Source organism: Protopterus annectens, chromosome 2.part1 (genome assembly GCF_019279795.1).
Source record: "Protopterus annectens isolate FY-2018-M chromosome 2.part1, PAN1.0, whole genome shotgun sequence".
Lineage (NCBI taxonomy): Eukaryota > Metazoa > Chordata > Ceratodontiformes > Protopteridae > Protopterus > Protopterus annectens.
In genome coordinates, this window is record NC_056729.1 from 244,706,083 (window position 1) to 244,850,261 (window position 144,179).

A 144,179-nucleotide genomic window follows, 5' to 3' on the forward strand; every position below is an offset into this window, starting at 1 on the left:
TATTTCAAGGTGACTGACATCAGCAGGCTTGCTAAAGCAGGGCAATGGGAGGTGTAGTGACTGTGTATAGCCTGAAAAGCATTACTCTCTACAAACACGCACACACACTCACACACACACACACACACACACACACACACACACACACACACACACACACACACACACACACACACACACATGGTTTCACAGTTGCTATGTCTGGGATTAAAACTTCTACCTAACTAGTATAATATACTATAGCATTACGCAGATATTGTGCACACCACCGAGGTTATGGGGATGATTACTGTCCAAAGGGGTATTTCAAGGTGACTGACATCAGCAGGCTAGCTAAAATAGGGCAATGGGGAGTGCATAGGGTGTGAATGGGCCATAAACCATTCCTCTGGAAATACACACACAGCACTCAGTCACAGACAATGTTATATTTGACAGGACTGTATATATGACTGCTAGATGAATAATGACTTGTACTGCCATGTTACACAGTTATCACAAGCACCACAGACACTATAGTGTTGTGGGATACAGAAGCAAATGTCTACAGTGATAGACATTAGCACATCATGTGATACTGGCCAATTGGATGTGTGGTGGGTGGGACAGGCCTCATGATGGGAAGCTCTTTGTCACTGTCTGTCTCTTTCTTTCCCACATCTCTGTTTGTGTATGTTTGACCTATTATAGTGTGTTGTCCTTGGATATATGTGTGTATTCCTATCCAATGTGTGTGCAAAGCATGACTGGTGTGCAATGTGGTGTGTGTGCACAGAAATCTGCAACTGACAGATATGTATAGTCCACTGTTGTTGTCAGACATCAGCTTCATTTCTCTTAGTGTGGGAGCATGCCTAGTATGACCTTCTGTATTGAATGTGTAAATCCATTCTAGGTAGGTTGTACTCTAGTGCAGGCATTTGCGTTCTATACCTACAGCTAGCAACCTGTTTCTGCAGGATATCTGTAGATAGGGTGACAATATGGAGTCACAATGGGCAAAGGATAGTGGGATACTGTAACTAATTGTGCCTGTGTTGCTTGAGCTACATGGTTTTGGTGTTAGCAGAGATATTCAGACATATGTTCTGTTTTACACTGTGATGTATTATATCATCAACTACTGAAAAATATACTTATTTGCTCACAGTAATTTCCTGGGGAATACAAGATGACTGAATTTGTGTCCAGTATTGTGGTCTGCAGCCTACATATTCGTGCACACTCATGCCATTCTGGAGGGGGAGCTGCAGACACTTGCTGATGGATCTGTGTAAATGGTCCAGCACATTGGTACTGTGGTGGCTGAGGATCTCATGCTTGTACATCTATCGACGTGACAGAATGGCCATATCCTGCTATGGCCATACCTCTCAGCTGTACAGATTCACACAGGTTACCCAGAGGCAGGGCTCATATATCTGGATATTTCCCCTTCACATTGTGGTTTACGAGCAGGTTTGTAGCCACCAATTCCTGGGTTTGCAGGCAGGGATAGTATGGGCACACATCAGTTTCAGATTTCACACACTCCATGGCGTCCATGCTTCTACCCCCATTATTCTATCCTCTTCCTAACATTCTGCAAGTGATATCTGATAAGTATCTCTATAGTTATCACATCATCCCAGCAGTATTTAGGGGTTGGTCCACAGTTCATGCAGTAGGACATGGTGGACATACTACTGGAATTTGTTGACATGGCCTTGTATTTGTGTTCTGTGGACTGTGTTATGTCATTATTTGGGACTCCATGAGATAACATACATTGGCAGTATGAGTGAGATACAGGCCTTTGACAGAGGACTGTAAGGTATCTGGTAGTGATGCAGGCCATCTGTAGCAGGCCATTGCATTTTGTCACTCCTACAGTCCCAGGCTGCAAGCCACTGTATTGCCCTGGGGTGACAGGGTAGGTGTGCAAAGTGTTAATGGCAATAGTTTCTGTCCTTATTAATCCATTGATGTGGATGCTGGCAGAGTGCTGCTTACAGCTAGGGACACACCTGCATGGGAAACCTCTTCAGCATGCTGCATTCTGTGGGTATTCCCATACAGAAGTTGGGGTCATATTGTACTCATTCCCAACAGCAGGGATATGACCTGTGATGAATCTGTGGCTGATAGTGAGGTGAGCTGAGTGCATGTGTGCTATGGAAGCTTCTTGCAGCTGACTCACAAGATATATGTGGGGCATTCCCCTCATGCTGGCTTGCGTGGGGACATCAGCGGTTTCTCAGTGCTTCATAACTGTGCCTTTTATGGTCTGCCAGTGTTTGGCCAGATTACATCAGTATTCCATATTACACAGGCATCTAATGTGCTGCTAACCTGTATGTACAATTCCAAAGGTGTGTCCATTTGATAGTAACATTTTATACACTCTCTGTCTAGGGTGCTTCCACCTGTGTACTGTGTGTATGTCTGGGCCCACATTCATGCCATGTCCATCTTTCAGATGGTGACAGATATTACATCCAAACAATTAGTATGGATTACTGCTGGATTGTGTGGATTGTGTCTTGCTGGGATGCATTGTGTTTGGCACTGCAGTTGTCAGAACTTGACCCTATCATCAACAGTACTGGTCATAGGCCACTGGGACACAGCCCTCCATGCCTACATGCTGACCACTTCCACACAATATAGAACACACAACAACCTAACACACAGAATCCTGCATATTGTACACGTGCAACAATTTATCCTGCTGATTTGGCCAGCTCAGGTCATCTGTGCTCCACTGTTATTATACCCACACGTACATGTTACTACATTTCGATGTAGGATTGTGGGGGGGAGGCACCACACCTGACAACTGTAAAAATTTGCTATGATTATACTGGTATTTCAGATACTCTGTTGGCTTCCATTTCATTCTGTATTTTGACCTGTCATGCAGACTAGAGGCATATCAGTGTAGTACAGATCTTGGGTTTTATTGACCTACATTTCAGTTTCAGACGAATTACCCTTCAGAACTAACAACCAACTGCCTGACCTGTCGTATTCTGTCTGTGTAGGTCTGGAGGGGGGCTGTTCTCCATTGCCATCAATCAGAGGCCTTAGCACAGCCTTTCTTTGTGGTCATCTACACCTGTCCTGCTGGCTGAGACTGTTCTTGGGTATGTGAGCCTCACTAACATGCATGTGTGTATCCTATGGACACACATTTGGGCCACCACATGTACTGCAGTGAGATTTGTCACCTTGTCTAGTATTGCCTACTTTGTTGACAACAGTATTTGTTATGGATTTCATGCTGCCCATATAGGTGTCTACTATCTGCTGCCATCCCATTCAGCCACCCGATTCCCTTGCATGCTCACATCCATACCATAGATACAAGTAGCAGAACATACTACTCCATTCAGCAATTGATAGGGAGAGTGACTTATCTTGTGGCTGTGCCAGTATTGAGGATGGTGCTGGAAGGCTGACTATGTTGGATGCACATAGTTTACTCCCTATACATGGTTAAGTGCAGGTAGTGTCATGTTTGGCATCCCTTTTACTGCATGTGTGAGTCAGAGAAAGGTGTCATTCCCTGGGTTCCTACCATGTCAGTGTATGTGCTATGCATTGCCTCTTTGCCAAAGCCTGGGCATACTGGGCACACCTCCTTCTGCCTACAGGGGCAGGCTCAGATTGTTCCTTCTCTGAGTCAGTCTGTGCCTGTGCTGGCCTTGGCAATGGTGGGGAGCTGTGTGGCCCTGCCTTGTGCTGTTCCTGCTGCAGCTGTTTCCACAGAATCATATTGTGTAGCATGGCACATACAATGAAAATTTGGGTACATGTAGCTGGAGAAAACTGCAAGGCTCCACCAGATCTGTCCAGGCACCAGAACCGTGACTTGAGCATCCCAAACACATGCTCTATTATGATTCTCGTTTGTGCGTGCGCCTCATTATGGAGTTCTTGTTTGGGTGTGTGTGCATTTCTGATTGGTTTCATCAGCCACGGCTTCAGTGCGTAACCAGCATCCCCCACTAGGTGGCCATATGGGATGTCCCCACTGGTAAATCTCTGGTACAGCTGTGTCATGGGTCTATATTAAAAGAACGAACGTTTACTTACCCGAATACCTAAACGATAACATGTCTTCATCGAACCGCAAAAACATTGATCGTCCAGAAGCACAAAATCAGAAATGTCGAATCGTCATGGTTGGCCCTTCTGCGGTATAGCTCCATAAGGTAAGTGTGTGATAGTTACGGACCTTAGGGTTAGGGTGCGGGTTAAGGTAAGTGCATAGATGGTAATGTATGTTACATTTAGGGTTAGAAGTAGGGTTTTGTTAAGTGTATGTGTGTGGATTATTTAGTTTGTTTGGGTATAGCTTTTTAAGGTACGTGTGCGATAGTTAAGGACCTTAGGGTTAGGTTGCGGGTTAAGTTAAGTGCATACATGGTGGTATATGCAAGATTTAGTGTAGGGTTAGAAGTAGGGTTTAATTTAGGGTTCGAAGTAGGGTTTTGGTTAGTGTATGTATGTGGTTTGTTTATTTAGTTTGTTTGTGTAGGTAGTATGTAGCGGGCGGTGGGGTGGGACAACTATGATGGTTCGACTTTTTGAATTTCGCGGTTTAGGGCATTCAGTGTATTTGCGGTTCACAGAATATTTGTCGGTGTTTAGGTATTCGGGTAAGTAAACATTCATGCTTATAATATAGACCCCTGCGTCATATCAGCAAGACAAAGGAAACAGCAAACAACCAACTAGGAAAATGCCACAGGAAAAACAGAGAACAAAAAACTTCACTCGCAAAAGTTTAATAAAATCCAATAAATTCAGTAAAGGTTAAGTGCTTTTCATCCAGTCAAATGACCGGGCTTCATCAGACTAGGTCTGATGAAGTCCGGTCATTTCACTGGACAAAAGCACTTAACCTTTACTGATTGTATTGGATTTTATTAAACTTTTGTGAGTGAAGTTCTTTGTTCTTCATTTTTCCTGTGGCATTTTCCACAGCTGCATCATATGCCAGATGTGGGAGTCATGATAGCTTCTAGGGCTGCCAGCACACTTATTCATTATAATGCCCTGGGCAACGCACATGACCTGACAGTTGATGGAAGGGAAGACCTTGTAGTTTATGTAGACCTTACCCCGCTCACCGGGTGGTGCTTTGATGTGTATGCACGTGCAGTCTATAGCACCCACTACCTCAGGGTATTCTGCTATTTGGTGTAAGAGGTGCATATTGCTGGTCAAAGCCTCACAGGTGTTGTGAAAATATATGTGCTCACCAGTATGTGCTGACATGGCATCCAGGAGCTGGTGGAGTACCCTGGATGCTGATGCCTTTGAGATCTCCATGATATTCCCAGTTGGTCTTTGGAAGGTACCTGTGGCTAGTATTCTTAAACCTACACATACCTTGTTATCCACTAGGATGGGTTCCCCTCTGTTAGTTCTGTGTGTGAGGCATGGCCGGCACAGCTCAACAATTGCTGTAGGAGGTCCCTGTCTACCCTATAGCGCTCCACTACCGCCAGCTCATGTAGCCCCTGGTAGGTTACCCTGGGTCTGTACACTCTTCTCCTTCTCCTCACTGTGGGTTGGTCATCAGCATTCTCATCCTCACCACCCTCAGCCTCTTCCACATATTGATTTATGAGAGCGAAAGCAGCCCCTATCAGTTTGTTGCTTTTGTTAGGTAAACTTTCCCCATTTGTGTACACCTTTGGTGTAGAGTTTGTGGGAAAAACCAGAGTGAAAGGTGTTTGCATAGTTTATAGTAGTGTGCTGGGCTGGGCTGCTGCCTGTGTAATTGGCTGATTCTGATACATTTCACCTGCCAGCTATGCTAGTTCTCCTTGATTACCTTCCTACTGCTGTTTGCTCTTCCCATTGCCTTCCTGTTTAAGCCCCTAGGCACGCCACACAAACCCAGTGCTCAGATGTGAACAGAGCTGCTATTTTCTGGTTTATTTATTTATTTATTTTTGTTTAAAACCCTGTGCGTGGTGCACACTCCCATTTAGGCAATGTAAATACTGCTAGGCAATTTCAGACACACCCCCTTCCTTAACTGTGCTTAGCTAAGGGCAAACACAGACCACAGAGCTCCAATAAGCTTACAGCATGCATGACACACCAGCTTATAAAGTCATCTAGCTCTTAGGCTTATACCATGGTATTACTGCACCTACATGGTTAGGTACAAGCTAGCACTGAGGGGAAATCAGTGATTCAGTATCATTCCCCTCATTTGCATAGAATTAACTGCTAATCCATGTTTACAAAACCGACACTCAGCCTTCCCCCTCAGCAACCACTATTCCATGGTCTTGTGTTATGCACGCCATTGACTATTATGGCAAAATGATGATTTTGGTTTAAAAGCTTATTATTTTCGAGCTGATCTCATTTGTCCACCGCTGCCCTATGCTTAAATGGCCAAAATCGGCCAAAAAAAAGTTATTTTTTATAATTTTGAAACTAATTTTCATCCCCATGGGCATATATTTAGCCTTTGGCATAACTAACCCTTATAATACATGCATTTTTCCAAGCTGTCATGCCTCTGTTTTGTAGTTTGCAGAAATGTATTCAACTACTGGCTGAATACATTTCTGCAGTCTACACTATTCCTGCACGGACACCTTGCCTGCTTCCTGGATCACTAATTCACCTCATTTGCATGTTTTTCACCAGCAAATTAAGTAATTAGCATACAGGGGCTGTGTCAGTGCAGGAATAGTACAGGACCACTCGTGCATGTCCCAGGAGCTCATTCCTGGATCGCACGCCAGTCATATTGCCTGCAGCAGCTCTTGCACTATTCCTGCACTCCATGCAGAGCTTGCTGAATCCTGGGGACCTTCTTTCTTCCATAACATTATACTTTGTATTGCCGTTTACAAGTAATTTAGCAAGTAGAATTCATCATAGAAAGACTCCTGTTTCATGAAAATTCTTAAATCTCCTTTTTTATTATTGTATTATTGTAGTTATTTTATCTTCTTTTAACTCCTTCCAAGGATATATTAAATACTTTTTTTCCATAATCATCATATACCATTTTTTCTCATCCCATTAAATTCACTCATTTAATTTTCCATAATTTCATTTCATTATCATATTCTTTTTTTTCTATCCTATCCATATTTCCTTTTTTCACATAATCATGCTGCTTTATATCTTTCGTACAACATCTCTTCTGCCACATTTGTTTCTTTTTCCTTTACACTCTTCAAAACCCAAAAATTGATGCACTGATGCTAAGTGCACCATTTTTTTTTAATTTAATCAACCTTCTACAAAAGTATCATAAACTATGTCCCATCTCAGTGGGTTTAACCTTGATCCCCAAATAAAAAGAAAAAATCTGATAATTATTTTTCCATTCCCTTTACATATGCTAGTCTTCCTAAAACATGTGTATTTAACATATGCATTTTTTAATGAAAAGAAAAAAACTTTTCCACCAAGCCAACATTTTTTTTTTATTTTGTCTAGTATTTCTCCCCAGGTTCCTGTTATTAAACTTTTATATACTCTAAAATTTACTTCCAAAATCTTTATTTTTTTTCTTTGTAAGTTGCATTTCACCCACATTCTTTATTTTAGCAAAACTGGTTAAGCTGTAATCCCACCTTCTATAACAGAGCCTCAAGCTGTACTATAACTTCAATTACAAGCCTTTAGTTTTAACTATGGCAACTCAGTTATCTGCACAAGATAAACATAATGGTATTATAAGTCCTTCATTAAATTACCGACTAGCCTCTCTCATATCAGTCATTTCTGGATGTACGATAATGTTCATTATTAAAACAAGCACATACTTTATGGGGACCCTGTTTTATTCCTCTCTTAATATATATGTTTGACCATCTATCCATTTGTCATAATCTGTACTCATGATTTTTCATAACATGATTTTATTATCTTAGTGTCCACTCCTATACTATAGGCCTTCATGGCTCAGCATATTGAAATGTTTTAACTGGATCACTAGTCAATAATCTTGCTTCTTTATTTTCTTTCTTTTAAAATCATCTCTATAACTTCCTTTACAATTATTAACACTTTTCTCACCTCTTTTTATTTAAAAGAAGATAAAAGAATTGCAATGAAAAACAAGTTGTCTATAACGCTTCATGACTCACCCTATCAAATAGGTTCATAGGTTTATAGGTGTATATTAGCTAACAGCCACTAGGGCCTATATAAGCCTAGCTGTGCAACCTAAAAGTGTCCCACAAGTTATATGTTTTAAAAATATATACAGGAGGTGATTGTTGGTTATAGCATGATTTACTGACTGCCTCTGCCCATCAAGGATGTGGGTGCCAGACCTGGGGTGAACTTTTGATTTCCCATCCAGTGGTCCAAGTTACTGTTAAACAGGCTTAGGGAGATACTTTATTTTACATGAATGAGAGGTCTGTTCCAGGGAAAGGGAATTTTCTGAGCTATATATCTATCACTCCAATATGTCCTATTTATGTTGCAAGCAAAATTTAGATATTTACATTTAGCAGTTCTGATGCTGTTTGTTTGACTTTATCTACATCAAGCCCAAATCTTCTTTCTTTATTCTCTTTCAAAATTCACTCTACAACTTAATGTTACTAACATATCTTTCACCTGTTTTCCTTTAGGTCCTCGGAGCCCCTCTCCCTTTGCCTCTTCTAATACTTTCTATAGTCTCCTTTTATGTAATTTTCATAAATATTTTGCAGTATGCTGATTTTTTTCCTCCATTAACATGCATTGTGACCTACACTTCCCACCCTAGTTCATACATTTCTAGCATCACCTTTTTAACATCATACACTTTACTACATATATCAATAAAGAAAGCTTTTAACTCATATTCATCAATTTCTGAAGCCCTGAATAGTGTAGTTAGCTCTCTTTTACGTTGTAGTCCAAAACTTTGCTATAAATAATTTTTTTATGCTTCCACTGCATTCCATTTGTCAAATTCACTAATAAAATGTAACAGAGCAAAACTTTCACATGTCACTTTACAGAAACTTTGAAGTTCTAAATATGTGAATGCCCTTATGTCTTTAACAGTAAATAATAATGGTAAAATGATTGTTTCTGTAATTTCATATCTGTTTATAACATCATTGGTTTTATTCATTAGTCTTACCACTGGACACCATCTCATTATCAGTGAAGTATCTGTAAAGTTTTGACTGTTTTCATTCACCTTTTATTTTCCTTGTTTTATTTGCCTCACTGCATCCACATATGTATATGTGTTATAGAACAAAAAGCCCTGTTGAGAGATAAACCCTGAGTACTGTCTACTCCATTGACTAGGAATAACTCTGATTTCTCTTCAACTCCTGCTTAGCCATTCCCTGATCCCTCAGTCGCTTATTCCTGTAGAATTCTATCTACCATTTCACTCCATGTAGCTTTTCCTCCTTCAGGCAGTTCATACTAATCAATAATTTTCACTAATATTGGCATAGATAAACTGCCATCCCACATTTTCATTACAATCGTCATTTCATTCTCTTTTTCTTTCACAGACATATCTCCAGCTTCATTCACTCTACCTGCTTTAATCCTGTCCATTTTGTATTATCGGAACTGGAGTCTTTGCTCTGCAGAACCACCTAGTAAATCGAAAGAGTAGGGGTGTTTTATTAACATTTGTATTCATTTTATCCCACATGAAAACTTTAAATCAATTATTTACACGTCCATTGTTTTTATTCATACTTAAAATTATTTAGTTACCAATACAAAAGAATTTAGCTAAACAGTTCTATTTTTGTGCTTATTTTCTTTTATAGTCACCCTCCATCCCCTACTATTTATTCCATAACTATGTTTTATTTCAGCTAATATATCATCCTTTTCAGTATTCTTGTTTTATAACACATTCTCACATTTTTTCCATAACACCATACTGTCACAAATAGTACATTATCCCATTTATTAACACCACATTTCTATACCTTATCATACTTCCCATAACATATTATATTCATATTTATATATGTAAATCCTTCTTTTCTGTAAAAATTTCCCAGCATTCTTAATTCTCTTTTACAATATTTTTTTCATTAATGCAACGAACACAGTTTCTTTCCTCCATTACATTACATTTTATTTTCTCTATCACCAGTAACTTGTCTAATAGAATTTTCCACAAAAATTGCCTGCTTCATAAATATTATCAGACCCTTTATTCTGTCTTTTATTCCCCTTTTTCATCTTCATTTAATTCTTTACATGGGTACACCAACAAAAAAAATTCTAAAATAATATTATATCATTATATTATTTTCCCGTTAACTTTACTCATATTTAACATCCATAAGTTAATTTCATTCTTGTATTATTTTTCTTCACACTGTCCCTTTTCTTTTCTTTTCTTTGCATTTTCTTCCCATACCTTTTTATATTTTCATGTAACATCTTACATATCACTTATTTTTCTATTTCTTTTACCTTTCTCATTATCTAGAATAAATGCATAGATGTTAAATGCACAACTAGATTTTTAAATTCAAACCACCTTCTACTACATTATAAATTATCCCCCTTCTCAACAGGTTCAGTCTTGAGCCCAACATCCATCCATCCACAACCCCTTTTTCCATTTTTGCACATGTGGTCAGGTTGTCACTTCAACAGTGGCAATCATCTAGCTAAAATTCTCTAAGAGCTCTTTCCATTTTAATGGAAAACATATATACTTCCCCTAAATATGCCAATTTTTCCTAGTACATAGGTATTCAATATATATATATATATATATATATATATATATATATATATATATATATATATACATGCATTTTTTAAATGATAAACAAAAACTTTCCTACAAAGCTAATTTATTTTATTGGTTTTTGTATCACTCCTCGTTGACATTTTACACTTTTATACTCACCAAATGTCAGTGAAATGTAGTCTATTTATTTTATCTCTCTAAATCCCTTACACTTCTTATATTTTTATATTTAACCACAGACCAACATTTTTAACAGCTTTTCAATCCTTATTACAGCCTTGTTTATTAATGCCCTTTTTTAATTCAAACTAAATCATCTACATATGTCATACATAGTGGTAATATAACATTTCCTTCCATATCACAGCTTGTTTCCCCTCATTTCTTATAAACATGTCTATACTACTGCATTTATTACTAATACAAATAATCACATACTCATTAGGCATCCCCATTTTATTTCTTTCTTCCTACTTTTTTTCCATCCATCCATTCATCATAACTTGCACCCATGAATTTCCACATCATTACTTTATTATGTTAATATTTTTTCTCCTATGCCATATTCCTATAAATTCTGCCATACTGCTTCATAGCTCACTTAATCAAAGGTTTTATCTACATCACGTGCTATCATTTCTTTTGGTAGCATTTCTACTACTTTCACTTTACTTAAACATTTTTCACCCCTCTTCCTTTTATATTACAAGTAACTTCTCTCATCCAATACTTTTTCTTTCCTTTTTTTGTAGTATCTTCATAAATATTTTATAGTTAGTATTCCCTAGTGTTTATAGGACTTCAAATTGTTATATATTTTCTTTCATCCTTTTTCCATACAACTATTAGTCAACCACATATCTTCTTCTTCAATTATACTTTCCTTCATCCATTCATTTAATATTAAAAAAAACATTCTTTCATCTTTATTAATTTCCATATAATACTTCTATCTTATACAATCCAGCCCTGGAGCAGACTCATTCTTACCTAATTTTATAACCTTCTCTATTTCTTCTATTGTTATACCATTTTCTAAAAAAAAAAAAATCCTTACTTTTTAATTTTTTTCCATTTTTCTTACCCATCCATTTCTTCTATTTCATAAAATTTTTCTACAAAAATGTCAACCACTTCAATAATATCCTTTTGTTTGTATTTCATATATTCTTTGCCATCTAAGATTACACTTATCCTTCCTTATCTCATTTTTATTTCTTTTCCAAAATATGGAGAAAACCTCTTTCTTTCCTTTTGGAAAAAATATTTGCCTATGTAACATAATTTTTACTTTTTCTCTGTTCTTTTCATATATCTGCTTTTCCATTTCTATTATTTTGTCGCTTCATTATTCTCATTCTCATAATTCCATAAATTTTCTTTATATTTCATCTTATTTTTTATTCTTCTTTCCACTTTTAAATATATTTTTATGCTTCTGCTTATATACTACCCCGACTTTGTCCAGTTTTTACAAAATTGTCATATGGTCTTTCCATAATATTTATTTCTCTTGTATCATTTCTCCTACTTTTTAAACTCTGTAGTTAATCTCTTTATCCCTTTTCCTCCTTTATTTTCATCTCCTATTCTAGCTCATAATACTTTATAATCTGAAAACTCTGCCAACTGTACTCCCCTGTTATTTTTTTATGTCCTTAGAGTGAACTATATAATCAATTTCATTCTTAGAAAATCCCCCTTTTATATCTCCATTCTCTAACCTTTCCTACTTGTAAATTTCCACATTTTATTAATGTCAACATCGTAATATCCTACTTTATATTTCCTTTTCCTTCCTTGGGTTAGAGTTAAAATCTTCTAACATAATACTGATATATTTACTAACACACTTTTTTGATTTCTTCAAACAACTGTTTTCTCTCAGTTAAATTGCTATATGTATAAACCACTATTAATATTATATTTTTGTCTCATTTATCATATCACATATCCACACCTTTCCTGGTACTAGTTGCATCTAAAATTGTTTCTTCTTCTTTTAAGAATTCCTATTCTAGAACACATCTAATTTCCTACTGAACAAACAATGTGCTCCTCCATACTGCCTGTATTATTTTCCTATTTTTTTTTTGTTATATCTGGTATCAAGCAAGCAAAGAAATCCATTTTTTTACAACATTCCGCCACCACCAAATCTCTTATATCATTTCTAATGCTATTCACATTTAATGCAAGCATTCCTATATTATCATTTTCCTTTTTTGTAAGAGCTTTATTTCCAAATCTTATTTTCTTTTCCTTCTCCTGAGCCTGTAGGTGAGCATGCCCCTTTAGAGGAGCTGGGGCCAAAGAGATCAGAACGTTTAAGGAACAGACGACCTCAACAATGGAATCCTTATCCACCGAGGTCTGGCTGGAACCAGCAAGGGCAGATGAACATGTCTTCTTACCAAGTGAGGAGATAACAGAGGTGACTTTTGCTTGTAGGGAACTTGTTATTGTATCTAATGCTACCAATTACTTTAAAATATACAATTACAGCAGCATTGATTTTACAACTAAACATGCTGATATTTTTAGCAAAGGCTTTACTTTTGTTATTAGCAAAAAACATGACATTGGTGAATTAATTGCCAACTTAAAATTATTTACTAGGAATTTAAATCTTAAACATTTGCATAGAAATGATTATGTATTTAATAACAATATATGTAGAATTCCAAGTACATTTAACCCAGAAATGCATGGTTTGTTTAAAATTTACAAGACCATATGTGAAAATGATTTCCGCCACTACGTGGGGAAAGTCAATGACAGATCTAATTTGAGTGATTCGGAAATGTTTCTATTAAGGCAACTCAGGGAGTTTAAGGACCTAAGATACATGTGTCCTGACAAAGAGGGAGGCATGGTAATATTTCAAAGGGATGATTAGGCACAAAAGATGTTTGAATTGTTATACAGTCAAACTTATAGTGAAGCCTCCCTCAAAAAAATTAATATAGCCTATAAGAGGATAGATTGGGAACTTTTAGACCTGGCCACGCAAGATCAAATAAATATTGATGATTGCAATTATATGGCAACTGATGAGCCTAAGATTCCAGCCATATTTGGTGTTCCCAAAATCCATAAGGGACTTGTTAACCCCCCTCTTCGCCCTATAGTAGACTCCGGCTGGTCCAAGAGAAGCTATAATGCTAAATTTCTGGATAATTCTTTGAAAGACAAAGTGCTTACTATTCCCCATTTAAGCCGTGACTCTTGGCAATTTTTAGAAAAATGTAATGAGTTGACCCTCTTTGATGACAACGGAGTCTTTATAACAATAGATGTTAAGGATCTTTTTAGCTGTATTCCACATTCTACTGGTATTGATTGGTTTTCTGATTATCTTTTTGATTAATTTGGTCTTGAACAAGGGTTAATCAACACCTATACACAGTTAATGGAAATTGTTCTTAACAACAATTATTTGTATTTTGAAGGCCATTATTTTAAGCAATGTGAGGGTGTACCTATGGGGTCCACTTGTGGACCCCTATTTTCTAACATTGTCATGGCACAATGGGAAAAACATTTTTTATTCTGTTTCCATATTTTATACATATTTGAATGTATTTAAGATACCTGGATGACCTGTTGTCTGGCATGGACTGGTCCTAAGGAGGACATACCAGCTTTTATGGATGACCTTAACAATAGCACTCATTTTTTAAAATTTACATATGCATTACAACAGAATGAAATTCCATACCTAGATGTGCTTATTTCTAGGATAGGTGAAGGTAATATTAAGGCTACAATATATAGGAAGTCCACCTATTCAACTAGTATGTTGCACTTTACAAGTAGTCATCCAAAGCATGTTAAACGTGGTATTGTCAAGGGCCAATTAGTTAGAGCTGCTCGGATGAATACCCTATTTGATGATTTTTTGATTGAATGTAATACTATAAGTAACATGTTTTTAGACAGGGGATATCCGAGCAGGCTGGTCAATTCTATCAAAACAGAGATCATTTACAAATGGAGATCGGGTATCTTTGTACCTATTTTGAAAAGTACTAATATAGTAGACCGAGTTTGAGGACATCTGTTTTCTAATAGGCTAAATGCTAATGGGAATAGGACTATTAATAATGACCAGGTAGGTACAGGTCCTTCCTTTGGTGATAACAGTAGTGTAACTAGGTTAAATAACCACAAGAAGGTTATGTGCCCATTCATATACACTTATTCTGTGGACAACTGCTTGGTTGCTTGGTTTAAGATATTATTAGGAAGAATTGGGCCATTCTTATGCAGGACCAGGGGATGGCTGACACATTTGGTAGTTGCCCTCAGGTAGTCTTTAGAAGAGGAAGAAACTTGAAAAATCTATTAGAGTATGTTAAACCACAGCATAGGAAGGGCCAAATGCTACCATGCGGAATGCGCCAACAGTGTAAATATATTCTAAAAACAACTAAGATAAAAATTAGGGACAAAGAAATTAGTATTAAGAGGAAATATAACTGTTATACCCAAGGAGTTGTACATGCTGCTATTTGTTGCCAATGTCAAGCATTTGATATTGGCAAAACACAACGCAAGCTAGGTCAACAAATTTATGAACATATGTATGAGATTAAGTAAAAAAAATGAGAAAAATGTGTTATATATTCACATTAAATGTTGCCCTGAACATAGTTTTAAATTTATAGTGTTACAACAAATTACAAGCCAGACAAGGGGTGGTCCTTGGAAAATACATCTGAAGGAGAAGGGAACCTGGTGGCAACTTTTTTTAAATGCTTGTTTTTCCCCAGGGTTAAATGATATGATTTCTATTATAAGTGAATTGAAATTAAAAGTTTTTGATAGATGATTAGATTCAGCATTTCAACCCCTGTTATTATATTTATGCATTATAGCTTATTCAATATAGGTAGTATTTTTATTATAAATGTTATATATATATATATATATATATATATATATATATATATATATGTATATTTTAATAAATATGATTTTTTTTACTATTGTATTATTTATATACATATTTATGGATTTTTATGTGTTCATAATATTTATGTAAACAGATTTCTGTTGTTATAAATATTTTATTTTATTATACTATTACAGAGGTATGTTTTTATCAGTATTAGTCTTTATATATTTGCATTTTGCATAGATTAATTGATATATATATATTTTTGGCTTATTCTTTTTATATGTCAATTTGGAATGAATTGCCTTGGGGTATGGTTGCTGCTACTATTCGATTGCATTATCTGCATTATCTTATTATTTTATTTCATGATTTCATTAACTTGCATCAATTTCAAACTTTTTTGGTTGATTAGCTTATTGTCTTTAATTACTTCTGTATGAATACTAGGGTCTTAGCTCATTGAAATTGTCTGATGAAGTCTGGTCACGATTACCAGATGAAAGCGCTTACTTTGTGTGTAATAAATTTTGGATGTTCAACTGTTGTTCCTAGCCTTCCTTGCTGGATTTGGTCTTTGCTGGTTTTATCAGTGTTCCAGTTTGGTTACTAGCTTCTCTTGAGTGTCCCAAAAGATTTTTCATCATTTGGTTCTTGTTCTTCTCCTGTCTCCATTTCTCTGTCTTCTTCATATTCACTTTCTAAAATTTCAAATCTATTCTCATCCTGTATATTAATAACCTTGCCTTAAACTGATATTTTTTTCTAAGTACCTCTTCATTGTTTAACCTTCCTCCATATCCCCTTCCCAATACCATCTTTTCTTTCAACAGTTTCAGTAGCAATATTGTTACTGTTAGTCTTTCATCTTCATCTACTCTTTCCTTTTCTAATATGAGACAGTCAAACCAGAGTTGTCCAAACTCTTTACATTTTCTATGAAAAGGCTTACATTTCTTTCTGTATGTCTTCTCTTCCCACATCGGCCTCACTATTTCTGTTACAATCTTGAACTAAATTATTTTTATCCCCGCAGAAATAACATGCTTTGGGTTGGCCCCACTACCTAACAAATCCCCTCTTACCATTTACAATTATTGTATATGAAATATGTTGATTTTTTTCATCCTGAACATCCATTGTAACCCACACACTTCCAAACCCCAATTCCATCCCATACATTTCTTTCATCAATTTTTTTTAATTTCATGTACTTAATTATATAGAGAAATAATAAAAAAAAGCTTTAACTCATGTTCATCCATATCTGAAGTCCTAAATTTCACATTTTCTTTCTTTTCTTAGTTGTAATCCCAAGCTCTGAAATAAGTATTCTTTCCATGGTGGTACTGTATTTCTTTTTTTCAGTCTCAGTGAAACATTTTTCAAGCAGGCTAAAGCTGTCATGTGTCCCTAATGAATTGATGATCTTATGTCTTTAATGCTAGACCCTAGTGGTAAAATAATATTATCCATAATGTCATACCTGCTCACACTGCCATCACCTTTACTTTATATTCTTACCACTGGTCATCTTCTATGTGGCTGTTGAGAAACTGCAAATGTCTGTCCCCTCTCAGTTCCTTTTTTATTCTACCTTGTCTTGCTGCATCTGCATAACTTCTTCTTTGTTGCAACAACAAAACCTTGTTGTAGGGTTAAACCTAGAAAACTGGTTACTTCACCAGCTGAGAATACTTCCATTTTCTCTTCGTCAGCTGCTGTTTGTGTTTCTGATCTCTCAGTTTTTTCCTCTCATAATACTTTCTCCACTATATCACTCCACCATGCTTCTTCTCCTTCCTTTGGCTCTGCTTGGTTCATCAGATCTATCAACACCTGTGTTGGTGGTCCACAATTTCCAACTCTGTAACAGTTATTTCATCACTTTCTCCTTCTCCTTTCTTTGGTAAGTTTTCTCCTGCTCCTCTCTCCAGAACTGCTCTGCTGCACTCTCCCACATAGCAGCCCTCCAGTGCCACCTAGCAGCTACAGAGAGTGCATCACTTCCCCTCCTCCAAACAGTAGGAGAATTTTCTTCATGTCAGGCCAAATTTCTCTAATCAGTATGAACATCATCTTGGCTATCCCCTGAAAATAGACCATTAGCTTACTGACACTAAACTGGTCAGCAAAGCATAAATAAATAAGTTTACTAAAATCCTATCAGTCATGCTATTGACTTATTTACTCCAGCCAAGAATAATGTATGAACCGTGACATGGGAGATTAACCATTGCCATGGTAGCACCTGCATTGCTATTCTTTCTGAAAGTGTTTTTTTCATGTATTTTTCAATTGTTTAGTGGTTTCTTTATTTTTAACTTCAGTAGGCAAGTGTTTCTAGGTAGAGGGTCCTAGTCTAGAAAAGGATCAATCTCAGACTGTGGTTTTAAATTGAGATTAGTCTAAAACTGTTCCCTTTCCTGAGAGCTTCTGAGATTATAGCTGTTTTCCTATATATTACATTTTTGGTTAAGTGATGGTCAATAACCTTGTTTTAGTACCTTCAAGTTAATGGTACTTGGAAGAAGTATTACCCTATTAGGCACATATACCCAAGTTGATCGGCTGAAAGGATGAATCTACAGATCCTATTTTTTGTAACTTGAATCATATTGGTATTGTGAGCTGAATGCAGCATCAGAAAAGGGGAGCTCATACTGGAGTACAGAGCATAGAATATTTTTAGCTATGCAGTGTTTTAGCTGGATTAGGACTATGTCAGTGAAAGCATCTGAATGTTCTGTAAAGAAGAGGGGTGGGTGAAGAATAACAACTAGATATTTCTGCTTGACAATATTAGGAATGATACAGATAAGTGGATCAGCTAGTTTATTAGCAGACAGCCTTATGAAATCGGGAAGCAGTGTACTGTATTTGACACCTGAGTTACTAAGATTCAGAAGAAAGGACTTAGTCTGCTTAATTGATGTTGCTGCAAAAGAGGCCAGTAAGTATAACTGAGGGTATGAAGTATCTTCTTCTTGTGAAGTATTGAGAACTTTCATTGTAAAGCTATTAGTTATGCCATTTATAATAACTGGGCATAGTTATTTGCAAAAGTGGAGCAGTTCATGTTTGCAAAGTTGTTCTTAGAGGTGTGAAGGCTAGAGACTGTGCTTGTTATCTGCTTTATTTCTTTATAGAAAAACCCAGGTTTTGATGAGCTTGCCTTTTCCTTCTAGCTGAGGAATATTGCTTTTGTAGTGTTAGCAGCTATCCTGGTTAGTTTTCTAGCTTAAGGAATGTTTGATTATTTGGGTAGTCTGTGAGTCATTTCTTGAAGCTTTTCAGACATTATCATTGATTTTAATTTTGTTTTTGACTTCTGTTGTGAGCCATTGCTGTGTTTGTGTTATTAGTTATCTTTTTGTTAGGGAGGTAAAGTACATCCTGAATAGAAAAGTTTACTAATAGGTTCATAGGTTGGTACTAGGCTATCAGCCCTAGGGCCTATACAAGCCTAGCCAAACAATTCCCTGGATATTTCTTTCCACAATATTTACTTCCCTGGGCCCCTGTCTAGCAGGGCAACTGACATGATACCGGGGGTGAATTTCCAATCTCCCATCCAATTGTCAAGGCTCCTTTTGAAGAGGGCCAAGGAGGCGCTCTGCTTGACATGTATGGGTAGTCTATTCCAGAGTATAGGGAGTCTCTGGGTCAGAAACCTATCCCTCCAGCATGTTTTTTTCATTGTGATGACAAGGTTTAGATACCTGGAGCATATGGCTCTGAGGGATTGGGATTTCTTTAAGTGGAGCATGTCCAACAACTCCAGGTTTAACATGGCCTTGTATGTACTCTTGGCCAGCAGAACTACCTCTACAAACACATCTGCCCATGTTACCAGGCCACATCACATGTGTGACCCACCCTGGGACCTCCTCATGTACTGGTCCAGCAATACCATCAGGTGGAACCAACTCAGGGGATGTTGTCCCCCCCCCCCCAGGGGCACCCACAGACATGATCCTGTCCCCTGAGGTCAGGTTCAGGGTCTGTTCCATAATGGGCTCTACAGACACATGTGGGATGTGCTTTATCACCTTGAGGCACCCGGTACACATTCACAGGGCCCACATGCTCCTCCTGCTCAGCATCCAGGCCAGGCACCTTCGGGACGTGGACTGCTGTTGTGAGTAGCAGTGAGTGTGAGGTTTGTTCCCATTGTGTCCATATTGGGGCCCATGGGGCATCCACATCATAGACCACACACAGGGTGTTTACCCACCACATGTGTCACATACTACCCCTGTAGGCTGTCTTCTATATCTACCAACCCTGCCCACCTCCACAACTATACCTGCCATACTTCCCCATATCCCCATTCCATACTTCACAGACAAGGGCAATGTGGTCCCAACAAGGGACTAACATGTGACATACCTGTCCATGTTGCACACACTGACAGCTGCAGATATCTGTTTGTATTGCTATGTGTGCTGTTTCCTCACACATAGCATGCAGCACTGTGGTGGTACTATAGGGGACATGTGTTTACATACATATATGCTTGTGTGTGTGTTTGTATATATGTAGACATGTGCATATAGGTATATATCTATATGTGTGTAGATATATCTGATGTTGTATATATGTGTTCATATATATGTCTACTCTAATGTATTGCAGGGGTCTGTCATGGGATAATGAGGGGGCCAGTATGTAGTATTTAGTAGAGTGTTAAGTGCTGATAGTTTATCTTCAGGGAGTAATCTTACTGTGACTGCCTTAAGGGGATTTTATGTATTCTGAGTGATGATATTGATTTAATTAGTGAGTAGACACTTAGAGCATTAAAAAGTGCTTCAATAAAAAGACAACTATGTGGCATATTAGTTATTATGAGGTCTAGTGTGGATTTATTGCCTTTTTTATTAGATCTGATGGCTGATTCTTCAACTTGTACCAGACTGAACTGCTGTAACTTCCTGAGCTACAACAGAATGGCATTAAATATACTGATCCCAAGGATATTGCCAATATCCTGGCAGATCGATTTGTTGCCAACTTTACCCCCCTCTCACCCTCTAAAGGGCTCATCTCTATACAAAAGATTGCCAAATTCCAGTAATAACGGCCATACAGGTAAAAACTGCACTCTCCAAAGCTAAGAATACAGCATCCATGGGACCAGACAACATCCCGGGCTGTGTACTACATGAACTACAAAATGAACTGGCACCTCACCTAAGTGTCATATTTAATCATAGCCTTACCTCAGGCTTTGTGCCTACTGAGTGGCGCACAGCTACAGTTATCCCACTCTACAAGGGGGGATCCACATTGGATCCTGGGTACTCCTGCTTCATCAGTCTGACGAGCCTGATCTGCAAGGCCATGGAACTTATAAACAAAGACATTGGCAACCTTCGAACACGATCTTGTCTCCCGAACCTGATTGAGGGTAAGGTGGTCCACACAGCCTATCTGGACCTCGCCAAGACCTTCAACACCAACCCCCACTCTGGAATCATAGATAAACTTACTAAGCTGGGCATTAATCCCTACGTCACATGATGGGCTGTCAACTGGCTTACTGACAGAACCCACACTGTAAAAGTAGCTGACTCCAAATCCAGCTCCAGACAAGTGACAAGTGGAGTACCTCAGGGTTCAGTCCTGGGACTGTTCTTGTTTGGTATCTACTTCTCTGAAGTACAGGCCAGCACTAAGGGACTCTGGATAACAAAGTTTGCAGATGATTGCAAACTGGGAGCCATTAATGAATCCCCAAATGATGTGGATATTCTACAAAAGAGCCTTACAGAAACAGATGCTTGGTGCCAGAGCTATGGGCTCAAGCTCAATGTCAAGAAATGTATAGCTATCCCCTTTGGGAAAAAAACATGTACACATGAATTACTAAATAGGTGGCAGTACACTAAACACCGAATGTGTGTTACAAGACCTAGGGACACAGGTGGACAGCAGTCTCACCTTTGTTAACCACATCACCACAACAGTTAGGAAACTCTCATCACTAAGGGCTTTTCATCCAGAAAAAAGGAGGTCATTGTCCCACTGTACTCATCCCTCATTAGACCCCTTATAGAATACAATGCCCCGTTTGGTATGTACCTCTCAAGACATCTGCAACAACTAGAAAGGCTGCAGAAGTACCTCACTAAAAGAATCACAGGCCTAAAGCAGATGCCTTATGCTGACCATCCAAAAAAACTCCAGCTATATTCTGTCGCATATCTTCTACTCAGAGGTGATCTCTGCTTAACATACAAGGCCATGTCAAACCCAGAGCTGTAGGACATGCTACACTTAAAGAAATCCCAATCCCTCAGAGCAACACACTCTAGGGATCTAAACCTTGTCATCACAATGAACAAAACATGCTGGAGGGATAGGTTCCTGACCCAGGGACTCCCCAGACTCTGGAATAGACTGCTCATACATGTCAAGAAGCGTGCCTCTTTGGCCCTCTTCAAAAGGAACCTTGACAATTGGATGGGAAATAGGAAATTCACCCGGGGATCACGTCAGTCACCCTGCTAGACAGGGGTCCAGGGAAGTAAATATTGTGGGAAGAAATAGCTAGGGAATTGTTATAGCTAGGCTTGTATAAGCCCTAGGGCCGATAGCCTAGTACCAACCTATGAACCTATGAACCAATGAACTTATTAAGGTGCAAGGACTCCTAAGATGCATTTACATTAAGGCCACCTGGAATGACAGTATTATTATTGATGCTTTAGGGAGCATGTTTTGAATAGTGTTATATAGGCTCTACAAGTGCTCATGTCCCAAGCTTCCAAAGACCACTGTCTTGAAAACAGGGCTTGAATATTTTGTAGCTTGTATAGGGTGATATTCAAACTCAAAGTCAAATAAGAGTGGGAGGGTTTGGAAGTGTAGATTACAGCAGTGATTGAGAAGGGTTTTAAGTTTATGGAGTTTTAGGATTCGGGGTGATCTGGGAATTTAGGTATGGGGCAGGAGTTTTAAGGTAAGGGATCAATGACTTGGGTTAGGAATTTGGTGGGAGATTTAGGTTAAGAATTAGGGCTCTGGTAGGACTATACAGTTTTATAGGACCAGGTGTTGGGAGGGATTAGTAGGTATGGGAGATCGGGCTAGTAGGACTGGCTTTTTCTGGCAAGTGACAGCAAGCAAGTGTGCCACAAACTACTAGCTTTTAAGCACTTGTAATGCACCATATTATGTATGCTGGTCACTGTGGGAAGTAGCGGTATGTACAACACAGCTACCAAGATGTGAGAATGACTACCTAAAGTAACATAGGTAGTCACTCAAATAGTGCCTGTATCATTTAATAATTGAATGTTTGATGTCTTATATTCATATTCGGTATCTAATAGAATTAACATAGCTGTCTCCTCAATTAGAATTAATACACCTAAGTCTAGACTGTCTTAATGGGCAGAAGGGACTTTTAGCTCGACAAAGTATTATTGCACTGTTACTTACTTTCTTGTTTTTCAGACATCATAATGTGCATCAAAGATTAGGATTTAAAATGGCTATATGTAAAGGTCCCTCTCTCTTTCTCTGACTGAGTATGCAAATCTCACCTCAATGTAAATTTGCTTTTTTCTTTCATTCCATTCTTTTATTTATTTATCTATTTATATTTGTTAAATGGAAAAGTCTGATTGTGTGAAAACAAACCCCTTTTCAAGACAGGCCTAGGTAGAAATGCTCCACATCATAGATAATTTGACTTTGTCAGGAAGTTGCAAACAAAACAAAACAAAGCACAGTTTTGCCAATATATATAAGGGATAAACAGTAAAAAAAAAAAAGAAGAAATGCAGAGGAAATATATATTGCTCTATATACTGCTCTAGATAGATGGATAGATGGATAGATAGATAGATAGATAGATAGATAGATAGATAGATAGATAGATAGATAGATAGATAGATAGATGCACATATGTGAGAATGAAATATTTTTTTCAGCAGTACAATATTTCTAGCCAGTTCAGTTGCGTAAGAATTATGCAGTGATCTGTAAAAGAGAAAGGTTGCAAAGGTACTTATTTTGTTATAGAATTGTGCAGGTTTAACAAGTGGGTTTGATTACAAGTTGTCAAAGATGGTAAACACATATAAAAGCATTTCTCAACAGTACAATATTTATATAGGAACATACACATGGAATTATATTTTCAAGTGCCAGACTCACTTGGGAAAATATAATGAACTTAGAAGGATATCTTGGATTCAAGCAAGTAGTATTAGAGAGATACTAGTGAGGTAAAAAAGTGGATTGTACAGGGTGGTATGGCCAGCCAGGTGGGTAGGTACAGTGACATAGAAAAATATCTTGATAGGAGAAGTTTAGATTCAGCTTGAAGTCATGCAAATTGCTGCATTTGCTGTTTGTCTTAGGGTGGGAGGACAGTTATTAAAAGAATTTGGAAAAAAATAGTTTGGTTAGTGGACATCACAGGGGTTATGTGATTTTTTATGTGTAGGTTAGATAGAGATCTTTCAAGCATTGGTTGGTGAATGCCATTGTAAGAGTTGACTTGGAACTGCACGTTTTCTTGGTTGATAAAGGATCTTATGGGTTACCTTTAACTGAGTGAAGCTGAGTTAGGTGGTCAGTTGTATCCAGTTCAGCTGTGTGACAGCTTTACAATGGGGTCTGCTAGAGAGATTGATTGTAAATGTTGCTTTTGTTATAGCATTGTTGAAGAATACTGTGCTGGATGGAATGTAAGTTATTTAGGATGGGAGAAGCATACAAAAGATTAGGGAAGAGATAGGCTTTAGCTATTGTTTTGTGTCCTTTTTCACTAAAATAAGGATTTATTCAGTATAAGAGGCCAAGTATTAATTTTGTTTTATTTACAACTTGCTGGATATGAAGGTCAAATTTCCAGTTTTCATTATAATAAGTAATTTTGAGTGTGGAAAAATATGTATATTGGTAACATTTGTTGATGTAACAGTGCAACAGTTTTTGCCATCTGAATAAGATTTGCAAGTAAATAACAGCAGCTTTGTCTTTTTAGTGTTAAAGGGACAATCCCAGGGATTTTTTTGTTTTGATTCAGACTTTGTTTACATTTCAGGTTTGCTTTTCTGAGCATGCCCATTTTTGTCTGAGGGAGGTATGATAAACTTACCTCCAGGAAGTTTCCAAGGTTTTAGACAGATTCCATCTCAAATTGCAGTTCTACTGACAACAGCTCTCCATGTGAGCCATTCATTAGTCTAACCTGTGCATTTTATCCATTGAGAAAAGTAGCCTTTCATGCATTTTACGACCAGACTGCTGCAGCTGCTACTCTAGAAAGCACAGCAGTAAAGCAATTCTTGTAAAGGGGCATTATTCTGTTTCTAAAATTAGTTGCTTGCTAGAGTATTTTGTTTACTCTTTAGTGCAGTGTAAGTCACATATTCACACAGAGGCAGGATTTTCAGATATGTTTGTTTGCATACTGGATGTTAGAATTCACAAACTCCAGTGTGGCACTGTTATTATAAGCACTGCTTAGAATTTACAGTTTGTTGTTCTGTACTTTCCCTCCCCCACCCAGAGACTTTTAGTTGAATGACTGGTTTACAATCCACTTGATATGCTATGTAGTCACACTCAGCCTTTGCAGCAGTCAAATTATATCTTGACTATGTGCTGTTTTTTGTAAAACTTACATTATCCCAACCTAGGCAATTTTATTTACTTTTGTTTGCTTATGTTTCATCCTTGTTGCCACATGCTTTTTTTCCCCTTCACTGTTAATTATTTGTCATATGTTCAGCATTATGTTGCTTATTAGTGCATGTACTCATGCAGACATACATTTATAAGACAGTTTTCCCAAATTTGACAGGGAGCATTACTTTGGACATTCTCATCTTGGAAACCAACCCACTGACATGCAAATATCCTAAGATTCTAGAGTAATACACTCATAACATTACAATATAAAAAGAAAACATGTCAGACAGCTGTGAAATTTAATTGTGTTAATGTACTAAAAGTAATTTACCATTAGCTGATGCCCTTCGTGAATCACACACACAGCACCTGTCTGTATAATATGCATTCCATTCAACTGCATTTTATTTTCTTCCCTGTATTGTGGTAAAATTATTGGATATTTCACTCTTTTTCTGAATATTGCACTGCAGTCGAGTTACACTGGTTACCATTTGAAAGTTGAGGTAAACGTAGTCTTCCTATGTGCATAACAAGCATGTATGCAATATGTAAAGTTTATATTCATGTGGTTGTAAAAACCACAGCCTTACTATGTCATAGTGACCAGTTAGTTATTCAAGCCATTTTTGAATGCCTGCCAAATTTCTCTCAGCTGGATATGTAATATTGTGTGTATTTTATTTAAACTTTGTCTGAACTGCAGCTACTTGTTTTAGTGGTATACATCACCTGTACTATTTGAATTTTCATACATTTTCTCAAAATTGCCTTTTTTGTGAATTCGATGTCTGTGTTGATGAGACCACTAACTCCCTTATCAAGATGGAAATAGATAATCATTTAAATAAATAATTGCATGTGTCATTATGTGTTTATCATATGCATTTATTTGGTTATTTGAAATCGATTTGCTGTTTATATGTTGTTTTATATATATATATATATATATATATATATATGTGTATGTATGTATATATGTATATATAATTTATTTTCTTAATTTGCCATTTGTTAACTGGGTTAGTAAAACTGAGGCAAAAGGCCCATTTCAGTGGTGACCCCATAAGAAAGGCTCACAAAAAATGCATACATACACACACACACACACACACACACACACACACACACACACACACACACACACACACACACACACACACACACACACACACACACACAAATCTGTGTCTGAATTTGTGTGTCTCTATGTTTATGTACACAGATGTACACACACCCATACATGTGCTGTGTTGGCGGATATATACATATATACATGCAGACACTCATTCACTGTCATGTATTTTGATTACAGTGACAGTATAAGCTGTTCCTTACAGCCTTCGTTTCAGTGACCATTTATTGCTAGTTTTATAAGTAACAGTTTTTTTTTTCCATTTGACATGTGCCGCTTGACAACACTATTAAAAGTGTGAGTCAGACTACAGAGACATAATTTTAACCATCCTTATCTGTAAGGCCATGAACAAATTGTCATGAATCCTATAAATAAGGGCATAGATGACCTACAAACCCTTAATCTGACACATTTTGGTTTTGTAAAAGATAGTCCATGCCTGTTAAACCTGACAGATGACTTCGAAACCATAACCACAGGCATAAATGAAGGCAAATATGAGCATACATCCGACCTGGACTTAGCAATGTCCTTTAACACAGTCGCACATTCATGCATCATTGATAAACTCTCCCAGTTGAATATAAACCCTTATGTTGTCAGATGGGTGGGTAACTGGCTCACCTTCAGATAACACTCAGTCAACATTCGTGACTTCACCTTCACCAGCACACCTGTCTGCAGTGGGGTTCCACAGGGGTCAGTGTTGGCCCCCTATTGTTTGGCATACACTTCTCAGAAGTTCAGGGCAAACTGACGGCGTGTGTCTAACTTTGGTCATGAATGAAAATTAGGTATAAACATTTAATGGCCAGAAGATGTCAATATACTTCAAAAGGGACTTATACAATTGTTGCCACAGTCATGTACCCAAACTCCGTGCTAATAAAATGCATTATCATCCCATTAGGTACAAATGATATCCATGCAGACTACCATATAAATAATAATACCCTAAGTAACAACTCACTATTGATAGAATTGGGAATGCAAGTTGACTGTAGCCTAAATTTTAACCACAATGTGTCTACTCTGGTAACTAAGGCATTCTCCATTGCTCACATCATTAGCAAAGGCATTGCCTTAACAGCAAAACAGGTCATAATTACCCTGTACTCAACCCGCATCAGACTAATAACTGAATACAATGCTCCCTTTGTATTTACCTACCCTCCCACCATCAGCAACTTGAGAGACCCCAGAGATTTATAAGCAAGCAAATTACAGGGTCTCCACCACATGTCATGCACTGACAGACTCAAATAACCGTCACTGTACTCAGTAGCATACAGACTACTTACTGTAGATTTGTGCCCGCCATACACACCAATCTTAGGTTCCAAACCTACATTGAAACTATGCACATCAGCAAGAATAATGGGATAATGGGATAAGGATCACTTGCTTCATGCACCTTATCCGTGGCCGTGACATAAATAGGACCTGCTGGACAGATATGTCTCTCAGAGATTACCACTCCTCCAGAATAGGCAAGCAATTCACATCAAACAGAGCCTCTAGATGAGCCTGTTTACATGTAGCCTGGATGCCTGGATGGGAAACCATAAATTCCTTTCCAGGATTTCACCCATTATGCTCCTAGATATGAGCATCTATTGTTAACTAAGATTTTGTCTTTCGGCTAGATCCTTAATATTGTGTTTCTCTAGTAATATATTGTGTACCCATGTATAGGCTTATAAAGACCTATGGGTCAGTATCCTACTAACCACCAATCAACCTATCAAGTAACAAGAGTATTCTTTCCTTCATTCACCCAAATTTTTACAGATCGTAATCTTACTTGAGTGTTGGCACACTCACGGAGTATAACCTTCCTGTCCATGTCAAGCAATACTAGACATGGTCTCTATTCAGTATTCTGAATGAATAACCTGCAAATCATTAATCCTCTTTGTGGTATATAGCATGGTTCTTCTGGTCCATAGAGCTTAACTCACTCAGCAGTGCTCGATCTTAGCTGGCTACGCTTATTATCGGTCTTTTGAACTGCATGATTACTAAATTCCGATGAACATCAAACGAATATATAATTACCAGGCATCTTACAAATGTACCAGCTGCATATCGAATATATATCCAGACAACATCAGTCGATTGATGTATGTATTTTTAGAAACCATCTATTTGAATGTCACTATAAGGTCATTAATATAAGTTACTGCTGACACATTTTTTCAATCTACCATGATTGTGCTACAGATATCTCTCAATTGCAGATGCCCTGCACATCAGTACTCACTGCATAGTTTCGCTTTTCACAGTGTGCTATTTATCCTTTCTCAATAGCCCCTACTGCGATTTACGTACTGTAACACTACCAACTATATACACACATAACATGGTACATGTTGAGAAACATTTGTTTACTTCAGTATGTGATGAAAACAAGCAATAGATGTTCACTGTACTCTCCAAGATACTATGAATTAAACTTACATGTTTAAAATCATTTTAATTTTTTAAACTTATTTCTTTATTCAGCTTTTTATTTGTTGGTGTGCTTATTAATTTCAGACTGATAACCCTGTAAGTGGGAGGCTGAGAGACCCTTTTGAGTCACAACATGAGCTCTATAGAGCAAGACAAAAACACAAAAATGTGAATAGAATAAAGGATTATACCACTTTGCGAAGGAATGTCAAACATTTCGTCTACATGCAGAAGAGGAATTCAAGCAAGATGATATTTGAACAAATGTAAGGACTGGAAATAAGGTCAAACTCAACTACATCTTTACACACAATAATGGCATTATCAAGCACAAAATATTTCTATGTATGTACATATGTGAAATGTCTAAATCTAAATAAGATGTTTAACAGACTGGCTCTATTAAGTATAGAAGGCTCTCTCCATGTTTACTCATTTTGTTAGTTTTATGTGCAATGGTGTTCCTATAATTGAACAGTGTGTATTATAGCTGTCCTTCATTGTCATAATTAATCATCAAATTGTCATTTTGCATCGTTCTATGTCTAGACATCATAGTTATGAAGTAGTGCAATAAATAAAACTATTACTTCACATGGCACTTGTCTGTCTGCTTACTTAATTTAGTGTGTAAAATTAAATTAAACTAGAATTTAACATGGAATGTGTGTGTCTATTTATATATGAATAAAGTTGTACTGACCAGTTCTAATTACACACAAAAAGTCTGTCTAGCATACAGGAATATACATGCAAGAAAAGCCATTAATTTCTTGTTATTTCATGACATTTCAGTTATAACTGAAGGCATACCACTCAACCTTATAGCGCAGACAGAAAAGCCTTGACAAGATAAGAGTAGACAACACTAACTTTACTCAAAAATGTTACACTACAGCAATAGGGTAAAGTAAAAGACAGAGTACATATCATTTGATCATGACTACTCTGTATGCTAAAGATGCTCTCTATGATATTGATGTTGGGGTCTATGTTAAATGTTGCAACATCAAAAATTGCAAACATTACATGGTGGAGAACAAAGGTTCAACATTACCATGTTCCAACATCAAATAAAAATAAAAAAAAAAAAAGTTTTAAGAGTGTGACTCAGGGGCAAGCCACCCTTCACCAACACACCACCCCTACTTATATACACCGACTACGAGACCGCACTTCATTGCAGAAAATGGAAATTCTCCCTATCTGCACTGTACGGCCCCATTCAAAGTCAGTCTTCAAAGACTTAAAATTTCAAACGTTTGCTCTCAAACATATAAAGTACGAAATTTTGAGCGTTCAAAGATTTGTCTTAGACACTGATGTTGAAAAAAACCCGACATGCACTGTCTCTTGACATCCGATCACCAGATAACACACGTAATTACCTTACACTTGCATAACTCAGGGTCTTCTTCATGTACTAGCCATAGGTAATAACTGCAAACACTCCTATACACACTTCCTCTTTTCCTACCTAGCGTCTTTTAACACTACTAGTCAATGAAGCTGATGACAATCTTATTTTAACTATAAGTGCTGCATGCTCTGTCAGTTTACTGTGTATTCCTATCTATGTATGCCACCATCATACATGATCACCACCAAACACTACAGTGAACTATATTTATAAAACAGTTAAACCATTATTGTTTCTACTGCTGTATGTTCTATACTAGCAAAAAAAGTCAGGGCTCAATGCTGGTTCTGCTAAATGTATAATTTCACCCAGCCAAAAACATCCATCTAACTACAATTTTTGTCTGTTATGTTAATGTTGTACTCTACAATTCTCTATGGCTCACATAGGTTCTTAGGTTCATACTAGGCTATCTGCCCTGGGGCAATTATAAGCCTAGCCCGATTCTGTATGGCTTACGCCACCCCTTGATTTGAGTATACTGTGCCCTTTTTAAGGTTTAGTTTACTGTGCCTCTGTCTAATAGTGACACAGGAGTAATCCCTGGGACAAACCTACGATCCTCCATCCACCTATCGAGATTCTTCTTGAAGAGATTCAGTGAGGTGCTCTGCCTCACATGAACTGGAATTCTATTCCAGAGCGAAGGGAGCCTCTGGGTTATGAACCTGTCTCTCCAGCAAGTTCTATTTATTTCTCTGCAGAGGTTCAAGTCCCTCGAACGTGTGGCTCTAAGGGATTTATATTTACTGAGGTGGAGCATGTCCATTAATTCTGGATTTGACATAGCTTTGTATGTCAGGCATAGATCGCCTCAAAGTAGGCGGTATGCAACTGAGTAGAGCTGGAGTTTTTTTAACTGAGCAGCATATGGCATTTGTTTGAGACCCTTGATCCTCTTGGTCAGATACTTTTGGGGTCTTTCTAATTGCTGCAGGTGTCGGGTAAGGTACATCCCAAAAGGGGCATTGTATTCTATGATGGGCCTGATGAGGGATGAATAAAGGGGCACGATTACCTCTCTTGATCTAGATGTGAAACCCTTCGTGATGAGGTGGGCTATGTAGAAGGTATTTCTAACCACTTTGGCAATGTGGTTGTCAAAGGAGAGATTGCTATCAACTTGGGTCCCCAGGTCCCTAATAACTTTCTCTGTACTTAATGGGTTTCCGCCTATGTGGTAATTTGTGGGCACATTGTTTTTGCCAAAGGGTATGACTATACACTTTTTGGCATTTAGCTTTAAACCATGGTGCTGGCACCAGTTATCTGTCTCTGTGAGACCTTTTTGAAGGATGTTTGTGTCAGCTGGAGAGTCGATTATGGCCCCCAGTTTGCAGTCGTCTGCAAACTTGGTGAGCCATAGTCCTCCCACATTTGCCTGTACCTCGGAAAAGTATATACCGAACAAGAGTGGTCCCAGGACAGAACCCTGTGGGACACCACTTGTGACCGGTTTTGAGTCTGACATGGCTCCAGCAACTCTCACTCTGTGGGTTCTGTCTTTGAGCCAGTTTGCGACCCATCTTGTGACATAGGGGTTTATATTTAAGCTGGATAGCTTATCTATGATGCCCAAGTGGGGTATTGTGTCAAATGCCTTTGCAAGGTCCAGATAGGCTGTGTGGACTACCTTCCCTTCATCTATGGCTTTGGTGACTGTTCCGAAGAAGTCAACCAGGTTCAAAAGGCAGGATCTGCCCTTGACAAAGCCGAACTGGGTAGGATCTAGTGTCTGTAGGTCCCCAATGTCTTGGTTTATGAGCTCCATGATGATCCTCTCCATAGCCTTGCAGACTAAGCTAGTCAGGCTTATGGGGCGATAGTTTCCAGGGTCCATAGAGGCTCCACCTTTGTGGAGTGGGACCACTGTTGCTGTACGCCATTCTGTGGGCACATATCCTGTAGTGAGGCTGAGATTGTATAGCTGTTTTATTTGAGGGATTAGTTCCTCTTGGAGTTCATGTAGGACGCAACCCGGGACGCCATCTGGTCCCATGGAAGCAGTGTTTTTTGCTTTGGAGAGGGCAGCCTTCACCTGAGCATCAGAGATGTTTGGGAGGCAGCCCTCTGCCAGGATAGATACTTGCTCTTTTAGGGGGAGGGGTGGAGAAGTTTGCACTGAACCTGTCTGCCAGGATATTGGCGATGTATGTCTGTGGGTTCAGTGTATTTTTTGTCATTTAGAATCAACTCAGAACAAGTCTGGGAGTTGCATCACAGGTTCCTAACATAACTGAAAAAAGCCTTATGATTGTCTTTGATGTCCTGTGCAATTTTTCTCTCGAAGCTGGCCTTGGAGGATTTTATGAGGGATCGTTATTTTTTGCTAGTACTAATCAGAGATGCCTTCCCTGTTAGGGATTTTGCTCTATCATGTAGTAGCTTCCTCCTTCTGTTGTGCAGTTTATTTATGGCAGGGGTCCACCAGACTGGACACCTGCCTTTGGATGATTGGGTCTTGGTTTTGTTTGGGATAGCATGATCCATGCATTACTGGAGATGTCCGTAGAATGCATTTGTATAGGATTTGGCAGTTTGGGCCGTAGTTTCCACTGGCCCTGGGGCCTTGAAGGATTCCACTTCGGTTTTGAGAAGTGAGAAGTTTGCTTTTGAGAAGTTTTTCACTGTGGTTTTCTGGGCTGGGGGTGGGGTCGGGATGTGGACATCCAGTGAAATTAATTTATGGTCTGATCTTACCAATGAGAGCTATACTTCTGGTGTGGAGCATAGAGTCCCCATGTTGGTAATGATCAGGTCTAGTATGTTGTCCCCTCTTGTGGGAGTGGTGACTAGTTGTTCCATAGCATTTGAGTTTATAATTTCCAGGAACCTTTGGGCTAAGGTGCTGGGGCTTGAGTAGTGCTCCCAGTCAATGTTTGGGTAGTTGAAGTCGCCCAATATAATGGTGTTCTGAGAGATCTTCATGTTCTCCAATGTTTTCAGGAAAGCCGAGTAGGATTCCTGACTTTGAGAGGGTGGTCTGTAGGATGCTATAAACTGAAAAGCAGTCTTGCCCACTGTTAGTTGCACATGGATGGTCTCCGATACTTTGTGCAATGCCACTAACCTGGAGGTGTGAATATCCTTGATAAATATGGAAACTCCCCCTCCTTTTGTGGTTCGGTCCGGGTTTTGGGGCCGAAAAGCATGATATGAGGTATAGCCTGGTAGTGCTGGGGTGCTCTCTGGAGCCTTGAACCAGGTTTCTGTCACTGCACAAACATCGATGTTCTCCATACTGAGGAGAGCTTCGAGTGCATGCATCTTGAGGTTAAGACTTCTGGCATTAAGCAGCATTACCCTTAGTTTCTTGTTCCTTGTGCTGTCTATGGGGTGGGTTTGACTTTTGAGCCTTGCCTAAAAAAGGCACTATAGGGGTGGCAAGAGCCTTTGCCAATATCCAAAAGCCCAGTGGTGACAGGTGCAAGCCATCCCTAGCAAAGCAATGTGGCTTGTCGAGCATGTCATCCCAGGCTGACGGACACTGGATCCCCTTTGAATGACACCAAAATTTTAGCCAATTGTTAAAATCGATCATTTTGTCTTTGTACTGTGGCATCATTCTATGTGAGGGTAAGATGCTGCTCAAGGTCAGGGTCATACCAGCCTGGGCTACATGATCAGAGAGCTCCTCTATGTCTCTTTTCATGTAGTCCAGGGAGGTATGTCTCAGGTCATTCACACCAGCATGTACAATGACTGAGTCATATTTGTATTTGCTTTGGAGGGACCTGAGTGCTTGCGTTATGTGGCGGATCCTAGCACCTGACAGGCAGCTCACCGTGACCTTCTCTTTATTCAGCCTGGTGAGCGTGACGTCACTGTGTCTGACAATAGAGTCACCTATTACAAGAGTATCAGGTGTGTTATTCAGCCTTAAGGGCTGTGGCTGCTTGGCACACTGACTTTGTGGGCTATGTGTTGTGCGTGTTTTGTTTTGAGGTAGCGTTTGCTTGGATGTCTGCTTTGGAGGTCTCTGTTGCTTAGGTAGATTTTTATTTAGAGCCTCCGAGTATGTTTTTGTGTATTTATGTGTTTGGCTCGCTGATGTGGTGGTACTATGTGATACTGGAATTGTGTTGTGTGAGGTTACCTTCTCCTCCTGACTGGTTACACCAGTTTTGAGATGAGAGAGCTCAGCCTCCAGTTTGGCTAAATAGTTGCATCTCTCACATATATTTGAACCTGTTTGGAGGAGGAGAGGGTTGTCCGTGTACATGAGACAGTTGTAACATTGCCTCAAAATTCCCATATTCACCAGCTGGACTGGAGAGGAAACCATTGACTGACCTTTGGACATGCTAGAGTAATATAGGAAAACTGAATTTAAGACGGACCAATAGAGGACAGGGTAATCGTAGAGAGTATAAGAGTAAGTAGTGCTTATGGTTTAATAGTGCTCACTTGTAGGATTACTTAATTGGACCAGAGAAAGGCCTTAGAATGAGAATATGGTGCTTAAATTGAGAGATAGAGCAGTTCTAAGGGAAAAAGTGAAGAGCAGACTTTGCGGAGCCAGGAATAGTTTAAACCCAATTAGGTGGCACTGCCCGCTGTTGCGCTATGCACAAAAACACGCAAAACCGCGCAAAAGGGGGTTTTAAGAGAGGAAGATGAAGGAGTTTTGAATTGACCCAAAATGGCCAATAAAACTACAGTTTCAAGTCAGTAACCACTCCCACAGGGGCAGGCAGGCTGCTCAATGTTTTTCACTGCCACTGATCAACAGAGAGACTTCCCTTTAGCCCAAGCAAAAAATGGCCTCCAAGAAACTTACAAACAGTTCAAGAACAGCAAGCCTGTAACTGAACTTTTTTAAATCTCAGAAAAGTGGGGAAAAAGCAATATTTTTCTGTTTTTTTGTTTTTTTCAGAGATAGCAGAGGTTCACAAGTATCAACAAGTTATAACAGTGCAGTAAATGACCCCACACAAGAGTGCTAGGCCAAAGACAGATAAAATGCAAGTTTTGAGAAAAAGACGATTTTAAAAATAAGTGCAAACAGGAAATTCAGTAAACAGCTCTAGGTTGTGCTCTAAATACAGTTGCTAATGCAGAAATCAAGTTTAACAAGCCAGAAAATGCTCAAAATAGGCAGCTATGCAGAAAAACTTAGCAAATAAACAGAGGAAAAATACTTAAAATCTCAAAAGTGGCTCCTTTCTTATCTCAGCATTTTCTCCTCTTGGTGGGTGCTTCACCAACAGCCAACAAGCCTGAAAAGATGCCAAAACCATGAGGCAACCAGGTTTTAAGAGAGGAAGATGAAGGAGTTTGGAATTGACCCAAAATGGCCAATAAAACTACAGTTTCAAGTCAGTAACCACTCCCACAGGGGCAGGCAGGCTGCTCAATGTTTTTCACTGCCACTGATCAACAGATCATCAAGAGGAAAAATACTTAAAATCTCAAAAGTGCATCATTACTATTATTGTGTTGTACTGTATGCTGTATATACGTACTGTGTATTTTATGTCTGTATCTGTATTTAATAATGTATTTTTTTCATATCTCATATACTACTGTATACAGATTTACTCCCTGGGCCTCCGCTATCAATGTTCAACTCTTCCCAGCTGGACATTTTCCCAGTAAACATTTGTTAAATAAATAAATAAAAATACATAATAAATGACTACTTATTACCTAGGAAATACCCTCTACCACTTATCACCAAAACAAGGAAAGTTCAGAACACCGAAATGCACCATATTCAAAATCCCGGTGTTACGTGATTATGATTTAGCACTTTTGGTGTTCCGCTGTGGCTGAGTATGCATGTGTAAGTGTATTTGTGAGGGGTAGTTCTGTTTGTAAGTGTGTGTTGTGACTGTGGTGTGTGTGTGTCTTTGTGTGACAGACTGTAGTGTGTGGGTGTGAGTTTGTCTTGTGTGTCTGTTTGTTCGATCTCCGAGTTAGAATATTACAGTGGTGTGGGTGTGGGGTGCAGGGGGGCTTGCCCCTGCCTATTTGTAGTGTAGGGTGGTGTGGTTGGTTGCTTGTGGCAGTTCTGTATGTATTTTTGTATGTTTTTGATGTGTGTACTATACATACGTGGTTGTCTGTGTTATGGGGTTTCATTGTTTAGGTCTCTGTGTTTGCATCTTCGATGTAAGTTTTTGTTGTTCTGAAGTAGACACACACGCGTATATATATATATATATATATATATATATATATATATATATATATATATAAAACACATATATACAGATGTAAGATTATAGGAGATTACTAGGCTACTGGCTACGGAGCGCTTACGACCCTATCCAATAATTTTTCCTGAAAACAAAACTCCATTCAACACCAGTTCCCCTGGCCAATGAAGGATATGGCTTCAACCCCAAGGACAAAAAGCTGGTTTTCCATCCACTTATGAAGGTTGGACTTGAAGCGTGTCATCGAGGTACTATGTTTGATGTGTCTGGGAATTGTATTCCAGACATGGTGCAGCCTCAGTGAGATATATCACATATTACAATTTGGACTTTTGATACGGTAATGCGCATTCAGTTACACTAACAGATATGGAGCATCTCTGCTAGGGCAGGCACTCAGATTGCCTTGTAAGCAAGACACACATCACCTCTGAGAAATTTGTATGTTGCTGAGTGAAATGATTCTTATCTAAGGCCATCCACTCAGTTTCTGAGGTACTTATGTGACCTTACCATTTGGTGCAGGTAAACTGTAGAGGCAACAAATGGTTCCTTATCAATAATTAATGGCCTAATCAAACAGGACTACAGACATGTAATAACCTCCTTTTTTTGGATGCAATACCTACAATTATGAGCTGAACCAAATACAAGGCGTTTCATTAGTACAGCTGCTCCCTGACGGTCAGATATTGAAATTGTTGTGAACCTGAATACCCAGATCTCTCAACACAGGTTGAGGTCTTAGGGTTTGCCACTGATGTAGCGGTATTCAGTAGGGACCATGTTTTTTAAGAATGGTATGCTAATAGAGTTTCTATCATTTAGCTAAATGCGATTATTTTGGCACCAGTCATTTCTGGCTGTGAGACCCTCTTTCAGTTTATTAACAAAATTGGGTGAGTCACTCACAGTGCCCATTTGGCATTTGTTCACAAAACTGAACAGCCGACGCCATTTAGTCATAGCCTGGAATTATGACAAGGAGGTAGCAAGCAGTATACATCCCAGTAAATATTACTCGGGAACAACAATAGTGGCAGTTCTTCTGTCATTGGCGTCGGAACCTTTTCCCACCGTTTTTGTCCTATGGTTGAGCCACTTTTTGATCCACCTGATCAGACCATTCTTTCATCCTAATTTTGTTAGCTTTTAACTGGTGCCATACTATGGGATTGTGTCAAAGGCCTTGGCCAAGTCAACTGCATGCTGTATATACTCACTTTGCCTCATCCAGGTCCTTGGTGAAATGTCTCAAAGAAGAAACCCGGTTCAACTGGCAAGATCTGCCCTTAACAAATCCAAATTGTGTGTGGTCAAGTGTTAGGAGATTGCTTATGTCCTTGTTCATCACATCCTGATTAATATGGACAATGACTTTACACATCATACTTCTCCTGGTTATGTTGCAATATTGTATAGGGTCAGTAGCGGCACCACCTTTCTGCGAAGGGGTGACAGTGGCAACTCTTACACGCTGCTTGAATTAAACCTGTATTTTGTCTGTGATTGAAATGGGTGCTCAGTGGTGAGTCTAGTTCTGGCTGGAGATGGTTAAAAATATGTCATGGGATACCATCAGGTCTCAAGGAAGTTGTGTTTTTTACGTGGATAGCCCAGTTCACACTACATTGATTCATATGTGAGGCATGGAAATTGAATCATGCATGTCTAATGGTCCTTTGGGTGTCGATGGGGTTTAATGCTTGTACTCAACCAATCCACTTTCCGGTTGTCTACATTAACACGATCAGTATGAGTGGTGCTGTTAAGTACTACTTGTGAACAAACCTTGTGTTTTCCATGGAGTGCCAATGATGAAACTGAAGAAGGCTAAGTGCTTTCCCTTATTTTATGTTATTTTATATTCATAATTGGTACTGCAGTTCATCACTAGTCATCTCATTTGCTTGTTGAGCCTAAGGATGCATTTTTTCCTAATTTGGCAGTTCCTCCTATTTGCACATGGACAACAGTTGCTTCCTTTTGTTGTAAAGCCATTTCATAGAAGATGTCCACCAGACAAGTTACTTTTTACTTGAGGAACAGGTTTTGCATCTTTTTTTTATGAATGACTCCATGCAGTTGTACAGGTTGATGTAAACTACATTGACGTACTCTGTTAAGCCATTCATACCATCCCTTAGTAGGTTATATTCATCTTTTGATATTTTTTTAGGCCTGTTATAGCTGTGGTTTGTACTACAGAAAATTTCAATGAGACAGACTGATCATCTGAGATCAAAGGACAGGAACATTCTATGTGAGTGGCACCTCGATTGCCCATGTTGGTGATAACCCTGTCCACAATCTTATCTAACCTTGTGGTTGATGACACCAGCTGGTCTACTTTGTTAGAACTGATGGACAAGGAATCAGTGTGTAATTGAATTACTGTAGGAGTACTCCATCCAGTCTCTGGTGAGGTTGTTGAAGTCACCAAGGCTTACAGTGTTTGGTCATACCATGTTGGAGTCAACTAGGTCATTTATGAGGAGTGGGTGTCGAGAGTCATGCAGTAGGGTCTATAGAGGCCTGTAACTTGAATGTGTGTATAGCCAACTGTCAGTTGCACCTGTAATATTTCCAGCCCGTCATGCAGGCAAACCATTATGGAGGTGTGGCTGTCCTTAATGTAGAAAGAGACTCCACTGCCTGTACTCCATCTTACCTACTTTTGCCTTTGGAATGTCTGCAATCAAGCATAGTATGGTAAGACAAGGGTGCTCTCCACAGGCCTACACCAAGTTTCATAAGCTCATGAAGGTCTGCAACTTTCGGTGCAAGGAGACCCTCCCATGAGTGCATCTTCCAGTTAAGGATCCTAGAATTAGTCAGCACCAATATCAGTTTACTTTCTCACAGATATTTTCTGCTATAAGATTAGTCTTAGACACATTGCATAAAAAGGACACAATGGTGGAATGAAGGAAGAGTATTCTCCATGATCAGGAAATCCACACACTCATCTAGATAATCTATATATATTATATGTTATATACACACACACACACACACACACACACACACATATATATATATATATATATATATATATATATATATATATATATATATATATATATATATATATATATATATATATATATATATATATATATATATATATATACACATATATATTTATCTATAAATACATTGGTAACCTCCTAACTCTGGATCACATCCAGTTCAGATTTGTGAAAGTAAGATCATGCCTCCTGAAGCTGACTGACTTCTGTGAGGTACTCACTAAAGCAATAGACGAGGGTAAGGTGGTTCACAATGCCTATCTTGACCTTGCCAAGATTTCAACCACTATTCCCGTTCCGTAACTATAGCTAAACACACTAAACTAGGTATAAATCCATACTTCACAAGATGGGTTGCCAACTGGCTCACTGGCAGAAAACATACTGTAAAAGGTGCAGACTCAGAATCTGATTTAAACTAGTCACAAGTGGAGTACACACGTTTTGGTCCTGGGACCTCTCCTGTTTGGTATCTACTTCTGTGAAGTACAGGCTAACACATAAGGCCTCTGGCTAATGAAGTTCGCAGATGACTGCAAACTAGGAGCCATACTCAAGTCAACAAATGATGTGGACATCCAACAGAAGGGCCTCGCTGAGACAGATGCCTCGTGTGAGAGCCATGGCCTCCAGCTCAATGTGAAAACGTGCATTGTCATTCCCTTTGGTAAAAACTCTATAGCCATTAACTACCACATATGTAGCAATCTACTTAACACCAAAAAAGTGATAAGAGACCTTGTGACCCAGGTGAACAGTAGTCTCTACTTTGATAGTCACATCGCCACAGTAGTCAGGAAGTCCATCGACGTGGCACACTTCATCAAAAAAGGGTTTTCATCCAGGAAAAAAGATGTCATTGTTCAACTCTACTCAACACTCATTAGACCCATTATAGAGTAAACGCCCCTTTTGGAGTGTACCTCACAAGACATCTGCAGCAGCTAGAAAGACCACAGAAGTACCTCATAAAGAAGATTACTGGCCTCAAACAAATGCCCTACACTGACCATCTCCAAAAACTCCATCTTTACTCCATACCATATCACCTACTCTGCGGTGATCTCTGCCTCACATATAAAGGTCTGTCAAACCCAGAGCTGTTGGACATGATACACCTAAAGATATCCCAATCCCTCCGAGCTACATGGTCTAGGGACTTAAACCATGTCACCACAATAAACAGGACATGCTGAAGGTTTAGATTCCTGTCCCAGAGACTTCACATACTCTGGAACAGGCTACCCATCTAAGTCCAGCAAAGGTCTTCATTAGCAATCATCAAGAAAAATCTTGATGAGTGGATGCTAAATAGGAAATACACCACGGGCATCACTTCTGTGTCTGTACTCGACAGTGGCACAGAAAAATAACTTTCCTTAATTACAGCCCAGCTGCCCTGCTCAAGTGGCATAAAGGGATAAAGCCCTAACCATGGCTCAGCTCACCTGTGTTTGATTAGTGGCTTGGGTGACAGAGAGCAAAACAGAGGGATGGGAATGCCCATCCTGGGTGTGAGGGTGCTCATTGATGATGCTTCATAAGGTGAGGTTTGGTCAATACAGGAGAGTTATCCTCAAATATAGTCAATGAGCATGGGGATGGGGAAAGGGAAAGCAGGTAGGGAATATAAAAAGAAACTCACCAGGAAGGAAGCATAGATGGCAGAGCTCCCAGGGTACCTTTAGGATCCATGACTGTATCCACAAAATCAAATAAATGGCTTGCACTTCATGGAGAGAGCAAAAATACCTATAGTAAAGATTAAAAGACAGACCAGTTTTGGCCTAAAACAGGCCCCTTTATCAATGTAAAAATAAAACAGAAGGAACTCTCTTTTAAACCATTAAGGCAACGAAAGAACCAATAGGAAGAAACATAATTCATTAGATCAGACAGTCACCTAAAGATACAAGAATATATCATCACAATTGAACAGCCCTGTTAGCACCAAAAATAGTAAAATTCTAAATGAAAACAATTATAAATACAGACAAAAATGATGCATTAATCAGTGCAAGTTATAAATGTTAAGTAAAATAAAACTCACTGGATACACACGGCATGTAACTCTTTAGAAAAAAATGATAGCGCTTTTGCAGAGTCCTCTCTGCTTCATCAACTATAAATGTTCATCTAAATCTGGTGGAAATAATCCAGCAAGTCTAATTATCCAAGCTTTTTCTTTTCCATTTAATAGCTCATGCCATCTGGTTTTAATACATTTCTGTCCACCCATTCTGTCAATAATCTTCTTGCACTTCTTTCGGCTGTTCCCGTTAGGTGTCACCACAGTGGATCATCTGTTTCCATTTCTTCCTGTCCTCTGTATCTTGCTCTGTTACACCACCCACCTGCATGTCCTCTCTCACCACATCCATAAACCTTATCTTAGGCCTTCCTCTTTTCCTGTTACCTGGTAGCTTCATCCTTAGCATCTTTTTCCCAATATACTCAGCATCCCTTCTCAGTACATATCCAAACCAATGTAATCTTGCCTCTCTGGCTTTGTCTCCAAACCTTCCAACCTGGACTGACCCTCTAATATACTTATTCCTAATCCTGTCCACCCTTGTCACACCCAGTGCAAATCTTAACATCTTTAACTCTGCCACATCCAGCTCAAACGCCTGCCTTTTTGTGAATGCCACTGTCTCCAACCCATATAACATAGCTGGTCTTATTACCCCCTTGTAGACCATCCCTTTCACTCTTACTGGTACTCGTCTGTCACAAATCACTCCTGATACTCTTCTCCACCCACTCCATCCTGCCTGTACTCTCTTCTTCACCTCTCTTCCACACTCACCGTTACTCTGAACTATTGATCCCAAGTATTTAAACTCATCCACTTTCGCAACCTCTATGCCTAGCATCATCACCATTCCTCTATCCTCCCTCTCATTCACACACATATATTCTGTCTTTGTCCTGCTGACCTTCATTCCTCTTCTCTCTAGAGCATATCTCCATCTCTCCAGGGTCTCCTCCACCTGTTCCCTACTCTCATTACAGGTCACAATGTCATCTGCAAACATCATAGTCCACGGGGACTCCAGTCTGATCTCATCTGTCAACCTGTCCATCATCATTGCAAATAATAAAGGGCTCAGAGCTGATCCTTGATGTAACTCCACCTCCATCTTAAACGCATCCATCACTCCTACCGTAGACCACACTGCTATCACACTAACCTCGTACATATCCTGTACCACCCTTACATACTTCTCTGACAATCCCGACTTCCTCATACCACAACTCCTCTCTAGGCACCCTGTCATATGCTTTATCTTAAGTCTACAAAAACAATGCAACTCCTTCTGGCCTTCTCTGTACTTCTCCATCAACACTGTCAGAGCAAACATCACATCTGTAGTGCTCTTTCCCAGCATGAAATTATACTACTGATCACTAATCATCACGTCCCTTCTTAACATAGCTTCCACTAGTCTTTCCCATAACTTCATGCTGTGACTGATCATTTTAATCCCTCTGTAGTTACTACAGGCTCTGCACATCACCCTTATTCTTAAAATTCAGTACCAAAAAACTTTTTCTCCATTCCTCAGGCATCCTCTCTTTTTCCCAGCTTAACTACCTCAACAGCACTCAAGCTCATCTGGCTATGCTTATCAATGGTCTTTTGAACTGCACAACTAGTATATACCTATGAACTTATCAACCTAATATATAATTACCAAGTATCTTACAAATGTGCATGCTGCATATAGAATATATATGCAGACAAAAAAATTACAGTTGTATACACTTACCATAAATGTAGATGTTCAAGTGTCTTCACTGTTGCAGTCATCACTTTTGGGTAATCCCTGCCAAGGGATAGCCCTTGACCAGCCAGAATACCACAGCTTCAGAATTGGGCATCGATTGCTGTCGGCTCCAGTCTGATGTCAGGTTGTTAGGGGTATAAAGGAAGGCAGCCGACGCCATTACATCAGTTCTTCTTGCCTTAACTTGTCAGGACCCCCAACAGGAGGCATGGATCAGAGTAAAGATACTAACATAACAACATTACCAAAAACACTTATGTCTCTTCCCTAGGAAAGGAGAGGGGAACCAAGATAATAGACAGAAGAAAAGGGGAAGGAGGGAGTAGCAGTTGAGATTGTTCTAATCAAGTTTCAACAGATGAAAAATATTCTTGAGTAATGGATTTTATTACAGGAATGTTTGATGCAGAAAAGATAAATGTGGAGTCATCTGAGTACTGTATTAAATTTTGAGTTTAGTAGGTTTGGCAAAGTAGTTCATGAAGATGTTAAATAGAAGCCGGCCTAAACTGGATGCCTGAAGTGCACCTATAGTTATGGGTAGAATGGTTGAATAGGCATTATGCCACTTGACATACACTGAGTTTTGCTACTAAAGTAGCTGTTGAACTGAGAGACATTGGGGTTGAATATGGCAAGTTTGGACAGTTTGTATAACAGTTTTGGAGGTGACACTATATTTAATGCTTTGGAAAGTTCTAGAAACATTAATGAGACCAGCATACCTTCATTTTTGCTGTTATAAATTGCATTTAGGAAAGCCAATACAGCTGGGTTTGTACTGTGGCTGGGGAGGAATCCATACTGAGTAGTGGTAAATAGGTCATTATCAGGAAGATATTGAAGTAACTAAGAATATATACAGTTTTTAATGATTTTTGATAGTGGAGAATGAATAGCATTTGATCCATTGCTGGACAGTTCTGCAGAGTTGCTGCCTTTATGCAATGGATAAACAGATGTCTCTTTCCATGTGGTGGGGATATAATATTCTTGCATAGGTCTGTTTATTAGGATGGATACAGGAAAGGCCAATGCATCTGCATCTATTATAATGTATTCAGCAGGGTGTCATTTGCTGAAAGGCTAGTCGGGTTAAGTGTGTGATGATATTTTGTAAGTTAAAGGGGTAGTGGGTTTCAGTATGTGAAGATATTTTATACTGACTGAGGTAGGCATGAGCATAAGAAAAATGTTGGTTAGAGTACATAAATTATGCTACTATTGAAAATGTGTTTGTGCTGTGGTTGTTTGTCAAATTTGCCTTGTTTTGTCCTTTTGTCTCATTAACTCTTTAGTTGAAAATGTTAGATGGGGTACATTCAGTAGTGGCTCATGCTATTGGACTGCAGGAGTGCAGCCTCTGCAGCAAATAAAAACAAAATTTAAGAATTAAAGATAAACAAAAAATGAAATAAAAAAACAAACACGATTCCCAGACTTCTACACATGCATGATCGGCATTCCCGGTACCCACACATACACGCAGGAATCTGGACTGCTGGTGAACCAGTTATGAAGACAGCATTCTGCATACAGAGATCACATTCCCGGAACCCACGTAAGCGCACAAGAATCCGGACTGCTGTTGAGGCAGTCTCAATTAGGAAGACAGCATTCTGCATACAGAGATCCCAGAAGTGTATGCAGTTACAACTGCACAGACTGGAAGGGGATCAGACTGTCTGCAGGCTGGAGCCTGCACTCTCAGGAAGGACAGGTCTTGTGTGGAATAATGAGCTGCAGTTTTGGACTGAAACTGTGTGTCGGGTTGTCTGCAAGCTGGAGAAGGACAGGACTAGCGTGGAATAATGAGCTGCAGTTTTGGACTGAAATTGTGTGTGTGTGTATGTGTGTGTGTGTGTGTGTGTGTGTGTGTGTGTGTGTGTGTGTGTGCGTGCGTGCATGTGTAAAATGCCCCAGTAGCTAGAAGGACATCAGGCAGTATACCTGGTGGCTAGACTCAAACCCTGTAACTTGGGAGTAGGTAGCAAGAGCTTGAATTCCCTACCCACCACCACTTATGAAATTTTGCCTCATATTTTTGTTCTGTTCCTCATAAAATCTGTGTTTTTTTCTGGATTTGGAATTCACTAAATAATGACAGGCATTTGAATTTTAGATTTCATATTCTTCAGAAAGTATATGGTAACACAAAACCTTTTATTCTAGCAAAGTTTTGTTTATAAGATCAATATTTGAAATGTGTCCCTATTTTTGGGGCTGTATTCCCCCATTATTGGCTTTGTCCAGGTTTTTTGTGCTAACAATTTGAGAGCTATGTTGAGAACTGAATTCACTGAATAATAGCCATTTAAGTTTCAGCCTACCTATCTTTCAAGAAACAGCTGATTTCTCATAGTGGTATATTGCTCTAACTGTAGTGCACAGGGTCCTGGGTACAAGTCTTGGCAGTGAAATACATGGTGGTAGCACAGCAGATTATCCAAGCAATGTTTAAAATGTGTCCCTAGTTTTTGGGCTTTTGCCCCCTCCAATAAATTTTGGCTTTTTCTAGATTTTTTTGTGCTTCAAAGTTGAGAATACAGTTGAGTGTCAAGTGTAATTTACAAGGAGCTGAGAGCTTGAAGAGAAGTTTAGTGCTGCTTATGCTGTGTCGGCTTGCATTGTTAATAGCATAACAGGTAGTGTACTTGCTTTTGATGCAGAAGACTGTGTTTTCTACTCCCACAGTATATAGATGCATTACTGATACTGTACTGTGTTGTACTTTTAAAGGGGTGGATGCTGCAGTCCTGAGACTGTCCTCTTTGGTGGAGATACCTAGTAACGATGAACATGTTATCAGTTTGCCATCTATTCCCTATTGCAATATTACTAGCTTATCATTTTTAATGTAGCATAGGCAATTTATTCCTCAAGAGCAAAAGGCACTTTATTTGTAGATGAAACAATGAAATGTGCGCTAGCAGCAATCTCTTCATTAGTTACAGATCTCTTTAATGTATAAGTATTTACATGACTTTTACTTCTGCAGAGATTGTGCATATTTACTGATACTGGTGGATTGTAAAAGTTTGAGTAGACTTTTATGATGGAAATGTTCTGAATTGGGCAGTTTTGTCATTATTGGTGCATGCATTTTGTTTCATTGTTTACTGGAAAAATGTTCAAAACAATAAATTTAAAATGACATCTAACAACTGTACTGTCTTATACAAGGAATATAATTTAATACAATCAGGAAGGTGTATCAAAGAACACATGTATGCTTCCTGTGCAAGGGGCCTATGATTTGAAAACAGCCCAAAGTTAATCTTTATCTGCCACTGGCCAGATGTATTTTTCTTTGAATGTGGGTTTCAATGCTGTTTTAATGAATTTGAGTTTCAAGGGCAGAGAAGTTTTAATGCTAAGTCTGATTTCATTGTGAAACTGCATTGCTTTGTTTAGCAGATGTCAATTGATGTTTGTGCTGTAAAATGTAAACTACAACTTTTAAATGAAATCCAAATCATCTTAGAAGTAAAGCAATATGCACATTACAGTGTTTATGGTAAATGGGGCAAATAGCCAAGTAATGGGATATTGGAATAGCTGCAGGGAGGAAGCCCCATTTGACCATGATTTTGTGAGGGGGAAAGGGTGGCAAACTCAGCCCCTGTTGAAATATACCTCTCAACAGTCCAGACTTTTGCAGAATGAATAGATTTTTGCATCTTATTTTTGGTTTTTTCCTCATAATGTTTGTGGTTTTCTGGGAAATCATTTAGGAATGAAGTCACTAAATAATGACAGACATTGAGTTTCAGACTTCATACCCTTCAGAAAAATGCATGCTAAAGCAAGACCTGTTATTCTGTCAACTGTCTAAGTTTATACAAGAGCAATTTTTAGTACTGTTTGTATGTTCCCCAATATATTTGGCCTTGTCCAGATTTCCTGCATTAAGAGGTTGAGAGGTACAAGCAAATAATCCACTTTATACAATTAGGTGTATCCAAACCTCTCAACTGTCCTTGATTTTGGCTCAAAATGTTGCTCTCCCCCTAATAATATTGCCGCAAAATGGCAAATTTTGAAGAAAACATGGAGGGTTTACAATTAATAACTAATTGTAATGATCAGAGTAATAGATTATTTTTAATTTCAGAAATGGATGTAGATTCTCTTAGTTTGTCAGCTGCTCAAGTTAACAGTACTAATATTAAAAAAGTGTCTCTTCTTTGACAGGCTCCCACCTGTATTGTGTGGTTATTTAATATTTTTGCATCACATTTTTGGTCCGTTTTTCATAAAATTGTGGTTTTCTTGCAAATTAGTGGCAAATCATTAAAGATTGAAGTTAGAAAATAATGATAGACATTTGATTTTCAGATTTCATACCCTTCAGAAAATTCATACTAATGTAAGACTTACTATTCTATTATCTTTCTAAGTTTATAAGAGCAATATTTAAAAATTGTCCTTATTTTTGGGCCTTTGTCCCACTTTTATTTATGGCTTTGTCCAGAATTCTTGATCTGAGGTTGAGAGGTATGGCAAATGTGTCAGGGCCATTACAGTCAGCAAGAGACATTTCAAATAGTGACATACTTGCTGCACCCAACTCCCCCACGTAGTAAGTCTAGATGTGTCCAAGCAAGGAAAGGAGCAGTTATGCGGTATAAGTGTGCAGAGTATCCTCCCATCCAAGGGACACAACTACTACAGTGGCTTTTCATCTGTCCTTGATTTTGCAGAATGTTCTGGTTTTCTGTCATATTTTTATACTGTTGATTTATGCTTCTTCTTATTCAGAAAACCCATGTTGTTGCAGCGCCTGTTGTTATGTGTTTAAGTAGCAATGCATTAATGACCATCAGGTAAGCTTGTCTGAGACTGTAAGATGCAAGTAAGCTTTAATAAGTATACTGTTAAAGAATTACCAACATTGAAAGCCTCTTTGTTGTTGCCATGCAGAGAATATTTACATAACTAGATTGCATATAAGCCTTAGGCATTGAAATGCATATGCCGGTATTTGTAAGGACAGGATTACAGTATTTTCAGAAGCTCATTGCATTTGTTGGAGACTTGCAGTCCTCTTTGCAGGGTTTACCCTTAAACTAAACAGAATGCCAATCTATCATGTGTGGTCCATAACGTGTGCAGTAATCCTTTAAGCAGTTTATCTTGAGCTTGTTTCTTGTTTGCTATTCTTTCACTTTGATCATGTTTTCCCCATGAAACAAGTAGATTGTTGTTGTCAGGCAGCAGGTCTTTTTTGATAAGAAACATTTTTACAAGTGGGGATATCACGCAGATTGCTACTTTCAGTATGTTACTTGGTACTTTTATAAAGCTGAATATAAATTATAATTTGAACTGCAGTGCAAGAAGAGGTGATTTAAGTTGAGTGGTGCTTGTTTTTTTATACTTGATTTTGACTGGCATTCCAGTAATGTATTTAAAAAGAAATTTATTTTTTTATGCCTCACAAACTTTTTGTTTCCATCTAGATATTAAGTAAGCTGTCATGTAGCCAATGGATTGAAATATTTTTTTTCTTCTACACTTCATTTTGTCTTGATTGGACTCTCATAATGATGGTTTGGCACCTAGGGCAGTGTATTTAATTAAAGTCCCAGTTTTTATGGTTTTTAGCATAGCTCCACCCTTTTCTAGTTGACCACACCCCTTCCTGTTGGCCTCACCCATTCAGCTGTCTCCTGCAACACCCCCTTTGATTTGAAGCCATCAGCTACCACTGGGTCCATTAGTTACTTCAACTCAAGTTTTTTTCTGATAGTGGCCTTTCAGTTTAACATGTTATAAAAGACCAAAAACCAAAAGTGGATGCGCTCCAAAACCAGCAAACCACCCGTAAACGAACGAAGTTCACAAAGCAGTAAAATCCAAGAATTGTACTTTAATGTAAGCTCCAAAATACAGGCTTTTCATCAGTATAAACTACTAACTTCTTCAGAAACGGAAACAGCGTCATGCGATTAAAATTGTATTAAGTATTCTGTTAAAAATATCACATATTCATTATAATCTACGAGAAAACATCTTGAATGAAAAACTCTACAAAAAAGACATTTCCTTTTAAAAGGGCTACTACTGACATTAGTAAAAACTCATAATCACCTTATATTATAACATTAAAAACCACACTATGTACGAATTCAAAAAGTAATCCACAAACATTTCCACATGAACTTACGAGGGAAGGGAATGAAAAGTGGAACCGCTTAGGTAGAAAAACTACCTATCGGTAAAAGACCAAGATAGTAATGGACACAAAATATATCACTTGGTTCTGACCTGTTTAAATGCTGGACTAACTAAATATCTCCAAGTAAGTCTCATAAAACCCATAAAAATATATAAAATGTTGAAATTATTGAATGAACTATTAAATGCATAATACAGCTTAACCATGTAATGTTAACAAAATTAGACAAACTCAACATGCAATGAGTGATGTTGACGGAGATGAATGACAAACCCTACATTGTCTGAAACACATCGTATTTATAATAAAATAATATGAATTACACAAGTCTGAGACTTATAAAATTAGTGTCCTTTTATAATGAAAAATAATAATCAATTAAATAAGCCATCTAAAACCATAATGGACTAGCTAGCCCTATCAAAAATCAAGGATAAATCCTGATGAGACTATCTATTCAACCTCTTAAGTTTTAATAGGCATGATAAGGGTGACATGCCATTGATGTAAGGGTAATGACAGGCATCTAATCTAAGTTGCCATGACAGCTGTCTACTCTCCAAGATAAGAGACAACGGCCCTCCCTTTCCATCTGATTGAACCCGATCAATAACTGAAAACAAGAATGCATGGTTAGAGTTCTCCACTATATGCTTAGCCAAAGCATTTTCCAACTTGCCCTTCCTTCTGGCATACTGGTGTTCATAAATGCGCTCTTGTAACCTTCTGTTGGTTTTCCCGACATAGAAAGCTGGGCAACAGGAACACTTAGCTAGGTACACCACTAGGGTACTAGTACAATTATATCTGCCCACTATACTGAATTTGGTATCCCTTATTTTGACTTTAGAACCTGTCCTAATATAACTACAATAGCGACACATACTGCATTTATACATACCATCCCTGTTGTTAGTGACTTTGTTTTTTTTCTCCAATAAACTCTTGAGATTGAGGCCCCTCTTAAACACAATTCTTGGGACTTCTGACAATTTCTTACCTATAGAGTCATCTTGTGTAACCAAATTCCAATTTTTCAGAATAATTGAAAAAATCTGCTTGGCATCCATACTGTATGTTAATATAAAACTGTTGGACGTCGAATAGACTGTATTAGATTTCACTGTATGGTTGCCCTGAGATGTGCTTTTCTGATTTAATATTGGCAGATAAACACCTTTGTCCCTCTTGTTATATAACTCCCTCAAGAGCTCATTGATAAGATCCATAGGGTAACCCCTGTTGGAAAAGAGTTTGCCCATGAAACTGCATTCCTCCAAATCGCAGTCTCTGGACACCATTCTAGCAGCTCTGACTAGCTGACCTTTAATAATCGATCTCTTTTGGGAAAAAGGATGGCTACTATTAAAGTGAACATAGCTGTTTGAAAAAGATGCCTTCCTATAAATCTTAGATATGTAGCACTCATTTTCCTTGTCTTTCATTAATTTTGTGTCATTCAATAATAGATTCTTTCTCCAATTGGTGGGAGTTCCAATGGGCTCCCCATGTGGAGTCAGTGTGGCCAATTTGGTCATGGCTTATTGGGAGGGGGAATATATTTTATCTAACCCCCTTTTCCAAGACAAAGTAATGATATACACACGATTCTTGGATGATATTTTTATCATCCTGCAAGGGGACCAAGTGACAGCACATGACTTATTAGAGTTGTTTAATTCCTCTACAGAATTTCTTCAGTTTACTTATAGCTTTGCCCTAGATAGGGTAGCATACCTGGATGTAGACCTTATGACCCTACAAGGTCTCCTCACCCTGGAGAATATAGATATCTGTGCAGTCACTGAGGCATATTTATATCAGCTACCGCACAGGAAGGGACAAAAGGTGGAGGTGTCTCTACATTAAAAACAAACTCACATCAAGGCTGATCTGTTACTATACTCTGTCCAAATTACCTTAGACAAAGTCCCATGCCATATCCTTGCAAGCTATATGTCCCCTTCTCTGGCATAGAAAAAATAATACATACTTAAATATACTACAGATGCTCCCAATTTACTTAAATATACTAGAGATGCTCCCAATTCAATCTACCACCAAACTAGAGGTTAACTTTAACTATCCCAGTATAAACTGGGATCCTTAATATTCAAGCCAAAAGATTCCTGGACTTTTGTAAATCCAAATACCTTGGACCAGTTAGTCTGAACAACCAATAGGAACACAAACATACTTGACCTAGTCCTTTCAAATATGGTGGAACATTACACCCTCCCTAGTGTAATGTCCTCACTGGTGAGGTCAGATGATGAAGCTTCCTCCTTTGAAGTAAAGGTAAACACCAAAGACACTGGATAACCCTGGAAATTTTAGGAATTTTTCTAGGGCAAACTTCCTACTACTAACTGAAACCCTGGCAAAATTTCAAGCCCCCCTAAAACCATAGAACACCCCAGCCTATGTGGAATCATTCACATAAACCTTGTATAGGCATATTAACAGCTGTATGGAGACAATTGTACCTAACTGGATTAAGCACAAAATCAGCTCAAAAAACAAGCCACCCTAATGGAATTCCATCATCAATAGGTTTTATAACAAAAGGAAGTGCAATACACAGCAGGGAAAAAAAGTCACTCATCAACCTAAACAAGCATCTAGGGGGGGGGGGGTAGTAAAGTCCACCAAAGCCAAAATAGAAGAAAAATTAGCCTCCCAGGCCAAGGGCAATCACAAAGCTTTCTTCAGCTATGTCTGTAATCTCAAAGACAGTATACAGCAATGCATAGAATTAATTCTAATTGATGCCACCTATACAGAGCCATAAGATATAGCAAACCTCCTGGCTGACAAATTTAGCTCCAATTTTACTTCCCTCTCATGCAAGATGCCCTCAGAAAATGCCCACATCAATAACTTCCTCAACTATTACTAAAGAGAAGGTGTTCAATGAGCCACTCCAAGGCCAAGAACACTGCAAAGATGGGTCCCGATAATATCACAGGATGCCTCCTTAATAGTATGAAACATGAACTATTGGAAACACTATTTAACCACAGCCTCCAAACAGGCTTTGTACCAAATGAATGGAGGACTGCAATGGTTACCTCACTGTACAAGGGCAGGCCATCCACATACCCAGGGAATTATCATCCAATAAGCCTAAGTAGCCTAATATGCAAAGCTATGGAAAGAATAATCATTGTTATCCTAAATGAGGACACAGGTAACATACAAACATTGGACCCAAATTGATTCATTTTTTTTCAAGGTCAGATCTTGCATAATCAGCCTGGTGGACTTCTTTGAGAAGATCACCAAAGCAATGAATGAGGGCACAATGGTGCATACTGCCTACCTCACACTCTGGCATTGTAGAAAAGTTCACAAAATCAGGTATAAATCCCAGTATCACCCACTGGATAGCCAGCTGGCTTAAGGACTGGACCCAAGAAGTTAGAATGCAGGCATCTTTCTCTGTACAAAGGCCGGTTACTAGTGGAGTGCCTCAGGGCTCATTGTTGTAGCCACTCCTGTCTGGCACCTGCTTCTCTGAGGTGAAGGCTAATATTAACGGCCTCTGGCTCTTGAAGACTGTAGATGATTGCAAATTGGGAGCAGTCTTTGAATTCCTATGACAGAAATATTGTCCAAGAAAGCCTGACACAGACTAATAACTTGTGCCAGAGTCATAGTCTAAAATTCAATGCCAAAAGTGCATTGTAATATCTTTCAGAAGGATAGCAACCCTACCAAACTGCTACATTGACACTACACCCCGAAGGGTAGACTCTGTAGTCAGGGATTTGGGAATGCATGTAGACAGTGATTTGGCATTTGACCATTATGGGTCTACTGTAGTGAGGAAATCATTGCATGTTGCACACCTTATAAGCATGAGCATGGCATCTAGATCCAAACATGTCATCATTCCATTGCACTATGCTCTCATAAGACCAGTCACTGAGTACAATGCCACCTTCAATAAGAACCTAGCAAGGCATATGCAACAACTGGCGCATCCTCAGAGATTCCTCACAAAAAGAATACATGGTTTGACAAACAGGTCCTTTGCAGGCCTCCTCAAATTCTTGCCCTTCTATTTGGTCTTCTATGGGCTGCTGAGAGGCAACTTGTTCCTGGTGTACAAAGTATCTTCTGATCCAGCCTTAATGGACTTGATGCACATCTGTAAAACAAACAGCCTCAGAAATACCCAGTCTACAGACCTAAACCTTGCCTATAACATAAATTGGGCATGCTTGAGGGACAGTAATGAGTCTCAGAGGCTCCCACTTCTCCAGACAGGCTTTTAATCCATGTGAAGTGAGTTCATTGCTGCACTTATTCAAGTGAAACTTGGATCAGTGGACGGGGAACTGTAAATATACCAGTGGTCTGGCACCTGTGTTTCTGTTAGAGAGAGGAAACTGGTAGATGTTCAGCCATCCATGCCCAAGTATAGATACCCCACAAAACCCTTGGGAAACAATACCAATCAAGTTTTACTGAAAGACATGGCTAGGCTTAGAAAAATCCCCTGGATCAATAGGGTAGTACTCTGCAATGACACTATGATACTAGTAGGGACTTTTGTGAGTGTGAACAGAAAGGAAGATGTCTGATGCTAGTCTGTCAGTTGGAAGTATCTTAAATGTCTGTGTTCAAGAAGTTCAAATGTAGAGGTCTGACACTAATCTATAAACTGGAAGCATCTTAAATGTTTGCATGGTGAGAAATAGAAAGTTAGAGGACTGATGCTAGTCTATAAACTGAAAGGATGTTAGGGAAAGAAGTTTAATGTGGATGATTGCTGAATTGTATGATGATAGAATAATGTCTGTGATGTGGTAGAAAAGATAGGAGAAATATGGTGCTGTATGGAAAGGTTATATATTTGTTTATTTATTTATACATTTGTTAACTTAGTGCACTGGTATGGAGACCCTTTACAGGCTTGAGCTGTGCCAGATGACACAAAAACATTAGGCAGAGAAACAATAACATTTTCAAATATATAGTATTTGTAATTTAGAGAAAGCATATGACAGGGTGCTTAGAGAGGAGTTGTGGTATTGTATGAGGAAGTCGGGAGTGTCAGAGAAGTATGTAAGAGTGGTACAGGATATGTATGAGGGTAATGTGACAGCGGTGAGATCTGCGGTGGGAGTGATGGATGCGTTTAAGGTGGAGGTAGGATTACATCAAGGATCAGCTCTGAGCCCTTTCTTATTTGCAATGGTGATGGACATGTTGACAGAAGAGATCAGACAGGAGTCCCCATGGACTATGATGTTTGCAGATGACATTGTGATCTGTAGTGAGAGTAGGGAACAGATGGAGGAGACCCTGGAGAGATGGAGATATGCTCTAGAGAGAAGAGGAATTAAGGTCAGCAGGACTAAGACAGAATATATGTGTGCGAATGAGAGGGAGGATAGAGGAATGGTGAGGATGCAAGGAGTAGAGGTGACAAAGGTGGATGAGTTTAAATACTTGGGATCAATAGTTCAGAGTAATGGTGAGTGTGGAAGAAAGGTGAAGAAGAGAGTACAGGCAGGATGGATTGGGAGGAGAAGAGTGTCAGGAGTGATTTATGACAGACGAGTAAGAGTGAAAGAGAAGGTCTACAAGAGGGTAGTGAGACCAGCTATGTTATACGGGTTGGAGACAGTGGCATTGTCAAAAAGGCAGGAGTCAGAGCTTGATGTGGCAGAGTTAAAGATGTTAAGATTTGCAGTGGGTGTGATGAGGGTGGGCAGGATTAGGAATAAGTATATTAGAGGGTCAGCCCAGGTTGGAAGGTTTGGAGACAAAGCCAGAGAGGCAAGATTACATTGGTTTGGACATGTGCTGAGGAGGGATGCTGAGTATATTGGGAAAAAGATGCTAAGGATGAAGCTACCGGGTAACAGGAAAAGAGGAAGGCCTAAGATAAGGTTTATGGATGTGGTGAGAGAGGACATGCAGGTGGTTGGTGTGACAAAGCAAGATGCAGAGGACAGGAAGAAATGGAAACAGATGATCCGCTGTGGTGACCCCTAACGGGAACAACCGAAAGAAGATGATGATGAATTTAAACTCTAAGCATTGGCAGTAATAATACAGCTATGAGGTAAGTAGTGAGGCATTGTACTAAGTGATATTCTCAAATATAGAAGGAATGGAGATTAAACTCTAAGCATTAGCAGTAATAATACAGCTATGAGGTAAGTAGTGAGGCATTGTATTAAGTGATATTCTCAAATATAGAAGGAATGGAGATTAAACTCTAAGCATTGGCAGTAATGATACATATACAAGCTAAACAGTGAGATACAGTTCTAAGAGCTAAAAATCAGGAAGGTACTAATATAGAGGACAGTAAAAGAAATAATCACACAGAGGCATGGTAGAAAGCGATAAGCTTCCAGTCAGTAAAAACAACACTCAATAAGGTGAAGTAGGGTTATGCAGGACAAATGAGTGTATTGAAAATAATAGTATATCTGTGAAAAGTATTTTGCAAATGTGATTTGGCATTGAAAGAGCAGAAAAAGAATTGTTGGGGTTACCAATCTGGAAACCTTGTAGGGGAAATTAAAGTATTAAGTAAAACCTATAGATAAATGTAGTTTAATGTTGTTTGGAAAGGCTATGCAATTTATTAAGAAGACGTATTGCTTTACAAAATTGGTGTATGTGGGTGTGTGTGGTAGTAGTAAACCTTAATAACAAAAGGTAGACTATTGGTTTGATCACATTATGTAGTTAAAAATAGCAATTAAATAGCCAGGTTTCCTTTAGGGGTTGCAATGACATATTGATTATGGGTACAGAAGAATATAAAAGTAAAGATGATGAACCAGCGGTTTGACTGAGGATGAGCCAAGAAGGTAACACCTCCCATCCACAGGAATCAATCAGCTTGTGCATGTGCAGTATGGCAAGCCATGTTCAGCTCAGAATGGGTAAGAGAAAATAAAAAAAAATTATCTTATTGTAAATTAATTTGTGTACAAAGTGAGAGGGACTGTTTTGGAGAAGATACAATACAGGGCTTTACAAGTCACCCAACCAGCTGAATTAATACGTCATTCACTGTTACCTTTTACATAGTGAGTACATAATAAGGAGGCAGTTTATAAGGTAATTAAAAAAAACAGTCAGTGTCCCAACATACTGGAGACTATTTTTGAAAAATGAAACAACAGTTTGCTTCTCAGTCTTTGTAATACAGGCAAAGTACACTGGATATGTAAAGAAGTATCTAAAAAGAGGGGAGTCCCACTTTCCTACTGTAAAGACTAACTACAGTACAAGTACTTACAATCCCTTGGGACTGTGGTGAAGTACGTTAAATAAAAGTAAATATGATCAAAGCATAGCAATGCCTATAAGCTAATACTGTAAATAGTTTTGAAAGGTTATTTCTTCTTACCATAAAAAATTCTGAAATATTTCATCACAATTTAAATGCCATGCTTATTTCAAAATATATTTTAATAAAAAGAGTTTTAACAAAGAAAAAGACTGAATTGACTTTGCTCAGTCTTTTATTTGTTTATTTATTTTGTTACTCATTGCCAAAGGTAGTATATGAAAATTCAAGTACAAGTACTGTAAATAACAACAGCAGATGGCAAAATGGCATATTGAGATAGTTTTACAGCTGAATCACAGTTCAAAGTTCATGTAATGTGAATTGTGTATTTGATTCACTGAAGGGAATAATCAAAAATTAGCAGTGTTACAATATTTGCAACAAAGCATTGCATACAATATTTGCAAAGTAGAATATGATTAGATGGAATGGTGATGTATGAAGATAGAAACAACATGTGTTACTTTCAGACCTGTTTGAAGCAAATACAGGCAACTCTTTTGATCAGGTGAAGCACAAGTTTTGTCCTTCTCCCAAACTCCTGACTGGAGCATAAGTTACATATGTTATTGAGGAGGACATCACAAAGTTTGATTTCAAGGAAGAAACAGGTATGAGGCAAGTTGCGGCAGTAGAGAGATGGTAAAGTAGTCCAAAATATTAGTAGGAGTGGTATTTTAATGATAAGAATTATAGGTGATTGGTTCCACATGAATTGGGTTAGGAATAAGTAGAAACAAACAGAGTTGATGAGTGATATCATCATTGCATACTCTGAGAAACAGCCCATCATTTACTGAGACCCCATGATTAATAAGAGATTCTAAGAGTTTAGCAAGTTTATCTTGATGAGATTTTGTTGAGATGAAAGTGTAGAAGGTTATTATGTTACTGCACTGGGAGGTGTGGGTGAAGATGGAGTATTCTGTGGTAAAACCATCTGGGCTGAATGGGTTGGAAGAATGTATGCCTCTGCTACTAACTTTGGTGACTTTGTACCAGCATCTTTGGGAATTATGAAAATAAATGGATTGCTTCTGATGTATATAAACCAGTTTTGTCTTCTTGTGGCTTTCTTTGCCTGGTTGTATAAGGCAACATAAAGGGTGTGCTCTGTTCTTCATTGTTACTGCTTCCATTTTTCTATGTGCAGTCTCTTTGATTCAAAGTAAGGTAAGATCACTACGTTTGGTGCTGCATTTGCTTTTAATATCTTTCTTAGTTACTATATTAATTGCACTACTTAAATCTATACTGATTCTTTATTATGGGGTTAACACACAAGACTTAACCATTTAGGATTTATATTGACTGTAATATCCATTCCTAACAATGACTTTGTGTTGCACTGCACTTTTTCAAGTTCACATTATTTGACTTGCCCACTGATGCCTTCATACTACTTGTCTTTTCCACTGTGTCATCTCACATCTCTTATTAATACTTTTCCACTTACATTTTACCTCAAGAATTATAGTCAAAACTATATTTTTCCTTTATCTAACCGATAACCTAGGCTTTCACATTGTACCTCTCAGTGGCATATTACAATTGGGGTGATCCAGGTGGCTGCATGGGACCCATGGCCAGCCAACAGAATAATTAAATTTTTTAAAAGTTTTTTTATTGTTAAAGTAAAAAATAAATAAATAAATGAAAGATAGTGCAAGTACTTCCTATGTATATTCACAGTGTTTACTCTTATGCATGCACAGCATAGGCAGTGTTGCTACTTTATTTATTTATTCATTTATTTATTTATAAATAAAGACATTTTCTTTACTTAAATAAATACTGTCCTGTGATCCTCTGCACAGTTTCACAACTTTCTGTTCATTGCCTTCCCATGTTTCACTGTAAAGTAACAATAAGATACCTCCTGCAGAGGGTCACCATAAAGTGATGGTATTTTGTTTCAGTCTGTCAAGCAACTACTACCACATATAACATTGATAATTGCAGTCTAGGTGGAATGTAGCTGTCTGCGGACTCATCATTTTCTCAGTTTATTAGTCAGCTTTGCTTTCTGGCTACTACTGGAATGTAAAACAAATTTGAAGTGGGGTGGAGCCTGCATAGCACTCTGAAAGCAGCACTTTTTTAGAGCTCCTCACAAATACTTCAAATGACAGGAAATAATCATTTTTTTTCACAGAAAAAACAGTTAACTATTGTTCTTTAACATTTATGCTATCATTATATCAAGTTTGGAATATATTCTTCAAAAATTCCTGTCAGAAATATCTGGAGTTTAAAACTGCTCTGTGAAGATGAGTAGCTCAAAGAACTGACATGCAGAATTTACTTTGAAGAAAGAAATTCAGTTGATGCCTTCTACTTTACAAGAACTATCTATTAAAATGGACAGCTTCAATAACAACTTAGAAAACGTGAGAGAAAGCTGTCATAAACAAACTGAATCCTATAAAGAGTTACTTCAACAGTATCAAACTAAAATATTAAGCATTGAAGAGTCTTTATCTGATATAGATGGAAGGCTCAAGGAGGAAGAAATCCAGGGAGATGTCCTTCAGCAGCAAAACAAATGGCTTATCACCAAGTTGGATGACATGGAAAATAGAGAAAGGAGGACTAATGTGAGAATTTTTGGTTTACCAGAAAAATGTGAAGGAGATGATATTATTTCCTTTCTTAATTCATGGTTAGCCAAAATCCTAGATCTAAAAGAAGGATTCTCTTATGGTATAGAAAGAGATCATAGAGCCATTGGGAAACCTATTCCTTTATCACCATCATCCACTCCCAGGTCAGTAGTGGTTAAATTTCCCTCTTATCTTGATAAAGAACTTGTCCTTAAATGTGCTTGGAGAAGATCCCCACTGCAATACAAGCAAAATATAATTAGATTTGACAATGACTTTTCCTCTAGAGTTTTGGAAATGAGAAAGAAAGCCTGGTCACTTGTAAATTACTTAAACAGAATAAAATAAAGGCACAACTGGCATACCCTGCAAAAATAAGGATTTCTACTTCAAATGAAATAAAAACTTGTAATGACATTGAAGAAGCAGTAACCTTTGTCAAAAACAATAATATAGTTACAGTCCCAGAGGAAATGGGCTGGGCTTTAACTACATCACTGAAAAGATCTCCGGAAAAAAATAATTGGATTGATGTAAAAAAAAAGAAGCAAAGAACTGACTCAAAAAGTATCCGTTCCAGTACCTCTCTCAAAGTATCAACTAAAACTAAAAATATATGCTAAAGGTAACAATTTAATATTGTTTGTTCTTTCTTTAAACATGTTGTAAATTCTATGTTATAAACTTATAAAACACCTATTGCATACTTTAGAGTCAAAGTTTAGTTCATAAGTGACATATTACATCAATAATTTAATCGACTCTATTAGTTTACTTTTGTTCATGACAGTATTTTATAGGGGAAAAGAAATGATTTGCTGAGTAGGAAATGCTAAATATATATTGTACTTTTAGTACAATAACAGCTATGCTTTAGTTAATTTAATTTTCTTAATATTAGTCGCTAGTTAATGGGTGGGGTTTAGTTGTATTTTATGACTAATTTCAGTCATTGATATGGTTTTATGATTAATTTATACAAAGTCTTTGCATATTCACTGGAGCTTATTATAGCCAACAAGTTCATGATTTCAGTTGAACGTTTATTTTTAAAACGAAGAAGTGAAGCTTTTTAAATGCACAAGACTTGTAGGGAAATCCTCACTTCCCTTTATGCGAGCCTGTCAGTGCATTTGTGAACTGTCATGAATGTAGAGAGCCCTTTTGACATTTAACTTCTAACTATAAACTCTACACATTAAATAAATATCACTTTGCCCTTCTAGTTAGTTTAATTGCATATAATTTATTTCCAATACAGTTAAATGTTTATTTGGATGTTTCTCCACCCTTTTTTTTTAATTTTTTTTGTTTGAGGAGTTAAAATGTCTTGAATTACTAAGTGTTACACTAATTGAAATCTCATTTTGTCTCCTTATCGAACACCATTGTATAAAGTGGGGGAATATTAAAAGTAGCCTGCTTTGTCTTTGCTTGGGTTGGAGTTGGCACAGAACGTTGTTGTTGACGCTTATATGAAGCGTATGTGTCTTGTGGCCAATGATGGCTTCCATAGGTTTTTGAAAAGATGTTCCTGTTCCCCACAGATGAAGAACATAAAATCCTTTATTTATGAGCAAAAACTATTCCCAAAACACCCAGTAATGTCTGTACAGATCAGTTCTTTTCTTTATTGTTGACATTAAGGAGCATTCCAAGAATGCTGTAGAGAAACAATCTGTCATCAGTTAGACCATATTTGGTTTCCTGCCATCTCTCCCGTATTCGACAACTGTGTCTCGGTGCTGGTGTGTGGTGATAGCTCAGTGCAGGGCTCTCTTCATTGTCCCCCAGCCATTTACGGTCTAGTGGGTGGGTTTTCCCATTCTAGTCTAGGTGTGCAGTTGAGTGGATTTTTTGATTACACTTGGGAATGGTGCATGTGAGCCACTGTGTGTATGTTTGTGTGGCTGGCTAGTCAACAGATGTTCTGTAAAAGGGATTTGATTTTACAAATTTCAAACAATATACATGACACCAGGTATTCAATTTCAAAGATGACCCAAAGCACCGCACCTACACAGCCTATCACAACACACACTGCTAACAAGAAAGGCTGTAAATGTAGAATAAACATCTATCTCTATAAGTTCCTTTCACTTAATAGATGACTGCAGCATAAAGTATATTAAATAATGGTATGAAACTGTGGGGATAGTTTTAGTACGGATTAGAACAGCGGCCATATTCTTTGTAACATCATCATATGCAATGGTTTCTGTGCTCATGCAGTTTATCTACAGAAGGAGAGGTTATCGTACACAATCAGGCCAAAGGCAGATCCTTCTAATTTGAGGAAACTGTCATTGTGGGTTCAAAGAGCTTATTATGATATAGCTATTGTCAGTCATTGTGTTGGGGGATATAAGTCACAATGCTCAAAATACATAAGCTTAAGGTTTGAAATGTGTTTGACTACTTTACCTCTTCCCAAAATATATACAAGCCTCGTAAATTCAGCAAAGAACACTTACACACTTCAGCTTCCACTGGTACAGGTCAAATCCTCTCCAGAAAGCCAACATTACATCTTAAGAAACCACAAAAGAAAAATGTGTTAGCAGGGGACATTACACCAGATTATTATTGTAAAAATCACATTCTTTAAGATATGCTTCTGGGTAGAAAGAAAATATTCTTGAATTTATTATCCCTGACTAACAAACTCAGGGCTGGGTGTTTCTCACCGATAGTGAATATAGAGGGGACTTTGGACAGTGTATCAGCGGAGGAACAGGGGCACAAGTGCAGACATCAAACGATGTTTGGTCATGGTTGTGGTTGTTTTTCTACATGGGAGGCACTTTGGGGAGCAAGTAACACAGTAAAAATGCAGCAAATACAGTTTCTTAAATGGATACAGCAGTGAGACACCCAGGTTTGTAACTCGCAAGTGGCCCTAGAGCACACAAATTGAATTATGCATGCCCCATTGACCACACAAGTTCCTACTACAAACACTCTAGGGACAATTAACTCAAAAACAATATTAATGTATAGCATTTGTACAGTGTAATGTGGGCTCATGCCTTCTTTTCAAAAAAACAACAATAGCTGGCAAACAAACGTGGCATTCACAAACAACAAGCATGAGAGATCCATTTTTAAATGTGATATTGACTTCACAATTAGAAGAGGAAGAGAAAGTATAAGGTCTTATCTGATACTTGATCTTTACAAAGCTATATATTATCGGAAACTCCATACCTGTAACACTGCTTCTCATTTGACATAGTAGTGACAGAATACAAACAAAGAGCAATTTGTGCATGCTCATTTATCTATGCAAAGGTTGTCCCTGATTTATTTATTTCTATACTGCACTGATGTCATAAGAATAATTTTAGGTACCCCCATAATGTTTACACCTATAATGGTATATTTGTGGACAGGGCTCATCTAAAGAAGGCTAAGAACAATGATGGTTGAAATTAGTACTAATATCAGTTTACACTGATTCTGAACCACATTTACAATTATTTAAAGATGAACACAATGTGGAGTGTTTGTCTAGTGAAAATAGCAGGTAAACTACTTACGGGTAAGCTGCAGGAATATGTAAGTTGCATAATGTTTATATTCAATAGATGCAAGTTGGATGGTTCATTATTTAAAGTTTTATATTAGCATTATAGTATGGGACACAAGAAGTGAGTTCTGGTCCTACAACTGTAATAATGGGAAAAGTAAACTAATAGAACATATTCTGCAAGTTCACTGAATATATGCTGACGAGGCCTGAAATTCCTGGATTAGTAGAACTTCAAACAGCTGACAATACATGCAATATATTAGTTGACATGCACTTACAGTAATAAATTGAGACTTGTACAAATTCATTCTAATTTTACTCTTGAAATCTGTTAACATGAAGGATTGTGTACATGTCTGTACTGACACATATGAAAAAAGAAGGGGAAAGTGATTGTTAAACATTGCTCAAGATATGGAAAAAAGGGAGGTAAATGAAATATAAAGACAAGATATATACATATGGAACCATTAAAACATAGAGAGGGTAGTTGATGCATTTTTCAGTTGACTCATTTTACTTCCTTTGGTTTTTCAAATTATTCATGCACTTGCATTCTTTATTGAATGTATAAATAATGACAAGACTCTAAGGCACCTGTATATTGCATATTTTGTAGTGGTTTTGAGAGAAAATAGTTTAAAATTGGGAATTGACTTCACAATAAGAAAAGGAAGAGAAAGTGTGAGGTCTTATCTGATACCTGATTTTTACGAAGGTATATATTATTGGAAACTCCATATCTGTAACACTACTTCTCACTTGATATAGTAGTGACAGAATACAAACAAAGAGCAACGTGTGCATTCTCACTCATCTAGGTAATCATTCTAATCATTAAATGTATTCAAAAGGAATTTACTGCTAAAAAGGCTTGGGGTTGTGAAGTTATTATTTCAAAAACCTGACAGATTGATTATCTTACCTATGTTTTTAAGATTTGGTATCATTTATTTAGCATTTATGGTAGCTGTTCAATTAAATTTATAATGCCTAAAATGGTATTGTGTGTTTAATATTGAGGTATAACTGTGAACAATCACTTATGATCTACTCTATTTAATGCTCTACATCAAGAGTAGCAAAGGAGCTCTTTACTGAAGTTTGGAGTAATGTACAAATACGATATTGAGCTCTATTACATTAAATTTCTATGTATAATACTGTTTGGAGCAATACTTATATATGTATTGAAATACTACATGTCTAGAATAATACAATTTGAACTCTTCAACCAATGCATCAGAGAAAAAGTGGTTTGTGGATTTACAATGGCTCTCTAGATTGATTGTTGATACTATTGTAGTTAAGTCTTACAATGCTGGTCATAGTCTATTATATATAAATAATTACTACATGAATGAGTCACTTTACAGAAACTCATGAAAGTTGAAAGGTAACTGGTGTAGTAAATGTCTCTTGAAATTTTTACCTACATTTTATGAATATTTGATTTTGATTGAAATACATATTTGATTTACTATGCATAAAGTAAATGTGTTCCAGTTATCACCTACATTTTGTAGTAAGTTAATTTTATAATAAATGCATACTTATGTGCATGGATCAAACTAAAAGTATATGATGGAGTCTATTATTTATTATCTCCAGAATAACATATAATAGAGCCTCTAACTTCTCATTGCTATTTGATTTATTGTTAGTGATATGGGTTAATCTGATTGTTAAAAGATCATTTTAAATATCTGTCTATTCATGTGTATAAAATTAACTATTGTACTCTTGTTAGTCTTACCTTTTGGCCTCTTCTAGTATACATATTATATAACTCAAAAAGGAAATAAGAAGGTTTACTACATTATTCATATATGTATGGAAGATATGCAGCAAATAAGTAACAAAATAACTTGCTATTGTTTCCTATCAGAACTCTTCAATAAATAAATTAACTGGATGAGTATAGAACTTCTCTCACTAAATGTGAATGGTTTAAATATTCCAAGGAAAAGATCTAGCCTATTTAAATATCTAAAAGTAAACAAAGCACAACTAATATTTGTACAAGAAAGTCACTTTAAAGCTAATGATAATTTCATTTGGAATCCAAATGATTTCTTAAAGCTCTCTAGCTCTTCATACAGTAATAAAAACAGAGGAGTATTAACATTGTGGAGGAAAAGTGTTACTAATCCTCAAGTCATATATAATTATGAAGACAAAGATGGCCTTTTATCAATAGTAATAATAAGATATAGTAATAGAATTTGAACATTGGTGAATCTTTATTGGTTTCCAGGTATAGGAGTAGGAACAATTAAGAAGCACATAGAACATATTAATAAGACTTCAAAAGGTAGTCTAATTGTAGGAGGGGATTTTAATTGTATCTTAGTCAGGAGACTACAAGTAGACGGCCATTTCGTTTAACGTCTACAAGAAGAACTCTTAAGAAATGGTTAGATAACGTGCAGTTATTAGATTCCTTTAGTCTTAAAAATGAAAGTTCATTACAATTTTCTCATAGTGATTATAGATTCAATACCCAAACAAGAATTGATAAATTATATGTATCCCAAGATTTAAAAATGAAAATATCACATTCTTCCATAATTCCCTGCCCCATATCTGATCACAATTCACTTACTCTTAGAATTTAAATTAACTTTAAGAAACTAACACTTACTAAAAGAATTTCTGCATATTTTACTAAATTAAATGAGTTTAAGACTTGGTTAGATTTGGAAATAAAATATTATTTAGATGCGAATAATACTGGTGACGTAAATGTAGTTATTTTATGAGATTCACTAAAAGCATATCTTTACAGTAAAATCATTTCCTGGTGCAACAATAAAGTAAAATAATGGGAGTCTGAATTAGTTAATATTAAAAAACACATTATAGAAATTAACCTCAAGGATGTGGAGAACCTGGTTGAAAAAAAAAAAAAAGAAATTGGAGAATTGAATAAAAAATACAGTGACATTATAATGCATAAAACCAATCTGGCATTGGAAAAATTAAAATTAAATTCATACACTGTTTCACCAAAATATATGCATAGCCTAGCAATGAGATTAAAAAGGCAATCCAATGCAAACAATATTACAAATATAATTCATGAAGGGGAAAACAAGAAAAATGTATCAGATATAGGTGATATATTAGATGCCTTCAAATTCCATTTCACAAAGCATTATACTATTAATGATTCCCCTCATAACAAAATACTAGATTATACAAATTGAAATAAAATACCAGAGAGTTTAAACATAAATATTCAGAAACAAATAACATTTAAAGAAATTAAAGAGAAAATTAAGGAAGGCAAAAATAACAAAGCTCCAGGCATAGACGGAATCATTATAGAAATTTATAAATTACTTCCATCATCAGTCATAACAGTACTTCAGAGGGCATTAAATGACATGTATCTACAAGGCATTATTCCACCTTCATGGAGATACACATTGATTACACCTATTTTAAAAGAAAATAAAAATCCCAACTTGTGTAGTTCATACAGGCTTATTTCATTTCTAAATGATGATTATAAAATATTTATGTCTATTCTGGTTAACAGGATTAAAAAATCTCTAACTCAAGTCATTAATGAGGATCAAATGGGGTTTATTCACAATAGACACACTCAAGACAACAATAGAAGCTGAAGCTTTAATAGTAACATTAGACATTGAAAAGGCATTTGACTCATTAAATTAGAATCATCTTTTCAAAATACTACAAATTTATAATTTCCCCTCAAGATTCATTAAATTAATAAAAAACATTTATAAGGATAATCTAGCTTATGTAATATTAGGCCCTTTCACATCAGATGTGATTAAAATTACTAAGGGTACCAAACAAGGATGCCCTATGTCACCACTGTTGTTTGCATTAGCAATTGAACTTTTTTTCTTCCACTATTTGTCTTAACCCTAAAATTAAAGGTATTGAAATTAATAATCAAATTCATTCCAAAATTATGCTCTGCTGATTATATTCTACTTACTTTATTAAATTCAGAAGAGTCACTATGTGAACTAAAATTATTAGCTGAAAAATGTTATCACATCTCAGGTTTAAAGATTAATGCTTCCAAATTGAAACACATGTTATTAAATAATAAAAATAATTCAATTTCTAACATAAATCCAATTGTTGGGAAACAGGTTTCTTCTCTAGATTACTTAGGAATTGTTTTATGTGAAACGTTAGAATTAACTCTATCTACAAATCATAATAATATTCTGGGTACACTTAAATCATTAATAGTGAAATGGAATACATTGTTCCTAACATTTGAAGACAGATTGCAATTAATAAAGATGGTACTTCTCCCAAAGGTAAATTACATCGCTTTAGCAATACCTATTATGCCTAGTAAAAAGGTTTTAAAAGAATTAAATAGAATCTTTTTAAGATTCCTTTGGTATCCCAAAAAATAGGATTGCTTTCCTAAACCATATTAGACCCTGGGAAATGGGGGGCATAAACTTTCCTGATTTAGAATCTTACATTAAAGCATCTATTCTTAAAACAGTTATAAATTGGATAGATCCAAAAAGTTCTTCCACTTGGAAAACATTGCATACTGCTATTTTTCAGGGAGAAAATAAATTAGCCAAAAATATACAACTGCTTGGACAAAACAATGTACTCTGGAATATCATCTGTATCAACTTACAATACAATTTCACCAAGCCTACTAACCTAAATTATATAAATTACATTTATAACACATTCCAGAACTTCATAAACAATAATATTGAAATTAAATTATGGTTTCAGTTATTAACTCCTTTTAATATTACAAAAAACTTTGTTAATAACATTTCCATAAATACTCTTAACTCATGGAAAGTAAATCATTTCTCGTGTTGGTATCAGTGTATAGAAAATCTAACAGTCATGGATGTCAATCAGATAATTAATACATTCAATCTATCAAGTAGTGACTGGTTAGTTCTTAATAGTCTGGTACCATAAGTGCAAGATATGTGTAGAACAATAGAAAATTCTTAATTTAACTCCATACCTAAATTAATATTTTATCTAAATTAAGTATTATACAGAGACTTTAACTGGCCAAATTTAACTTCAAAGTTATATAAAATTATTATTAGTTACAAAACAAATTCTAACCAGAAATTTTGGAATTTTATTAATAAAGATTGTTCATTGTTGTTATCCAATGAATCAAAAATAAACATACCCCCGGATTCATGAAGCTCGGCACAAGGCCGGTGTAAGGCTTGCGCCGGCCGTGCAGCGTATAAATGGCATAGCAGCGCCACATGCATAGTAATGAGTGTGCGCTGCAACCACAACCACGTGCATAGGGCACGTGCGCGAGTCCAGGGAGCCTAACTAGGTTGCGCTCGGAGGCGTGGCCAAGTCGGCAGGCGATGAGCAACCTAAAGTGCTGACTCTTACAGGCTGCCTGCAATAGTAACCACACCTACCAGTGTCCGTGGATAATGAAACGTATGCAAAGTATGCTACATAGTACCCGTCCACACAAAATGGAGAACCAAACATAAATGCACGAAATACAAAATGTTCCCATTCATGGAACAAATGATACTTAGAATACTGTGTCCGTTACGTATTGCACTCTCAGCAGTCATACCCAGTGGAGGTGTACTGCATCATGTCAGCGCGCCACAAATACACACGACTAGCCCCATGGGCATGGTCACCAGCAGTCCCACAGTGGTAGTGATAGCACACAGCTGGGCAGTCATGGCCATATAACAACCATAAAGAAACTAGACATCCCAAACACACACAAACATATGTATAGTAAAATGTGCTATACACAGCAACGTAACCGTCACATACACATAGGATGTTATATGCCGAATCGGAATATCCAGAAGCAGAACCCATGCATGCAAATGTAATACACAACAACCCCTTTATAACACGTAACCCGCACCCATGTCTGAATGTCCACCTAATCCAGCTAGCAGCCTTGCGCAGCTGCACATCTACACAGAGCGGGTATACCCCATATGTAGTAGGAAGTATTGTCCTAGGCAGTGACAGGCTTGCAAATATGTACCCCACATATGTCAACATCCCATCCCAGGTACTGAAATCCAAATGGCTGCATGTGAATGTGTCAGCAGAATGTGTACATCCCGCGTGTGGTTACAGACCTGTCGAAACCCCATAGGTGTTCACACGCCACGGTGTCCATAACTGTACACATCTGGACAAAGCAGTATGTGTAGCCACGGTACTGATGAGTAGCTATGCAGACATGCAAAACATAATACACAGGGTGGAACAGCTGTCCACCAAGCAGGTCACCCCAGCAAGGTTGCAACATGTACAGACTGTCAAGGTGGGACATCACTCATAGATATGTGTGGATTTGCACGGTAAAACACCCACGGCCAATGCAAAGGATAGAATAACATGTATATGCCAGAATTAAAGGTTATTGCATAGCATGTGAATAGCTTAAGCTATCCAATATAATAGTCATGTGTACCAGATACAAAATGCCTGTAACATGCAAGTAGTAATGAAGGTAAGAAATACACTACTGTGTTAATATCACAGGACATATGGCACGTGTCAAGTGTTGACGCAGGACACAAATGTCCATAATGGGGCCTCCCCCGCAAAGAGGAACAAGTGCTAACCCTACCCCCCACTGAAGTATCGGCAGTATAAATACAACCCAATGACACACCAACACCACCGTCCAACCCATGACAGCAACAAAAGCTGGACAAAGACTAACACGATGCGTGCACAAATAGGGACACATGTAATCAGTGCCCTCACAACTTTCTACAGGCCACCGAATAATAGTATGTACATACGCATGAAATGCTGCGAAGGATGTGTGGTAGTCCCCAGTATCACAGAGGTACGTACACATATACACTGTAACCAACCATCACATATGTTCACTGTAACACAGCATACCTGCAGGTAATACATAGTTCAGTCATGTGCTACATAAATATCCATGTATGAATGACTACAGGGAATAGACAATGAAATGACATCATGTAAGAAAATAAACTATTAATTCCCTTACATAATGGCTTAGTATAATGCCTGTCTGCTGCCCTTCCGCAGATGTCTGGCATCCGCTGCAGTGCTGATGTACTGCGCGCCTGTGCAGTACAGCAGAGCTGTGGGCAAAAGCAATGGAGAAAGCAAGATCTCCGTTGCTTAGTTGTAGTGTTTCGCTATGTTACAGGGTTTAACATAGCGAGACAGCTTTAAAATAAGCAACGGAGATGTCCGCTGCTAATTTTAAAACTGTCTCGCTACGTTAAACCCATTTAACATAGCAAAACACTACAAAAAAGCAATGGAGAGCTTGATTCCCCCGTTGCTTTCTTTTAAAACCTGTCTCGCTATGTTAAATGTGTTTAGCATAGAGAGACAGCTTTAAAGTAAGCAACGGACATCTCCGTTGCTTATTTAAAGCTGTCTTGCTGTGTTAAACCCATCTAACATAGCGAGACAAGTTTTAAATACCGAGTTATACTAATGGAAAAAATCCGGGCGACCGGACCGTTTTCCATTAGTATAACTCGATTTACAATGGGCACGCTGGCCAATCAGCGTGCACGGTTTGGAATAATGGGGGGTCATGGTATAATAAACATGGACAAACTGTGCCCATGTGCCTCGTCTGACATTCGTACATGGTCAGGGCAGTGCTGTACACTAGGCGGACAAGACCAATCCCAGAGCACCACAGGAAACCCTGACAATTAAAGACCTGTATGCGTTGGGACTATAAGCCTTTGTGTTCTGAATATCCCTGCGGTTATGCCATATGCATCCTGGGTCAAGAGCATTAGGGAATAGGGAATGTGTAACATGTAGTACCACACTTTTCCCAGCAGGAGAATGGATGCCTGTGACGTAAGTGAGTGCGGGGGGGGATTATGTTAATGTAGCTATGTACCATGGGTATGCATATAAATGAGACAGAACACCAAACGTGTAGTGGTCACAGCAACCGGCCAACGTGAATGCAGTCCCATTTGAATTACGAGTATAGAACATATAAATGTGAACGTGTAATTAATGCGTCTGTGCCGCAAAGACAGTTACATATGTAAAGGTGAAAGTGTGTTTCGCATACGTCCATTAACCGGATCAGAGATATGTTACTGGTACTGTCACAACTAATACAGGCCATGTAAGCACAAAGACTCAGTAAACATATGTAACCCAGAATACGGATATGCATGTGCGCCTGCGCGTAACCCACATTAAGGAAATGCAAGTGCGCCTGTGCGTGTGTGATCCACTCACAGCAGAGTAAATTAATGCTGTTTCCCCCACATTAGTTATACATGTCTCAAAACTGTCAGCCTCTGAAAGTATGGAACCGGACAATAGAAGTCAAATAAGGTACTTCCGTATGATGATACTGATTCGTTGTCATGATCCAAACGTGACTGCGGAAAAACTTCAGTGGTAGACAAGGTACTTGTTGAAACACCAGAACGTGTTTTTCCTGCAGTTTTTCAGGACAAGTTTGTGTCCAATGACAATGCCTGTATTGATTTGCCTAATTTACAGGGTGAACTTATTAACGCCAGTGTACGCTCGCCTTTGAGTCAGGATGAACATACAGGAAGAAACGGACAGTATTACCTCTCCCCAAGTAATGACTTTACGTTTGATTTCAGCTTCCAACGTAACAAAAAAGAATATGAAAATCGAAAATTGGGAGCTAGACCTAAAGAACGACAAGCTATTAAACAATATGGCAACGCTAAATGGAAAGAGGTTATTCAAAATAAAGGTACTGTTGTACAACTGTCTAGCTCTCTGAACAAAAAACAGGCTTATAAAAGAAACGGACATAGAGATATTAATTTTAACAACAGTATTAATGGTGATGTTTCTGTATGTCTAATGGACCAATTTTTATGTGATGATTACGAATTCGAACACGTTGTTAATAAGGAACAGAGTATTAATTTTAATGTTACCCATTTTAAGCAAAGTTCATTGAGGGATATGATATATAGCTTTGGCAAAAAACTGTTATTGTATAAAAATACTAAAATTGATGTTGCTTATTTATCTAAATGCCTCAACACTAAAGTGGTACCAAAAGGTATTAGATTTTTCAAACTTCCATTTGGTATCAGTTATTCTTATGAAATGAAGAGGAATTCAATGAATTATTTGACAATTTTGGATTTTTATTTATAAGAACTTTGATCAAGTTTAATGATGAAAAAATGATATTATTAGGCAATGAATTAGAAAGTATGAATAATGTTATACTTCAACACCATGATTTTGTCAAATGGAAGGATTTATACAATAAACAATTTAGTATAGCACAAGACAAGGTTAGTAATATTTTTGAGAGAAAAAATAAAAAATTATCAAGAGATGTGGAGACTTATGAGAACAATCGAGCATATATATGGCCTTCAGATAGAACACAGGGTATCAGAGATAGAAAGGATAGCTACAAAGATAGACCTAGGAACATTATAGAAGAAGAAAATTTTCGTGGGGGCAGGTTCTTCCCAGCTCCAAAGCAAAGCAATCCATACAACAGATGGAATTAACTAACACAGAAGACATAGAAGATACAGACATTCCTTTACCTACATCGACACATTCTCAGTATCCCCTGGACTATGGCGATAATTTTATGCATATTGAAATAGTTGATGTTTCTGTAGATGACCCTTTAGGTACTACTGATATACAAGAAGACTGTTCTTTACCAGCCAGTAATAGACATATTTTGACTTCATACAACGGCTTTAATGTATACAATTATACTGACTTGAGTATTGAACAGGAATTCATTCAATTAATGAGTAAAGGCATGAAGTTTATACCTACTAAAGGCATCAATTTAGTTGACACTATCAAAGAAATCAAATTGTACTGCAGGAGACTCAATCTTGCCATACAATTTGGATCCACTTCAGAAGATACACATCATTTTAAAGGTACAGAGCTCAAAAGAAAAAGCACATATGTACCAGCAAACAACCAGCAAATATCAAATTTTGAAAAAATGGTTAACAAAGATGTGTATTGGTTAAATTATAATATTAAGAACAATAGACGAAGGGAACCCAAGTTTACTGATAACTTATCATTTAAAGAACGGGATTGTTTAAAAAGTATGATACACAACAAAGATATCCATATTATGAAGCCTGACAAAGGCGGAGGTATTGTTGTCAGCTATACCTTGGATTATAATACCAAAATTCACAACTTGCTATATGATTCAGGGAACTATGAGGTCATTTCCCTGAACGAAATCAATATAGGATATAAAAGAATCGACCTCCTATTAGAAGAATATCTGATTGACAACAGAATTAGTAATGAAATATATATGTTTTTAAAAATGGATTATCCTATATTAGCCAAGATAGTAGGCATACCAAAAATACATAAATCGATTGAGGATCCACCTTATAGACCCATAGTGTCTGGATCCAAATCAAAAACTCTTAATATCGGAGTTCTGATAGATACATGGACCAAACACATCTACAAAGCGGTACCACATATTATGAAAGACTCTTGGAATTTTTTGAGTAATCTTACTGAAGACAAATGGAACCAGGACCATATATTCATCACCATCGACGTGGTGGATTTATATACGTGCATACCTAAAGAGATAGGGCTAGAATTTTTCACCAACAGTCTCAAAAAATATTCTGGTTTAAGTTGGGACAAAATTTGTGTATTAACTGAACTCATGTCATTAGTTTTGGATTATAATTTTATTACATTCCAAGGAGAGTTTTTTAGACAAAAAGTAGGTGTTGCAATGGGGGCATCTTGTGCCCCAATTTTTGCAAATATGGTCATGCTAGAATGGGAATCTGAACATTTATTTAAAAGTAAATATTACACTAATATTGTATTTTATGCCAGGTATCTGGATGATCTGTTTGTTTTGTGGAAGGGACCAGAAGCTCAGATTGATGAATTTATTACATTTCTCAATGGTACTACAAATTTCTTAAAATTCACCTATAATGTTAATAAAAAAGAAATTGCATATTTGGACACCCTTATTAGCCACACAGATACCGGTTTTGCATCCAGAATATATAGAAAACCCACATTCCCTAATGACTATATTCATTACAGTAGTAACCATCCCCCATACACGTTTAAAAATATAGTTAAAGGGCAGTGCATCAGGATTGCTAGAATGTCTTCTAGTGAGGAGGTTATGAAAGAAGACATTAAGATGGTATATAATATGTTTAGAAATAGAGGTTATCCAACAAATATGTTGGATGATATTACTGCCTATGTCTCCTCCCAGTGGAGACACAAATACAAGTCTTTGCTAGGTTTAAGTGATTTTGATAGCACTCCATCCAATAAAACAGAAAATATTTTCAATCGAGTATGTGTATTAACTTATACACCCTATGTAGATTGCATTAAAGAAATACTACATAGACATTGGGATGTTATTACCTCCAATAATTTAGGGTCATTAGTAGGTGACCAACCCATTATTGTTTATAAGGTGGCACCTAATTTAAAGAGAATGTTGGAATATAGGGATGGACAAAGTGGTTGTTTAGTGAAAAATAAAGGTAGTAGTAAGTGTGGAACTTGTCGACAATGCTGTTATATTAACAAAACAGACAGAATTATTTTACATGATATTAATCATACAGAGATTAAGTGTTTAGGTGGCAATTGCAATAGTAAACAGGTTGTGTATATAGCTAACTGCACAGCGTGTACCGCATTCTATATAGGGAAAACAGAAAGGGTTTTTAAAAAATGGATCTACGAACATTATTATAAAATCAAGAAGGAAGATAAAACCAACGCCCTATATAGACATATATTAGACAAAGGAGTTCAGCATAGCTTCTTATTTAGTATTATTGATCATATAAATTATAACACTTATGCAGGTAACTGGAAAGTACAGTTAGCATTAAAGGAAAGTGTGTGGCAAATTCGAACAGATGCTACCCGACATCCTGGTCTCAACGATTTTATTAGTATTAAACCATTTCTCATGTTGGGATAATTTAGATTTGTATTAACATCTATGATATATTTATTGTCACACTCTTGTAATTGTTTCCTTTTTATAAGTATTTATATGTATTAACTGTATATCTAAAGCATTGGTATATATTCATCATGTTTTTTACTCCTGTGATCATATATATTTATTTTAATTCATATTTATGTATAGGATAGTCTATATATTTTATATAGAATTTTTATGAGATATTTATTGCATAATATCTTAACATATAGGCTTATTAACGTATATAGCAAGGTTTTAAATATTTTAACATCACAACATTTTTATAAAAGAACACGTAATCTCACATATAAGACAGCTTTAAATATATTTATACACATGCATTCATTCTATTGGTACTGTGCTTTTAAATGTTTTTGGCGTGCTTTTGTAATTACAAATCATCTGATACTATAAATAATTATGTTGCTGACACCCATATTGTTCTGAAGAAGACTGATATAGTTCAGTTGAAAGCGCTAAACCAGTCTGTTGTTTTGTGGAATTTGGAATAAAGTGCTACACCCGTACGAGCAGCGTTTTTTCTTCATCCTGCCAGTCTCTTTTAGTTCTACTGTTGCTGTTTTTCGTTTTGGAACTATCCAATATAATAGTCATGTGTACCAGATACAAAATGCCTGTAACATGCAAGTAGTAAAGAAGGTAAGAAATACACTACTGTGTTAATATCACAGGACATATGGCACGTGTCAAGTGTTGACGCAGGACACAAATGTCCATAATGGGGCCTCCCCCGCAAAGAGGAACAAGTGCTAACCCTTACCTCCCACTGAAGTATCGGCAGTATAAATACAACCCAATGACACACCAACACCACCGTCCAACCCATGACAGCAACAAAAGCTGGATAAAGACTAACACGATGCGTGCACAAATAGGGACACATGCAATCAGTGCCCTCACAACTTTCTACAGGCCACCGAATAATAGTATGTACATACGCATGAAATGCTGCGAAGGATGTGTGGTAGTCCCCAGTATCACAGAGGTACACATATACACTGTAACCAACCGTCACATATGTTCACTGTAACACAGCATACCTGCAGGTAATACATAGTTCAGTCATGTGCTACATAAATATCCACGTATGAATGACTACAGGGAATAGACAATTGTGAATGGGAACGCACAACATGGAATATGTATGATAACCAGCACCACCCACATCATTGTATGCCAACAGCATAGGCTATTGTCGGTTGTCCAAACACCCGTGTCTGTAAACACAGATTGAATATTATAGCAATAACCCACGCCTGGGTGTGGGTAATGCTGGATATACCCACGGTTGGCGTGGTGTGGTCCCGGCCCGAGGACCAAACAAAGCCAACCATGGGTAAATACAGCATTACCTACACCCAGAAGTGGGTTATTGCTATTATACCATGACATCATGTAAGAAAATAAACTATTAATTCCCTTACATAATGGCATAGTATAATGCCTGTCTGCTGCCCTTCCGCAGATGTCTGGCATCCGCGGCAGTGCTGATGTACTGCACGCCTGTGCAGTACAGCAGAGCTGTGGGCAAAAGCAATGGAGAAAGCAAGATCTCCGTTGCTTAGTGTTTCGCTATGTTACATGGGTTTAACATAGCGAGACAGCTTTAAAATAAGCAACGGAGATGTCGGCTGCTAATTTTAAAACTGTCTCGCTATGTTAAACCCATTTAACATAGCAAAACACTACAAAAAAGCAACGGAGAGCTTGATTCCCCTGTTGCTTTATTTTAAAACCTGTCTCGCTATGTTAAATGTGTTTAGCATAGCGAGACAGCTTTAAAGTAAGCAACGGACATCTCCGTTGCTTATTTAAAGCTGTCTCGCTATGTTAAAACCATCTAACATAGCGAGACAGGTTTTAAATACCGAGTTATACTAATGGAAAAAAGTCCGGGCGACCGGACCGTTTTCCATTAGTATAACTCGATTTACAATGGGCACGCTGGCCAATCAGCGTGCATGGTTTGGAATAATGGGGGGTCATGGTATAATAAACATGGACAAACTGTGCCCATGTGCCCCGTCTGACATTCGTACATGGTCAGCGCAGTGCTGTACACTAGGCAGACAAGACCAATCCCAGAGCACCACAGGAACACCCTGACAATTAAAGACCTGTATGCGTTGGGACTATAAGCCTTTGTGTTCTGAATATCCCTGCGGTTATGCCATATGCATCCTGGGTCAAGAGCATTAGGGAATAGGGAATGTGTAACATGTAGTACCACACTTTTCCCAGCAGGAGAATGGATGCCTGTGACGTAAGTGAGTGCAGGGGGGGGGATTATGTTAATGTAGCTATGTACCATGGGTATGCATATAAATGAGACAGAACACCAAACGTGTAGTGGTCACAGCAACCGGCCAACGTGAATGCAGTCCCGTTTGAATTACGAGTATAGAACATATAAATGTGAACGTGTAATTAATGCGACTGTGCCGCAAAGACAGTTACATATGTAAAGGTGAAAGTGTGTTTCGCATACGTCCGTTAACCGGATCAGAGATATGTTACTGGTACTGTCACAACTAATACAGGCCATGTAAGCACAAAGACTCAGTAAACATATGTAACCCAGAATACGGATATGCATGTGCACCTGCGCGTAACCCACATTAAGGAAATGCAAGTGCGCCTCTGCGTGTGTGATCCGCTCACAGCAGAGTAAATTAATGCTGTTTCCCCCGCATTAGTTATACATGTCTCAAAACTGTCAGCCTCTGAAAGTATGGAACCGGACAATGCCATGCAAAGTACTGGTACAAATAGTGAGAAACACAAGATATGTGCTAAAACAAACATAGAAAGTGGATAGAATAACGGGTGTGTTAGTAGCAGGGATTGACGAAGGGTATGCATTCGTAACCTGAACTACTTGTCAGAAGGTGCCACCGTAAGTCTCAAATGAAATGCCAGCAAATTGCCAGATAGACACAGGTCAATGTAAAACACACCTAAGATAAAGGGTCAACCATCCGTACACTCTGCCAGTATCTGTACAGTGGAAAGGTATGGTATGGTTATAACCACACAGTACTGTGTGGTTATCTCTCGTTTGCCCTGGATTGGGTTTCATTTGTCTTGTATGGTATGGTTATAGATGTGTGTACACAGGTAATCCACAGACATTAACAAAGCAAGGTATGAAATGAGGAGTTTACATGTATATATGTACACACAACAGACCTATGTCCCGTATATATGACACATGGATATAAATATGCCAAGTAATAGCTAATATGGGTAGTCAAACAGACATCCACGAATGGGGAATATACAGCAGCAGTCAAAATCATTGGCCAGAAAGTGACAGTCCAGCAAGTTCTACACTTTAAACATGCATATTGGTGTCCATTGTAGGACTCCAAAATGTTATCCATTTGCAGTACCTGCAACGATTGACGCAAAGGAAGTGAAAGCCGCAAATACAAATCAGCTGTATATGCACTAAACTCAGGTGCAAGGGTGATGACACATGTGTCCATGAAATGCAGGATGTATGAACAGATATCCCTAGAGTGGGGAGTGCATATAAGTGCATCCACATCGCAGTACCGCACACATTAACCATGTGTAATGTGTACCGTAGAGGGTTGCAGGCATGGTAACCTGGGTATGCAGAAATGGGCCTAGGTGTTGTTTGGCAGAGATTTGAGGCCGCCCGTGGGAGGGATGTGGGTATAGCACATGCCTTTATTCTCAATAATGGTGCAAAGCATCCACTGGATAATGCGGAAAGCAAGTTGGAAATATGTACAGCCCTATATCAGTGTCCTGTAGGCAATTCCCATGGCTGGACATGTGTACGACCAAGATGGTACCCATAACTGGAAAACTGTCAGAATAACACAGCTGCAGTAAGGCATAGTACAGGAAATACAGATAGGGACTATATTATAAATACCCCATACAAAGTCAGACCGTTGTGTGAATACTGGCGTAGCCATGAATACGGATGTTATGAGTGTCACTAATCATGCAATGGAAATAGCGGTCACTATCACCTACCGCACAGTCCGTAATGCCTAGACAGCAATCAGCTAGAAAGGCACATCACTATGTGAAATGTAACAAGGGCAAAGGCCAAACGTCAGGGCGTGTACACATAATGACAACAGGTCAAGGGTATGAAGGAGCTAACCTGTCCAAACTACATGTACTGAACTGGTGATATTAGGTGGACAGGTGAGAAGAAAGACAGCAGGACAAATGCGCAAACATGTATAAGTCATACCCCGGAAAATGTGAATGACAACGTATGCCCTGCGAAGGTCAATGTGGAAGGTAATTAGACACAAAGGTAAAGTGTCCCCCAGGGTGTCATGAAGTGTCAACATAACAATTACCAGACCCCCATAGTCGTACGTGAGCCCCGCCACTGACGGAAAGCGCAAATACAACGCACACATATGGTACATGAAAGAACAATTAGTGTGGATAAGCAGATGTAGACCTGTGTGAGGAATACAACTGTCTGTGTGGGTGTGTCGTGCAAATACAAAGTAATGTCATGTGGGCTGTCATGCCGCCATACACTGTGTGTGTATTGTAGTCAGACAGTAGATATGTTGTATCAGACACATACTCTGCAACTGTACAGATGTATGCAGACTGTGTAGAGGTATGCCTCATATGTTTGCTGTGTTCCACATAACAGTAACAGTCCAGCACCCTCATGATAACTGATGACAGGAAACAATGACAAACATGTGATGAAGACACCAAATCAGACAGAAATGCCATACTCATGCATAACATATCACTGTGCTCACTAGCAATGTTTCTAAGAGCAACATGTCATTACTGGCCCTGAGTGTCCCACTATCACATAAGGCCTCGTCCAGATATACGCTCCTTGAGGTGGAGTGTTATGAACAGAAACAGATACATGTGTGTGGAAACATTATTATCCACTGCAAGATGATGAAATGTGCTGCAGTAGGAAGTGCAGTACTGTCCGCAGGTATGTGCTGAAATGCAAATTAAACAGCGGTCTACATGAATTACCTATATTGGCAACACCTGCACAGATGAGTATAGTGGGACATACACACGACCATGCACACAGCTCAGATAGACATACACACATCATAAACAGGCAATGATACACAGAGTCTATGGCGTGTACGAGTACAGTGACAGTACAGCAAGGATAGCTGTCTGCCAAGATATACAGTGGATGTCTGAAAGGGCATGTAACACCTCCTGGAACACGGACGTTGCATGGACAATGTTCGGATTTGCATCGTACCACATTGCTATGTGTAAGCTGTGCAAATATGCGATACATGGGACAGACAGCTGTCCATGCAAGAGCAGCGCTATGGGCATAAAATATGTATATATATACACATCGAGAGAGATACAGACAGACACATGTGGCAAGGCCGGTAGTGGAACCTACACATCACTACCCTATCACACCACAGCATGATGCACATAGAGAACACGCTACGGAGGTCGCTAACCACAGCAGACACACAGGCAGTCCACTAGGTTCGTCTCAACATCCGCAAACACAGAGATGTCAGCAGGATATATGTGTGTTGCGAAGCATCTAAAACCATAACCTACGAACCCATGCAGCTGGGAGCATAGACACACACACACACACATCTGGCAGGCATGGGAATTGACCTTACACCTACCTACCCTATCGCACAACAGTATGATACAATTACAGAATGCGCTACTCAGATTACTGAACACAGCACTGTCAGAGGCATACGTCTAGGTGGGTGACATAATCCGCAAAGGAATAGACGCTGATAGCAAATGTATGTGTTGTGAAGCATCTAAAAGCATTACTGTCTCCAGAGGCAGCTGGAAACACACACACACACGCACTTGGAAGGGCTGGGAGTTGAACCTACATGACCACACTACAGCATGATGCATTTACAGAACGCGCTACCGAGATTACTGAGCACAGCACTGTCAGAGGCATACTTCTAGGTGGGTGACATCATCCGCAAAGGAATAGACGCTGATAGCAAATGTATGTGTTGTGAGGCATCTAAAAGCATCACTGTCTCCAGAGGCAGCTGGAAACGCACACACACATGCACTTGGAAGGACCAGGAGTTGAACCCACACCTACCTACATGAACACACTACAGCAAGATGCATTTACAGAACGCGCTACCGAGATTACTGAGCACAGCACTGTCAGAGGCATACTTCTAGGTGGGTGACATCATCCGCAAAGGAATAGAGGCTGATAGCAAATGTATGTGTTGTGAGGCGTCTAAAAGCATCACTGTCTCCAGAGGCAGCTGGAAGCACACACACTTGGAAGGGCCGGGAGTTGAACCTACACGAACATACTACAGCATGATGCATTTACAGAACGTGCTACCGAGATTACTGAGCACAGCACTGTCAGAGGCATACTTCTAGGTGGATGACATCACCCACAAAGGAATAGAGGGTGATAGCAAATGTATGTGTTGTGAGGCGTCTAAAAGCATCACTATCTCCAGAGGCAGCTGGAAACACACACACGCACTTGGAAGGGTCGGGAGTTAAACCTACACCTACCTACATGAACACACTACAGCATGATGCATTTACAGAACGCGCTATCGAGATTACTGAGCACAGTACTGTCAGAGGCATACTTCTAGGTGGGTGACATCATCCGCAAAGGAATAGACACTGATAGCAAATGTATGTGTTGTGAGGCGTCTAAAAGTATCACTGTCTCCAGAGGCAGCTGGAAACACACACACACACACTTAGAAGGGCTGGGAGTTGAACCTACACCTACCTACATAAACACACTACAGCATGATGCATTTACAGAACGCGCTACCGAGATTACTGAGCACAGCATTGTCAGAGGCATACTTCTAGGTGGGTGACATCATCCGCAAAGGAATAGATGCTGATAGCACATGTATGTGTTGTGAGGCGTCTAAAAGCATCACTGTCTCCAGAGGCAGCTGGAAGCACACACACGTGGAAGGGCCGGGAGTTGAACCTACACCCACCTACATGAACACACTACAGCATGATGCATTTACAGAACGAGCTACTGAGATTACTGAGCACAGCACTGTCAGAGGCAAAGTTCTAGGTGGGTGACATCATCCGCAAAGGAATAGACGCTGATAGCAAATGTATGTGTTGTGAGGCGTCTAAAAGCATCACTGTCTCCAGAGGCAGCTGGAAACACACACACTTGGAAGGGCCGGGAGTTGAACCTACACCTACCTACATGAACACACTACAGCATGATGCATTTACAGAATGCGCTACTGAGATTACTGAGCACAGCACTGTCAGAGGCATACTTCTAGGTGGGTGACATCATCCGCAAAGGAATAGATGCTGATAGCAATTGTATGTGTTGTGAAGCGTCTAAAAGCATTACTGTCTCCAGAGGCTCCTGGAAACACACACACACACGCTGGGAAGGGCCGGGAGTTGAACCTACACCTAACTACATGAATACACTACAGCATGATGCATTTTCAGATCGCGCTACCAAGATTACTGAGCACAGCACTGTCAGAGGCATACTCCTAGGTGGGTGATATCATCCGCAAAGGCAAGGATGCCGATAGGGAATGAATACAGAGTAAGCAGTCACACAGCATGTTACTATCCCAAGGTGGAGGTACAGTAACACGGCAGTGCTGCACTCGGGAATACTATCTATGGAGCACTACATCACGAAATGGATACGGGCTGCACCACAGACAGTACACCCTTTGAGAGAGCAACCAGTGTGTTTGATGTAGGCATCCATTGTGGCATAGCAACTATATATAATTCGCCTGGATGGCCACCATGGCTATACAGGATGTCAATGGCCATGGCTACATGCCTAGTATCAGACGTCGGTGCCAAATGTACTGTGTGTCCATGAATGGCATACTGGGCATGCTCACACACTTAGCATTTGCAAAGTGCAAACATGCATACACATGGAGTGTAATCATGGAAGGGCAGAGTGTGGAATGTACTGTGTGTCCACCTACACAACAGCAAACTGGGCATGCTCACACACTTAGCAGATGCAAAGGGGAAACATGCATGCACACGGGGTATAATCACAGAAGGGTGCAGTGTGCAATGTACAGTGTGTCCATCTACACAACTGCTTACTGGGCATGCTCACACACTTAGCATTTGCTACGCGCCGTCCAGCATGCAGATGGAGTGTACACACAGAAGGCATACACATGGAGTGTAATCATGGAAGGGCAGAGTGTGGAATGTACTGTGTGTCCACCTACACAACAGCAAACTGGGCATGCTCACACACTTAGCAGTTGCAAAGGGGAAACATGCATGCACACAGAGTATAATCACAGAAGGGCGCAGTGTGCAATGTACAGTGTGTCCATCTGCACAACTGCTTACTGGGCATGCTCACACACTTAGCATTTGCTACGCGCCGTCCAGCATGCAGACGGAGGGTACACACAGCAGGTCACAGTAAGGTAAACCTGACCACATGCACAGGGTGGTCACACATGCAGTTACTCATACACACACAGATGACATCACAGGTGTCACGGGTGCACGTCAAACATGTACACACTGCAGTGAACACTGTAGCTGTCATGCCAGCACCATGTCATTGGTGCAGCAGTAAGCCTCACGGTCCAACAACAGCATGTGACATATGTCCACAGGTCTGTATAGCAGTGTACACCAGTTGTGCAGAGTACACATGTACTAACAATGATCCAACATGTGTGATGTAGTCCACCCATATGAGTATACATGGACAGGTCGGCTCCACACATACCACAGCCCTGACACAGCTGTGACACATGACTGCTGCTGTACCACAATGAACAAACGTCTGGATATGTCATACATGTGATTGTCTGGATGTGTGCATGGACTGCACACATGACACATACAAAGCCTGTGATGTACCACATGCATAACACTGGCGTGAAAGTGCTACACACACGAATGGAAGGTGGACCCATGTCTGTGGAATGCTCCCACTACAGGGTGTAGCAGTGTTGACTGGGACACATACCCTTGTATTGTTTGCCTGTGACAGCTGTGATACCATACCACAGTCCATGTTTTATGTATGTCAACACACATGTCAAAAAGTAGCAATGCATACACACATGGCAACAGAAGACACATGTGACATGTGTACTGTGCATGGAGCAGCCATGCATGAGCAGTGGCCGATGTCCATAACATAGTTGCAACAACCTACCACATGCATACCCATCATAGGGGCCGTTATACAGTGGCATAGAAACAGCACGTATGGAGGTATGTGTGTACATAATGTGTTTAAACACCTGTCTACATGCATGTGTGCAGGTGGTGGCTCACAGTTGTGTCACACACCATCCTACCCTGCCATGTGCATACAGTATGCTATGTCGGTGTTACATGACAGTGCTGACATAATGCATACCCAGCGATCAGGTGTTATCGACTGCATGTCACATGACAACTGTAACACCTACCACCCCCCAAGTGCATATATCAGCACATCTGCCAGATACAGTGTTGGTACACATAATGCACTACATACCGCTGCATGCCTGCACACGTATCATATGGCGGGTGTAGTATTCTCAGCACTGACATGTGTGCATGAATGTGTGCCTATGTATGCCACATATCGGGGGGAATATGTCCCACATGCTACACATCCCTGTACACCATAGTAGAGATCTGTACATATCTCAGTGTGGGGAGCATGCATTTGGATGGAGCAGTGCATGCAACACGTTGTCTCTCTGTGTACACATGTGTGGTCACCACAATGTGTGTGTGTCTACATGTTTGTATGTCTGCTGCCTGGTGTGAGAGTGTATGCTAATATACTGTTGTGAACGAACAGTAACCACACATGGTGACTATCCCGTACTGGTGCTGCATTGCACAACCCTGTCGATGCCATAGGTGTGAGCCATACTGGCTACCTGTGCAAGTCCGCTCCCTGTGACATGGTGTGTGGGTGCATAGTATTGTGAGGGTGCTGACCACACAGGCAGGTGTCCCCATCTGCACACTATGGGGTGTGCGTCATAGTGGTGTACACCCCACGATTGAGACCATGTTCCTGTACTGTTACAGGGTCCTACTGCTGCACAGCATGCCCCACAGCTGACAGGTGACACCTGAAGTCAGTGGCCATCACGCTGTGTACAACACCTGCACCATGTCACCATACCTGTAGTGTGTCCTGCTATGTATGTGACATCTCTGTCCACTGTAGCCTGTGGCACCGACCACATGCGTCAGGTGCAGTATATGTGCGGACATGTGTGTCATGTAGGTGTCCAGACAGGTTGTGGGTACATGTAGTATGCTGATATTGCCAGATGTGCCTGTGAGTAATCCACAGCTACACGTGGGGGACTGATAACGGTGCTCCCTGTAGGCACATGCGAGTACACCATAGGAGGGATTCAGGGTATCAGAACCAACATGGTGCTACACATGTAACCGTCACACATACCGTGAACACATCACAATGCATGCTGCACCTGCACTACATGGTATGTCTGCTGCATGTTGACAGTACACAACCCACGTCACATACGCATCTGTCAGTATTCATACACAACCACTGCAACATACACATCCCACGCTATGCATACACAGGTATCACATATGCATCTGTCAGTATTCATACACAACCACTGCAACATACACATCCCATGCTATGCATACACAGGTATCACATACACCTCTCACTATCCTGTCCACCCTGTGCATCAGAATATATTTGCATAACCCTGCGCTGATGGTGTGGATGACAGGGATGCGGCAGAGGCTTCATCATATGCACAGGGTGATATGTTTGCCAGGGGCATAGGCTGCACCAATGGATAACATCATGTGTGTGTGTAAGGGCCGGTGAGTTTACTGGACATGTCTGTGCAGAATGCGTGTGGATGTGGTGGAGCCCTACAGTTGTGTCAGCTGTGTGTGGGTATGTGTGTACACAGTTCAGCCATATGTGATGCCTACACGGGGTATAATTGACAGCCCCAGACTGTACAGTGCAGGTTGTACAGCTCACTGTGTCCGTCCACTGCCACGTGACCTGTGCCTGCCTGGGGTTGCACGGGCACTACCAGGTGGAGGTACAGAGTGGCTACTGTCCGATGACACATGTCTGCTGGAACCGTGTCCACGATGGGACCGGCCAGGGCCATGTCCATGTGGCCTGCTGTGTCCTGGTGTGGACAGTGCAGCACCAGCTGCACTGCTACTGCTACCGGCACAATGTGAGTGGGCATGAGAGGTGGCACGCACACGTCGACCCACACTAGGTGGTGTTGCTGGCCTACGCCCACGTGTCCTATGCCTCACCCCTACCAGGTGTTCCAGCACAGACAGCTCATGCTCGCGGATTGCCATGCCTCGGTCGAGGATTCCAACCATTTCACCTAATCGCCTATCCAGTACATTAGCAATCTGCTGTTGAGCATTTGCCAATGACTGGATGTTGTCATTTAGGGTACGGATTGCAGCCCTCTGCAGCCTCTGCCCTTCGTGGTTCTGCCGTTCTGCACATGCCTGTGCCGCCATTACAGTCTGGAACATGCGTCTGGTGATACCAGCTGCTGCGCCCTGTACTGCAGGTGCATGTCTGCCAGAGGTCCTCCTACGAGCAGCACCAGCCACATGCCTGTGTGGCACATCACCAGTCATTACACTGGCAACATGGTGTGTAGTCACACCTTCTGTAGCCACCACACATTCCTGTTCAATGCCAACAGACGCTGACTGTCTTCCTCTATGGGCAACGGTGATGTGGTATGTGTTGGCATCAGAACCATGTGCGGGGAAGAGGGGGACATAGGTGGGATGGTAACCAATGGCACAGATTCAGCCCCTGATAACCCTGCCTGTACCTCATGCATATGGTCATCACCACTAGTATCTGTGGGGACACTAACATCAGATGGACCACAGGAGGATAACGCACCTACACCACCTGTGAATGCAAAGACATACTGTAAGGTACATTACACACAGACACACACACAGACACACACACAGACACACACAGACACACACACACACACAGACACACACACAGACACACACACAGACACGCAGACACACCATGCATGCGATATTTCAGATGGCATGCAGCATTCCTGCACTACAGCACAGGGAATGCAGCTCAGACATTAATAGTGTTAGTATGCATACCATCCTGGGGTGCACACTACATCAAGCAGGTGTCATATCAGTAGGCATGCAGTACACACAATCATGGTAATTTGCATGCATCACCGTGATACACCATGTGGCCACAAACAGGTTAACAGTACTCATGGCTGATGTTACCTTGACATGTAATCCGCTGACATGTGCAGTAACATGTATACAAGTTTGACACAATGGTGTCCTGACACATGCACAGCATCATAATGGGCTTCACAGTGCAGTGTTGTGTGTATAGCCTACAGATGGAATGCATGTTTAGCAAATGTGTATGTGCAGGTGTGGTTAGTGTGAGCCGTGTACATAGCTATACAGTGTGGGGTACAGGCACTGTGCCATTGCATGGCAACATGATGCATGTATGTTGCTGTGCAATGCATAACATGGACGCATTGCATTGCCATGACTGCAACACAGTCATGCTGTTCCACAGATCGTATATGGTAGACATCGGTGACACCTCCGGTGGCTGCAGACAGGCATTCCGGTTGTCCGGTGTAACACATCAAATGTACAAGTGGTCCACTACGGCTATGATTGCACTATGTGTGGACAATGTGCAACGGGGTCTATCCACATCAGACGTACTGTGTGGCAACATGCCTGTAGCTATCACCCATGGCCATGTGTGAACGGGTCTTGGACAATTGTGTGTGATGGGCATCTTGTACACATCTGTGGTGTCCCATGTGACATACACCCATACATGTCAGAGGTGTCACACTCCACAGGGCTATGCAGACAACAGTGTGGATGTTTGTTATGTTGGATGTAGGTCATGTGATGGTGTGACAATATTGCAGACAGAACACCACAAGCTTGGGACATGTCGGGTGGCATGTCACAATGTGTGCACACAATGCAGGGGCATATGTCACAATGGTGACACCTGTGTGCTGCCCATATCACTGCTCCCTGTGTGGTACTGTGTGCGTACCACAAATATTGTTCCAATGCATACTACATATGCATCCATTGTAGAACACCTCCACCGTTGTATGCATAGCTGACCGCACATATCACATTGACAGGTACTGTGGTTTCATGCCGGTGTATAATAACGGTTGTATCTATTGCACATGGGTGGCATGTGTGTGTGTCTGGTGGTGCAACCTGTATAACGTGACTGGAACAAAACCCAGGTGTGCATGTTATACCTGGTCACATGGCAAATAACTCTACACTGTAACATGCCTGATACTGACAACAGTCTCACCTGCGACGGACCCATGTCTGTGCGACACGCCAGAGGTACCTGTATAGGGGCGACACAACAGTAGAAACATTATCCATGACTGTACGACAGCCACAGTTCGCACTGTGCATGTGAACACATGTACCTGTGTGATAGCATATGGTATGCACACGTCTGCATACACAACGTAGCATACTGTAGTATGCAGCTTGTGTGCCCATATACCTGGCATGTGTTGTTACTTTACATGATGTACAGTGACACCTGCAACTACAGTGGATATCATACTCATATGCAGGACTGACTTACCAGGCAACTCCAGGCTCATTGGTTGGGAGACACCCACCTCCATGATGGCGGCTAGTGTTTCCGCATGCTGTTCCCTGGGTGTCCCCAGACTGGCCAGTAGCTCCTCTGTGTGTGTGAGTGGAGGCTGGGTTGGTGGCCCACCACCTGTTCCACCTTGTTCTCTGGTGATTGCAGTGGCACGCTGTTTTGCATGCCATATCAGGTCCATGCAGTGTCTGCGTACCTGCTTGTAGGTGTGGTTGTTGCCACCCACGTCATTCACCCTCCTGCGTATATCCTGCCACAGGTCATCCCACTGCTGAGCATGCTGTGGCACGTGGCTGAACAGCACGTCATAGTTGTCATGGAGCAATGGTATGATGACATCATCCTCCTGGTGGCTGAAGGCTGGAAGTCGTGAACATGGCATTATCTGTAAGACATAATGATGGTGACAAGTCACATTCACACTGATGTACTGGCATACCGCTGAACATACATTGCTATGACATGTACGACATCTGCACAGTAATCTCTGAGAAGCATCATGACACTGACACAGCTGACGTGTTGCTGTCACACCTGTCACACCGTTATGCAGTGGATATCATATCATATCTCTGTGTCAACTCATCACAGTGTACATACTCCATGTAGATGGTAACTTGCTCTGGACATGTGTACTTGCCTGCACCTGTGTTCCTACCAATCTGCACTTGGCCCGATGTGTCCACAGTACTACTGTTCACCTGGATGCTGTGTATATGTCACATAGCATCACAGACGCAGCCGTTATGGACATCAGCAGTGACACTGCACACATACACATGGACACCTGTACATGCATGTGTTTTGCCATATACATCTACTCAGCACTGTACGGGTGTTGAACATCCTGCCACGGCTCGCCTGTATTGCACATGTGATACACATGGGACAATGTCTATTCGTATGACATTGGCAGGGATGGTCAAACATAGCATGTGTGCGCATGTTTTACACGCTGTCACACAGCAATTGTGACACCACAAGGTGCATCAGTGCCACATTACTGATCCATTCAGTTGATAGTGCATGTACCATGTGGCCATCGCACCATGTATGACTGTGATGACACGTGCAGCCTTGATGGACAGGGTTGCATGGTATGGCAGGGTATATCACATATATGGCACAGGGATGTGTCCAGCCTGTGGAATACCAGTATTAGGACGGTGGCTGTCCATTACATATGTCATTTATATAGGTATATGGACATGTCGCATGTCCATCATCATGGTGTGGACAATGTCCTTCTGCAAGGTAGGCAGCATGCTGCATGGTGGGGGTGTGTGTATTGTGCCTGCTGGTATCGCACATCCATGCATAAACATTACCCCTGACAGGTGCTATGTGCTGTAATATTGTTCAACACAGTGCTGTATATGCCCGCACGGTGATATCCTGTGCACATGGATGGTACCCCGACCTGACATGGGTACCTCATATGTCTACATCCAGGGCCTGCTGTCACCACCATGTCGGCGGGTGCACCGCACAGCACCATCCCTTCCACAGTGACCATGGTGTTGAGCACAGCCTAGGTATTCATTTATGGGGATGGGGATATTCACATAGCGGTGGCAATGCTGGTATCATCCATCAGGCCGTACACTTATGACACACACCTCACACACACAGCCCATTCAGTATGTTGTTCGCAACACTGACACAGCTATACTGCTAGGTCAGGTCCATTCCCAGCCGTACATACACAGATGCATAACATTTCTCTCTGTGGCATGGGCTACAATGATGGTGGGGTTCAACACATACCGTGTTTGACTGTAGCTCGTGCTGATGTTCTGTGCACATGTCAACACATTAACCCTGTTCTACTGTAGCCAGCGGTGATGTGCTGTGCACATGTCAATACTGCACATTGTGTTGATGTCTGTCTGTCAACAGGCCACTGGTGGAACACGCAAAGGTATTTGTAATCAAATATACATGCCGCCCTGTACAGCTGTACTGCTAACATCTCAAGTGCTAATGTGTCATGGACATGCACACCTTACCCGGAATGGTGATAGTGCATTGCCACACTTACTCATCACCTCTTGTGGGTTGCTATTATCCAACACCCCATTTGTATTGTATGGTCAAGCTATGCACCTGTGCAGGACATGTGAGCATGTAATGCGCTACTGATTACCTTTGCACCCATTGCACAACATGTCACACAGGTACACTGGCAGTCATACACTTCACAGCTTGCTGAAGGTACGACAGGTGTTGTACACACTTAACACACATATCCTGTGGGACATGGTCGTATGTACCAGTGCTACCCCTATATGACGGATATGTTGTACATGTGGCAATACAGCAGCTGTCACATGTACTCGTGCAATGCTCCCCTACCAACGTATAGCGGTACTGCCTGTGGGAGATGTGCTTCTACATCCATGCTGTGCCCATAGCTGTCAGTTGTACATCATTACGTGCAACGTACCTCATTTGGTGTTCTAACAGGTGCATGTTCATCAAGGTTCCACATTGGGTCTGTCACACATTCATTGTTATACACGGTTTACACGCCAGCCATGGCTTACTAGATGGGAATCATAGTAATTCATTGGGATATCATATTTATACATTAGAGCAGCGTATTTCAGCCATCATATACCCTTCCTAGTTGACACTGTTAGTCAGCCAGTAGTAGGTGTTCTACGATCTGCACATTAGTCACACAGTACGAGGGCTACTGTTACCCATTCTGGGGACAGGGTGCTGACAGCTGTGGATGGGGGTGATGCTGTCGACAACCATGACTGCACCTGATGGTCACGTCTGGATGTGTAACATTCACATCACACACCTACCATCACGTAGTACCACATCATCTACAACACTGGACATTCCTGCAAGAACAACGTATGCGATATGTCTGTATAACCACTGTAGGCACCACTGGTGGCCCCCAGCATGGCAGCCAACATCACCAGTGTATATCCTGCAGACTCATGGGTTACAACATTCACAACACACCAGTCACGGATGACTCTGTTGTGAATCACACTGCAGTTCCACACATCATGTTACACAAGGCATCATGCACTGAGATGTTGCGGATGGGTGAACACCTCTGCAACTCAACATACACACACATGACACATCACCTGGTACAATATATCTCTCATACATCATGTTATTGTGACTGCCCTGTGATGGCAATACACAGACTATGTGTACTGGGACATGCAATGGCTCACCGGTGTTATAGCCCTCTGGGTGTGTGTCTAGCCATGGTGTACATTTGGCATTGGTCTGGACACTGGAACACTGTAAATTGACCTACTGTGTCACTGCAACAGTTGCCTATGCTCCTACTGTTATTGTACAGGCATGTGGTATCTGACCGCTATGACAGTCCAGGTCAAACACAATGCTGTGGCACGCATGACCTGCAGCCATCAGCCTGGGGTGTAGAGCACACATGTACATCTTCACATGCTATACTGCCTCTCTGGCAGTTTCACATAACTGTCACCGGCAGGGCTGTAACTGGCAGGCACGACATGGGGTCATGTGGAACAATGCTTGCATCTTCCACTGTGATGCACACAAGTGAGGCACACACACTATTGCACCACTCACATATCTCTGTGGTGACTGGGACCTGCCTCCATGCTCTGCACAGAACACCTGTGATTACGGATTGTACACGGACCGTACCTTCCAGGCACATACCTGGACCGGAACATCCACAGATGAGGGGTTCACACATCACACAGTGTTTTGCACACATCCTGGATAGTTGCCTAGCACAATGCATCATAGGTGCTCCATGTGCAGATAACCGTGTTTGTGACCGCTATACACATTGTAGCACGCGACAGAGTCGACATTGTACACCACAGGTTACATACCTTCTGTGTTGTTATAGTGTACATTGGGCCTCAGACAGCTACTACGGCTGTGTGCTGACAGTATCCCACACTTCCCTGGGATAGACACCCATGTACCTACACATGCTTGAGTCATGCACTCCGCTCAGCTGGATAAAACAATACACAACACATACCATACCTACACTACCCTTAGCATGCACACTACCTCCATGTGACTGGTGTGACACACCTGGGGTTATCCCCTCTTTGGTGGATTCAACACATATGCTACATGGCCTTGCTAGCAACATCCTGGAAACACACCCATCACAGCATACACGGAACATGTGTACTACAACAACTACTACAGACGTCTGCTGACAGCAGCTGTTAACATCATGACACCCGAGCAGATGGACACTACACATACATATGCTGACACATACCACAGTGCACTTCAGTAGCATGTACACAATTGCAGGAATCATGCTATTCCACACAGAGACATGGCGGTACTGACCAGTTCACAGACGCCACTGTGGTGGTCATGTTCCATGCACATATGATGTACAACCACAGGTACAGGCTGTTGCACAGTGGTGTACATTCACATGTGTGGGGTGCATCACTTGTCAGCCATGGTGAGTCCTCAAGGTCCATCATCACATACTCCAAGGCTGGCTACCTAAACATGACTGCCGCACATTGCGGTGTGGGGCCTCAGGAATTGTGGTGGTATGTCAGTATTCTTTGGCAACATCCACATCTGATGTCACATACAGTAGTCAACCAAGCATTGCAGACCGATGTAATGTTGGCAACGTGCCAGGCGATGGTGTACTTACCGGCAATACACCCTCTCACTCACTACAGGGTCGCAATCCGTACATGAACATCGTAGTGTCCCTGTGGTCACATACACAGTACTGACATACACACGATATGTCCTGGGACACTGGCCTAATGTCACCTTCCAATGTCCCTGGCTGTAATGTCCCACCAACCTGTTTGGTATATGTCTCCACACCAGGCCACTATATTCACTGCTAGCCTTTTGTCGGACATTGTAGACCCTGACTGCCGCACAGCAGCATTTATCGCACTGCACACAGGTGGCACTGCATTGCACGAGTGGGACTATAGTCATACACTCCTGACTGGACCATTCTGCATGGCAATGGGGCACATCATCAGGAACGGGATTCCCACACACATTGATGGCCTCCAGTCCTTTCCTAGCACCCGGGTTGAGCTTGTGAATGCCACAGCAAGGCACATACACATACTGGGCACCTGTCATACAGTTGCTAGGGCAGTTGAGGATGGTACGGAGGCCAGCACATCATACGTTGTCCTCACATTGCCTTTCAGCACCATTCCACATTCCGGTATTGACAACATACACATCCACCTGCACATCATACCCTGTGTCTCAGGATGTTATGCTATGTGGCACATGGACAGTACACACAGTGGTGCCAGCATACCATAGTACCTACTACATGTCAGGTACATATTGCATTACACAGTCCTCAGTCATAGGGCCACTCATGTTCACTATATGCTTACATACAGAGCATGCTGTCACAGAGTACTGTCCATGCCTAGATTTCCAACACCTACATACCAAGCACCATTATTGCTCCACCAGCTCATACTGATACCAACCATATGGGTGTCAGTGTGACGGATACTTCATATGAGTATCATGGCATCAAGATGCATGACACACAGTGCATACACATCACCTTTGCATAACAACATTCACCCACTGGCTATCACATGTATAGTGGTTCCCTACATACATATCACATTGTACATGGTTGCAGTACACACATATGCCACTCACAGTCCTGTGGTTACCGTATTCCACTGTGGCATGGATATCCTTCTGCAAGGCCACACCTATCTGTACTGTGTGTGATGCTGGTACATAGGTAGCCATTGTACCTGTGAACTACACACATCTACACACAGTCAAGGGTACAATACCACATTTATGGTGTACCTTCAGCAACAGCTACAGCTTTACATGGCACAACATTGACATGCCATGATGTTTACTGGGCTCAGACAGTTTACATATGCGGCTGAGATACGGACAGCACATCTGCATACCACATACTCAGTGGTGTCTTCTGCTCTGACATGGCCCATGTCCACGACATTATTGATGCATATACTCCTCATACATGACATCTGCGGTGGGCACTGTGAACGACATGCTCCTGGATATGTGCACACACACCACACTGCATGGGCTGTGCTTCTGTGCTACTTCCACAAACCTAACACACACCATGCTGTGGAACATAGGTCCTGTGTACATCCCACAGGGACACACAGTAGTACTGTTCATGTGATACCTCCCTTGCTGTTTGAGTGACACATGTAGTCCTGGTATCACCACAGCAGCTGTACTGTGTAGAGGTGCAGTTGACACCTGCCTCTGCTGTTCACAGGAAACTACCATGGAGAGGTGACACTACTGTGTACACTGCACATGTGCTTACACATGGACTTGCTAGACTGCATTGTAGCCCACTGTGCACCTGTGCAGCTACTACAAGTCCTTTGTGCATGGTTACTTGGTGTCCCTTCCATTTAGAGTAGCTATCATGCTACCACTATGTCCCATACCTACAGGCCATATGTATCCTGTTATTGTACATACCAATAGGCGATACCTGTGTTATGCATGATATGCCTGTGATACTGTGTAGGATATCTGTCATATCTACCTAGACAACTATACATTACACATATTTCACATAGTATCCCCTAATGCAGAGCATACTTGCACGTCGGCCACACCTTACATATGTCATCAATGGTATATGCTCATACACATGCGTGCTGTGACAGTATACATACTTGTACTATCCCCTGCTATGGCACTTCCTTGTTGGACATCCACTGCCAGCAACAGTGTGTGGTATGGCATTGTTCTCTTTAATGCCCTCCTGTAGCATCCCTTGTGGTGTCTCTGCTGTGTACATGATGTCCCACTGCTGTACACACGGTTTCTACAAGCGTTGGTATGCTCAGCAAGACATCACTACATAACTACCTTTCACCACTTTTTGCATTACGGACAAGTGTAATTAATTACAACCACCATTCACATACAGTACAGCTTATTAATACAGATCATGCGTTACACAACCTTACATATCGTGTGTTCTACATACCTTGTTGGTGTTTTGTTCCGTTTATTGTTTTGCTGTTTCCTTTTGTTTTCAGTAGTACAACGCTGTTTCAGTATGAGCATACGGTTTGAATATCTTGAGAGTCATCCTTATATACGTCGATACCTGCAACATGTGAATTCATCCCGCCAATTGCTGTTCCTCAGTGAGTAATTACGTGCATATCACCTGTGCATCTACTCCATTCGGAAATTACGCGTCAATACTGGGGTATAATTGGATTCTCCACCTGGGCGTTGGCTATTTGCCCTACCTTCATGGAGATGGTCTGTATTGTGTTATGTTATGTGTAACTGCAACTGCTATGCACAGGGACAAGGATATTTTGAATACATGTCACCCGTGGATTGTGTGTGACAGGTGTAGTATTTGGTTCAACATGTGGGTGTACCTGTCCTGCCGACGAATAATAACGGTGTATTGCATTCAAACCCTGTACCATGGCTGCTGTTTTCCTTTATACAACGCATGCAATTATGCATCCACCTTTAATTGTGTCTCCCACGCGATATGTTGTGGTTATGCAGATGTCATTGACTGACTGTATGTTTGTGCTGCTATTACGGTTTGTATTCCTTTAATATCTACGGTGGGGGATATCAGTGGTTGTACGTAACGGATACGGTTTGTGGGCCTTGCATCTCTACATAGACAGTATAGTTGTCTGTGTGCTCCATCCCTACTTGGAGAGTTAACAGTTAATAGTCTTTTGTTATGGGAGTGTAAGTTGGGCTGTTATTAATTGGTTCTGATATCGTCTGCAGGTGAGCTTGCTGCATGTATACCTCCGTAACTTCTGTGGTATATCAGCGGCTATGTGTACATGAGTAATTACATGCATATCACCTGTGCATCTACTACATTCGGAAATTACGCGTCAATACTGGGGTGTAATTGGATTCTCCACCTGGGCATTGACTATTTGCCCTACCTTCGTGGAGATGGTCTGTATTGTGTTATGTTATGTTTAACTGCAACTGCTATGCATAGGGACAAGTATATTTGGAATTCATGTCACCCGTGGATTGTGTGTGACAGGTGTAGTATTTGGTTCAACATGTGGGTGTACCTGTCCTGCCGACGAATGATAACGGAGTATTGCATTCAAAACTGTAACATGGCTGTTGTTTTCCTTTATACAACGCATGCAGTTATGCATCCGCCTTTAATTGTGTCTCCCACGCGATATGATGTGGTTATGCAGATGTCATTGACTGACTGTATGTTTGTGCTGCTAATACGGTTTGTATTCCTTTATTATCTACAGTGGGGGATATCGGTGGTTGTACGTCATGGATACGGTTTGTGGGCCTTGCATCTCTACATAAACAGTATAGTTGTCTGTGTGCTCCATCCCTACTCGGAGAGTTCACAGTTAATAGTCTTTTGTTATGGGATTGTACGTTGGGCTGTTGTTATGTGGTTTCGATATCGTCTGCAGGTGGGCTTGATGCATGTATACCTCCGTAACATATGTGGTATATCAGTGGTTATGTGTACGTGACAACTATCCCTTGTCATTCTGTCCCGGATATTTGCAGTCATTGTGGTCATGTTGTTGGAATAGCCTGTTTGCCAGTGGTTGCCACATATTCAAATGGGAATTGATTGTTTGACACTTGTGGAACACACAGCGGTGTTTACGGGCCAACACGTGGCCACGGTCAGTACTGGGGTAGCACATACTTTTTTCCGCGATACATACCTATTGCTATGTGACTTTGCCAACGTATCATATTGCATGTAACATATCAGTGTCGTACATACAGGCATGACTATTACATACGTCCTTTCCATTTCTTATGGGGAATATTCCTGTGCTACCATCTGGAACATATTCACTTTGTATCGTTCTATGTCAGGACACACCTAGCCAGGGTGGGGCTGTCACTACTACTCTGGGACTAGTAGTGAACATATTCCTGAGGCTAGTTTACCGTATGCCTACACCTAATATTCTGCTCTGCCTCTAACTTGGCACCAACATACACATGTTGCAGACACACACATTACACTCACACAGCGACGCACACGGCACCCTCAACGCACACGTACACATACTACGGCACTCACGGGGACGGTTGCACACAGTACCTACGTGGACCTCAACACTGGCAGCGGTGACTATCTCTCCCTTCATATCATCATACTATTACACGCGCATGTACTGTTACAGTACTGTGTTCTGTCGGTCTTTCAGCCTCGCGGTTATGCATATCGGTATGTTACACGTTCCATGGTTGGCGGTGTCCTATTATTTTGAACCTCCCGGATGTTCAGATTGTCATTGCACTATCTATACTATTAACAGATATCGCTGGATACATCTCAGTCACCTTATGTCCCTCTAATTCCCTTTTTTATCTGTATTATATATATGTATATGTGTACATATTATATATATATATATATATATATATACATATATATATATATTTATATGTATACATCTTGCGGCGAACGTGGCAGGCACACAGCAACGCCATATGCTGTAGGACTCACGTACTGTTCAGGTGTTGGCATTACATGTTCCACTGGCTGTTGGGTTTACAGTGTTTGGGGGTTGCCTATGTTGGAGTCACACATAAGGCCACCCATACATTACAATTTACAGGTGGTCATGTTTGTGTGCCGTCCATTTCACTGTGTGTGCAGGTGGGGAGGTGTCAGTCCATGGGGCCTACGCTGTCAGAGTATGTGCTATATGTTCCCTCTTTGCCAAGGCGTAGGCATATTGGGTATGCCTCCGTCTGCCTACTGGGGCTGGCACAGTGTGTTCGTGGTCTGGAACCCTCTGTACCTGGACTGGCCTTGGCAATTGTGGTGGGCTTTGTGGCCCTTCACCATTATGTCCCTGCAGCAGCTGCTTCCGCAGGATCATATTATGTAGCATGGCACATACTATGAATATGTGGGCACATGTGCCTGGAGAGTACTGCAAGACTCCACCAGATGTATCCAAGCACCGGAACCGTGATTTCAGCATCCTGAACACACGCTCTATGATTATTCTGGTTTGTGCGTGTGCCTCATTATGGCGTTCTTGCATGTGTGTGTGTGCATTTCTGATGGGAGTCATCATCCACGGCTCCAGTGCATAGCCAGCATCCCCCACGAGATGGCCTTGTGGGATGTCCCTCCTGACAAATACCTGATACAGCTGTGAGGCATGCCAGATATGGGAGTCGTGGTAACTTCCAGGGCTGCCAGCACACACATCCATGATAATGCCCTGGGCATTGCACATGACCTGGCAATTGATGGAGTGGAATCCCTTGCAGTTTATGTAGCGTCTACCCTGCTCGCCAGGTGGTGACTTGATTTGTATGTGCGTACAGTCTATCGCATCCAGTACCTCCGGGTATTGTGCCACATGGTGGAAGTGGCGCATATTGCTAGCCAAATCCTCCTGAGATCTGGGGAAGTATATCTGCTCATTGGCATGTGGTAACATGGCATCCAGGAACTGGTGTAGTACCCTGGATGCTGATGCCTGTGAGATGCCCATTATATCTCCAGTTGGCCTTTGAAAGGTACCTGTGGCCAGTATTCGCAAGCTTACACATACCTTTGTGTCCACTGGGATGGGTTCCCCTCTGTTGTTTCTTGTTCTCAGGTGTGGCCGGCACAGCTCCACTATTTGCTGTAACATGTCCCTGTCCACCCTGTAATGCTCTACTATCTCCAGGTCATGTAGCCCCTGGTAGGTTACCCTTGGTCTGAACACTCTCCTTCTCCTCCGAGGCCTGTGGTGGTTGTCGGCATCCTCCTCCACAACACCGTCTGTCTCTAACACATGCTGATGGATCACAGCTATGGCAGCGCTCAACATGTACATTTTAAAAGTTCCCCGTGTGTTTACACCTATGGTGCGGTGTTTGGGAATACACGGCTGTGTGTTGTGTGCATTCACACTTTATACTATTGTGCTGTGCACACCGATGATGTCATAGGGTGTGTTTGTATGGCCGTATCTATGGGTTATCTTCCGTGTTTTACTGATGGAACTACAGCGGTGTTGCCTTTGGTGTTGAATTACTCTTGCCTGCCATGGATTACCTTTCAACCTTCCCTTATTATTTCTGCACGTTGCACCTACCGTTTTCTGGCATGCATCCTGCAGACCACTGTCATTTGTACTTTCATGGACATGGCATACCATGCGTTTTGTGTGCTACTGCCGTTGTGCTGCCAGTCTGCTTTGCTCTGCTGTGTCAGGTCTTCTATCTTTGCAATCTGCTACCTCCCCTACTTTCTTTGCATTCATATGCCTCCCCTATCCCGTTTTGCAGGTTTCTGCATGCAGAGTTGTCAGCTGCCGTCAATTGGCCTTCGTGGGTTGATTAGTGTTGATTGCTCATTAGTACTCCAATTACACTTCTTCCACATTTCCTTATATTCTTCACATCACCTTCCTGTTTCCGATATTGTTTGCGGGGCGTGCGTCACATTACTAGGTTCTGGGAACATTGTCAACCTCGTACACATGCACTTTTGCGCGCATTGTGTGCTCTCAGCTAAACTATTACCCCACACCCCGGTCCTGCAGCTTTGATCTGCGATGTACAGCTCAGGTTTGCTGTGCTCCAATGTGCTTACTGCTACGGTGGCACACCCCTCTGCAGATGTCATGTATTCCCTCTGAGCCACTCCTCGGTGTTTTACCGCTGCGCCGTTTGGTACAACCTTACTCTGGCGGGACATTTGCGATTCAGTATTATCTGCCTCATTTGCATGGCATTGACTACTAATTCATAGTTACCACGCCGAAGACTGCCGCGAGTCCTTGGCAACCCTTGCACCGTGGTAGTGGCATTCCATGCATACCATGGTGTATTATGCTGTGAACTTGATGTCTATTACGATGCTGTTTTATAACATTGTTATATTATTTCATTATGTTGCACCTTCCGCACAATTGTCCTGCGGTTCTGATGTGAGTTACTGTGGACATGCCATTTAAGTTGTTATTTACGTGTTGCGCATCTTTTCTTTTGCCATTGTCTGTGTATTTCACCATTGGCATATGTTAACAGTGTGATACCTGGGTGTGACACTCTTCCATTACTCTGATGTTATGTTTGGGAAAATGTAAACCATTTTTTTTGGTTTACATTGCCGTGGGCTTATGCTACGCCTGCACCACTTCGTGAATCGCTATATGCCTTCATTTGCATGGTGACACACTGCACATAGGGTGATTAGCATACCTACACCAGGGGCTGCACAGATATGGCGTACGCCAGTAGTGCACGTGGAAATGGATCGTACCTGAATCGCTCGGCGGCCATATTTGGCATTATAACGCCTACGTTATGCGTGCGCCTGGCGCAAGGTTCATGAATCCGGGGGATACTATATTATATTAATTTAACTTCAAATATGCAAAGTTGGAGAATCTTTGCATGGAAATTCTTGCATAGAGCCTTTTACACCCCTAATAAAATAGCTAGATTTAAAAATACTAATGAGGCAATATGCTGGAGATGTAATCTAAAATGTAATGCTGATTGGTCACATATTATATATGACTGTATTCATATTAAAACATTTTGGGTGAATATTGGTGAATTTCTGCAAGCCATTTTTACTGACTCTTTCATTTTGTCAAAGTCATTAATTCTTCTGAATAAAATTGAAACCACTACTATGAAAAAGAAGGAACTTTATCTTCTTTGGACTATAATGGCTATCTCAAAAAAATGCATCACTAGGAAATGGAACTCCTCTATCATCCCAACAATTGATGATTTTCTCACTGTATTGAAAGAAGTAACATTGTTGGAAATTAAAGTCAAGGAAATTAGGATATTTCCAAAGAAATGGACTAACAATCCTTGGGAGAAAGTTCTCTCCCTAATAGAGACACTCAAAATGGACACAATTGTATCTTCATAAGAAAAGAGGAAGCAAGAATGCAAGTTATAATTTGTTAATGCTTGTACAATAACCTTTATTTGTCTGTGTATCTATGATTGTATTCCTTTTGACTTTGTCTGACCTGAGGCCATTGTATATTCTGTAAATAGTTCATTTAATTCACTTTTATTTGATCTGTTATATTTACTATGTATTGTTTTAAAAAAAAAAGTTTTCTGAATAAAATTATTTGAACAAAAAAAAAACAAATTTGAAGCTAGCCTTTTCCTTGGTTACTTAAAATCGAAACTATCCCTGATTCTATCCTTGACTTTGCAACATAAACGTTTTGGTTTTCTGACACATCACTGAGTTTCGCCACTAAATGAGGAAGGTGTGTGTGTGTGTGTGTGTGTGTGTGTGTGTGTGTGTGTGTGTGTGTGTGTGTGTGTGTACGTGTGTGTGTGTGTGCGTGTGTAGATAAAACAAACTTACCATTTTTTGTTTGAATGTTGTAAAATCTGGCTTCACAAGACTAGTGTGCAATCTAAAAGTGTAGACAACAAAAGATGTAGGTGATGTTTATCTCTGTATTTGATTACATTTACTTCATTATTTGTTGAAACAGTTGAGTGTCATCATTATTTACATATTGGCTTGTGTGGTAGTTGGTTTAAATATGAAATCATATTATGAAGAGTTATACACATCATAACAGTAGATTGTCATTTGGGTTCTCAATTATCAGGTCATCCTAAGATATTGCAGTCACCATGCAATAGAACCCAGTTCACTTTCAGCACTATCAGGCGATATCAATGAAGCTATAAACAGGAGTGATCCAACTCCTGCATCATGTATTTCTTCAACAAACTACATAGGATAAAACAAGGCAACAAAGCAAAAGAGCATTGGAGGGGGGAATTTGTTGCCCTGCACTAAAATAAAAAAAAAATGCTTACTTAACATCATGGAAGCTTTTCTTCTATGATTTTAACAGGAGCAAAGTTCAAATTTAATATTAACAGGCTTTGTGGCACAGTTGAAAAGGATGACAAGAACTATGGAAGAGACAAGATCAGTGCTTTCTAAAAGTCTAAACGGAGCTCCAGATGGGTTCATCACATATAATAGTGGCTAATAGTGGCTATGAACTATAAGAATGGATTAGAAAGACAGCCATAATTCTTTTTCCAGCACTGGATAATCAAAACAAAAAGGGCCAGCTTCAATACATTTCTTACTAAATGGTCTACAATTTCTATCAGTATGGTCTTGCTCCCACCATCTTTTTCTGCATTTCTGACACAAATGTTTTTCATCCCTGCAATAGACACAAGACATTGATTGGTCCCAATACCAAACAGTTACTCTTCTCCTATTCACTATTATATTATTTGAAATATTCTGTCATTTCCATCATGCATATCTAATATGTAACCCACACTTTGCAACCCCTTCTCCATACATTTTCTTTATGACATACACCTTATCACATCTTGTTGGAAAAAATATAAGTTCGAATTTCTCCATTCCTGAAGTTCTGAATTGCGCAGTCGCTTTTGTTTTTAATTACACGTCTTTGTATGGTGTTGTGTTACTTTTTTTTTTTTTTTTTTGTATTTTACCCATACATTTTTCTGTACCTGAAAAAAGTCTTAACAAGTTCCTTCACAGGTCTTTCAATCCCAAATTTATTAAAGTTCCTGTGACTTTTAAATTAAATCCTGATGGCAAACATAATATAGTCCATAATGTCTAATAATGTCATACCAGTTAATATTACAACTAGTTTGCTTCTTATTCTTTCCACCAGAATTTGTTTTCAGAAGCTGCTTCCCTTCTGTTCCTAAAAAATGCCTGTCTTCATATTCTACACTTCTTGTTCATTGACTTGCAAAATATGCCTATCTTTTTTTCTTCACTTCATTCCTGTTATCCACAGCACCCTGATGCAGAGGTGCATGCTTAAAACTAATTACTCAATCAGCCAAACATGTCTCGGTACTTTCACCATCTGTAATCCACTTTAATACCATGTTATCAGCTTCATTATCTGACTGCTCCTGCAACACTAACTCCATTACATCTATCCATGCCAACTTCACTCCTTCATTTGGTTCTCCTTCCTTCATTAAGTTCTCCAGTACATCTGTAGTGAGAACTCAGCTTTCCAGCTCTGTTAGTATGATTTTATCTTGCTCTGATTTTCTCTCCAGAATTTCTCCACCCCTTCATCTTGGAATTCTCCAAGTACTGGTGACAGCACAACTTGAACACTTTTGAGCACAACTATTGCTCAAAAACATTAGGGCTGCATTATTAACATTTGCATTAATTTTATACCTAATATTTTATATCTAATATTTACACATTCATTTTGTAGTTCGTAGTTAAAACTGTTTACAAGTTATCAGCATAAAGAATTTAACTAAACCACTCTATTTCTTTCATTCTCTTTTCTTTTATATTTACCTTTTATCACACTACCCTTTCTTCTATAACGTCTTCTTACTTCTGGTAATACATCTTCTTCCATTTTCTAGTTATTTAACAAATTCTCACAACTTTTTTTCCAGAGCACCCATATTGTCACAAACATCACTTTACCCCATTTATCTATGCCACACTTTCCATATAATACCATATTCATATTTGTGCATTTAAACATTTCCCATCTATATTAATTTTTAAACTTTTTCCAAAATTCTTTTCTTAGTAAGGCCAACAGTATGTAAAGTCACATTTACACAACCCATACACACACAAGTTGACTGTTGTAAAATTAGACCCCCTACCTATTTAATTACACAATCTAGAAAACAAAGTTTTTAAGGCAAACACCATTCTAGGAGTCTGACTTTGATAGTATGAGAGTACAATTTATAGAGGATGGCATCACTGCTGTGTTGCAGAGAGTATGATGCTTGGAGAAGAGTCTGACACTGATGTGGACTCAACCTGTAGTGTAAAAATTTGTCCAGGCTACTATTTCAGTGAGACCAGCATTATGAAAGGTCATATTTGCAGAACTGTATACACAATCCCCTACCTGGTCAATTACACAATTTAGAGGACACAGTGCTTAATGCAAGCACCACCAAAGATGTCTGATTTCTACCATCTGAAAGTGCAGTTTAGAAAGGATTACATCTGCATTGTGTTGCAGAGAAGATGATGTTGGGAGCAGGGTCTGACATGGATATGGACTCACCTTGCAGTGTAAAAACTTCTCCTGGCTACTATTTTAATGAGACCAACAGTATGTAATGTCATATTTATACAGCTTTATATACAACCCACATACATAAAGTTAACTGATGTGAGATTAGAACCCAATAACTTTCTAGTTACACAAACTGGAGGACACAGTATTTAATGCAAGGGCCTCTGTGCCAGAGAAGATATTGTGGTGTTGAGGTTTTTGTGCAAAGCCATATTTGTTCATATGAATCAGTAAGTGCAGTCATCTGTTCAATACTGTCATTAATGTATGTTGCAGAACTGAGACTTGCATGTACCTGTGTTGTGTGCATGACATACACAATACTGTCATTATGGCATAATGGTTAAGGTGTTTAACTTACAGATGCAAGATGCAGGGTTTGATTCTCACATGTGATAATTGGTTAGGCTTGAAATGGCTTACAAGGGCAGTTAGCCTAGCTCTAACCTATAATGTATGTTGCAGAACTGAGACTGACATGTACATGTGTTGTGTGAATGACACACACAATACTGTCATTAATGTATGTTGCAGAACTGAGACTGTCATGTACCTGTGTTGTGTGCATGAGATACACAATACTGTCATTAATGTATATTACAGAACTGAGACTGACATGTACCTGTGTTGCGTGCATGAGACACACAATACTGTCATTAATTTATGTTGCAGAACTGAGACTAACATGTACCTGTGTTGTGTGCATGAGACATACAATACTGTCATTAATGTATGTTGCAGAACTGAAACTGACATGTACCTGTGTTATGTGCATGAGACACACAATACTGTCATTAATGTATGTTGCAGAACTGAGATTGACATGCACCTGTGTTATGTGCATGAGACACACAATACTGTCATTAATGTATGTTGCAGAACTGAGACTAACATCTACCTGTGTTGTGTGCATGACACACACATACTTATGAAACAGGGGATGGACTATCAGGTTATGATGCTGGTATGTAAACCTTAATGAATACTACTGATATTAACATCTACTCATACATGGGCAACATGCACTGTTAGTATCAAACAATTCTTATGTCCCAATGCAGAAGAGTTAAGTAATGACGAAGTATGTGTACCAAGGCTTTATGTGGTTGTGATGCATGGCAAACCTAACTGTCCAGAATGAAATTTCAGTCAACCACTTAGTTCACTGTAGGTTCACTTGAGTATATCAAGCAATTTCCATGTAATGAAGTAAAATAATCCAGCAATAATACTTACCTTTGTAAAAAATCTCTTACTAAAGTGCAATGCTGAGAGACTTATTTGTGCTGATGTTTTCAAAGTATTAGGGCATGCATGATTATACTTTGAGATGCTGAACTCAGAATGTGAAGTAACAGGGTTCAGTGTTGTTCAGTTGTGCTCCATGCCAACTTTTGTGCAAATAAGGAGCAGAGAGAAAATGTTGTTATTATGATTAAATGTACAATCTTTTTTATGTTATCATGTTGCAGATATACAATTTGCATGTTAGAGTCTCTCTCTGACATGATAGGGCCAAAGCCTAATTCAAAAACAAATTCTTGTACTTGCCTTCCCTGTTTGTGCAATATTAGGCAGTGAGCAAACATGGTTCCCTGCTGAAGGAAACCAGTGAAAACTGTAACTTTGGTTAACCTTCTGTAGCACAAACAGGCTGACAAGTGATGCACTGCCATACGCATTATGGACAGTACTGAGGGGAGAAATTCCACATGTCATCTAAATTTCCCTGTGGCACAAGATTTAAATGCATGGAGATAAATGAAAAAGCAGAGGCTAAGCAGGGTTCAAGTCCAGTATGCAGTTAATCTTACAAAGGGTATTAAAATATAATAAGCATAAGAAATTTTGATCATGACTGTAACACTACATAAGAACGACTATCCTAAATATATTGATTGCCCAAATTGTCACAGTAATGCTTACTGAAACAATCATTAAGCCTTATGTTTGTATGGGTTTACACACAATTAACCGGAGCTGCTCTATGTTTGGCATCTTTTGCCAGATGTCTACAGTGTTTCTGCTTTAATTCAAGGCATCCAAGGCAAAAAACAAGAAAATAAGTATAGTTTGTGACTCTTGAGCATTTTTCAACTGTTTATCGAATTGCTGTATCATTTCTGTTTTTTTTCACTGTTTTACTGTTTGTGACTGCTTCATTCTCTGCACTTGATTTGCACTGTTCTGATACCTAGATAGCAAAGACTAGATTCAGACCTGCTGAATCTAGCCTGTTATTGATACACTTGAGCACTAAGCCAGTCATCTTACTTTAAGAAGGGCTCCCCTGCTTGCTTGTGGCAGAAGAGTGAGGATCTAGCTTTGTCTGAGCTGGGGATTTTTTTGCAGGAAGGATCATTGTGTGCTTTCCAATTGGTAGCTCAGCTTAAAAGTGTTTCAATTTCACCTGTATTTAAGCCTCATGTTTGTGCATTGCAGAGCACCATACAATGGGGTTAGCAGTGTCCTGTATACGCCACACATGCCTTGAAACTCAATTTTTCCCTAGACATCTGTTAGTGGAACCCTCCCAATCTTCCCTACTGCACTACAGGTGCCACACTTATCATTCTTAACCTTCAATAGAACAACACCTTTGCTAGTTCAAGCACAAAAAAATGGTCAAACTAGCCCACTCCTTCCCTAATAGTACATGTAAAAACCTGATATAATGGACAGGCAGTTTTCCATCATTTCACCGGCCAGCCTGATTGACATGGGCATCCTGAGGCAATGTAGCCATTGCCTCATGTATACTGACAATCACTTACTCCTAAGACAAATACCCTGTAATTACACTATGAAATTGGAATCCATTCTCTCACGTAACAAAAACCGAACATCACATAGGTTGTCAGCATACACAATTCACCTCTCACACAAAATGAGGTCACGGCACATAAACCCACATACATGGAGGTGCCCACTAGAAGCCTACCAAAAGATCAAAGACCTCCCAAAGTAAACCACTTGCGCACACTGCTATGCAAATAGAAACCACTAACAATAATAACACATACACCAGTGTCTCAGCAAATAAACCCCTAATGCAAAACACCTCAAAACCTATTGTCTTGGTCATCTTGTTCATAGGCGAATACATAGTGACACACACAGATCTCCCCCTCACCAGACTGGACAAGGAGAAGGTCATGGTCAGCTGCCTGTCAGGAGCCAGGATCTGTCAAATCACACATGCACTCAAGTCACTCAACAACAAGTACTGTTATAACTCTGTCATAGTCCATTTTGTGGTGAATTACTTGTGACATACCTCTCTGGACTATATGAAAGGAGATATGACTGAACTCTCAGATTATGTGTCCCAGGTAGGTATGACCCTAGCCCTAAGCAGCATTCTACCTATACCCAGGATGCTGCCACAATATAAACAAAAAATGATCAACTTCAGCAATTGGTTTAGCTTGTGGTGTCAGTCCAGGAGGATCCAGTATCTGTCAGCCTGGGAAGATATGGTCAAGAGGCCAAGCTGCTTGCCAGAAATGGTCTTCATCTGTCTTGTCAAGGCTTTAGGATACTGGCAAAGGTGCTTGCCTCCCCCATAGTGCCTTTAGGCAATGTCAAAACAACAAAATTCCCGATGTAACAAAATCCAGTCTAGATAAACTCAAGGTTATGCTGCTTAATGCCAGGAGTCTAAACATGAAACTGCACTCCCTGGAAGCACTCCTCACCTTGGAAGATACTGAGATCTGTGCAGTCACTGAGACGTGGTTGAAGGCCATGGAGAGTACCCTGGCCATGCTAGGCTACAATGCTTCCACACATTCAGACCTCAAAACGAGCATGAAAGAACTAAAGATGGAGGTGTATCCATTTTCATTAAAGCCAAGTACACCTCAAGACTGGTCAAACAGTACGACTGTCAAACTACTCCATATCAAATTAACTATAGGCAAAATACCCTACCACATCATTGCTAGCTATAGGCCCCCCACCATAAACCAAGAAAAGTACACCACCTAACTGGACTTACTGGAGTCACTTGTCATACAGCCCAACACCTTAGTCATAGGAGATTTCAAATACCCTTCCATTGACTGGGTGACATACATGAGCATGAACATGCTCGCCCAGAGGTTCCTGGACTTTGTTAATACAAATGCTCTGGAACATATATTCTACACCCCCACAAGGAAATTAAATGTCCTAGACATAGTACTCACCAACATGGGGGGGGGGTTACTGCACTCCCCCCTGTGTGATGCCCTCCTTGGTAAGGTCAGACCATAAATCAGTCTTGTTCGAAGTAACTATTGAACCTGTCACCACCATAGGAGCAAAAAAAAAAAAACAAAAAACATATTTTAAGAAAAACTACAGCCTACCAAGCAATGGTATAAACAGTTTTATACCCTCGCAATCACAGACAACAATTACTCCTATGCAGAGGTATACACAAATGCCCTGTATAAACACTTAAGCAACTGTATAGACTCAGATGTACCTGACTGGATTAAAACCAGGTCCTCCCAAAAAAACAAGCCACCATGATGGACCTCAAGTATAAACAGGTTATATAACAAAGGGAAGAAAATGATGTCTAAGAACAAGAGGAAACTGACTCAGCAGAGGAAGAATTCCCTCCACAGTTTGAACAAGCAAATCAGAAATCTTGTAAAGTCCTCTAAAGCTAATTATGAAACTAAAATAGCATCCCTAGCTAAGGATAATCATAAGGCATTCTTTAACTACCTCTGAAATCTAAAAGGGAATGCCCCACTATGTGCCAAACTGGTTGTAGATGGTACCACTCTTATTATACTGGAGGAAATTGCCAACATGCTAGCTGACAGATTTGGTGCAAACTTCACACACCTATTCCCACCAGCCATACCCCAAAGCATACCTGACATGAGTCCTCTGCCTACTATCTCTAGAAATCAGGTTATATCTGTCCTCTCCAAGGCCAAACCCATGGTCTCAATGGGACCAGATAACATCAGAGGTTGCTTATTAAGCAATCTAAAACAGGACCTAGTGGATCCATTTAGTATTCTCTTTAACCATAGCCTGATAACTGGCTTTGTTCCAGCAGAGTGAAGAAAAGCAACAGTAACCCCCCTGCACAAAGGGGGGTCATCAGCCAATGCTGGGAACTACAGGCCCATAGGTCTAACCAGTCTAATCTGCACGGCCATGGAAATAATCATCATGGACCTTATCAACAAGTGCCTTCAAACTCTAGACCCAACCCAGTTTGGCTTTGCTAACGGGAGATCATGCTTATTAAAACTAGTAGACTTCTTCAAGAAAATCACCAAAGCCCTAGATGAAGGTAAGACAGTACATACTTTGTATCTTGACCTAGCCAAGGCTTTTGATACAATCTTCTACTCAGGTACCATTGAGAAACTCTCCCAGCTGGGTATTTACCCTTACGTCACTAGATCAGTAGCCATTTGGCTTACTGACAGAAGACATACTGTCAAAGTCGGTGACACTACCTCTACTAGTAGACCCATCACCAGTGGCTTACCACAAAGATCTGTGCTGGGCCCTTTACTATTGGGAATCTATTTCTCTAAAGTCCAGGCTAAAGTAGACAGCCTTTGGCTTACCATACTAACTGATGATTGCAAACTGGGTGCAATCATTGAGTCCTCCAATGATGTTAACATATTACAGGAGGGGCTGACACAGACAAATGACTGGTATCAAAGTCACAGTGTAAAACTAAATGCAAAAAAGTGCATTATTGTCTCATTTGACAAAGCAGAATTCCTTGCTAATTGCAAAATTGACAGCACCCTGCTAAGTTCAAACCCAGTGGTGTGTGATCTAGGAACACAGGTAGATAGCAATCTGAACTTTGACAACCAAGTTTCCACAATGGTAAGGAAAGCCTTCTACTTTGTGTATCTCATAAGCAAGGGCATTGTATCCATGTCTAAAGATTTTATAACTCTCACTGTACTCAACCCTCATCAGACCATTAATAGAGTACAATGCTCCCTTCTGTAGGTACCTCACCAGACACCTGCAGCAGCTGGAGAAATCACAGAGGTTTCTCATCAAGAAAATGCAGGGCCTCCAAACCATGACTTACGTGGATAGACTGAAAACCCTGTCACTGTACTCTGTATCATATAGGCTGCTGAGAGGTGACTTATGTCTGGCCTACAGGCAGTCTTTGACCCTGCCCTGATGGATATGCTGCACATCTGCAAGTCAAAGGGCACAAGAGTCATTCACTCTAGGGATCTTAATCTAACCTGTGATATTAAAAGAACATTCTGGAGAGACAGATATATCTCCCAGAGGTTGCTGCTACCCTGGAATAAGCTTCCAATTCACATAAAGTGTAAAGTGGACAAATGGGTGGGAGACAGCAAATTCTCCCCGGGGGTGCCACCCATGTCCCTCATGGATAGGGGTAGTCAATATTTATCATAGGTTCGCACTGCAAATTACATACATCTAACCAAGGACAAATGAGGTAATTTGAGATTAACATGGCTAGGCTTATAAGGGCTCTAGGGCCGCTAGCCTAGTAATCTGCTATGAACCTATGAACTCATATATCAGCCACGCTTCAAGGGAAATCACACATTAATTGGATTTACAATGTGTTAAACATGACAAGAATGGTATGTATTTTGAAATAACTATTATGTCTCAGCACATATCCTAACTATATGTGAAGGGCAGGATGTCTTGTGAAGTATTTTTTCTTAAATTAAGGACAGTAGCCAAAAGATATAAGATGAACATTTCATACATCATCCTATTAAATATGCTACATTATAATGTGATGAGACAGAAAAGGTGATGAGGGACAAAGAGATGGAAAGACACATAACAGTTTGTGTTGTGGAACATTTATGCGCACATGTATGGTGTGCCTGTATTACTTGTTTCCTCATTCAAAATATGTCCTGCTCTCTATTATTAAGTGGTTGATATAGGGATAGAGAATGTGCAGGAGTGACAATAATCAATACATCCATATACATCTTGCTGAAGAAGGTGTAGGAAACTGGAAACATGACCTATCAGGCCCTATGAAATTGCTATTTAACTGTAGCCTCCAAACAGGCTTCATGCATCATAAATGGAAAACAGCAACAGTCATCCCTCTGCTCAAAGGTGGGCCATCTACAGACCCATAAGTCTCACTTGTCTTATATGCAAAGCCATGAAAATAATTATCATGGAAATGATCAATAATGATATAGTAAACCTCCAGACACTGGACCCAACCCAGTATGGTTTCATCAAGAGCAGGTCATGTCTACTTAACCTGGTGGACTTCTTTGAGAAGGTCACCAAAGCAATGCATAAGGGCAAAAAGGTTCACACTGTCTACCTTGACCTGGCCAAGGCATTTGACACAATACCTCACTCAGGCATTATTGACAAACTCAAGAGGTTGGGTACAAACCTGTATGTCACCTGGTGGATAGCCAACTGGATCACAGACATGATCCAGGAATTTAAAATTGGGGAGTCCACCTGTATAAAGAGGCCAGTCACAAGTGGAGTCATAGGATCATAGGAGGTTACTAGGCTAATGGCACTGGGGCCCTTACAAGCCTAGCCAAGAGTTTAGAGTTCAAGGTCCTTGAACAGGTCCTTTTTTGGCATTTACTTCTTTGAAGTCAAGGCCAGTGTCAATGGTCTCTGGCTGACTACATTTGCAGATGACTGCAAATTTAGAAGCTGTCATTGAATCCCACACTGAAACAAATGTTCTCCAGGAAGGGCGGACACAGACAAACAACTGGTATCAGAGCCATGGATTAAAACTAAATACCAATAAATGCATAATAGTACCCTTTGGAAAGTCATCCACCCTTGCTAACTATCATATTGACAACACACCCCTTAGAGTTGACAAAGTAGTCTGTGACTTAGGGACACAGATACACAGTTATCTAACTTTTGACCATCACGTGTCTACAGTAGTGAGGAACTCATTCTATGTTGTGCAACTTATAAACTAAGGTATGGAATCTAGGTCAAAGGAAGTCATTGTTCCACTGTATTTGGCATTAATCAGACTTATAATTGAGTACAATTCCCCATCTTGTATGTGCCTAACCAGGCATATCCAACAACTGGAACATCCACAGAGGTTCCTCTCTGAAAGAATACAGGGCATAAATAAAATGTCCTATGCAGACCGCCTCAAGGCCCTATCCCATTCTGTCTCCTGCAGGCTGTTGAGAGGAGATCTATGCCTGGCTTACAGGGCATTGTCAGACATCACTCTGATGGAAGGACCTCTTGCATATCCACAAAACAAACAGTACCAGAATTACCCATTCTAAAGACTTAAACTTTGCCTGTGATATAAATAGGACCTGCTGGAAAGACAGGCATGTATCCCAGGGACTACCCCATTTCTGGAACAGGCTCCTCATTCATGTGAAGCAGAGTTCTGCCCTAACCCAATTCAAGTGTACCTTGGACATTTGGATAGGGAACATGGAATTCATCCCTGGTTTGGCACCTGTGTCTATAATGAGCACAGGCAACCTGTAAATGATTCATCTTCCAGGACCCTCCTTGTAAATGTTTCATCTCCCAAGCCCCTGCTTACACTTATCAAAGGTACCAGAACTTGGCAGAGATTTGGGATGCATGGCTAGGCTTAAAAAGGCCCTTGTGATCATTAGCCTAGTAAACATCTATGAACCCATACTGTTGACATGAAGATGATGTTTAGTTGATAATAGATGCAGCACATGCTTTCACTAGTAATATTAATATGGAAAAAAATATATTATCATATGTCAAGATTTGAACCTTTACAGACAGGTTGATTATTTTAGCTCACCATAGAGGAGTGTATGCTGTACTGACATTCAATCACACATTGTAAGAGACACTCACAGGATGTTCAATAAAAGTATTAGGTAAGCAGAAGTATTCATTACACTTATATCAGTGATAACCTCCCTTACACTTTACATGCAGCGTGGTGCATGACATGCTGTTATTTGTGCTAAGCTAACCATTGCAATGCAGTCAAAGGCAAAAACTCACCACATTTTGCAATAACACTTAAAATGACACTTAGCATCACATAGAAGACTTGCTTATTGCCAACCAAACTGTACGTGAAAGGGGAACTTGGAATATATAAAAATGAGGGCATGTGAGTGTCACAATTAATAGTTAATAGTTAAAGGTTACTGTTTTAAAATAGGGAAATATACACACATAGATGAGTTTTTATGGTAACATAAATTTTAGTTTATTATTCAGGTAGTTTAAGATAATTTAATTTATTTTATTTTAATTCATTATGTGTATTTATAACAATGAGAAGGTAAAGAATGTTTAAATATGATGTGATGCAATTTTTTGTAACAACATATAGCATTACCCCTTTAAATTAGTAAAGTAAAAAGGAGGAATTTGAGACAATTAATCAATTAAGAATGAGTTAAATGATATAAATATGCAATGAATGATTATTTGAATGTATTCTGATGAAGTTCGTGGATGAACGAAACCTAGGTCAATAAAAGAATTTTTGGTACGCTTTGGTGGTGTTTATCGTGTATTCAAGGTAATCGTGAGTGTGGAGGTTCTTGGGCAGCTGCAATTTATTCTCTTTTTTGGCGCTACTTCATTCTCGTTTTTTTGGACAAACAGTTTGTATTTGAACTTGGTTACTAGTGTAATGGCTGGCGAGAGTGGCACAGTGGACGTCGGGAGTGTGTTGCAGCAAATTCAGGAAACCCTCAGAGAACATTCGGTTCTCATTCAGCAAATTTTATCTAAAGAAGCGGATACGGTGAACAACACAGGGGATAGCCTAGGGTTACCCCTAACGCAGCCCACACCACCAAACAGCATACCACAAGGTAATTCAGGAAGGCGGACATGCCTTCACAATGGTAATAACTTTGATTTTTTAAGAAAGAACTCTTATAGTTTTCAACATAATGTTACATCACCACGTACAGTTTTGGACACAACAAATTCTGGTAAATCAATACAAGAAATGTTAAAGGCGTTCGAAGTAAAGCTATTCAAGTTAAAAAGAACACAACTTGAAAATAGCTACCTAACTAGAAACATAGAATTGGGTATTGTACCAAAGGGTCTTCGCCTTTGGAGATATCCAAATGGTAGCGAACGACAAACATTAATGCTTGACGAATTACACGCCTTCTTTGATAAATGTGGTATTCAACTAATGGAAATCATCATTAAATATAATAACATTGCGATTGAAAATTTGCTTAATGAGCTTGAAGTTCTTAACGGAGATATATCTAAAGATTTGTTGTTTGATCAGAACTATGAACAGTACTCACACATCATTACCGATGTCACACACAGTTGTGATATTCTTTTTCACAAGAAAAACTCTAAAATAGAAAGAGACATTCACAGATATGCCAACAAACAAACATATCCCAAATCGGTTCAAAGTACAGCTTCAAACCATGGCAACAGAGTACATGTACGTCCCACGGAAGATACGGATGACGTCAATCCACCCCTAGAAGGAGAAGAAGACGCAGACGCGGCAGACAACAATGGGAGTATGGCGATGGAGGGTATAAGAAGGTCTGACCGAATAAAACACAACGCGGATCGTAACGGTCAACAGGAACATTGGAATACAGGAGCTAAACCAAAAAACAACAATTTTTTAGGGAACAAAGTGCAACGGTGGAAAAAGAAATAACTTTTCATGCAGTTTTTCATGAAAACAAGCAGAAACATTTGTATCAAAGTACACTGAAGCATAATGATTTACATCTTTATAATGCTGCAAACGCTTCTCATGTGAGTACTTTTAACAATCACATCTATAACAAGAACTGCAAAGATGTGGTTAATATGTATTGTAACAGGCATGATAGCACACCTGCATTGTATAACAGTCAGGAATGTTTGAAAATAGAAGGACGACTTGATTGCATGCTTGACGATGTATCCGTAACAAAGATGGGGGGGATATTAGTTCAAGAATTTAACTACGATAAAGATATAAGAACTAGCAATAGATTAGCACAGGCCGAATTGTTGGAAAAGACGGACTATAGGCAATTTGATTTAACACAACTGAATTATGTACAATCGCATGACAGTCGTAGTTATGACAGTGTGAGAACAATGAATGATATAGGAACACTGATGAATATTGAGATTAATGGCAGTACACATAAGCAATATCATAATGACGAAGAACTTGAGTTGAATAAGCACAATGGCACTTTAAAGCTGATAAGTAATGAGAATGTGAGTTTGATAATTAATGACAAGATAGATCATTGTACAACTTCATATAACACCGTGAAGAAGTCATTTTTAGAATCTATAAATTATGAAGTAAAGGAATTACTGGATCTAAGCACATATGAATATGAAGATATTATGTGCAATAAGATAGAAAGTGCAGACACACATTTAGAACAAGAAAAATTTAAGTATGCACAAGAAGAGTATCAGGACATTAATATCCATGAAGTCAATTTCTTTATAGATACTAACCCAGATATATACATTTTAAGTAATGAAGATGTACAACATGAAGGCAATGAGAGCAATGGGAGTATTGGTTTTGATAGTAATATACGGGCAAGTTTGCATAATCCTGTGATAATAACTAACAACAATAAAGACTTTAGGGTCTTTAATTACTCTAGCTTTAATATAAAAAAAGAGCATGTCGAATTACTTGCTAAGGGATTTAGTTTTGTCCCTTGCAAAAAAGGAAATCTAGTGGAATCTATTATTGATTTAAAATTATTCACAAGAAAATTAAATTTAAAAATATTTTTTCAAAATGAAACGGAAATTTGTAATGAATACAATAAGATCTTCACTAAACCTAGTACCTTCAATCCACCCATGAACCAAGATATAAATATGTTTGAAAAAATTAGCGAACATGAAATGAGAAGATTTCATAAAACATATAGAAATCAAAGGCATTATAATATGACACGAGATGAGCAACATCTTTTGGACGAATTAAGTAAAAATACTAAGATAAGAATTATGAGGCCGGATAAAGGTAATGGTATGGTCATACTTGAAAGTAATGATTATAGCAATTATATGACCAACATGTTATTGGGTGAGACTTATGAGGAAGTAAGTAAGAATCAGGTTAATATAGCCTTTAAGAGAATAGATATAACAATGGATGATATGTTATATCAGGGAGAAATATCAGAAAAAGAACATGATTATTTTCAAAACGCACACCCAATAATTAGTGGTATCTTTGGAATTCCAAAGATACACAAAGGCCTAAATAATCTACAATTTCGACCTATAGTAGATGGAAAGAGAAGTAAAACTTGCAACATTAGTCATTACTTGGATTATCATTTCAAAGAAAGCATGACAAAATTTACATATATTATTAAAGATTCATGGGACTTTTTGGATAGATTAAATAAAATCAAAATAGAAGGAGAATGTATATTTGTCACAATAGATGTCTGCAATCTTTATACATGCATCCCAAATGATATAGGCTTAATATGGCTAGAAGAGCAATTGTTTGATACAAAATTGTATGAACAAGAGAAAATTAATACACTGATTAATTTGATGGAGATGGTCCTTAAAAACAATTATTTATTTTTTGAAGGTAGCTATTATCAACAAACAAGTGGAATAGCTATGGGGGCACCATGCTTGATGTACGCTAATTTAATCATGAGTTACTGGGAAAATAATTATTTGTTTCAATCAGTATATTACCAATATATACAGATGTACACTAGATACATTGACGATGTGTTTATTATTTGGAATCATGATGAAAACACTTTAAAATCCTTTCTGGAATATATTAATACAACAGTTAGATTTTTGAAATTTACTCATCAATATAGTAAAAATAATATAACATATTTGGATATAAACATCATATTAGATGAACAAACAAAAAATCTGAAAACAAAGATTCACAGAAAGGCCACATTTTCAAACGCTTATTTACATTTTGACAGCTGGCACCCTGACCATCAGAAAAAGGCCATTGTAAAGGGACAGATGGTCAGGGCTGCCAGAATGGTCAGTGATGAGATAGATTTTCACCATGAATTACAGTACATCATGGAATTGTTCACAAATAGAGGGTATCCTGTAAGTTTTGTGAACAAATATGTCATGAAGTGAAGGAAAAAGACACAAAGGCATATACACATCAATTTTGGTATCTGGTAGTAATAATTTTATAAAAATAAAGATACATTTGATACAGATAATATTAAACAGCATAACAACATTCCTTTTTATATTACCACCTATAATGATTCGTACAAATACATAGAATTGATTATTAAGAAAAATTGGGAATTAATAACAAACAACAACACATGGAAGGAATTGTTTCAAGGACCATTAAAATTTGTATATAAAAAGAATCCATCATTTAAAAAGTTATTGGAACACAATAGCATTATAGATATGAACATGAATAGACAAAAAGGGAACTATAAATGTGGGAGATGTAGTACATGTAGACATATACATCAGACAAAAAATGTATTGGTAGTGAATGATAGCAAAATTAATATTAAAGGACATTATAATTGTTATACAAAAAATGTTGTCTATGTGGCCTTATGTCAACTATGCAAAGCATTTTATGTAGGAAAAACTAATAGGTACTTTAGAGATCGAATTAAAGAACACCTACTAGATATACATCACAAAAAAACTACTAACGCTTTAGCAAGACACATTATAGACAATAAGAATCATTTATTTAAATTTAGTGTTATCAATCAAATACAACAAGATCCACAAGGAAGAATCACAAAATATCATGTAGATATTGAAGAGCTAAGATGGCAAATAGGATTAAATTCATATGTTAGTCCAGGATTAAATGAATATTCAACAATCTTGCCCGTATTAAGAATAAACAATATAAGTGGAATATAAAAGGAGTATAAATTTATGAGTATTTAGTAATACTTGCATTTAGGATAAATCTTAAAATGAATAAGAGATTGATAGATAAATATGAAACGGGTATTTATTTTCGCTGATATAAAAGTGATGAACATTAGAGATAAGAGTGGTATTAATGAATAAAGAATATGTACATATAAATATATATATAAATAAGAAGTCAAGTATGCATAAGTCATAAATCTTGCAAAATAATAAGCAATTGATATTTAATAAGTATATTTTTGATAAAATTAAAGAATTATAAAATGCACATTATTATACGGATAGAGTAATGGATGTAAAAAGGAAGTTTACATTACACACTTGTATTGGGCCAACCAAACTGTACGTGAAAGGGGAACTTGGAATATATAAAAATGAGGGCATGTGAGTGTCACAATTAATAGTTAATAGTTAAAGGTTACTGTTTTAAAATAGGGAAATATACACACATAGATGAGTTTTTATGGTAACATAAATTTTAGTTTATTATTCAGGTAGTTTAAGATAATTTAATTTATTTTATTTTAATTCATTATGTGTATTTATAACAATGAGAAGGTAAAGAATGTTTAAATATGATGTGATGCAATTTTTTGTAACAACATATAGCATTACCCCTTTAAATTAGTAAAGTAAAAAAGGAGGGAATTTGAGACAATTAATCAATTAAGAATGAGTTAAATGATATAAATATGCAATGAATGATTATTTGAATGTATTCTGATGAAGTTCGTGGATGAACGAAACCTAGGTCAATAAAAGAATTTTTGGTACGCTTTGGTGGTGTTTATCGTGTATTCAAGGTAATCGTGAGTGTGGAGGTTCTTGGGCAGCTGCAATTTATTCTCTTTATTGGCGTTACTTCATTCTCGTTTTTTTGGACAAACAGTTTGTGTTTGAACTTGGTTACTAATGGCACTGGGGCCCTTACAAGCCTAGCCAAGAGTTTAGAGTTCAAGGTCCTTGAACAGGTCCTTTTTTGGCATTTACTTCTTTGAAGTCAAGGCCAGTGTCAATGGTCTCTGGCTGACTACATTTGCAGATGACTGCAAATTTAGAAGCTGTCATTGAATCCCACACTGAAACAAATGTTCTCCAGGAAGGGCGGACACAGACAAACAACTGGTATCAGAGCCATGGATTAAAACTAAATACCAATAAATGCATAATAGTACCCTTTGGAAAGTCATCCACCCTTGCTAACTATCATATTGACAACACACCCCTTAGAGTTGACAAAGTAGTCTGTGACTTAGGGACACAGATACACAGTTATCTAACTTTTGACCATCACGTGTCTACAGTAGTGAGGAACTCATTCTATGTTGTGCAACTTATAAACTAAGGTATGGAATCTAGGTCAAAGGAAGTCATTGTTCCACTGTATTTGGCATTAATCAGACTTATAATTGAGTACAATTCCCCATCTTGTATGTGCCTAACCAGGCATATCCAACAACTGGAACATCCACAGAGGTTCCTCTCTGAAAGAATACAGGGCATAAATAAAATGTCCTATGCAGACCGCCTCAAGGCCCTATCCCATTCTGTCTCCTGCAGGCTGTTGAGAGGAGATCTATGCCTGGCTTACAGGGCATTGTCAGACATCACTCTGATGGAAGGACCTCTTGCATATCCACAAAACAAACAGTACCAGAATTACCCATTCTAAAGACTTAAACTTTGCCTGTGATATAAATAGGACCTGCTGGAAAGACAGGCATGTATCCCAGGGACTACCCCATTTCTGGAACAGGCTCCTCATTCATGTGAAGCAGAGTTCTGCCCTAACCCAATTCAAGTGTACCTTGGACATTTGGATAGGGAACATGGAATTCATCCCTGGTTTGGCACCTGTGTCTATAATGAGCACAGGCAACCTGTAAATGGTTCATCTCCCAGGCCCTGTTTGTAAATGTTTCATTTACCAAGCCCCTGCTTACACTTATCAAAGGTACCAGAAATCGTGAGAGATTTGGGATGCATGGCTAGACTTAAAAGGCCCTTGTTGTCATTAGCCTAGTAAACACCTATGAACCCATACTGTTGACATGAAGATGATGTTTAGTTGATAATAGATGCAGCACATGCTTTCACTAGTAATATTAATATGGAAAAAAATATATTATCATATGTCAAGATTTGAACCTTTACAGACAGGTTGATTATTTTAGCTCACCATAGAGGAGTGTATGCTGTACTGACATTCAATCACACATTGTAAGAGACACTCACAGGATGTTCAATAAAAGTATTAGGTAAGCAGAAGTATTCATTACACTTATATCAGTGATAACCTCCCTTACACTTTACATGCAGCGTGGTGCATGACATGCTGTTATTTGTGCTAAGCTAACCATTGCAATGCAGTCAAAGGCAAAAACTCACCACATTTTGCAATAACACTTAAAATGACACTTAGCATCACATAGAAGACTTGCTTATTGCCAGACCTTGGGCAAATGCTGAGGACTACAACTGACATTATGCAACACATTCACAAGAAACTTATGAAAACAGGCAGTATCAGTGCCACCTAATGCTGGATTCAACTCATTGTCAAGATGTAAAATTAGTTTATAGACTTGATCATTATCTAAATGCAGCGCAAAGGAAATCCTCCTTCACCCATGTCAAAATCACACAACTGAAGGGGCAGAGATAACCTGTTCAGCCAATGGATGATGCAGATATTAGTCTTCCGCAAAGTGAGGACAGTATGAAAATGCCATGAGATGATATTCACACCCATCAGTAGTCAAACGAGTAGTCAGCAGTACAAAGGGATGATATTCACATCCATCAGTCTAACGAATAGTCAGCAGTACAAAGGGGATGACATTCACATCCATCAGTGTAACGAATAGTCAGCAGTACAAAGGGGATGATATTCACATCCGTCAGTCTAACGAATAGTCAGCAGTACAAAGGGGATGATATTCACATCCATCAGTCTAACGAATAGTCAGCAGTACAAAGGGGATGATATTCACATCCATCAGTCTAACGAATAGTCAGTAGTACAAAGGGGATGATATTCACATCCATCAGTCTAACGAATAGTCAGCAGTACAAAGGGATGATATTCACATCCATCAGTCTAACAAATAGTCAGCAGCACAAAGGGGATGATATTCACATCCATCAGTCTAACGAATAGTCAGCAGTACAAAGGGGATGATATTCACATCCATCAGTCTAACGAATAGTCAGCAGTACAAAGGGGATGATATTCACATCCATCAGTCTAACGAATAGTCAGCAGTACAAAGGGGATGATATTCACATCCATCATAACGAATAGTCAGCAGTACAAAGGGGATGATATTCACATCCATCAGTCTAACGAATAGTCAGCAGTACAAAGGGGATGATATTCACATCCATCAGTCTAACGAATAGTCAGCAGTACAAAGGGGATGATATTCACATCCATCAGTCTAACGAATAGTCAGTAGTACAAAGGGGATGATATTCACATCCATCAGTCTAACGAATAGTCAGCAGTACAAAGGGGATGATATTCACATCCATCAGTCTAATGAATAGTCAGCAGTAGAAAGGGGATGATATTCACATCCATCAATCTAACGAATCGTCAGCAGTACAAAGGGGATGATATTCACATCCATCAGTCTAACGAATAGTCAGCAGTACAAAGGGGATGATATTCACATCCATCAGTCTAACGAATAGTCAGCAGTACAAAGGGGATGATATTTACATCCATCAGTCTAATGAATAGTCAGCAGTACAAAGGGGATGATATTCACATCCATCAGTCTAACGAATAGTCAACAGTACAAAGGGGATGATATTCACATCCATCAGTCTAATGAATAGTCAGCAGTACAAAGGGGATGATATTCACATCCATCAGTCTAACGAATAGTCAGTAGTACAAAGGGGATGATATTCACATCCATCAGTCTAACGAATAGTCAGCAGTACAAAGGGGATGATATTCACATCCATCAGTCTAATGAATAGTCAGCAGTACAAAGGGGATGATATTCACATCCATCAATCTAACGAATAGTCAGCAGTACAAAGGGGATGATATTCACATCCATCAGTCTAACGAATAGTCAGCAGTACAAAGAGGATGATATTCACATCCATCAGTCTAACAAATAGTCAGCAGTACAAAGGGGATGATATTCACATCCATCAGTCTAACAAATAGTCAGCAGTACAAAGGGGATGATATTCACATCCATCAGTCTAACGAATAGTCAGCAGTACAAAGGGGATGATATTCACATCCATCAGTCTAACGAATAGTCAGCAGTACAAAAGGGTGAGAGAGAAGGGGTGAAGACAGAGACAGATGGACAGAGACATGTCACTGGTTGGTGTTATGGGTCATTAATGCACATCTTTATGGTGTGTCCTCCATTCAACTGTCATACTCTGTATAACTAACTGATAGCTCTGGGGTCAAGAAGCTGTAGGACAGGCAAAACCTGATTAAGACATGAGTAGAATAACGGTGGTTTACTATTCGTTCCTTAAGGGGCTTGGATGTGTTTGCAAATGCTTTTTTGCAACAGTATTCAAAGTCTGTTCATTAAAGGTCATAACTGGATAAAAATTAAGATGCATGTCATGAAACATATAACAGAAGTTTGACATCATATGAATAAATAATGTGAAATACATCTGAAATAAAACCATTGATGCTATGGCCAAAAATCAGTCTTCAGGCAAGTGATTTATGTCAACAGTCCACAGAGGAAGTTGCACTTGGCTACATCCAGTAAGCAAGAAATGTTAGAGTAACTGCTGTCAGTTAATTTCTTTACTCTGTATTCCGATAGCATAGCATGTTTAAACACCTCTGTGCAAGGATAACCAAACTACTGCTGGTGATGGCAACAACTGACGAGGTTTCGCCATAGGACATAAGAAGGCATTTACTGCCACTTGGCATTGGTGTATGATACCAACATCCTTGCAAATGCCAAGAGAGGAAAAAGTGAAGGGTTTCTTATGGGCAATTTCTGGCCATGTGTGTTGTGTGTGATTGTATTTTTTGACCAGATTAAACATGTGAAAAAGGAGTTGATAGGAAAGTGTTGACATGGGGGGAAGGGGGCAAACAGAGGGGTGGACAAGGGGAAAGACTAAATGAATTTGAAGGAAGGCAGTAGGAGAGTGCCACAGTTATTCACTTCTTCACAACATAAATGTAGAAGTGTAGACAGAATTTGCTGAAGTTGGACTGTCACCAGATCAAGGGTAGGTGACAACAACAGAATAATGTTGTAGAGCCAATTGTACTAATCAAGTTTGTCTAGAAGACACATATGTGAAGTTGAAAGATATGTATTGGTTGATTTTTTTTTTGTTTACCTTCAAAGAGAGAGGAATGTTGAGCAGGGAGCTTAGGAATGTAGGTAGGGTAGGTGAGGAAGTAGGCGCAGACATACAGGACATACAAGGCAGACAGGGGTGATGAACACAAAAGGTTGGAGAGACACCATGATTGGGTATAGGTAGGGGACACTAGGGGCACACCTATAAGAACTGTGATAATCTAGTCCTCGTCCTCAGAACTGTCACTGGCTCCAGTCTCAGATTCCTGTGTCAGTGCTCAACATGGAGTCATCTTGGCAATCTAATGAAGCACCTTTTCTACACAGCCAATTTGGGCATAGGGACACCACTTCATGATACCCTCCACCAGCCCTGGCAGCTCTTGGCAGGTGACAAAATCACCATCTCCATTACTACTACTACTACTGGAGGGTACCAGTACACCAGTTGCCAGGGCAGAACTACCTAACACAGATGGAGCAGGTAGAGCAGGGATTGTGGAGGAAGTGCTGACAGGTTGGAACCCTGAAATGCTGGATGTTGGAAGTGTAACCTGTGATGACAGGCCAAGCCACAGTGGTCAGTCAGTCTACCTTTCTGTGCTGAATGTCAGTTTTTGTAAGCAGAAAAGCATGATGACAGTACATTTTAAGCCATATTGTTTGTATCTTTCAGCTTTTCCCAGTTAGGGGTCACCACAACAGAACTCCGGTCTGCTAATGATTGGTAGTTGATTTTTTATGTGCCGAGTTACCAGCCCTGACACACAACCTTCAACGAAGGTACACCCATTAACGCATGTCTCCATGCAGAAGACGCTCTAACTGTGAATCGAACCAGACAGCATCTTACTGTGAGGCGACAACGCTACCGCAGCACCACCACCGTGGACCTACATTTTAAGCCATATAAAATATTCAAAAACATAAATAAATAAATAAATAAATAAATAAATAAATAAATAAATGAGAGAAGGGGTAGGGTTAAATAAAAGAGAGAGAGAGAGAGAGAGAATTAGAGGCATGACATGTCACATGACTACATAAATTAACTGCATGCACATTTATGATTATCCAGTCTATACGCCTGTGTCACATCTATAGGAAGGTCTTACTCTTTTGTACCAGTAATCAACTGCGTTGCTATGATCTCATAAATACTAGTTATTTCACTATTGCCATATCGCATATAATGACAATAGTTATTAAGATTACAGTAAGACTTGAAGCATACTTATCCAGTGCCTCTTTAAGGAGCTTTAACCTCTCTTTGTGCACCTCCCTATTTGCTGGAATGTCTTCAGCAGCTGTACAACAAAGAAGAAGAGAAAAAGTGACATGAAAGTATAACAGTCTTGGCTGTGTCCTGCATTCTATAACATTTAATACGGATGGGTCAGTATACTTACACAACTGAGGGATGCCAGCAGTCCTAAACTCATCTTCCTGTCAGCTAAGGAGATCCTTCTTGTGCCATTTCAGGCCACTATAGTGGTGATGACAATTTCCTCATCTTTGTCCTTTAAATTCAGCACCATCATCTCTTGAACCAGCCATACCTACAGAACTCAAGCAGCAGCTCTAAGTCTGAACTGGTGCCAAATTCCAATCTTGCATTTAACAGCTAGTGTGCAAACATGCAAAACCATGGCAACTGCTTTTGTGTGATGGTAAGCACAGAGAGGCATTTGTAAATAAAGCAGAAGACATTTTATCAAACAGCAAAGAAGGTGTGAAACATGGCATTGAGATTTCCCATGTGTGATGCTCAGCATATTCACACTTTTTCAGATAGTCAACACTGACAGGCCTCAGTGGCTTGGCTTGTTATCCTTTATATTTTGGATGATAAATAGGATGGCATGGCACATACCTTTCTGGAATTACACACTATAAAAGGTCAGCTGACCAATGTGGGAATCAAACCTATGGAAGAAAAAAATGCATACCTTCAATGAAGGTGATTACTTGCTAGTGCTATAGGAGAACTCATTTTCAATCATCTACATTAGAAATAAACCAAATTCATTATGAATGGAGATTTTACTCCACATAGCCTGCATGTGTCTGACTTTAGGAAGTCCTGTGAAATTCATTCCCATGAAAGTGTCAGTATTGCTGTTTGTAAATATATGTCTGATGGATAAACTTTCATGATCTCATTAATACAGGTTATGGTATTAGACATACATACCTCACTAGAGTTAGGCAATGTGAGGAGAGAAAAGGATTTTAACTTAAGTAGTCTGCTCATCATAGATATGCATGTGCATTTTTATTCCATTATAAAAATTATTCTGCTTAAACAATTAAACACGCATTCAACTGTGTTTCATAACTAAATCAGTAATAAATTGTGCTACTTAGAAAAATTAATTTATCAAAGTATTAATGGGACAAGTAGTGCAGTAAACATAATTATGATAGTTATTTGTATGTAATGTTACCTTTCTAATCAAAGTATTGTTAGAAATTGTATTCTGATACCAACTGAAAAATAAGAATTATCTGGATATGAACTCTGTCTCACCTGTGTTCTGTCTTTAAAGTCAATACACTTACACCTCATGTCACAGAGACAGCTACCCAATAGGTGGATGTATTTCAGTCAGTTCTGTACAGATTGCTGATGTCTGCATGTTGTCGCTAAGCATGTTTCTCTACAGAAGGCTGCTCAAATAAAATGTTTCACTTTTTTCCTTAAGCAGTTAAGCTTGATTGTGCGCTGCTCAGCAGCAATCAAGTGCATAAGGCAAGAAACACGGAAAAAGACATGAAGTTCTAATGAAAGCAAGTCATAAATTTGGAGTAATAATTTCCACATTCAGTTAACACAGTATGGATTTGAACCTCAGAGCATCTCTTTTATGGTGCCACAGTCAAAGCATTTACAGCTTCTGCCACAGAAAGAGGTATGCAGCAGGTATACATCACTCGCTCCTCAGAAATACTGCTCAGCGGTGACAAAACTGTTTGCACTAATGAAGATTACAGACTCTTTCCTTCACCTGTGAGCCCTGCTTGTGCCCTGCTAAGCAGTGCTGAAATTACACAGGCAAAAACATATATAACAATTTATATTCCACACAAGCTGCATTTTCACATCTGCTGCAAACATTCCAAGTAGCATGTGGCCTCAACCCTGCAACATCTTCCCTGTTTCTTTAAAATCATTTAATTTAACCTGTGTGCTATAGTGTTACTTAGATGCAATATAGAATTTCTTCTTTTACTGCTGGTCAGAGTGCTGCAGTAAAACAAAGCTGTACCACAGTGAAATGCACTATTGATTGCAAGACAAGTTCAATTTCTCAGTTTTAACCTTGGGAAGTGGACTTTCATCCACTGCTTTGAAATACTGCCAGTCAAGAGTACATTCTGACAAAACATGTGCAAATGAGGAACACAAAAAAATAGAAAAATAGGAAAGTGTATATATGGTAATACTAATGGAAAGGCAGAATTGTGAAGTTTCTCATATATGTGTGTGGTACAACCTGATCATATCCTCAGAAAATATGCATTAACTCTGTCAAGCAAAACACTAGATGGATTTGAACTCTCAGTTTTAATGCAATAACAACACACACTCAGTTGCCTTTCTTATCCTTTTTGCCACCAACACAGGGCAACAAAATGTTTCTTTCTCATTTGCTTGAACATGACTAGATCAATGTGGTACTGCCAAATACTTTATGTTAATAATAGCCCACAGCTTATTATTGTCAGGCTACCAAAACTGCCAGCTACTTCTTCTCCTTAGTTTCTGAGCATCTTCCCCTCAGCTCAGCTTTAGTATAGAAATGCAATGTCATGGCCATTTATTTGCTTCTTTGTTTCAGTGCGTAATATAGCTGATCAGCATTTCAGACACATTTTAAGCAGAGAAACAACATGGACATCAATGTTGTTAAGGTTGTTCTCATAGCTCTTAAGCTGCTTACACATTTTAAGCCTACTTTGAATGATGCAAACACTTCAGAGGGAAGACTCAGTTCATTATTGCTTGTTGTTGTAATCAGAGCAATGAGTAACACTTGCAAGCAATTAGCAGCTAACAATTGTCATTGCTCTCCCCTGCAGTCCTAGGATATATGCATGCAATGTTGTATCTACTTATACTATGTTTACATCCCCTACACCAAGTGATTATTTTGGTATTCAAGAATGCTAATGATTGTACATCTCATTTGCATATTCATGGTGTTCAGTGGTTGAATCCACACTATATATAAAGGTAACAGTGTAACTATGGAAGTAGAAATAGGGAGACTGATTGGATATAGACAGACCATTAATGTTACTTGGAGGCGATTATTCTACAAATTACTGTACTATTTCAGAAAGTACGTTTGTCTTCTTCATAAACTGCTTTCATTTTGATATTTGAATGTATTTCAATATGCAATAGAAAAAAGAATTTTGATGTGTATGCAATTTTAAAAATTCACTGATGGTATGCTGCACATTTGTCAGTTGTTGCTGCACCTTCCAAGTTAGTATGGTTAAATCACAGCATTATGTTATCATTTGCTGTTGGAATTTCACCAGGTACTGCAGACATCTGTATTGTGTTTATCATCCACTTCACAGAGTTGTGCATATTTAGCTAGTGGAGGTTTTAGGCTTATCAGATAATCCACAGTGACCTCCATAACAGTTGAGAGACCAATGGAAATCTTCAGGCATTTGGATTTTGAATTTTTGCTTAGTTATTGATAATACTGCTATCAAGTAGACATTTACACAACTGCTGTCATCATTACGGAAGTGTTAACAGAATGGATGTAATGGTAATGCATTATTATATATATTTTTTAATGCAGGACTCCCTTAGCTTAAGTGTAGTCTGAAATGAGCATTGTGTGTTCAATTGTTTTGTGTTGAGGATGGATGCACTGATTTGGTTTGAGGAAAATGCTTTCTGCATGTTCTACAAATTTATTTGTTTATTTTTGTTTCTTGTCATACAGGATTATGGCACCCAGATCATCTGTTCCATGAAAGTCACCATTCAGTGATTCAGAGAATGAGATCATCAGTGAAGCCTTACACCGACATGGATCCTTCCTATTGACAGAGGCAGAGGTGATATGTCTGATAGAAAAAGAATATGGCAGCAGGTTGTTGCTGACATAAACACAATGGCAGCCATGCCAGAAACTATAATCAGGTTTGACACCTTGCCACTGATGTGATTACAGAGGCATGCAGAAGGGCAGCTGCAGGAGCACAAGAACAGATTGGGGCTCTTGCTATGGAAGCACCACTCACTAAAAATGAGCACTTCCTGTCCACTGTCAAAGATCCCGACAGCTCAGCAGAAAGCAAACATAGACTCTTTGTTGTTGGTCCTGATCTGGACAACAGGGCAAGCAAGTCCCAAGAAGAAATCCCAGGTATACTATAATATATATATATATATATATATATATATATATATATATATATATATATATCATCATCTTCTTTTGGCTGTTCCCATTAGGGGTCGCCACAGCGGATCACCTGTTTCCATTTTTTCCTGTCCTCTGCATCTTGCTGTGTCACACCAACCACCTGCATGTCCTCTCTCACCACATCCATGAACCTTATCTTAGGCCTTCCTCTTTTCCTGTTACCTGGTAGCTTCATCCTTAGCATCTTTTTCCCAATATACTCCACATCCCTTCTCAGCACATGTCCAAACCAACGTAATCTTGCCTCTCTGGCTTTGTCTCCAAACCTTCCAACCTGGGCTGACCCTCTAATATACTTATTCCTAATCCTGTCCACCCTCGTCACACCCAGTGCAAATCTTAACATCTTTAACTCTGCCACATCCAGCTCAAACTCCTATACACAGTCTATATAAAAAGTGTACACACCTCTGTTAAAATGCCAGTTTTTTTTGTGATACAAAAAAATGATACCACAATAAATTATTACAAAACTTTTCCCACCTTTAATGTGACCTATAACCTGTAGATTTCAATTGAAAAGCAAACAAATCTGCCAGGGGAAAAATATAAAAAATAAAAAATGTACAATACGCTGAGTGCATAAGTGTGCACACCCTTAAACTAATACTTTGTTGAAGCACCTTTTGATTTAATCACAGCATTCAGTCTTCTTGGGTAGGAGTCTATCAGCATGGCACATCTTGACTTGGCAATATTTTCCCACTCTTCCTTGCAAAAGCACTCCAAATCTGTCAGATTGCGCGGGCATCTCTTGTGCACAGCCCTCTTCGGGTCACTCCACATATTTTCTATTGGATTTAGGTTTGAGCTCAGGCTGGGCCATTCCGAACCTTTGATTTTCTTCTGGTGAAGCCATTCTTTTATTGATTTGGATGTATGCTTGAGGTCATTGTCATGTTGAAAGGTGAAATTCCTCTTCATCTTCAGCTTTCTAGCAGACGCCTGAAGGTTTTGGGCCAAACGTGACTGGTATTTGGAACTGTTCATAATTCCCTCCACCTTGACAAAAGTCCCAGTTCTAGCTGAAGAAAAGCAACCCCAAAGCATGATACTGCCACTACCATGCTTCACCATGGGGATGGTGTTCTTTTGGTTATGCGAAGTGTTGTTTTTGCGCCAAACGTACCTTTTGGAATTGTGCCAGAAAGTCCAAACTTGGTCTCATAGGTTCATAGGTTCATAGGTGTGTTCTAGGCTAATGGCCCTGGAGCTTTTACAAGCCTAGCCCATAGGATTACCCTAGTATTGTGCCACCTGACCTTAGTTCCCAGTGTGTAGAGCCACTAGAGTGATCCCCGGGGTGAAATTTCTATTTCTATTTCCCATCCCCTCATCAAGATTTCTCTTGAAGAGGGCCAGTGAGGTGCTCTGTTTGACATGTATGGAAAGTCTATTCCATAGCATGGGCAGTCACTGTGTTATGAACCTGTCCCTCCAGCATGTTCTGTTGATTGTGGTAATGAGGTTGAGGTCTCTGGAGCGTGTAGTGCAGAGGGATTAGGATTTCTTTAGAGGTAGCATTTCTAACAGAGCTGGGTCAGACATAGCTTTGTAAGTCAAGCAGAGATCGCCTCTAAGTAGGTGATATGAGACAGAGAATAGTTGGGGTTTTCTGAGTTTTTCCATATAGGACAAGTGTTTAAGGCCTAGGATCCTCTTTGTGAGGTACTTTTTCCAGACCATAACACATTTTCCCACATGTTTTTGGGAGACTTATGTATTGTTTTGCAAATTTTAGCTGGGCCTGAATGCTTTTCTGTGTGAGAAAAGGCTTCCCTACCCCATAGCCCAGACATATGGAGAATACGGGAGATTGTTGTCACATGTAGCACGCAACCAGTACTTCTAAACTGTTAAAGCACACTAAACAACTAAACAAAGCAAAAAAAATCTGCCACGGCTGCTTGCCAAAGTAAAACGAAGCTTTTAATGACTGTAATTTTAAGCGCTTTTCATTTGCCCTATATGCAAACTTCTTCAGAAACAGTATAACAATTAAAAACCGTATAAATAATCTCAGGTGTAAACAACTGACCAATCATGTTAAGACATACATCATTCCTTACTTCCTTAAAGGCGCGCAAAAATACTAAATGTGTTGTTATAAAAAATATATAAGAAAGTCATCCTTCACTAAAATTAAGCATGTAATCATAAGTCAAATTTAAAACCTATACAAATAACACATATTTAACTCAAAATATATATACATAAAGACATATATTGGATATTAGATACATAGTGGAAGCTAAGCGTACATAAACACTCAATCATCTCTGCAAGCTTTTACCAGTTGAGGTTAGGAGGAGTGAGAGGCTACAAAACTGTACCCAGGGGCAAAACAACTTCGGTTAATATAAACAGAACCAAAATTTTCGGCATATCAATTATAAGGGGGCCAGACCGAAACAGCAGAAGAATTTTCAGCCGAACAAGTCCAAACAGAAGTCCAACAAATGCAAGACTTAGTTAATCTCACACTCGACCAGGTTGAAGTAATGTTTAATTTGACTAACTCTGGCGAACAGGTGTGATTGACTTATGCTTGGACTTAGGCTCATTTGAGAATGACCAAGTTGACTTAAATACTAACCAGGAGGTGTTTGACCGTGGCATTAGTGAACGCCCTGTTATTGTTACTAACAAGACAGGTGATTTTAAAGTTTATAATTTTTCATCTGTTGATATTACATCTGACATTGTTGATTTTTTGTCTAAAGGATACACATATGTCCCAGCACAAAAACTTGATTTGGTTAAAACAATTATGGACATCAAAACCTTTACTAGGAAGTTGAATTTTAATTTAATGATGGGTGTCACCATTAATGAACCATGTATTGACAAATTTTATATACCTAGCACATACAATCCTCCTTTACACCCAGTGTTACAAATTTTCGAACAAATGTGTGAACTGGATATTAGACAAGGTATTAAAAATGGTTTTAAAACCAACACTAACCACCACATAAGTAGGGTTGAACGTGAATATCTAGATTATATTAAATCACATGATATTCGCATATATAAACCTGATAAAGGAAGGGGTTTGGTTATCTTTGATAATATGAATTATCAAGAATTTATGTTGACATTGTTGGATAATTATGCATACGAATTGAGCTCATGCTCAGAAGTTAACAAAGCTTATAGCGTAATTAAAATAGTATTGAGGACATGTTTATAGAAGGTAGGTTAGAACAAAATGTCTATAATTATATGTCAACATTATACCCAAGATACCCTTATTTATTTGGTATCCCGAAGATCCATAAAAATGTAACAAACCCACCCATGAGATCCCTAGTTGATGGTCATGGTTCTCCAACATATCCATGTGCTAAGGTTGTAGATTCCATACTGCAAAAATATTTGATACAAGAGCACCAAATATGTAAAGATTCTTGGTCTTTTCTAAAGAAAATTGATAGCCTGCAGTATAATGTGAACTACAACTTTCTCACAGTTGATGTGAAAGATCTTTATACCTGTATACCACACGACGTGGGGATCGAGTGGGTGGGTTTAGTGCTTAAGAAAAATGGTGCCCCCACCAATGAAATTTTATTGGTGACCATATTACTTGAGCTCATACTCTACAATAATTTCTTTATGATAGGGAACAACTTCTACTTACAAAAAGTAGGAGTCGCTATGGGCTTGCCATGTGGGGCAAGCATAGTGAATTTAGTAATGGCTTACTGGGAATTGGAACTTGTGTTTAAAAACACTAGTCTCAGTGATTGTATAGTTTACTACACACATTATTTAAACAATATTTTTATCCTTTTAAATGGCGACCTAGAGACTAGTAATAATGTGCTTGAACAATTCAACCAGTCAGCCCAATTCTTACAATTTACATCTACATTCGATACAGAAGCAATAGCATATTTAGATATATGGCTAGCTAAGAATAGAGAATTGGGTAGTTTTGTAGCTAAAATCCACAGGAAAAGCACATATTCCAATACATTTCTACACTTTTCAAGTTGCCACCCATATCACCAGAAGTGCTCGGTCATCAAGGGACAATTAGAAAGAGCTTCATGCATAGTAAGTCAGGATGCTGAGTTTATAGATGAATGTTACTTGTTGAAAAGTATGTTCCTACACCAAGGTTATCCAGAGACTATGTTAGATAGCCTAATTGATGAGGTTAAACATAAGAGAGCTATTAGTATGTATAAACCCATATTGGGTGTTAAACACATCACACCCGAACAGACTGGGTATTCAAATACAAAGGCTATTAATAACAGTGACCATATTCCTGCCCCATTTAAGGACTTTTGTATAAGCTTTATCACTACATATTCTATACACAGTCATTTTTGTATTGACATTATCCGGAAAAATTGGGATTTATTTAAAACTAATCCCAATATCTGCAGTAAAATGGGTGCTATTCCTAGTGTTACTTTTAGGAAGGGTAAAAACTTATAAAAACTACTTGAACAACAAAGACGTAGTTACCCTAGAATAACAGGTATGGATAAATGTCAAAGTTGTAATTTTTGTAAATATGTAGAAGTAGCAAACTCGTTTATTGTTGGTGGGTTACAATTAAGATTAAAATGGAGGTACAAATGTAATTCTAGAATGGTTGTTTATTTGGCTAGGTGTCAATACTGTCCTGCTTTTTATGTAGGCAAAATGGAGCGTAGGCTCCATGAAAGAATTTATGAGCAACAACATGCCATAAATAGAAAGAAATTGGATAATGCCTTAGCCAAACACATCCAGGGAAATAATGAACATAAATTCAAGTTTTTGGCCATTGACCAGGTTCATCAGGACATTAGGGGTGGTCCCTTGCCTTTGCAGCTTGAAGAATTAGAGTTAGCCTGGCAGATTAAATTGAATGCATATAATTTTCCAGGCTTAAATGAAACCTGTTCTTTAAGCAGTATTTTAAAATTAAAAAGCTTGCAGAGATGATTGAGTGTTTATGTACGCTTAGCGTCCACTATGTATCTAATATCTAATATATGTCTTTATGTATATATATTTTGAGTTAAACATGTGTTATTTGTATAGGTTTTAAATTTTACTTATGATTACATGCTTAATTTTAGTGAAGGATGATTTTCTTATATATTTTTTTATAACAACACATTTAGTATTTCTGTGTGCCTTTAAGGAAGTAAGAATGAGGTATGTCTTAACATGATTGGTCAATTGTTTACACCTGAGACTATTTATATGTTTTTTTAATTTTTATACTATTTCTGAAGAAGTTTGCATATTGGGCAAATGAAAAGCTCTTAAAATTACAGTCAATAAAAGCTTTGTTTTACTTTGGCAAGCAGCCGTGGCAGGTTTTTTTACACAACCAGTACTTGCCAGAAATTCCTGCAGCTCCTTCTGTGTTGCTGTAGGTCTCTTGGCAGCCTCCCTGACCAGTTTTCGTCTTGTCTTTTCATCAATTTTGGGTGGACATCCAGTTCTTTGCAACATCACTGTTGTCTCATATTTTCTACACTTTTTGATGACTGTCTTCACTGTGTTCCATTGTATATCCAATGCTGAAGAAATGTTTTTGTACCCTTCTCCTGACTGATACCTTTCAACAATGAGATCCCTTTGATGCTTTGTAAGCTCTTTGGAAACCATGGCTTTTGCTGTAGTAGGCAAATGAGTAAATGTCAGGAAAATACTACTAGGACAGCTGAGCTTTATTTGGGGTTAATCAGAGTCTCTTTAATTGATGGCAGGTGTGTACCCAAGAAGACTGAATGCTGTAATTAAATCAAAAGGTGCTTCAACAAAGTATTAGTTTAAGGGTGTGCACACTTATGCAACCAGCTTATTGTATGCTTTTTATTTTTATATTTATTCCCCTAACAGATTTGTTTGTTTTTCAATTTAAATGTACAGGTTATAGGTTACATTAAAGGTGGGAAAAGTTTTGAAATTATTTATTGTGGTCTCATTTTTTTATATCACAAAAACCTGACATTTTAACAGGGGTGTGTACACTTTTTATATCCACTGTGTATGTATATATATATATATATATATATATATATATATATATATATATATATATATATTGCAGTCCAGGTTCTCCTAAATATTGCCACCTGAGATCCAACAGCACAGTATCACATCAAAACAAACCCCTTTGCCATCGACTTTATGACTGCTGAATAATGTTACGCTGTCTCACACTGTACATCAGACTTTAGTACATGGTCACACAAGTTACAATTTGTCAAGGGTACCAGCCATCATCATCTGCACAGGTGACAGGGAGCACACTACACAAAGGCTTGGACTATAAACACTGTTAGGAGGGCATGACTGCTACACAGGATTTTGGACATTGTGATGCCTGTGCCATGTCACCACCTTCTTGCTCATGCTCATGTCTAACAATTAATGGCTTCTCAGTGATTCTGCAAAAGTGTCTATGGAAATTGGTTCTTGCTAGTTACATAAGTTCGATCTATTTTTGGTATACAGTACATACGTCATACATACACTGGCTTTGCTTAGTCTGATTTTTCTCTTTATCCCTGGGCATGGCCCTATTAAATTCAATGCCCTACTGCAACTAACAGACTCTCTTTAATACTAAAGCCTCTCAAATAAAAGTAATGATGCAATTACATATATGAAATAGTCCTGAACACACAAAACCATGCTCAACCAGCACTATACTTATCCTACGGGTCTGCCTGCTTCCAGTGTGCCAAAATAAGGATACAAGATTTTCAATGCAATTAACTATGTGCATGAATGTTTGCTATAACACATATAGTAATTCATCATCTGCAAGTCCACTAATTAGTAGCATTGACCTACCACTGCTTCTCAAGTTTATGTTACAAGCAGTCCGTCCACCGATCATTGCGCTTCCCTTCCCTTAGCACATCAAACATTCTTAATAGTGTCACACCGCCATGACTTCAAGTCAGCAGACCATAACCGTTGGGTTTTCTTTCCCTTACAACATGTAACATAGCTGGGTGTCAGGCACATCAAGTCACCAGACAATGACCATTGCAGCTATTAAGTGTTTCCTATTACACCACCACAGAATGTAATCAACTGACTGCCATTGAACCCTCCCATTCCCTCTCCTTTGCCAGTGCATCATGCAACACGTACAGTTTCAACAACCATACCTGTCATGGGTCACAGTCTCAATGTCCATCATCCTTGGTACAGCATGCCTCTGCAGTGTTCATGTCCAGCAATGTGCAGTGAGCTGATACCTGTTCCAGCTGGTATTCCTTTTTTTTTCAAAACAGGTTTATTGTTTTAACATATAAGAGAAATATCATAACAATTTTATACAAGTAATTAAAAATAGATATTATTATAATATTCAACAAAACAACTAAAGTATTTACAAAGACATCCACTACAATCAGATCAATTAATTAATTAAATTAAAATACCATGCTATTGAAATTAAATTTTTTTTAACAAATTTTGTAAATTATCCCATACAATAAAATAAGATGTTTTTCTGTTTGTTCTAGTCCTAATTGTGTATATGGCACACTATATTCATAACATTTTTAAATTCATTGAACGAAGGAGGTGTATCTGAAATCCAATTTCTAGTTATTATTTTCCTAGCCACTGCTAGAATAGACCATAACAAGGGAAGCTTAACCTTTTTAACACTTTGAGGTACAGGTGTGTTGAATAATATAAGAGATTTAGAAATAATGAAATTATCTGTAAAAAGAGCCTGCAAAAATTCATTAACTGACTTCCAGTATTCTTTCAATTTTATACAGTCATAAAACATATGAGCCCAGTCAGCATTAATTTCTGCATTACATCTCTTACAGAGATTATCTTTATTATTTATTTTATTCATCATCAAAGGTGTATAAAAAGATCTATGTAAAAATTTCCATGTATAAAGTCTCCAGACAATGGAAGACGTAGTTCTATAAGCAGATTCCAATATATATTGTTTATCTTGTTGATTTGGTGGGTCCCCATTAATAGAAGTGAAATAATTCCAGTATGAATCTACACTGTAAAAAGTTTCTTGTCTGATAACTTTATGTATGTATGAAAGTTTACCTTTATCAGAAACTTTATGTTGTAAATTTAATATCAAGTAATCAATCAGTGTTGGAATAGATTCTTTAACAGTTATAGACATTAAATCTATTTTATTAATGAGATGTTGTCTAAAGGTCTGAACCTCTAACCAGCAAGTTTCTCTTAGATCAAATTCTTGTTTTAAGAAATCTAGATTTTTAACTTTATTATCAGATATCAACTGATACCAGTACTTTAGATCATTATCTATAGCTAAATGAGTTCCTTCAGTAGTAGATGACAAAAGCATACCCTGAGTATACATTATAGGAAATACAATAAAATTCCATTCCCTATACTTAGGGCGCATGAATATAAAGTTACGGTAACTAATAATAATATTTAATGGGTAACAAACCATATGTTTAGGTGTAATAGGTGAAGTACAAAATTCCTTTAGTAACCATAACATGGAGTTATTTACAATCATATTTTTATGTGTTAAGGAGATTTTCATGAAGTGTATACTAATTAGCTCCCAATAATCTTTCCATTTTGTGACATATGACTGATCTATTAATAAAGTAATAACTTTTACAATAGAAGAGATAGTATATAAATTAAAGTCTGGAAAAGAAATACCCCCTTGAGACCAGCTATTAGTATGTTTCTTTAATGCAATCCTAGGTCTATTAGGTGCCCATAAGAAATTTAACATTAGTGCTCAGTTTCTTGATAATTATTTTTGTAGGTGGAAGTATTATTGATTGTATTAAGTATAAAATCTTGGGGAATATTATCATTTTAATAATTGTAAGTCTCTCCTCCATAGTAAAAACATATTATTCCAGGTATTAAAAAGATTTTGTATATTAAGAAAACAGGTATTATAATTATTATATATAATAGATTTAATATCTTTAGATAGTATTATACCTAAATAAGTTATCTGACCTGAATTGGGTACATATTTAGTAAAATCACTAATGAGAATATTTTTTCGTGTATATATAGGTAGTATTTTAGTTTTTCTTCATTGAATATTAAACCAGAAATACTTTTAAAATTCATCATGTTATCAAATAGAGACTGTATAGAAGAATTAGATCCTGCTGATGTAATTAGAACATCATCTGCAAAAGTTGAATTTTGGATGTTGTATTTTCATCTATTTCAAAACCCTCTATGTCAGTACTGTTTCTGATCAAATTAGCCCAAGGCTCCATTACTAAAGTGAATAATAGTGGAGAAAGTGGACATCCTTGTTTTGTACCTTTAAGAATGGGTATTTTTTGTGAAACATATGTTCCTACCTTAATATAAGCCAACGTTCCTTTGTATAAATGTTCAATTAGATTTACAAATGCATCCGAGAAGTTTGTGCACTTCATTAAGGTAAACAGATAGTCCCAACTTAAAATGCTGAACTTATATCAAGACTAATAAGTGTTAAATCTTTCTTTTTCCTATTTGCAAAATCTATTAATGTTAAAGTTCTTCTTATATTATCAAAAGTATTTCTATTTACAATGAAGCCTGTCTGATCTATATCTATAATGCCGGGAATGATTGTCTTCAATCTATCAGCAAAGATATTCATAAACATAATAATCAACATTAAGTAATGAGATGGGTCGATATGAAGAACATCTAGTTGGATCTTTATTAGGTTTTAAAATTGGCGAAATAAATGTATATTGCCAAGATGGGGGAGTTATTAACTCAGTTTGGGCCAAAATAAAAACCTTATGTATTAATGAATATGTATTTTTAGAAAGGATTTTATATATCTCTGGTATAATACCATCATTACCCGGTGCTTTGTTTGATTTAAGCTTATTTATTTGTGTAATAACTTCTGTATATGAAATACTCTTGTCCAATAGTTTAATCTGTTGTTTATTAAGCTTTTTATTCATATTTGTGGTTATAAACTCCTTTATTTTATCTTTAGGTTCCATGTTAATATTATTATGGTTAATTTTGTGAAAGTGATTTCTAAATTCATCTAGTATTTCTGGTATACTAGAAACATTCTTCTTTTTCCTTAGAGAAAAGATTTCTTTGATATGGTTTTGTTTATTCAACCTTTTTGTTTTATTTTTAAGTCTATGTAAGTATTTGGGGCTTATTGAATAAGACAATCCAGCTGGTATTCCTGAATGCTGTTATCACTATACATTTTATCTTCACACTATAACCACTTTGAATATGGCAACATAGAACCAATGCCACTCTTACTCCAACATAATTCCTTCACCAAAAAAAAAAAAAAAAACAGTCATGTATAACACACTATCATGACATTTCCTTTCACTAACAAGTATGAGTATTGTCTACCTTTCAAACTCGCTTATGAGCTGTCATCTTTGCTTCAAGGGCTATTGATATTAACTTAATCACACTTACCTTGGCTGTAAAATTTCCTTTGTGCAATATTTACCATAAGTACTCTGTCGATACTTTCACTTCATTCAGGTTATATTTCTTCAGTTGATAACTCCACATTCACATCACCTGTAAATGCACATCAATAACACGTTAGGTTACAGATATAAACACACATGTATGACTTAAAACAGCTTGCATGCTGTAAAATCACATGTGATACCCACCTTTGCTATCAGCTAGGTAATTCTGGCATCCATGTCAAATACCATTTTCATCGTCACTTGGATGGTTCTCCCAAGAAAGGTTCAGGACAGCAAGGATTTCATTACCACAAAATGCATCACTCAACTTTCACGTCAGTTTTTCTCAATCACCAGGACTCATAGACGACAGAGAACCAGTGGAAAAAATGACACCATTATATGCACACACACTTTACACGGATCAGCTGTTGCTCTGTATATATTAATACCCACTCAGACAATTCATTTTCAGCTACTATACACTGACATGTCACCTGACATATAACACGTTTGCATATCATTCTCTAAGGCCAGTCCCTATTTTCTCACCCATACCACCCATGTTCAAAGCGATACAAGCATTCACCATAAATACGGGGAAACGGGGATAGATACCAAGACTAACTTCAGCTGATACAGTGCAAGTGACACAAAGTGAATGTCCCATCCCATCCACCAGCTTTATTACACTTTCAAACATGAGTTAACACCAGCTTCTGTCACTTTCTAAGGGAATATAAAGTTTGAGGGACTCAACCTCTTCAGAAATTTTCACTAGAACTGCCTCTTCCTTCATTTGTTACTGTACTGAATGACACTATTGAGATTGGTCACTTCTGTCAGTCTCGCAGACTGACACTGTTTCTCGCGTAATATTTCAGTAACTGCTCTGCCTACAATTTCGTGCATGTGACAGAAAATGAATGGCCCATCCCATCCAACAGCTACGTTAACTTTCATAAATGAGTTAACAACTGCTTCTGTAACTGCCTAACCATGACAGTCTGACTTACCAAAGAAATATGAAGCTTGACGCTCTCTACCATTTCTCACATTTTCAATACTGATGCTTCTACCTGGATTTTTTTCGGTACTGAGTGACAGTAGTCAGATTGGTCGCTGCTGTTAAAGTCTCGCAGACTATCTGACACTGTTTTGCACTTAATATGTAACAATTGCACTGCTTGAAATTTTGGCTCCTTTCACATACGCACATGATAAGCAACTTATCCTTAATTTATCCTGGACTCAGTTACTTACAAATAGTCTGAACTGTACATTTTTTACATGTACCTACCTTACTACTTACTGCGGAAGTGGAACTGTAACCGTGCAATCACAATATTTTTCTCTGGCCGCTCAGATCTAGCTATGTTTCGGGGCAGCTCTGGTACTTCCATTGGCTCCACACACAGACTACCTGTCTTGGCAGACACTACGTTCATCATGAGATCATAGATGTAGTCATACTTCCTACCTTCAAATATAGGCTTTGCTATCCACTCCTGCTTAGTCTTGGGATACACTATTCTGTATCTCTTTTCACCTATCGTCCTGGAGCGACTAGAGGGGCACCTAATAACTAAATGCTCCCTATTTTGATTTGCATTGTGGTCCAAGACAGCTAACATTGTTCTTGCTTTCATGCCTCCATAGCTGAAGTGCTCTAACTTTGGACAGTAAAGACACAGCAATGCATGGAATACCTCCAGATTGCCAGTATGACAAAACTTTGTCGTCTGCTTCAGATCTTTTATAAACAATGTGTTACTTACAATCTTATGCAGTGCACTGTGGCACTCCCCTCCTTCCTCTAGCCATTTCTTATCAGTCCCACGAGGGACTGGTACTTCATGTGGACATTTCATATATTTTGTTGCACCCCCCCCAGCTGTGTTGGTCAATCACATGACATGACAGGGACAACCATTTTTCCATAAGTAATACTGGATCACCATGACACGTTGCTGTATACCACCACAAGTGATTACAGATACTGCAACACCATGGCAGTAAATCCTCTTGTCCTTTCTGTTTGGCAGCCAGCATAATTTTTTTACGAATGCTTTTGCACATGTGCCAAATGTCAAACTGATGATCTATATCAGTAAATTGAGTATGCATTAGTGATGCTATACCCTGATGCCTATCTGTTGCTACTACTCCAATACTCACACCCTTACTAAGTAAATTTCTCATGCACCTCTCAAAACCTAGCTTCTCAAGTCCCACTGATGCCACTCCTATACAGACCTGCTCCACAGCAAAATTTAGTATGTAACCTGTGTCTAAATCCATCATACTGTAGGTACAGTACTTAGCGGAAAATCCTGGACTGTCACAGCGTCCATCACCACCTAACCTTATTCAAGGTCCTTCAGCAGCTCCTTCTGATGCTTGTGCCAATGGAATTGCAATACTGGTAGTTGGACACTAGTGTCCTGACATATTTTAATAGTCGTTGTCACTGTAAAAGCAGACATACCTTTCTTCACATATTCTAATCAATACATTGCACCGAAGTATTCTGTATGTGCTTTTGAGCAAAGTCAAATAGCGTTGGTAGTGCATTGGCCTTCAATATACGATGAGGTCTACGTGGTTTCATGGAATCTGGCATCAATTCAAAATGATAATCTAGTTCAAACATGTCTTCTTCAAAGTGATGCGAACACAGGTAATGCTTTGGGGGGTTGGTCACTATCTCCGCCTTAACAAATTCTCGAATGTCACCAACATCAGTTCCACATCAATGCACCCACACTGTGCACTGTTGTGCATTCCGCAGAAATCAGTGGAATGACATACCTTCAGGCATGTGCCCTCTTCTGGTCTGGCAGCTATAGGCCAAACACTGTGGCATTCTGTCAAATCCTTGTGGAGAATAGCAAGTAACCTAATAAAAAAAAAAAACAATTATTTATAAATACATGCAGTTATTGAAGGAAATGTTCCACACAAATCTACATTAATACACTAAATATCGGCTGCATCAAAGAACTTTATCCCAAATATATTTCAGTGCTGCAATGCAACATATGGCTATTTGTAAATAGAAGTATAAACTGATTGTTAGATGAGCACATTTCTACTAAAAAAGTATTTAATGGCACTGACTACACCTTCACAGAAACGTAAGCTGTACCATGGCTATATAACACTTATGTGTTAACTCTATTGCGTATACTGCCATCAAACATACCACACATTACCTATAATGCATGACTTGCATGCAATACATGCTGTATACCCATAGTCAGTATTTACAAAGAAATATGACTAATCCATATTTACCTTTCCAGTACATCTGTTATTCACACAGTCTGCTTCAAATAATATGAAGTCCAAACAATTTCCAAAGAATTATAACTTTTATTACCATAGATACTCACATGACATGTTACACTTTCAGACATCCTTATAGGAAGTAAATAGTGTGGGAAGAAATAGCCAGGGAATTGTTATGGCTAGGCTTGTATAGGCCCTAGGGCTGATAGCCTAGTACCAACCTATGAACCTATGAACCTATAGCAGAGAAACATAATGCTAAGCTGTCCATTACAGACACTGAATAGTCATTCGACTTCCATTACACCGATGTATGTCAGTTACTCTGGATATACCCAAAACCCTTCAAAAGGCAGGAAACTGACATATTCATTGTCATCTGCAGGAAATTGTTGTTGTATACATGACACTACACATGCTGGAATTACAACTCTGTTCTCACGGCCCAGTCTTCGGTTTTCAAAAATCCATAGCACGTAAGCACGGTATGCCACCATGCGGTACAACCTGTAAAATCACAACATCTATTTTAGCAACTTACATCTCATCATTAATTCATCTCAAGTATCACAAACCTGTACTTTTCACCTTTCTTGGTAGGACTATGACATGTTTGTGTGGGCAACCTGCAACAAACATTGGCCAACATACAACTGTTCAGTATCACAGGAATCAAGATAATGGATAATGTTTTCCAACCTGACCCTCAACGTTCGACTGCAGCATCAGTTTTACACCTTTCTGCATTAAGCTCCCAATGTGTCATCACAAACTAGTCATTTACCTATAATAGCTGGAAAAGAGGTCACCATGCTTTCCTCTGGCTACAACCGTTACACACCAGGAAGCAGGTATCCATGCTTTCCTCTGGCTATGAAAGTTAAACAGGACATGACTGGTGTTGTTTAAAAAAGTAATGTTCATATAGTGGAAGGTAAGATATACCACCCACATACATTTCAGCTGAGAGGATTTATGTGCTGTAACA